This window comes from Chenopodium quinoa, unplaced genomic scaffold (assembly GCF_001683475.1).
Source record: "Chenopodium quinoa cultivar QQ74 unplaced genomic scaffold, ASM168347v1, whole genome shotgun sequence".
NCBI lineage: Eukaryota > Viridiplantae > Streptophyta > Magnoliopsida > Caryophyllales > Amaranthaceae > Chenopodium > Chenopodium quinoa.
In genome coordinates, this window is record NW_018744878.1 from 1188953 (window position 1) to 1333131 (window position 144179).

A 144179-nucleotide genomic window follows, 5' to 3' on the forward strand; every position below is an offset into this window, starting at 1 on the left:
GCCCATTATCCGTCCAACTTCCGCAAATCATTAACCGTTGTTATCTCATTAATTACGGTTTAAATTCAAATTTTTGGATCAATTAAATCATTTACTTCCCTCCTTTTCTGAGTTAAATCAAACCCGACCCGTCATTCTTCCAAATCGGGTCTGGGGGGCAAGTTGTTTGGGTCCAATTTAGTCAAAATTGGGCCTGAGCACTAAATGATCCAATTAAAAGCCCAAGGTCAAGGTTCAACTCTCCAATTGCTCAAAAGTCAAAAGTCAGCCCACAAAGTAAGCCAATTGGGCTAAAGCCCAACCTCTCCAAGTATGATGAGGTATAAAAGCCCTCATATTAACACATTCAAGGGGACATCAGATACATTAGGAGATCAGATACATTATCTCATACACTGATTATTCCAATTCATATGCTCATTCTTGCATTGAGAAATACTCCACAAAAGCCTCAAGCTACAAACTCTCTTGCATAGTGTCTTCCTTTTTACACATTGTACTGACTTTAGCATCGGAGGGGCCTTCCTCGGAAACACCCCCGAGGCTAGTCTACGTGTGTTCACTGTGCAGGAAACCTTCGGCCCAACACATCTTGGATCGAATCCAGTCTTCTCCATTTCAGTGGACCTTCGGCAAGGTCCCATTGTTTTCAACCGAAACAAACTGTATGTATAGTTATTAAGTGGAATGACAAGTCAGAAGTGTGCATGATTAGATTACGTGTTTGGTTATAAATTGTATTGGTATCTTTTCATTTTTAGTTCTCTAGTAATGCATGAGATTATTGATTCCTTTTATTGTGGATCTACTTCTATTGTTCACACTTATAGATGGAGTATTGCGTTTTCGAAATATTATCATTTTGCCCCAAACCTGCCTTTTGTACTTATCATGGAGTATTGTATTTGCGAAATATTATCATTTTGCCCCGGACCTGCCTTTTGTGCTTGATCATGGAGTATTGTATTTGCGAAATATTATCATTTTGCCCCGGGCCTGATATAAATTTTTGGTCATTATAGTTATAAGGTCGTTATAAATGTAAATTTGATCTCAGGTCTTGGATGCCTATCCTATTTCAACATTAGAATAAAAGCACTTTTATAACTAACTTTTTTGTTAAAATTAGGCTTACAAAAGCACTTTGAATAAAAGCACTTTTATAACTAACTTTTTTGTTTGTTACTCCTAACTAGCCTTCTTGGCCTATGCAATATAATGCTTCAGTTATTCATAGAAAATTGCATTGTTTTGTGATTAGTGAGAAAATACAATAAATCATTATGGGTACTTATAATGTGTAACAGAAAACATGATTAATAAAAAATTTAAATTTTTGGGACTTTATTTAAAATTAGGCTTACAAAAAAGAAGGTGGAGGAACAAAAACTTAAAGAGAGAAAAGTAAAAAATGATTAAGGCTATGTTCTCTTCACCTTAAAAAAATAATATTAAGTAAAAATAATTTCATTTTAGTAGAAATAAGTTCAGTTCAGTAAAATTAATTTCAGTTCAGTAAAAATAATTTCAGTTCAGTAAAAATAAGTTCAGTTCAATAAAATTCAGTTTTATTAAAGAAGAATTATAATAGAAAATCAGTAAAAATAATTTCAGTTCAGCAAAAATAATTTCAGTTCAGTAAAATTAATTTAAGTTCAGTAAAAATAATTTAAGTTCAGCAAAAATAATTTCAGTTCAGTAAAAATAATTTCAGTTCAGCAAAATTAAGGTAAAGAGAACGGGGCCTAAGTAAAAGATGAACCTTAATTACGTAAAAAGTTTTGGATCTTAACCTATGCACTTGATACCATGCTAAATTTAGGTCTCAATAATTTCACTGTATTTTTTGGCCACATTACACAATATATACAGGGATAGGAATATAAAACTTGATATTCCTAAATATTCCAGCTTCCTAAATAATATATCACCAATCACCATACAGAATGTTATCCTATTTTCCAAAATATATCCCAATAAAAAAGGAAAAGGTTGATTTAAAGAGGGGTGATGAAGATAGTGTTAATGAAAGAGTTAAAAAAGATAATGTAATTAAAAAAAATTAAAAATGTAAGAAGGCATGTGGCTCATTGTGTTGGAAAAAAAGATAATAAGAATGTGTAATGAGATGGGGAACATGTTTCTTTTCCGATTTGAGTTTTTAAATACTTAAGTATATATGAACTTATGAAGTATATATAATAGGTATCCTCTATTCAAATTAGAGTCTTAGAAGGAGAGTTTATACTTATATTATTTATATGATTAATAACATTATGTTTTATTTACAACTTTACAAGAAGTATTCAAACTCAAGATTCACATGTGTTTCCTCTCCTCCTATATTACGGAATTATGCAAGCTACGGAAGGTTTAGAGTATTTAATAGTTTAACGTTATATAAATAACCTATATTTAAGTTAGTGGAAATGTGAAAGAAGTAATGTTGATTACATGTAATGAACTAGCTTTTATTATTGATGATTATAATATACTTCCTCCGTTCTATTAATATTGCAACAATGGACTTTTTGCACTATTCATCACTCTTGTTTGACCATATAATATGAGTTATACGTCAAGCAAAATATAGTCAAGTGGGATATTGTTGGATTCGTCTTATAAAATACTTTCACAATATCAAGTTTTTATAATTTTTACTCTTACACAATAATAGATATGTAGCATATAAAATGTGTTTTGAGATGCGTAATTTCCTCCTTGTTGCAATATTAACAGAACGGAGGAAGTATAAATAATGTTTTTAACAAAAATTGAAAAAAAAGGTTGAATGGTAAGTGTGATACGTGTCGCTATTAATTTATGTGATGGTTTGTGTCATTATATACTAGTATATAGATATAGATTTACGAAAAAATATACTAAGTAATATATAGATATAGATACACAATTTTTATACGTGGCTGGTTACACCGTGTGGCAGAGGTTACTTGTAGGGGTTACTTATTTTGCGGTTATTTATTCGATCTGCGGTTGTTGATGCTTTGGGAGATCATAGGGGTAAATTATAGGGGTTACTTATTCAGGGGTTTGTTACTTATTTAAGTGTTACTCGGTCGATCAGGGGTTACTCTCACATAAAAGACGCGCTAACCGACTAAGTAAGTAACCCTATAAATAACTCTTGAATAAGTAACTCGTACAAGTAACCCTGCCACGGTGTGATCAGCTACACGTAAAAGTTGTTGAGATAGAGTGTCATATTTTCTCAATTTTTGGAATATACCAACTTTTTTCTTTTTTGAAGGAAGAATATACCTTTGTTTCCCTAGTTAACGAAGTTTACTAAACATAACAACATAAGTCTAAAACAAAACTACATCGTCATTTTTTTTAGGGTGAGACTTTACCATGATATATAGAAATAAACTAATATACCGTACAATGTGTTAATCAGAGGCGGCTAGCTAATGACCAATAATTTACCGACTGCAGGAATATTGAGAGCACTCAATGTAACAATAAACATTATAATCATATAATTTCGTACTGTGATTTAAATAGACCTAAAGGAAGATTCCTTTGTTCTATAATTGGCTCCATTGTTTTTGTATCCAAGTACTAAACAAACCTTTGTTTACTTATTCGCTTTCCCTACTTATAGTTTATGATAGAACTTAAAATTCGATTTGTAATGATATTTTAAAATTAAGGTAGATTGTTTTTTAAGCCTCATTTGACGTATTATCAATAAGACTATTATTCCATTGATTTTATTGTGTAAAAACAAGCTCATTATGTACTTGAATTTGAATGATATACTCTATCTATTATGTAACTTTTGTGTAGAACATTTCGCCTCCTACTAATTGTATACTTGTAAGCGTCATTTGACGTATTATCAATAAGACTATTCTTCCATTGATTTTATTGTGTAAAAACAAGCTCATTATGTACTTGAATTTGAATAATATACTCTATTTGTTATGTAACTTTTGTGTAGAACATTTCGCCTCCTACTAATTGTATACTCCATATATCAGAAGTAAATTCCCCCTGAGATTACCAACTACCCAATTAGTGAAGTTGTTATAAACTTACAACACAACTAAAGCAAGTTCCCTATTTAGGAAAAGAAAGATGTGATAGAAGAGGAGTATAGTGGCAATTAACCCCACCTTCCATATACTTTTGAAAAAAAAAAGATACAAAATGGTGGTTAAGTGATGACAATATGATCATCAAAAGACAAATAGCAACAACCCACAAAAGGTCCACAAAACCCACAAAAAAAAAAAAAACATTAGTATGTGCATTTTAATTTTCTTTAATTTTCTATGTAAATAGTGTCACAATTGCACGTACGTCATGCAAATTAAAGGACACTTGAGAGCAAAAACAAAGGAAAACCCACCATATTAGTAGAATCTTTTAGCAACCTAAAAGAATCTATATTTGAATCTTTTGTACATAGATTTCCCCACATTACCAATTATTTTAAAAGTAGGGCAAAAAAATTATAATTGAGATTAAAACCTAACTTATCTACCCCACCAAAGAGTTTTATCTTTTCTTTGCATCACTCAAAGTCCAAAAGTTTTGGTAAAGCTTCTTTAATTTTACTTTGTTAATTATTATTATTTTTTTCTTCTTTTTTTTTTGTGTTTGATGTCATCCGATGCTTTAGCTTCTTAATTGGAGGTTTCTTCTTTGCATTTGCACTTTGCTTATAATAATTCTCTTCTTCTCCTCCTCTCCTTTAATATCTCTCTTTAGTATAGTATCAAATGATGTATATATGAGGTAAAAATGAGTTAATTTTGAATGATTATGAGGTGACTTTATGAGAAAAATCAGAAAATGAATCGTTTAAAAAAAAATTAGGTATTGACATCTCGTCTTCTTGTTTTTAATAGTAGTCTTATATAAGAAGAAACCTCATTGGTGTTTATTAATGTCATATCAAATTTCATTTTGAGTAATTCTTTGTTTAGTTATTGCGCTCCAGAAATGTATGGCATAAAATAGTTCACAGTAGCTATAAAGACTACATACAATATTCGTTATAATTAACATTGGAAATTTCAAACCAAGTTGGACATTAGAGTGAAGGTATTATCTAATGCACACCATGAAAAGGCATTTTCTAATGAAAATTTAACAAACAATGGCTCCTCGATATTTAAGTGCGAACAATATGTTCAATGACAAATTATTTGAATGATTGAAATGATTGAATAAATATACGATAAATATTGTCTTTGCTCCTAATGAAAAACCTCTAATTTTCCCAATCTCATTTTATGCAAGATGTATTCACTTTAATAGCTTTATCAATAGGCAAATGCTAACGAACGCTCCTGGGGCGTTGGATAAGCTAGGTAGAAAAATTAAAGTAAAAATTAACATTAATTACACCGATCGACGCGTGATTTTGTCATGCTTTCCCAAATTAATACCACTTTAGATTATATTTTAAATGCTTATCCAACGCCCGGGGGCGTTCGTTAGCAAGATCATTCCTAACTTCTTGCTTTCTTTAATTGAATTAATTTTTGTTGTTATGAAATTATTTTTAACTATGTGAATAAGGTGTTATGAAGGCTTTGGAATTCTCCAATTAATTTCTTATTCTTCTTATCAAACTGAAAAGATCAACAACATTATTCCACAAATCCGTATGACACGAGTAGTCGGAATTGAAGAGCGCAACCAGTTTTAATAATAAAAAGCCAAATTTGAGCCATCCTAGACCTCGCAATCATGGTACAATGAAATCAAATTTTCTTCTTGTGGCATTTTTAATTTTTTTTTAATCAATAGCTTTAGGTTTATGGCTTAAGAAATGTTGCTATCAAACTCATTATGATATCATCAATATAAATTATTTAAGTTCCTTTTTCTTGTCCCTTCAATTCACAAATCACAATCCTTAGTACATGAGTATTTTTTTTGTTGCCGGCCAAACATAGAAATTTATTAACAATGGGCATTTGCCAATGGTTTTTCATATTAATGCCTTGGAAAACATAGTCATGTGCCCTTTTTTAAATTTATTTTTTTGTTTTATTATCTTAAAATTAATCTAAATAATTTTAAATATACTCCAAAAGATGATGCAATTAGCCAATAAAAGGAATCATATTGAATCCTGCATCCCACTCAAAGTACAATTATAATTCAAGTATAAAAGAAATACCATTAAATTAAAACAGGAAATAAAAGCAAATAGTAGAATATAATCTCCAACACCCTTGCTAATATGGTCCACTTTTCCACTCTTTTCCCATCAACTTGGCACGGATTTGCTTACTTATTATTTGGAGGATGATGGAGCCACTTCATTGCCACACCCGTGTCATGATTATCGAATTCAATAATTAGTGGTCGTTTGATTCAACATAAGAAAAGAAATTTTAAAGTTCTGTTTATGCTAACTTCTCTTTGCGAAGAGTATTTGATTTAGTGAAACATTTACGTTTAAGGAGGACTACATAAATCACTTGAACATTTTGTGAGACTTACCGTGGTTTTTTAAGTCAAATTAAGCCACTTAAATGTAGAGTGTTCCGTCAATCAAACTATTCTCCTCTATTAAGAACATACTCCGTACTTTCTATGAAACTGTAATTCTTTCCACTTTAACCTTCTTATTTCATGAACGATTTCAGATGTCTAGAACAAAAAGGAACGAAAGAAGGAATTAATAAGTAATTGTATTGTCTAATTTTAAATTTCCATGTCCTGTCTCTTTATGTACCTGAGTAGTTCTTTGAAATGGCCACAAAATAAATAGCAAATTGATGCCTTAAAAATACAAGGTTATGCACCCTTTTTTTTTTTTTTTTTTAACTAATTTAGTATTAATAATTTTAGTATTATACCACTGTCGTCAATACAAATTTAAGTACGTAGATGATAACGTAATTTACTGGTAAAAGGAATCATATGACATCACACTTAAATCATAATCATAGTTTAATGAAATTAAGGAAAGTTGATAAAAATCATTAAAAACAAAACTATGTACTTAATACAGATTAACATTCTCTAATAGCATTCTTTAATCCACTTTTGCTCCCTTTTCCCATCAACTTGGCACAAAGTTGCTGACTTCATTCTAATTTTAAATAATTAGGAGAAGCAAGAGGGAGCCAGTTCATGTATACTGGCATAATCATTACTTACTGGCACTAATTAGATTTAGGGCTTTTTTAGGTTAGTGATGAATAAGTTGGCTAATCATACTTAATTAAGACGCTTAATAAAGTCTAATCCGTCTTAATAATATCTAGTTAAAGTATCACCAATAAGATTCACCTCACCTAAGTGTACCTAATAAGCTAACCATTACAAATATCGATATTGTAATATAAAGTAGACCCCATAAAAGTAACCCTTATTCGATCATACTAATTAAAATACCTAGACATTGATGAACCTCTCAATAAAAGCTATTATTGTATAGAACATCTATAAAAGCTATATCATGTAATTGGTGCATATAATATGATGAACCTGTTGGAAAATTGAAGATGAAATGAAACCATCTATATATGTATCAATTAGTTTCCTCTGATAATGGAGTTTACAGGTTTTACTCTCCAGAATCAGTAGCAAAACAACCAAGTTACAGGTGTGTATACAGAAAGATAGTAAAGTAGATAAAAATAAAAATAAAATCGGAGTCAATTCTCGTTCTTATTGGTCAGCTAAAAAATTCAGTGTAAGGCTGCCATAGCCAAGAAGGAGACAATACCAGCAGACCTATGTTTTGATGTGTATCCATCAGAATTTGTCATCAGGAAACTAATGTTAAAGTTGTAAGAATGTTGTATACCTGAAACTGTGAAAAAAAATCAATTCCTGCTAGAAGTAGACCCACCCCAGTGCATGAACTTCTTAACTTCGTCGTATAAAACAAGAATGGCAGCAGCACCAGTACTCCTAAACATGTTTGAAACAGCACCTCGATAAAATGAAGAGAGCCCTTCTGTCCTATATATTGTCTTCCAGCAATCAAAAGTTTTTCTGTACATTGGTTCCTTGAGGCCAGATTGCATCATCATACGCCTTCGAACAGTATCAAAAGGATAGGAAATGAATCCAGCAGAAGTAGTCACCACTTGAGCCGCCAACCACCGTTTCCATAATGCCAGCTCTACAGCATCCTTAGCAAGTACATCTTTCACAGTATCAAATCCTCCAAAGTATAGACCACGATGAATAACCATTCCATGAAAAGAAGCAGGGAGTCCCCTGTAAAGCCCACGAATCCCTTCTAGCCTGTAAATTGTACTCAGAAAGTGGTATATGCCCCGAAATTGACGGGAATCAGCCTTCCCAATGTCTGCAGCTAGTCGTGTGTGAGCAATATCAAGCGGATAAACAATCATCAATGTGGTGCAACCAGCTGCTGCCCCAGCAAAAAAGTTGGCAGCTGGACCAGTCATAATGGGTGGGCCATCATTGTCATTTTTCAGTACATCTCGATAAAGATCCTGCAGCACGAAAGTAAACAGATAAGAAACATATCTACGTAATTTCTTGTATAGATTACATGATAGAGCTTCTCTAGTTTTCTTCTAGTCTTTAGGGGGATTCCAAACTGATATGGTTTTACAAGACAGCTAATAGAATACACGATGCATAAATCGTCTGTTTGTTCTAGAACTTGGTCACTCCTTACAAGAGGTTCCTACTGCAGTAGTTTCTCTTATATCAATCCAAAAGGTACAGCAGTACACTTTCACCTACGAAAACTATAGTAGTAAGGGCAAACATTCACAAAAATAGCTCTAGCTTTTAAACAACTATCTTCCAACCAATGCACATACTAGAATCCAATATTTTATGGAAGCCTCCAATTACTAAACATCAATGATTGTTCTAGCCTAAAATTTCCATCTGAAGTTACTTCAACAATTATTTTGTAACATTCTCATATAGAAAGTTAAGAGAATTAGTTGGCAGGGGCTGCTATCCAAGTGCATTCCAAAATGCAAATTAACTTGTGATTTGCCAGAGAAGTAGTTCAGAAGCATAATTCACAGCTCACAAGTTTAGTTCACAGGGTAACTCCAATCAACAAATTTAGCACCAGCCGCTAAAAAAATAATTGATTTGAAGTCTAAGTTGAACCATATGGTCCAGACTCCAGAGGAAAACTATTAACAGTGATCTCCCTCTATATATGCTGTCTTGCACCTTCCTGCACTAATACGCCACTGTTCAATGCCTAGAAATTTGGGACAATAACCCAAAAAAAAAAAAAATCTGGGTAAAATAACAATTACGCAAATAACAACTAAATGATGTGATGCCAATTTGGCAAAAATAAGTTTCCTTTTGTTGGTCTGGACATCTTCTCCTTACAGAGTCTTAGTTCCTACAGCTGCATAATCATCCATACAACCGAGAAGACATTGAGTTATGACAGATCTTCACCATGCCTTAACTTTGCTAGGACTAAAATTTCCCACCTAGCCACTTAACCTCATATCCATCTCACCCAGAATTCTAACTCATTGATGATAAAGCTATCACAACAGCAAGAGCAAAAATCTCTTCCTATTCATCTCCCCTACTGCAACTCATTCCACATTCATGTTGCTTGTACTTGACCAGCATTAACTATGGCATGCGAGAATAATAATACAGTGCATGTTGGCATGTTGCTTGTCCAAAGATAGCAATAGCACACTTCAGTGCAACATTATCAATTATTCATTTATATATAAACCCCTCCTAACCAGAATAGTGAGTAAGCAACCTGCTGAAAGAAGGAATCAGGGAGCATAAAGGCCTAACAACCTTAACCCTAGCAAACCAAACTGAATTAAGACTGTATAGTTCAAGTTCAGACCACATGAAGCACAACATCTGTTGTCTGAAGTCTCACAGCCTAGTAATTACTCAAGACTATACATGTGCATATATATGATATTTCCAAACTAACCTCCATAATATCAGCAGGACTACATTTCTTATACATGTATTTTTAAAAAATAAATAAAAATTAAACAACCCAGTGACTACAAGGAGCATCATGTTCATTTGTTAAAATTAGTTTGGACAGTCCTAATCACATATGCACTTTTTATCTCAAGGTGATAAATTAAGTGGACTTTGTAGGGGTCAAATACATAAAAATTATGACCAAAGTTTGATTTATACAAAGATAATAAAGTAGCAAACCAAGATTCATAGGATAATGGAAAGACTATCAATAAGGCTTAAACAGGCTATAAAGCTGTTCACCTTTGAGCAACATAATTTAGGCTAAATAAGTTTAAGCTACTCAATTGAAAAATCTTGGTTTAGATTTTGATATACATATCCAAGCCCATCTGGACTTTTGGGTAGAATTTTGGAAAAAAGGTCAGCCAAAACAGTTTAATTTACAGCTCCGAGCTAATAATATATATCTTCAGATACAACACATCACTTTTTTTCCATTCATTACTCTGCAAAGGGGCCAGTCTGCTACTCAGATGATAATGTCAATTTCTTTTAACTAATGCTCCTTTTAACTATCTCATTAGCCATCAGACTCAAGCTCATCCTAGCAGCATCATTCTCTTGACAAACAGGTAGCCTAGGCAACTAAGCATGCGTGGGGAGAGCTAGTGCCAATAAGGAGAGCATAGACTAGGCTACTGAGCATGTGTGGGGAAAGCTAGTGTCAATAAGGAGAGCATAGACTTTCACAGACAAAATTGAGGAGCTGGCTCTAACAGTGAAACTATATGTCACACCCTTGTTATTGATGAAATTATTTGTTTATGGGTACATAAGAGTCCAAAACAACAGAAGAACAGTTTAAGTTTTTTTGGGGGGAGAAAAAAAAAAAGAACCAGAGTTCTAACGTTGTGTAGCCTCTTTACATAGATCAGGTGCCAAAAAAAAAAAAAAAAAAAAAAAAGGTGAGATGGACATTTATGAATGAGGATGGTGAGCAGGATTGGAGGTAGACAGCTAGGGGATTTTGTTGACTTTGATGGCATGGAATAAAAGGTGAGAGGATGTAATAGATATATAAAAAAATATATATATATATAAAAAAAAAAAAAAAAAAAAAAAAAAAAAAAAAAAAAAACAGCACATAAAGTCAGATCCTACTAATCAAATTCAAACTCCATTAGACTAGTGGTAACATTCTATTTTTAAGTGTGGTTCAATCAAATGATCTCCAACTAGTGTAATGAGAACCAGCCAAGGGAATTGTGAAGATTGCATATACTTACTGCAACTTTTAGCATAGACACCAGTACTCCACATAAAGTCTTAAAATGTTAAACCATACCAGTGCTTGCTAAATTGGTATAGTATTATAAGTTATAACATCATATACCTCCAACTCAATTATCTTCAATCCAATTAATCAACTCGTAATCTCACCCTAACTGACCCAGAAATTTGCAACTCATTCAGGTTCAGATTAGTTTGCTTTTTTGTTGGACAAATATATTCAAAAACCATTTGTCTGTTTCTTCAAAAAAAAAAAAAAAAACCATTTGTCTGTTTCTTATTGTTTTTGGGTCCATTTCAAATCAAGTCAATTGCCTGTCCAACTAGAACTACTCGAAAAAAGTGGCTCTTGTGAAGAAAAGACAAAATCAAAAAAACAATAAAATAGTATTGCTTTACTAAAATCCACTACAGGATGGGGAGTATATCATGATAATTTAATCAGATGCAGAGGCTTTTGAAACCTGTTTAATTTACAAGACATTTCTTTGTACCTTATCTCTTGTTCACCCACATAACCACATAGAAACACTTAGATTATAGAGCTTCAAGCCTTGGCTAATAAAAAGCTAAAAACCCGTGACAGCCATATCTGGAAGATAACGCCCCAGTAAGTCATAGGCCATAGGGTTTGCAAATATCATAACACAACATTACACTCAAGCATTGTTGTGTGGTTCAATGAAACGAAGTCAGGGAACTGAGAAGGTATAAAACTGAAACCATATGGAACAAAGAAGCATAGACATCCATTTTGTACTTTGGTACCTTCCCCTTCTTTTCAGGGACAGGTATGATCAGCCAGGAAGCAGGTACTTCAGTCAAAATACAACACCAATTAATCTCCATTTCTCAAATCATCGGTAAACCCAATTTCATTAGTCAACTACTGCCAAATGCCAATCCCAAGGCATTTTCAGTGCGTAAATACTTCGTCCGTTTATTTTAGTAGACATGTTTTGACTTTTAACACTATTCACAAACTGCACTTTGACTAGCTTTTAAGATTTTTAGCAATGATAAAACATAGTCATGTGAGATCTTATTTGAATCGCCTCAATGTAAATAATATTAATACCAACTCTAAATAATTTTTACATGTTGATAATTACAGATTGTAATGGCCAAATGACACAATTTTGATAGAAAAGTAATCACATCATAATACATTTAGAGTCACTTGTTGCCTTACTATACACGATTAATTTTTTATTTTTTAAAAAAAAAAACCTAGAAGCAAGCTCGTCACTTTTTTTAAAGCTAGGGAGTAGGACTAATTTAAAGCACACAGAGTCAAAGTATGTAAAACTTGCTCATTCTATTCATCAATCTCCCTTTTAAGAGTGGACAAGGCTAGGAAAGTTCACTTCTTAGTCAAATGTTGATAGAGAATTCAATATGAATTGATTTTTCTCTAATGGTTAGATAATTCACTCAAATACACTCAAGACTGCTATTTCTGATGCTCCATCAGCAAGCCAAAGTGTCAAACCCAAAGCACTTAGGTACAAACTTAATACTCTGTCCATACGACAAACCTTTTTTATTACTAAAATCAAACGTCTCTGCCAAAATCTTATTGTTTTCCTTTGAAGTAAAAGTCAATGGTTTTGAAAACTATATTCCTATCTCGCTCTCTATAACATCACCCCTAGTTTTATCTCTACTATAATAGCTTTCCTATACCCTTTTCATCTCTCCATTGACTTCCTACTATATCATCTTCATTGTCCAATACTATTCTTAAAAACCAATCAATAACAGCCATAAAGCTTAATTTGTAATGGATGAATCAGTATTCTAGGGAAATAACAAGTCTATGCCTAAGTTTTGTGTTCCTTCTCATGACAGCACAGGACTACAGGAGGGAAATTATAAGCAAACTAATTTAGAAGGGGGGGGGGGGGTTGGTGGAAAATTCTTCTCCAGAAAAAAAAAATTAACAAAGCAAACCAATGCTGATTCACGTACTAGATAAGAATTCTTACACAAGGAAGGATGGAAGAGACATTACATCAAAAGATGACAAGGAGTTCTCTAACTAACAGGAGATGAAATATAAATATAATCAATCAAAGGCTCTCAAGGCATAAGAACAAAAATGATGCAAAGATAACAACAAATCCATCGCACAAGACAGTCAATGAGATAACTCCTAGAAACAGCATTTAATCTAACACATGAAGTGCAATAATTATAATCTGATCATTATATCTCATACAACCTAAAAATCCTAGTGAAAACCTGGACTACACCCACAACCCTCTTAAGTATAAGCCACGACAATTCAGCAAACTCTCAGAGTCTCAGCACATCCAATCTCTCTCAATCACAAAAGACAGCACTAATCTGTGGTTGTTATTTGTATTGAAAGTTTCTTCCCCAGATATGGCCTTCATCCTTTTCAGAATCTCTGCTAACTAATTCGAAAGAGAGAATGGTTGTCTTTATCCAAGTGTTGGTTAAAATAGTTACATACAGGAAAAGGCACCATTGGTGCTCAAACCATTGGACTGTTAAATCAATGTAGTCTTTGAACTTGCAATTGTTGCAAATCTATCACAAGACTCACAAAAGCTAACTTTCAGAATCTTATAATCATATTTTCTTCTGAAACGTCTGAACAGATATCATTCAATTTTCTTTCTCAATTTGTCATAAATTAGACTAAAACACTATATTTCCTTCAAAATAGTAGAAACTTCCCAGACAAGTAAACTGGATACAAACAGCATTTCATGACATATCACTATTTTTAACTACATAGTCCAGTTAGCTGGTTCTAGCAATATACTCTCACATCTTCAGATAACTGATGTGAGTCCCACTAACTCCTATACTTTGTCCAACAATAACAACTTTCTTTGTCAAACGATATTCAATTAAAAGAAGGCATGGCGTAAACATGGCTATGACCAAGCTGTTCAATCTCTTATGTCAAAATTTTCATCATTATGCTAGTTGCAACATATCCAAGGAAAACCCGTACACCTAAGCACCGAGAGAAAGCTAAAACATACTTCGATTCTTCACAGGGGTAAAAATGGCATCTTAACAATGAAATAGATGCTTCCAGAGAGATTTAGTCAATTAAACAATGGAAATAATTGAGGAAAATTTCTAAAACAGAGCATCTCTTGTGTTTAATGAACCTTGTAAGCAATAAACAATAACACAGTCCATAACTATGTAGCTTAAGCCACCCTTTACTAAATTCCAGAAAAGTTAAGACATTTCAATCAGCAAAACAGCAACTATATGTCCATATCATTCAATACACCAACATTATAAACTCTCAAAGAAAGTACATATCTATGATTAGCCGACCAATCTCAAGCTTAATCAAGCCAAAATCAAGTGTTCAATATCTCTTGCACGCAGGTCAACAGAGGTCAAACAAAATCTTGACAAAATCTGGTGATAAACCAATATAAATCATGTCCATCATTAAACAAGAAGCTAAATTTCAGACTTCAGAAATAACAACAATTCAGTATCGTCTACCTAGTACCTACACATCCCAAGAGTGTCCATTATACACCCGGGTGTACATCCATTCACCCAAGGCTAATTTATGCTCATTTGGGAAGGTGAAACCTCAAAAACAATGTTTCTCACCAAAATATGCAATGTAAATGAATCCCTATCAAACCCATTATTCAATTTGGAACCAAAATTAGTAAACCCTCATCATCCATCAATCTTTACCACATTCACAAAAATCACCAAAACTCTAAAACCAAACATACTTCCAAAGCCTAAACCTCAAACATAATGTTCCTCATCGATATATACACTTCTAATGAATTGAAATCAAACCCATTCTTCAATTTGGAACCAACATTCAGTAAACCCTCATCATTCATCAATCTCTATTTCTTGCACAAAAATCACCAAAGAACCACAATCCAAATAACACAATCCCCTCCCCACCACCCCCTCTTCCACAAGAATCAACAAGAACCTCATGTTACTAGTTCAAATTACACTATCAACACAACTATCATATAATTCAAAACCAAGGCAATACAAGTATACAACTACTACATTAAATGACATAAACTAAACTTAAAATCAAAAGTTAAAAAAAAAAAAAAGAAAATTTGATATACCTTAAGAGAGAAATTGAGAGCAACAGAAGGGTAATATCGAAGAACACTGCTACCATTACCCCTCCAAAGAGAGACAAAACCTTCTTCCTTGACCATACTAACAATGCAATCAAACATACCCTTAAATTTCCTGTGTTTTCCAACCCCAATTGCAATGTTACTCTCTTGTGTTTGCAGCAAAAGCTTAGCTCGTTCAATGGGTGCAACAATGGTGTGAACTACACCCCCCATAACTGCCCCCGCCATTAAATCTCTCTGAAAGCTCGTCGCATACTTCCAAGATTTGTAAGACGAAGACCCAGTTGATGGTTTTGACTTTGATGGGGTTTCTTCTCCTTCTTCTTCTACCATCATTACAAGTTGATTTTCTCTCTCTACTAATTCTTGCTGAAATTTGATGGGTTTTCTTTCAATGGGTGATTGTGATTGTTAAAAGGGTTCATTGCCTTACTGATTTAAATGCTGTAATTTGGGGTGAAATGAAGAATTCTTGTTTGAATTTTTCTGGTTTTGAGTTGATCGAATTGAGGGATTCTTTGAATGTTTTAGTTGGGATTTTTGTGGGAAGAGTCTATGATTTTGTATGAATATGAAAATGAGTTTTTTTTGGGGTTTGTATTAAAAGGGGTTTTGTGAATGATAGAATTCGACTACAAACAAAGAACAAGGATAGGAACAATTTTTATTTGCAGCACCAAAAATTCTTTCCTTTTCTTTGGGGTCAATCTCTTCTATCACACGTGGCAATAATGATTTTATCCAAATTCCTAAATCACTTCTTATAATTTTTCAATTTCGTCTTCTTGTTTCCATGAGTAAATTGATTTGGTTTCTAATTAGGGATGGAAATATTCGTCGTATGACTAATTGACTAGGGCTTGTTCTTATAGACTGAACTCAATTGAACTGAATATTTTATAAGAGAAGGAAATTAGGAGCCGAACTGAATTAAACTGAAATGTACTGAACTAAACTGAAAATAAACATATGAGAACATACCCTTAGATTCACCTTATTTTGAAACCTTATTATGTGGGTTATTCACATTTATTGAACTGCGCTGAACTGATTGGAGCTTGACTGAATTGAACTGATTGAAGCTGAAATGAATATTTTATGAGAGAAGGAAATTAGGAGTTGAACTGAACTGAACTGATTGGAGCTGGACTGAATTGAAATTAAGCTGAAGTGAATAGACCCTGCATACTAATTTTAGATCAAATCAGAAAAAAAATAATTAAGTTTAGATAAGATCAAGTAAAAAAAATACTACGTATAAGTTCCAAACATAATTTAAATTATAAAGAATAAGTACTACCTCCGTTATATATTATTTACAACAATTTGACGTAAAGTAAAAAGAGAAAATGTTTAATTGTTGCAAATAATAAGTAACGAAGGTAGTAATAGATTAATCACCAACTAGACAACAATAATCACATAAAACTTTATGCAAAAGCCAATGTGATGATCTTAAAAATGAAGGAGAGTAAGAATCTTGTTGATCAAGTTTTCAATTCTTAAGGCACCATTTAGAATTGAAAAAATCCTCCTTCTTTGATGAAGGATAAAGGTGTCTACAACACATACGATTTAATCAAACTCGACTGAAAAGTTCTAATGGGACAAAATCACAAAACACAAACTAATAAAAACATTTTTTCTTGAAATTGGTTGAAGTTTTCTTCACGAATGTAGGCAAGCGAAATGCTGCAGCATGCATCTGGAAAACAATTGGAACTGAGATTAGAAATAATATAATAATATAAATAATAAATTTGAATTTTTTCTGTGGAGGCGGATGAACCATGCTTGGTGCATCCGGTGTTCTTTAAAAAAAAAGCGGAATGAACATTTAGTTGTTCAGTAAAGAACATATAGTTGTTTTATAAAGAACATATAGTTATTTTATAAAGAACATCTAGTTTTATATGTTTTTTTTTGTAAATCTAAAGAACATTTGTAATATTAGTAAAGAACATAATAATATTAAAGAACATTATTCATATAGTAAATGTACATTTGGTATAAATGACCATGTATGCATATAAAAAAGTACATTTTATTGTGGTTTCAAAAAAAAAAAGTACATTTTATTGTATTATAATGTACATTGTATTATATTCTAATGAACATATATGTTATAATGTTGGTTACATGTTTAATGTACATTGTATTATTTGCATCATGTAAGTATATGAAAAAAGAACATTTTACTGTATTTTAATGTACATTGTATTATTTGAATTTACAACTTTTTTCTAAAATTGTCTATTTGCTTGCTTTCTTCTTCAAAAATGGATTAATCGTACGATCTTCTTCAAGAACTTCATTTTATTTCTCATTGCAACAACAAAATAACATCAAAATCGCAATTTCCCAAAAAAATCAAATATTACAATTTTCAATCAAATTTATAAAAAACAAACACTCAAAACTCAAAATAAACAAGTATGAATGTCGAATTTGGTCTTACCTTTCGTTTTTATTTGTCATCTTGAACAATTTTGGACTCAAAATTTCGAATTTCTTGAAATTTTACTTGAGGTTTGAGGAATTTAAATGGGTTTGAAGTTTTGTTTGGAAAGAGAAAGTAAACTTTTGGTAAAAAAAAAATAAATTGAAATGATTGTAATTAATGTATGGTAAAAAATAATTATAGTACTATTTATCTATTTCATTATACAAAAATAATAATTATATTATTATACAAAAATAATATACAAAATTGTTGCACAAAAATCTGATGTACATTATAAATGAACACTATGTTCTTTTATGTATATGCCCATATACATTATAAATGAACACTATGTTCTTTTATATGCTCATGTACATTAGTATATACCTGCATGTTCATTCCGCATTTTTGTACTTTGGAGCGGATGCACCATGAGGATCGTGCATCCGCCTTCACGAACCAAGCTTTAACCTTATTTCCATTTATTACAAGAATACAAGATATATTGCGCTAAAAAAAGAGTTATTAATTTCTTACAAGTATATAATAAGTTTAATACTATAATAAATAATTTTAAATAATTTCTTATTAGGGAAACTTATTTATAATTTACAGATAAAATAAACTAAGGGTCTGTTCATATTTACTTAATTTCAGTTCAGTTCAGTTCAGTTCAGCTCAGTTCAGTTTAGCTCAGTTTAGTAAATATGAACAGACCCTAAATTAAGTATGTTTCAGATAATTCAAAATCTAAAATAAACTAAACTTATTTGTAATAGTTGATTGAGCTTCGATCATATATTTAGCCGCCTGTTGGTTAATATAGATTTTTGAAAAAGTTGTCATTAGGCATATATATGTGCCGTGAGAGCTTTTTCTTGTAAGCAAAGAATATAGCAAAACTGTACGTGTCTTCATAATAGGATGTATATGAAAATATTAAATTAATATATTGAGTGAATGAGTGACTGAATCATTTCAATACACCAATGTGGAAATTGTAAATATTTAAAAACATTCATACTATATAAATATATTGACTGAGTAAGGTCTTGTGTAGTTCACCTTATTTTACTTATTTCAGAAAAAACAAGTCTAGATCAGATCAAATTTGAAAAAAATATGTTCATATCATATTAAATCACAAAAAATAAGTTCATATCATATTAAATCACAAAAAATAAGTTCAGTTCAGATCAGATTATCGTTTCATGTGCAGTTTTTTATCGCTAAATATCTTTAATTTTGTAATAAAAAAATTATGAAAATCACATATTAATAAGATACACATTATTATGAATCTAACAAGACCCGACTTGATAAATTTTTTCCGTGTAGATTATCGCATATTTAAAAGGTCAAAATTTGGTTAAATTTGACATTCGGATTAGACCAGACCAAACCAGAACAGATTAGATTAGATCAGATCAGATCAGATTAGATCATACCAGACCACATAAGATCAGATCAGATCAGATTAGATAAATTCAGATAAACAAGAATAAGGTGAACCAAACAGCCCTAAATCATTTTTTTTTTCAATACACTAGTTGAATGACACTTTGTGATGTCAAAAAAAAATTACTTTAATTTGTAAACAACAACAACAATAATATTAATACTTACCTCTGTTAACCATTATTTACAACAAAGGGATATTATTTTTAAGATATAAAATATTCCTTTGTTACAAATAATAGTTAACGGAGGTAGTAATAATAAGCGATTTTGAACCTATTACCTCTGAGTTATAAAATTTCAACGGCTGGTTTGATATCCCAGAGTTTTCCTTTTCGTCTAACGGGTTGACCGGGTGCAAAAAGTCAACAGGTGGCCCTTCAGTGGAGCAAAGCATGTATCCTATGACGCCACTGAAATTAAGAAATTTAAAATGGGAAAACTTAAGGATAGTAAAATTTTAAGGCTAATAGTGCTATTTTCCTATTGATTTTCTTTATCTTAGTATACAACCATAAGTGAGCTAGTTATGCAAGTATCATCCAATTTCAATCCATTATTGAGTATTCTTAACAGACAATTATTATCGGCTCATTTTGATATACATGAAAAAAATGTACGTTACTAGTCACAAAATTACAACAAGATCAACGACCCTCCTATATTTATGACTTCTATTAAAATATTACTTCTTTCAATTCAGAACATTAATAAGGAACTTTCGTTTGAAAGCAAAGGGAGTACGTACCTTTGGTAGAAAGGTACACTACTCCAAGCATAGTTAACAGATCCTTTGAGAATTTTGCGGCACATAGAGATGTTGCTTTCAAGGTCAAATTCTTGGTTCCAGAAGCTTTCTGCACCAGCACATAGCACACCTCCTGGGCGTAGCGCCTTCGCCACTGTTTCTAAGAGCCCTTCCTCCACTAGCTCATTGGCATCATACCCTACATCACGTGTTACATGCGGCGTGTTACTTAATAGGTCCATGAAAGTACACAATAACATGACCAAAAACTTAAATGAACAAATAGAGTTAGTTTATCACTTCATCCTTAGATAGATCGAAGCCAACTTAGATGTGTTTATGTACATACTACATACCCTTACACCTAATAACCTAAATCATGTAATGTGACATTATATTGATGATAAAACTAATGACTATTTCACCAAATGCCACTGAGTACTTAAAAAATTCATCAAATGTCATCAAGTTTTTCAAAATTCACCAAATGCTATCGAGCTTTTAAAATATTCACCAAATGCCATTAATGACTAACGGCCGTTAACTCCGTTAGTCATTAAGATTAAATCTTGACACGTGTCATTATATGATTGATTCATTTTAATTAATAAAAATAATATTTTTTTTCTTCATTTTCGTGGCAAAAATTGCTCGACTATAGTTTTGGGGGTCATTTTGTGTCTTTATGGACACAAATCAAGCTCGGAATTGACAAAAAAATAACGTAAATGCTCCGTTTTGTGTGTTGAAAAATATTTCGATTATCGTGTCGTTATTTTTTAACTATCAAAATTGATCGGGTTAGGTTTAAGGGGTCATTTTGACCTTATATGGGTACAAATTAAGCTCAGAATTGACAAAAAAAATAACATAAATGCTCCGTTTTGTGTGTTGAAAAATACTTCGATTAGCGTGTCGTTATTTTTAAGCGTCAAAATCGGGTAAGGTTTTGGGGGTCATTTTGATTCTTTATAGAAACAAATTAAGCTCGAAATTGACTAAAAAATAACATATATGTCCTATTTTGTACGTCAATATCGTAATTTTTTTTTCGAAAAAAAAATGTGAAACGGGGTATTTACGGTTTTTTTTTTTTTGTCAATTTCTAGTTAAATTTGTACCCATAAAGGGTTAAAATGACCCCCCAAAACCTTACCCCGAACAATATTCGTCACTAAAATCGAAAAAAAAGTATTATTTTTATTCATTAAAATAAATAATTATTGTGTATTAATTTTAAAAAGTAATGGCATTTGGTGAAATAATTTTCCAAAGTAATGGCATTTGGTGAAATAAGAATTGCATCAACAGAAAACTAACGTCCAAATGCTAATAGTGGCACGATGTGTCATTGTATTGTTTGTCAGTGGCATTTGGTGAATTTTGAAAACTTTAATGGCATTTGGTGAATTTTTAAGTATTCAGTGACATTTGGTGAAATAGCCGTAAAACTAATGCAACTTATTACAATACATTTATGTTAACCTAACTATATTATTTAATAATTTTGGATCAATCATTTTTCTTATTACTATTTATTTTGAAATGATTTTTCTTACTTTTTCATCAATTATCCACACAACCTTTCAAACCTTCAATTTTCAAAACCTACGCTTTCCTTTATTATTTTAAATTTTAATTTTTTAACACATCAGAAGGGGTACATTTTAGTTTATTTAGCACGCATGCAATCAGAGGATAAAACAATATATGTAATAACTAATATGGGCAAGTGAAAAACCTAGTAAACATATTATTACACGTACGACGCGAAGAAGAAAGGGAGAGTGAGGGGGTGCAATTGACTTACCCAAGGAACCTATGACATGAAATGCATCCAATATCACAACATCATAACTTCCTTGAGGAACAGACTTTAGAAAGGCCACTCCTATAATAAGGAGACCACTTGGTTAGGAACTTTGGAATAATTAGTAAATAAATTAAGGTTATAATTAAGTAAATTAAGATGATGATTAATATTTTTAATTAATCAATTATAGAGCAACTTTTTTTGTTGGTCTTACCATCTCCCACATGTAACTTCACTTGGGGATCCTTGTAGCCAATTGCTATGTCTGGGAAATAAGTTGCATAAACCTGGAATATGTGTCAATAAAAACTTTGGTTTAGAGTTTAGAGTCTCTTAGTTTCAACTTGTTATAGTTTATATTGTCAATCTTAATTCAACCAAAAAAACTAAAATAACTAAAACAAAATAAATTTCAGATTAGTGTTTTATGTTCAAGCAAAATACGAGTATATTATTATGACACATGCACGCTCACTTATGAAGTCTAAGGCCACGTTCTCTTCACAATAGAGCTAGAGAAAGTATATAATTAAATCCTATTGCATGCACTCTCGCTCCCTAATGTTCCAAACCTAATGGTCTATTTAGTAGGGAGTGAAAATGGTGGTAATGTAATGAATTTGTAGAATCGTGCTTGTTTATAAGGTTATGTCCGCATCAATTACAATTTATCTAGATGCGAATTTTTTTTTTTTTTTTGGGAGTGTTGGGTAGATGAAATCTCATGAAAGAATCAAAAACACAATTAATTTGAAGATGGAGCGAGCTTTCAATTTTCTTAGACATGAATTACAAACGACATTCCCTGCGTAAATAATCACTTAATAATTTATTATACGCCAATTATCATCTTCAAGGACTTCATCTTTATCTAGTATGAAGTATTTAGCTTTAATTAAACATATAGAAATTAGAAAACAACTCACATCTACTGTCATCTGGTCAAGCTCGCATATGTCAATTTGCTCCAAGGAAGGATGCCGAGATGCTTCACGTAAAATTCCACCATCTCCTCCTCCAATCACCAATAACTAGAATTAAGAAATTTAATTTAAACAAGATTATATCAATTAAATGTTTAATACTACCTCCGTTAAGTGTTTGTGCAACTTTGAAATATTTTATATTTCACAAATAATATCCCAAAGTTGCATATAACAATTAACTGAGGTAGTAAATATTACTCCTTCCATGGGTCAAAAGGAATAATATTTAATTTCTCGAATATGTATGTAATAATTAATTAAAGGAAAAATTAGAAAAAATAATCCCAACTTTCATCAATTTTGGTACAATAATCCTAACTTTGGATTATTCTAGAATAATCCAAACTTTGGGGGGTTTTCATTTTCTTCAGTCCTAATGACCGGTTACCTGTTGAGAAGGTTAATTTTTTATTTTAAGTTTTTTTAAAAGCCACGTGTCAGCTTGTCATTGGTCCAAAAAAAAAATTAAAAAAATCCCCCCCCCCAAACCACCAGTTCCCCCACCTAAACCACCCCCTCCCACTAGCCCCTCACACCCCGAAATTACCCCCACCCTGCCGGAAAAACTTCCCCTACCCCCCGACCACCACTCCCCACCGCCGAAACACCCCCTCTCCCTTCCCCGGCCCACCCACGAAACCCTCCCCCCTCCCCTTCCCCCACCCACGAAATTAAGCCCCCTTGTCGTTTCCGGCCGTTTTCGAGGGAGGGGGGAGTTTTTACGGGGTGGGGAAGGAGGGGAGGGTTTTACGGGGGTGGGGGAAAGGAGGGGGGAGGGTTTCGTGGGTGGGGGAAGGGAGGGGGAGGTGTTTCGGCGGGTGGGGAGTGGTGATCAGGGGGTGGGGGAGTTTTCCGGCTGGGTGTGGGGTAATTTCGGGGTGGGGGCTTGGGGAAGGCTGGTTGAGGGGGTGGTTTAGGTGGGGGAACTGGTGGTTTGGGGGGGGTTTATTTCTAATTTTTTTTATTTTTTTTTGGACCAATGACAAGCTGACACGTGTCATGTGACCTCTTATTAAAGGTTGTTGACTCTCGTTGACCGGTTTGGGACTGAAGAAAATGAAGATCCCCTAAAATTCGGATTATTTCAGAATAATCCAAAGTTGGGATTATTGTACCAAAATTGATGAAAGTTAGGATTATTTTTTCTAATTTTTCCTTAATTAAAAGACAAGGAACGAGGCATACCTTCTTAGGGTTAGGGATGGAGCAAAGAGGAAGGTGTGTTAACATTTCTTGGTACGCCCACTCGTCCCTCTCAGTTATTTGAAGTTCTTTATTTAGAACCAAAATCTTCTCGTATGATGCATTCTTTTTAAATAAAATACAAAATACAAATTAATACTCGTAGGAATGTACAAATAAAGTATATTTCTCACTATGAGTTAGCAATAATGTACAAAATAAAATCAAAATTCCTTATTCTATTTCCTTATTTTTCATGAAAATTGAAATTTAATTGGTATACTTGTGATTATTACTATGAGTATATATATTTAAATCAAAAGGTGAACTTTTTTTTTGAGGGGATAAATCAAAAGGTTAACTTGTTTTCATTCTACTCCATACTTTATAAGCTAAGGTAGAAATGATTATGGTGTATGGAAAATGTTTGTCTTAATAAGATTTTTTTTTTTTTTATTATTATTATTTATTATTTTTTTTGGTTTTTTTTTGTTTGTTTAGAGAGCCATAAGGGTTGGGGTTAGAATCAATCCCAGGATCGATCAAAACTGAGAGAGAAACTCTAACCACTTAGCTACGGAATACTAATCTATACCATTACACGTACCATGTCATCATCAAAATTAATAACAAAATAATGAGTTGTTTTTAAGTGAGATATGGAGTACTAATCTATACTAATCTATCCTAAGAACGTCGATGTGCCACACAATTGTTGCGCCACGTCATCTTCTCATGACGCCACATAATCACTCAAATAATGCCACGTCACCCAAGCAACCAGCATTACTCCATATAAAAATATAAGGATAGGGAGGTTTGAACCCTCAACCTCTTAAATAAAAGATAACTATTTTATTAACATGTAAAAAAAAATATATATAAGTGCAATTGTGCAAACCACAAGCCACAATGTTTAATATTTTTTTTTTAAAAAAAAAGATACTAAAACAATCGTTAATGGATCATTTCTTTTAAAAAAAAAAAAAAAAAAAAAAAAAAAAAAAACTCAATTTTTAACAATAACAATTGCAGTTTTGAAAAGTATTTAAAAATTTTTTATTGATTGCACATCTTTAACGGTAGCAACCTAGACAACACCCAAATTAATTATGACATGACATCATAATAAGCATATGGTTTTTTTTCCCTCTTTTCTAGAGGGAGATACTATGTGAAAAATGTCAATTTGTCATACCTCAAATACAAGAAAATCTTGATGTCCATTGAAAAAATATTACAAAAATTAGGATTTTGTGTATTTTCTTACCTTTTTTTTAATTTTTTTTATAAATATTTTAACTATCTTTTATTTGTGGGAGGAAACTCTAATTGCCTAATGTATAATACGGAGTATTATTATTATTATTATTATTATTATTATTATTATTATTATTATTATATATAATTGGTTTTTTTTTTCCCTTTATCCACCAATTTATCATCTTTAGTTCTTTACTCAACAGTCAACACATTGTTAGACACATAAGATTGTGACGATTTTTTTATGTCATACATATTGTGACTTTTAGCTGGAATATGTTCCATTCAACTTATTTAAATCGATATTATATTTTTTGTCAGAAAAAAAAAGTTGATATTTGCCTAAATAAAATATAATCAAATCAAATTAGACCAGACTAAACTAGATTATAGTATCAGATTGAAAATATAATATTTCGAAAGTTCATAGCTATACTAGTCTAATGACATTTCATTTGATGAGTTTTTTTATCTTATAAATTAATGTATAAATAAGGTCAAAATTTGCTCAAATACGAAAATTAGATTAGACATATCAAAGCAAATTTTATTTAATTCATACGTGTACTAAATAACAAACCAGAAAAGTTTTAACCAGATTAGAAAAATGTTAATCGGATCTAGTGAACTGAACAAAACAGAACATAGCCTAAACATTTTCCTTTTTTTTTTGGACAAATGCTTATAAAAACTGTTATTAAAGCATATAATATATTTTCGATTAAAGAAAATAAAGGAGGATTAGAGATTGTTATATATATCCACCAGGAAATTCGTGGCACTTATTAACATACCATCCATGAATCGAAGGATTAATCTTTTCGAGTGCATTCTCACACCCATCATTCTCGACAATGCTACTATTTTCCACTTCTTGATGACCCTTCACAACGACGTCGTCTTTGTTGTTGCTAGCATCAATTGTAATAGCATTTTCAGCAGCCATTTTTGTGATTCTTTCACGATAGATTTTACTTACAACTGTGTACTAAATTAGGCCACTATATGTATATACTTGAAGGTTACAAAGAGGATTGTAATAATATAAAGATGCCAATAGGATATAATTCACGAGGCCAACGTTAGTTGTGAATTATTTGCATGTCATAGGATAAGCATGCATGAATCTTACCATAATTTCGTGCATGTTTACCAATTGCCTATTCCATTTAACTTTGACCCCACTTTCTGTTACCCTTTTTTTTTTTTTTTTTTACAAGACATTTTCTGTTACTCTATTGATTTTAGAATGTATAATAATTGACATAATTTGACCTTTTACACTATTTATGTATATACTTTGACCATTGTATTAATACTATTAATGTTTTAAATTATGTTGTTAAATTAATATGAGTATTAGTTTTACATATATTATATCGCTACCTTATAAAAACTACAAGATTACTCTTATGAATAGTGTTATGCCAATTATGCTCTTCAAAATATGTATTTACATATATACCCTCATTAATATGTATAAGTTTTTGTAATGAATAGTGTTTGGACAATTATACCATCTAGACATTTATTCACTGTCATTAATAATGATTACTTTTTGTTAAAAAAAAAATTAAGAATAGTGCATGGAATTTATACCCCTTAATATATTTGTTTATATATTTTTCACATTAAAAAGTTATCAAGAACTAAATTTGTGATATAAGGTTAAATTGAATAGAAAGAGATTTCATTGAAATTAAAAAAAAAAAATCGAAAGAGATATTGGATATGGCTAGGTATTGCGCGCGCATCGCGCGCATTAACTGCCCTAGTTATATTAACAGTCAAACTTATACATACTTTGAAATAGAGTGAGTGCTTTACAACAAATTTTGAGTAAGATGCATTCTTTACAAAATTAAGTTTATTGGGTGTGTTCTATTCATGTAAGTTTTTACTTATCAAAATTCACTTAAATTTATCTCAACTTATTACAAATATTTTTTTGTCATAAGTTGAATCCAATAACTTTTTATTCACCCGTATTGAAACTTAGAACTTAGGGTCTGTTCAGTTCAGTTTCAATCAGTTCAATTCAGTTCAGTTCAGCTCAGTTCAATTCGTCCAGCTCCTAAGTTCCTTCTCTCATAAAATATTCGTTTCAGCTCTATTCAATTCAGTTCAGCTCCAATCAGTTCAGCTCACCTCAGTTCAGTAAATGTGAACAGACTCTTAATTTGATCTAAACTTATCTATCTATACTCGGTATTTAAAAACATAAACCCCATTTGCCACATGTCTTCTATTCTTTCTACATTTTGTTATAATAATTTGCCACATGTCATTTTCTTTTACATATTTTTTTTTATAATCTTTGGCCTTCATTTTATGTCATTAGCTACTGACTTATTGTAAAACTTTTTCATCTTCCACCGTTTATGTACCAATAGCACTAATAATTTTGTAATCTTTTTCTCTTCTCCATTCATCTTTCAAATTCAATTTAGTTAAATATGTTACTTAATTCATTGATCGTTTATCGTCTACCCATATTTCCTCTAAGTATCTAATTCTAATAAGTCTAAAATAAAAAAACTCTAAACTTGTTGTGTAAAATCTGTGCTATGATAAAAATGGTGATTGCAATGAAATAAATTAAATCTCAAAGAAGGAAATCTTGAATGACAAGAAATGGAAAGGGTGTAATTGTGTAAGTATTTGGTCTTCAGTTATTTGATTTTATATAACTACAATGCATGTTAATGTTATAAATTGTAAAGTCATTTTCCTAAATGATTTTTGTAGCATAAATAATAACTTATATGAAGCATGTGCATAGAACGCGCCTAAAAGTTAATTTTATTTGAAATAAGGAACACAACTTAAACTAAATATATCATTTTAACTAGGAAAAATTGGTGGAAATAATCCCACCTTTTGAGCATCGGAGATTAATAATCCCACCTTTGGGATTCTTTTTAATAATCCCACCTTTGATATCAATCTGTTGAAAATAGTCCCGGGTGACGAGTAACCGGTTGAAGAGGTAATTTTTTTTATTAAGTTTATTTTACATGTGTCAGGATTTGATTTGTCCAAAATTAAAAAAAAATAGCATAAAAAAGTAAAAACAAAAAACAAAAAACAAAAAAAAGAAAAAAAAAAAGAAAAGAAAACCAACACCACCTCTGCCACGCCAGAACCACCACCATCCAAACCCATAATCAAAACCACCACCCAGACCCAAAACCACCGCCACCTACCACTAGCCACACTCAGACCCAAAACCACCGCCACCACTAGCCACACCCGAAAGTAGGGAAGCCGAGATCGGGACGGAGGAAGGGGATGGATCCCACCAGTGCCAGACCCTCCCCCTCCCCTAAGCCACTGCGTTGACGACAGCCAGCCCAACTCCAATAGTGGGATTTCGAAAAATTGAAACCCACCAAACCAGACCCAGAAGAAGAAGGCCGGAATCGGGATAGGGAAGGGGCGAGGTGAATAGGAGGGATGCGTGCAGTGGTTTGGCGGTCGGAATCGTTACGGGGAAGGGGCGAGGTGAAGAAGAGGAAGGCGTGGTGGTGGTTTAAACGTGCCTGGGTTTCGTGGAATTGTGGGTGAGGGAGGGGGTTGGTGATTCAGGTGGTTCAAGAGAGGAGGAGGGTCTGGCTTTGTTGTCATCAACGTCGTGTCTGAGGGCTTGGTGGTCGGAGACGTGGGGCAGGGGAACGAAATCAGGCGAAGGGATGGTGGCTGAAATGGGTGGGTTTGGTTTTTTAATTATTATTTTTTTTCCTTAAAAAAATCTATTTTTTAAAAATTATTTTATTTTATTTTTATTTTTTTGACCTATCACTGGCCGCCACGTGTCATGTAACTTGTATAACAGGTTACATGTCCGGTTGGGACTGTTTTCAGCGGATTGATATCAAATGTGGGATTATTAAAAAGAATCCCAAAGGTGGGATTATTAATCTCCGACGCTCAAAAGATGGGATTATTCCCATCAATTTTTCCTTTTAATTAAGGGTGTATTTTATTTAATTTAACAATAAAGTCTTGGAGCATGCATGAACAGTCGTCTCCCTCTTTCACTTTCTTACTTGTAGAGATAAATACATATGATGAGTTCCTCCTTTCAACATATATGTAGTAGATATCTCCATTAAATAGCATTGGAAAATCAAATATGAAATGTAAATATATAACCATGCCATATCTCGCTCTTAATCTTAATTACTTGAGCCGAAAGGCAGCCCCGTATCTGGAGCGGGGCAGGCAGGGCGGCCGCCCGGGGCCCCAGATTGGGAAGCCCAAATTATTTAGTAGAAGTTACATTTATTGAAAAAAAAATGTCAAGCCCATAATCTTTGTTAGATATTTCTCCCATAATTACTCATTTTGAAACCAGAAAATTTCCATTTTCCCAATAAATTACTTTTATAAATTTGTACCCCATATTAATTCCTTCCTGAAATCACGCTTATTGATACCAAAGATTTCCATTTCTCAAAACAATTACTTTCCTAAATTTTTATACCTAATAATTCCTTAATTTTGCTACTATCATTATATTTATTTTTAGCCTGTTATATATGTTCAATTCTTAAAATAAGAAGATCTTCCTCTCAAATTAATCCTGATTTCCGTTCAAAAAAAAAAAAAAAAATTAATCCTGATTCATACAGTATAAATAAATTATATATGGTGGCTAGCAATGCCTACAAGGGTTTAAAAGATTAATGTTGTTGACGAGATTGACAAAAAAATACTGAGCAAATTGATAGCAATAATGTGATTTCCATTTAAAAGCTTGTCTATTTCTTTATTCCTAGTTTGATTTTTGGGGGTTTTAAAATTTTGATAAGGGTTTTTTATGTTTTTGATGTAATTTTGTCATATTGTATTTTCATTTTTTTTTTGTTTTTGTACTAAATTTTCCCAAGTTACAAGTAAAATGTTATGAAGATTATTGGGTAAAAATATAAAAAAAGTACTCACCTTTATTTATGTGTTTTGAAGAAAATTGTACGGAGTACGGGAGTAGTAGTATGCATAATTGTTGATTGTGTTGAAATAAATTGGAATTTTTAAAAAATCTTTTTGTTACTCTAGTTGTGTTTTTTTTTTTTAAATTACAAAAATATTCTTTTTAGTACTCTGTATTTTCTTTTGCTTTTGCCTACCATCAATTTTTTTTAAAATAAAATAAAATAAATTAAACATTCGTTTTTTTTATCAAGGGCCCAATTTATAAGTTCGCCCATAGGTCTTGAAATCTCAGAAACGGGGCTGCCGAAAAGTTAAGTCATCATGCAAAACACTGCTAGTATTAATCTTAATGAAGTCTTAATCGCATGTGATGTGATATGAAACATTGCTTCTTGGATTAAAAAAGATTAAGAATTTTAAATACCTCAATTCTCAATAGCTTTCTATTTTATATACGAAGTACTTTTTAGAATGAATTATTTAATCAATATGTACTGACATTGCTCTTCTCCATATCTTTTTATATGCATTTTTTTAATTGAAAATGTCAATAAGGACAAATCTTGACTTTATAGTTTTCAATTGATCTTAGTTTGTTAATTATAATAAAATTGTTTACTGCATTCTCTTACAAAAGCTTTTGTAGATCCGATTTACACTAATATTATTATATTTTGATGGAAACATTAATTTTATTACACGGGAGTATAATTTTATTATATATTGGCCTTGGTAATTGTTAACTAGTTTATTGGAGTAACTCTTAACCATATTGGGTAACCATAAAATTCTACGAGTAATTTGTATAATTATTTTATTATAAATGGAAAGAAGATAATTTCTTAAAGATCAATTTTTATAATGACTTATGACTTACTGTGCAAATTTCTTTGGAAATCATCTAAAAAAATAGGTACTCCTAACTTATATTTTGTATAAAAGCAATTGTTGATTATATTAAGATAAATATTACAAGTATTTTATAACATTTCTAGTAGTTGTCTAATATTTTTGGTCTCTTTAACTAATCTAGAAATATTTTTTTATCATCCTACATAAATATTTTGCAGATATGCAGGTTCTTATAACATTTGATATACTCCATATATATATGACATAATTAACATTACTACAATAAAATATTCAGTGCATTTGAAATATCCAATGCATTACATGTTTTTACTGAAATAAATCACAATAATGGATAAATCCTAGGAAAAGATAGCGATAATGTTAAGCAATTATCTTAATTTAGAAGGTAAATAATCTGTAGATAATTATAAATATAATTGAACTAGTCGTCGTAAGACTGAGGTAGATGTGCTCATTTCCAGAAAATTGGTTAATTATATAACTATATATTTTCTCTATCTGTCAACTTGTCAGGTAATATTTTATCTCTAAATTTATATTAAACACAACAAGTTGACTTAATTAATCTGAACTACTCTAAGAATTGACAAATAAAACAGTTGGTAACCATTTTAGCTCGTAGTTGTGTTGTTTGAATGTACATAATAAGATGGCAATGCCTGTTGTTTTGGCTGTATTTTTGTGCTTTGCTGCAGTTTCTGATGCCGCCGTCAGTCAGAATGAGGCGTCTGCAGGTACGAAGCAGCCTTACAGGACGGCGTTCCACTTTCAGCCTCAAAAGAATTGGATGAATGGTGAGCCTTAATCAATCTCAACTTCATTTTGAATGATTATGCTATTTGTCTACTGTCAATTTAATGCTTAGCTTATTACTGTTTTTTCTATGTCCTTATATGTATGTAATTGATGGTGGGATTGTTGAATCGCGGCTACAGATCCTAATGGTATGTCATGTTCTCTTATAGTTACAAATGCTTCACAAAGTGGTGAGACTGAGCTTGAGTTATTCTCTGCATTTAAAAGAAAACGTGTAATTCGTGTAAAATTTGCCTATGACAGGACCATTATACTACAAGGGTGTTTATCATCTGTTCTATCAGTATAATCCTTACTCTGCGATATGGGGGAACATGACATGGGGTCATTCAATATCTCATGATCTAGTCAACTGGATTCATCTTGAACATGCCCTTAATCCAACCGAGCCTTATGAATTAGGCGGCTGCTACTCTGGATCAATCACCATACTCCCAGGAGGAAGACCTGTCATTTTCTATACTGGTGCAGACACTCAGAATTTCCAGTCACAGAATTTGGCATTCCCTAAGGACACATCTGATCCCCATCTGACCGAATGGGTGAAGTCGCCTCATAATCCTGTGATAGCCGCCACAGGTGGTGACATTGATCCAAGCAATTTCAGAGACCCTACAACTGCTTGGCAGGCTCCTGATGGTACATGGCAAGTACTTATAGGCGGAAAGATAGATGGCCGAGGGATGGCGTTTTTGTACCAGAGTAATGATTTTGTTAATTGGACTAGAAGTGAGAAGCCTCTTCACTCATCAGCAAAAACCGGGATGTGGGAGTGTCCTGATTTCTATCCTGTGACCATCAATAGTAAAGATGGAGCAGAAAACTATCTTATGAAAGAAAATACCAAATTTGTTCTTAAGGCAAGTTTTCTTGATCATGATCATTATGTACTAGGATTTTATAAGGCCGAAACAAATGAATTCGAGGTAGACACAACTGACTTCATGGAAGGTAATACTGATTGGAGATATGATTATGGAAGTAAATATTATGCTTCCAAGACATTTTTCGATGGTGAGACAAAACGACGAATATTGTGGGGGTGGATATTGGAGGCTGATGGCAGAGCAAATGATAAGAAAAAAGGGTGGTCAGGGCTTCAGGTAATATGTACTACTGACATTTATGAAGTTATAATCTTTCTTGGCAAATGTGGCTCTTTTCTTTTTCACTTTAAATTTTTGCTTTGATGTTATTCTTCGTCGTGAATGAACATTAGAAAGAAAGCTGTTATAACGGATGTGAAAAAGATTAAACGAAATCAACAAACACGAATAATTTATTTTGCTGTCATATTTCTATCTTTAGCACATTTGAGGATGAGGTCATTCTTAATTTGCAGTCTTTACCCCGAGTAGTATGGCTTAGTACTAGTGGAAAGCAACTGATGCAGTGGCCTATACAAGAGATTGAAAGTCTTCGTAAGGATAAAGTAGAAATCCAAGGCAAAGAACTCGAGAGTGGATCATTGGTTGAGGTTGTTGGCATCACACCAGCACAGGTAAGTCATACAGCAAATTATGACAGCAAATCTTTGTTCTTTTTAACAGCTATGAGGTGATTTATGGACTTATTCTTTCTGTTTTTAGGCTGATGTAGAAGTATCATTCGAGCCGCCAGACTTGGAAGATATCGAACAGATGGAACCTAGTTGGACTGATCCTCAGCTGCTCTGTGCTCAGAAAAATGCAGCAGAAGACGGCAAATTAGGACCATTTGGCTTGCGAGTTTTGGCATCCAAAAACTTGACAGAAGAAACTGTAATATTTTTCAGGGTGTTCAAGAGTCATAGTAGACCTATAGTCCTAATGTGTAACGATTTGAGCAGGTCGATTTCAACAATCAAACAACTCTATTTCCTTGCATAATCTTTTAAAATTCTCTGTTTTTTTTTCTTCATACTGTATATAATTGCACCTTTTACAGATCCTCCTTGAGTAAAGATATTGATAAAACTAGCTTTGGAGCTTTCGTTGACATTGATCCCCTTCAGGAGAATATCTCATTAAGAACTTTGGTAAGTGGAGTACTTAAATTTCTGTTTATTTCGTATTATCAATAAGTAACTCATATTTTCTATGTAATTCTGTTTTATAGATTGATCATTCAATTGTGGAAAGTTTTGGAGGGGAAGGAAAGGCGTGCATCACAGCAAGGGTCTACCCGACTATAGCCATTGAGAAGGAAGCAAGATTGTTCGTGTTCAACAAAGGAAGCCTTAGCATAAAAATCTCAAAGCTGAATGCTTGGAGCATGAAAGAGGCCAAGAGAGTATCATTCATGAAAAGACGAAAGCCTGGCGGCCCTGTCTAACATTAACGTTCTACAATGTAGCTTAGGAAACACAAGTATTCTAGGAGATCCTGGGATCGATTCTCATCCCCACCCTTGTGGCTCTCTAAACATAAAAAAAAAAACAAGTATTCTAGCTTGCAAATGATCATACAACTTGGTTTTGTGAAGTTCTTATATGTTGTGAAACTCTTTCTTAGTTTACTACTAGTAATTTTTTTCCGTTCTCATATTGATACCGAAATTGGGGTGCATGAAACTCTATATTGTAGGCTTCAACTTACATGTTTAAGGTCTAATTCTATTCGATAACAAGTTGTATAAAAAAAAATGTTGATCAAATTTTGAAATAATTTATTGGCTTATTGTCGTATGCAAAAAAAGGTACACTAAGATAAATGGTCATATTTCTTCAAAAAAAGATAAATGGACCCGAAATCTGAAGCGACCTAAACTATACCCGAATTGACCCGACTTAAAATTAACAAATACTCAAAATGACCTAACTGATTTAGGACTTAATTATTTTACCTAAGTAAACATTTATCGAACATAACCTAAATAAAACAGTATAGTATTGCGTGTTATTGATTAGGAACACTAGTTTTTGTTATTGTAATTATTAATATTACTCTTAGTTTCTTCTTTTAAGTGTTATATCAAATTTTTTTCCACTATTCACTTTCTAATTTGAATTTTTGACCAGTTAGTCAATGATAGTGATCATACATATGAAACAATACAGTCTTGTGCATATAGTATTGTTGGAAATTTCTAATGAATATATTATTAATATTCAACTGTTATACTTTAATTATACTTATTGATCTTTATAATATATTATTGGTCAAATTTCTACATCGACAAAGACGAAAATTGACCAGACTCGAACAGACCTGGCCCGAACTCTACCCAACCCGAATTTAAACCGACTCGAACTTGACTCGATAATTGAACCCCGAGGACTGACCCAACCCGAATTGACCCGATACAAAATGAATCGACCCAACCTGAAGTGTTGACTCGATACCCGACCCGAATTGCCATTGACCTGAAACCCCGAATTAACCCGCCTCAACCCAAATATTGATTGACCCGACCCGAACGTCACGTTTGCCTAGTCTAGATTTAGATCGCACACACAACTAAAAATACCATGTTCGCGTACTAGAAAATTTGGGAGAGCTAAGCTACGCATCTGTTCAAGCCTCAAGAAACATACGTCCAAGGGTGGCCCAAAAGTAAGTTGTGTGCATCCGTGCAAAGGAGGAGTGGGGTATCCACACCGAACCCACATAAACCCTTGCATATCTTGTTTACATTCTTAAATTGATGGATTGCTTTCACAACTTAAACATATTGTTTGGCATTATACACAAATCAAATATTACCTCAGTTTCATTTTAATTATAATAAAAGGATATTATTTAATTTGTGAGGTATAAAAAATTCTTTTATTACGACTAAAAGAAATAGAGTTAGTACAATAACTATAACACCAACCGAATCGGATGCCTTTTTCAAGTATCGATCGGGGTGGTATCAAATTATCCATCTTGCATACTGTAGTGCTTCGTTGCACTAGATGATGTCGAAGGTTAAATATGAACTACGTACGGGGCGGGCGACATGTCTTATCCAAATGCATAAACCAACGAACTATATTATTTAAAGTAACTGAATTTTCATCACGTGAAAATGTTGAGCTAACTCTTAATGGGCTTGGAAGATTAATCAACAAATTAAAGGGTTGGACCATGAAAGAGGCCGAGAGAATTCCTTCGTGAAGATACGAAAGCCCGGCCACCTTGTCTAACATAAACATTTTACCAATGTAGAATAAAAAACACTGCGAATGATCACACATCATGAATTCATGATTTTGTGTAATTTGATAGGTATTGTTACGTGTTGAAACCCGAATTCAGCTTGACTTGTTACTTTTTTTTTTTTTTTTGTAAACTTGACTTGTTACTAACTTAACTCGAATTAATGTCGTCCTTGTTCACCTGTGGCTTGGTCTTGCTCTGCAAGTTTCGCTATATAACTCTGGAAAGTTTGAAGATCAATAAGATTTCTTTGGCAGAGATCGAGCGTGGTATCGTGATCAACCGTAGTAATGTCATGGATGCTAGCCCTCTTAGTGTTTTTTGGATGTTTTTTCCTATCGTAAAACTTTTGGGCGTGGCTAGCTACTTGGATTGGAGACCTTGTTTTCACAACCATCCTTGATATACTTCTCCAATCACCTCCTCCATAAATCATTGCACCGATCACAAATAACCTACAATATATAAACAAAATTAGATTTATATATTTGGGATGTCAATTAATAAGGTGTAAATAATATGTAAAATAAAACACAAATTCTTGATTAAGGCGGATTTTTATCAAGTTATTGTAAGACAGTTAAAAAAAACATGCATTAGATGATTCTATTAGCTTTAATTTCATATCACATATCCATTTGAAATTACACATTAAAATACAATTAAACTTATTATAAATTAGAAGCTAAGTTACCTTTTAAAGTTACACTTACCTTTAAATTGACCGTCTTACAATAAAATTTATGTAAGTTCATTTTATACAAGTAATAATAAGATATGTAGGGTAAGGAGTTACGACTTACGCCACTATATTTTTCCAAATAAAAGATGCATGCCAGATTAAATCTTTAATAATTTGACGGATAACATAATTAAACATATGCTTTAAGAGAACAAAAAATATTTAAAAACCTAGCTACCTTCTCTAAAACATAAATAATTAAAATGATTTTAAGCTATTATCATTAACGTAAAAATAAAAAAGTTTTACCACTTACGTATTTTGACTTTTACCAGCTCACCAACAACTCGCCACACAGCAACCACCGCACAACGCTCCGACCACTGTCACGGATTCCAACCCCCTCTCACCGGATTCCGACCCCCTTTCTACCAATTTCCGACCTCAAAACCCTAGCCACCGAATTCTGACTATCCATAAAGCCCCCTATGACTGAATTCTGACCACTCCTAAACCCTTGCCACCACCAAATTTCTCACTCCTAAAACCCTAGCCACCACCTAATTCTGACCCCCTCCTTAGCCAATACCAAATTCTGAACCCTCCCTAGCCCTAACCGAAATTCTGACCAATCGAGGTGGGATGATTTCATTGTCGGCTGGTTAACATGGAAGATCGAGGAAGATGAAGAGGAAACGACAAAAAGGTCGGCCCTCAAGAATCCGTTAGTTGGTGGTAAAATCCAAAAATTTTTTTTTTATGTAGGTGGTAAAAGCAAATAAGTGGTATTTTGGAGGTGATAAAAGTCAAAATTTTTACCACAAACCACTTATTTACTTTTACCATGTACGTCAAAAAAAAAAGTTTTATTTTACACTACATAAAAAATGAAAGTTGACTTTTACCACTAATTGTGTATAAAAATTAGTGATGATCAATATTAATTGTATAAATTAATTGACTTATGCTTCTTTAATTATACATTATTACGTACCTGTGTTCATCTTTAGACCATTGAGTATATCTAATTTTCTTTTTCTTGTAGATGAAGTTATCGTGACCATTATTGTAGTTGTCGACCTTGTCATCCTTGTACTTGGGTATGCAAAACCTACCATTTTCGATCTCGTTCACATCGAACACAAGCTGATTGTAGTGATTCTTAATCTCATCCGGTGTTCTTGTGCCTCTGAAAAATACGTTAGCGATTGGCGTCCACCAGTCGAACTCGTCCGAACTAACGTATTCCATTGCTATACAATTTTCAAACAGCTTGTTTTCCTCAAAACTCCATGCTTTGTATTTACTCGATGATGATGGTAATTCCATTCTTTTACATTATAATTTAGTGGACTAATTAGTCAATTTTGTACAAACAACAAAGTCAAACCTTCAAACCCTAATACTGTACTAGGGTATGGTACAAAGAATTTATGAAAACTTTTCCATTAAATTTAAAAGAAAAATAGAAGAAATTTTGGACGATATAATGTTACTTTAATATGAATAAAAGTTTGTAAATATATACTGTTTGAATATGAATAAGAGTTGATTATGATTTATGCATAAAGAACCTGTAATTGAAATATAATGCATTTGTCAAAAAAAAATAAAAATAATAATGCTACTAGATATTTTTTTGGGTGCAATGTAGTGATGTACGGATAATACAACTGGTCTTCTATTGGATTTTTTTATAAGAATTAATAAGATAAAATTTACCAGAATCTTACGAGTATAAAACTAGATATTATCAATTGGGTATAATTTTAAATTTATTTTTTTTAAAAAAATTAATTGGCTATCATTATTAAGGAATTCATTCTAATTTTAATTATTTATCCGATTTTTGTCACAAAATTGACAAATTGTTATATGTATCTAGTCACATAACAGGGTTATCCTCACATATGTGGGGTTAGTTTGATGGAAAATGAGGTTACTCTTACATATAAGTGGGGTTGCTAAATACATGAGTTACCTTTTTTTAAAAATTACTTGATATTACTTTCACAATAAATTAAAGTTACTTTTATAGACAAAATAAGGTTACTCTACTCTTATACGTACATATATATAGGGTTGTACAGAGTGCGGTTTAGACCGCATCAAACCGCAATTTTGCGGTTTGGTGCGGTTTGCGGTTTGAAAATTGCGGTGCGGTTTTTTAAAATGATAAAACCGCGGTTTGCGGTTTAGTGCGGTTTTCAAAATTATTGAGACCAAACCGCACCGCAAACTACACTTTAATGTGGTTTGCGATTTTTATACTATATTTTCATTAAAATTATATAAAACAACTAAAATATATGAGATAATTTTTTACTATTAGTTAATTAAAGGTTAATAAAAAGAGTTTAATATTTAAATTATCAAATAATAATTATAATATAAAATAAAAGTTTTATTTAAAAAGAATAATTACAATTTTAATAAAATACGGTTAAACCGCACCACACCAAACCGCATCTTGCGGTGCGGTTTTTTTTAAAAGTGCGGTTTGAAAAAATTACAAACCGCACTTTTGCGGTATGGTGCGATTATGATCCAAACCGCACCAAACTGCACCGCGAATACCCCTACATATATATATGCTAATATCATTAATTTTACAAAGTAAAATAAAAATACGAGTGTAAAATTGGGGCGATGCTGCAATTTTGGGATGTGTTGTTGGGCTGAGAGTGGTATCCAATGACATACATCCCTAAGCCCAAAATCAAAACACAACTTTCTAATACTTTTGGGCCGTTTGGATAAAGATCAATCTTCCCATGATTTATTTTTTTTTGGAATGAAATTCAATTATTAATAGCAAAATGAAATCCGAGGCTTACAATATCGTAAAGTACAACCGTACATACTTTCACTCACGTAGTCATATACGGTAGAGTACTCTAATGGGCGAAGGTGGTCTATGGCATGAGTTGCTTGACTTGCTTCATTAACCTCCCTAAAAAAATGAGATAAAATACGAAAATATTGAACTACATGCATGTGTGTATGGGGAGATATGGAAAACAAGAAAAGAGCTCAACAGAGTGCAAGAAACAAGTAAAAAAATTTACAATAATTGCAAGCAAAGTGAGAACGTCAATTTCCTTCAACGTCCTCACTTAGGGGGCTAGTTGTATGGGGAGATATGGAAAACGGGCCGATAACGTATGAAAGGCTGGTATCTTAAGCGGGTTCGGTTCCTCAGCAACTATCAGACATATCGGCATTTATGCAAAAGACAGACATATCGGCTTGTTAGCGATCGACACGTGGCAGCAGCAATTTGACACTTGGTACAAGATAGTTTGCATGCCATGCAGCCACCTGTCATTTGAAAGGGGTATAAATAATCAGGTTTAATCTCATAATCAAGGTAACATTTATTACTCTCTCTCTCTCTTACTTTCTCTCTTTTCTTATCTTCTCATCTTCTTAAACACTTTCTGACCTTGTCATCGGAGTGTTTATCCGCGAATCCACCCTGGGATTTGCTAATCTCTGCTCTTTGTGTAAGTTCTCATTTGGACGATAGGAGCTTAACGGGTTACAGGCTCGAGCTTTTGGATCTCGGAGTTGGGTTATCGGATCCTGACAGGAACAATGTCTACATCAAAAGAAATACTTTCTACTCGTTTCTAAATACTTGCAAATAAATAAATAAAAATAATTAGAACCCTATTTTTTTTTCATGGTACTTGTAAAAATGTGTGACACACATAATAAAATGAGGTTGAAAAATTGTAAGGATTATAATTATACAACTTTTACCGAAAAAAGAAAACAAAAAAACAAACTTTTCAATTGCATTGTGTTGTCAGTATTATAACATTTTCATTTTAGAAATTTGTTAATTACAAGTATATAAAAAAATAAAAAAAATAAAAAAATAAAAAAAAGAAAGGAATTATTTTGGATGATTTGAAAAGCAACATCAATTTGGATATGTATCATTTATCAGTATCATTGTCGTTTGGGTTTATAATTGAATTATATTAACACATTTTGAATGCAAATCATGCAAGCTTAACAATGCATTATGCATATGTTTAAGAAGCAAGTTGTATGATCGTTGTAATCAAATCTAAGAGATCTTCTTTCTTTTTTTTTTTTTTTTTTCCTTTTTTCATACGTATATATCAATGTATTTCACCTATGAAGTTGAAGTCAATGTGATTCAAAATATAGCCGAAGAACTAATATTTACGAAGCTTAAGGTATTAGTACTTTCAAACGAACAAACCTAATAAAAAGCTCAAATCACCTAACTTTGATTATAGGGATTAGGGCATGCATGTCTTTATAACTTGCTAAATTACAGTCCGACCCGTCCAATGATCACCTGTTATCCTTACACATAGTGATGAAGTATTCGGTAGTTAACAACATACACTCTAGGATATAGATTTACTAAGTAAAGGTTGTACAAGAATTGGTAATAGACAAAGAAGGGCACGGGTGGGCAAGTCTCCTTGGGGATACGGGACAGCAGCCGTCAACATCACTTCACATGCTACTCTTTCTTTCTTTATTCAATCGCAACGTGTCCTTCTCTATATTGGACGACATTCGTCGACAGCTCACGTACACCTCCCATTACATTATTTTCATTCCTACGTAAATATTGCACTTATTATTCTATGGAATATTAATTGTAAACAATTAATTCTAACTTTTTTACTTTCTATGTAATAACACGATACTTTAATCACTATTACTACTCGTACATCTAATTAGCTCAACTATTGCGAATATGTTCATATCTAATGATTAAAATGGGGCAAATGTAATGATCTCATATACTACATTCGGTTCAAATTACTCGCAACTTTGGAATATTTTATATCTCACAAATAATATCCCAAAATTGCGAGTAATTTGAACTGGAGGTAGTATATAAGTTATATAACTGGTGCAATATAAGGGTCTAAGGCAACAGTCTCTTTATAACCATTGCAATGCTAGGATTTTTTTTTTTTTTTTTTTTTTTTTTTTGTTTTTGTTTGGCATTAGGTTTAATGAAACAGTTATAGGCATTATTGCTAGAGAATTAACTGATCTAATGTGCTCTTTAATTAACATAATCTTAAAGGTCTAAAACTCGCTATCATATACTTCATACGAAGTAGTTAAAAATAAGTGATTCACCATCTTATTGGATTAAATAAAGTAATACTGGAATAAATAATACAGTAATAAAAGTTTGGATATTAAATCTCATGTTAGATTAAAATTATGCATGGAAGCCGCCATAAATTAAAATATACTGTACTTAAAAAAAAAAAAAAAAAAAAAGGTTGGATAGCCACTTAGAAGTTAAACAATTTGTTCATTTTTCATTTGTTTTTGTTTACTGTTAAATTAATAAGCAACAGCAGCTTATATTATGGGATTATGAATATAAAATTAAGAATAATGGATGTGTATAACTGTAGACGTAGTAGGGTCAAGCCAAGCAATTTAATAAAGATTTAAATCTAAAGAATGTTACTCGTATATGAGTAGGCATTTAGGAGTGATGACTGACGAGCTACTTGTATGCATACAACATGATGTCCCCAGTATTTGAGAATTCTCTTATCTCTGGTAAGAGTGGTACATAAATATATTCTATAAATATGTTTCATAATAGACTAATATACTACGGAGTAGTATAGTACTCCTTCCGTTCCTTTATTTTTACCTCGTTTTCATATTTAGAGTCAAATTTTAAAAACTTTGATAATAAAGTACCCTTAATCTATAAATGATAATATAGCCATGTGTGATATTGTTAGATTTGTCTCACTGTATATTTTATGAATATCAAGTTTTTATAATTTTTACTTATATGGAAATAAAGATATAGACGTTTTAATACACATCTCTTAGAGACTTTGTAAAGTCAAATGGTACAAAAAAAAATAGGAATGGAAAAAAATAGTACTCCGTATTATACCAATTTTAAATTGAATCAGATTCAATCCATTATCATCGATCTCTAGTTGCATGTGTGAATCTAGCTATCTAAAGTGTGTAAGTATCCGCTAATGAGGAAGCAAGTTGCGTGTGAAAAAAGAGTAAGGAGGCTAAGATCAATTAGTTTTTACATACATTAGGATCTCTAGCTAACTCTTAAGCAAAATTATACTAAACTTAGATCGAATATGCGCTTATTTTTAATTTATAGTGCTCGATCATAATTAAAATTATTGAAAAGATAAAATAATGAAATTAAAAAGAATAAGGGAGAAAGCATGCTAATCACTGGACCAATCATGTAAGTAAAGAGGGTCAGAGGAAAGATGATTTCCTTTTAAACAAAAATTCTTTACATATTATCGGTCCACAAAATCCAAGTCTTCATCTTCATCATTTCTCTCTGCCCTAGCTTTTAGTTTACGCTCAGGAACTTCTGAACCAAAAGAAATAATTTTAATTTTGACTATATTCTTTATTTTCTGTGTTTATATTATTTTTATTTTAGATCCATTGTAACGTCTTTAAATTAAAATGTGTGTAAATATAATCCTGGTTTATACATTTTACTTATAAAAGTTATCTTAGTTTTATTTGTTGCCTTTTTAATTTCAATTAACTTATCCATTTCATCTAAATTTCAACTATTTAATTTTTACCAATGCTTTAACCCGTCAACTATTGTTACAAGTGTTTTAACTGAGCACTATTGCCCTTTTATGTTTGCATTATACGACTTATAAAGCTCTCACATAAAGTGGGCCCATGATGTAAATAATAGGGGATAGAAGAAGTATTTATGTTCAAAGAATGAGTTGAGTGACACTAAAAAAGTCTTACCTATGGGTCTGTTCTCTTCCGTTGAAATTCAGTTCAGTTCAGTTCGGTTCAGCTCTTAATTTACGTCTAATGATATTGCTAATGATATAAAGCCAAATTTCATTTTTTTAAGCTCTTATTACAACGACTAACAACAACAACAACAACAATAATAATAATAATAATAATAATAATAATAATATTAACAATAATAATAATCAATAAGTAATAAATAATAATAATAATAACAATAATAATTGAAATAATAATACTAATAATAATAATCAATAAATAATAATAATAATCATCAATAAATAATAATAATAATAATAATCAATAAATAATAATAACTAATAATAATAATAATATTAATATGTACATTTGTATATACGCATATGTATAGTAATAAATAATCAATAAATAATCAATAAATAATCAAAGATCACTAATCCGTAGTTAAAAATCACTAATTAATAAGTTCAGTTCAGCTGAGTTCAGTCAATCGGAACAGGCCTTATATCTTTATTTTTCTGTATGGGATGAGATCCCATAACTTTTTCCCTCATATTCATTCACCACCATCCATATTTGTATCTTGGAAGACACTGCCGCTCAACTTTAACGGCTCGATTTGCAACAACTCAACAGCAGTAGGAGTCATCATTACATTCATTAGAGAGACAGTAGTGAAGCCTTCATCAAGACATATACATGTTTGTTCAATATTAGCAAACATAAAGACATTCATAGTAGGAAGTTAGCGATTCATAAGGGAGGCCAACTAGCCTTTCATCATAATCAAGACATTCGTAAAATTCAAATTGAAGGTGATAATTTACTAGTGAACAATATAATAAAAGACATGTGGACAGTCTCTCGGTAGATCAAGCATATCATTAAGCGGGCAAATCAACAACATTTATTCATAATATGAAGTAGGAGCTATATCTATAATATTCATAATATGTTAGAAGTATTTCATGGCTTAACGGACTTTAAAAGTTAAAATATTAGTGTTTATTTTGTAACAACACTACTTTGTGTTTCTTTTGACTCTTTTGAGTTTCACTAATCTTTTTCTAATTCACATGCTTTACAAATTAACCATCTAAATAAAAGTGTTTGATTTAATGAGTCAATACAAATAGGTGAGGAATGCCATACAATTTTTTGGTTATTTTATTCCAATAATTTTAAATTTGTGTCTATTTTCATATATTAAGCTAGCTAGCTTTTCACTGTTCTATTAAAAATAATATTAGAGGGAGAAGGTTGTGGACATTAACAAAGAGGAGGTGGGGTGGGGGTGGGAGGGGGATTGGAGAAGGTAGTTATCAACCTTTTTTTTCTTTTCTTTTTTATTTTTTTCAAATATTGAAAGCAAAATGTCATTAAGTTTTCGCTAATTGGCAATTTTGCTACGTAGCAATCACCTATTAATTAAGAAGTTATAAAACTTAAAGTCGAAAAATCTATTCAAAAGTTTAGACATAAAATTAAATCTAATCTATTATTTATTTTTATAGCTCTTTTAAAATCTATTCGTACAGAAATAAATAAATAAATAAATAATTAAATCATGCTTAAATATTAGAGGTATGAATTCTTTTTAATTATTTATTTAAGTTGAAGTTACTATCAAACACTACAAATGTGCTTTTCTATCATTTTAGGGCCACGTGGGCCATTGGTGTGGACTGAGGTTGAAAAAGAAATGAAATCCGTCTCTCCACCGGTAGGAATGTGTCTCCATACTTTTTAGTTTTTACCAATCTGCTCCTATTATTTTTGTTTTTGTCTTAATCTAAGCTAAATTATTTACTTTAATTTCTTACTCCTTTCATTTCTTAATAATTAATAATTATGGAGCTACTAAAATAAGTTTTATATATTGAAAGAATGAAAGCTAGTTATACTCGCTATATTTTCTTATTTTAAATATAAGGAAATGACCTTTAATTTATTTATTTTTATACTAATGCACGGTATACACGTAGCATTAATATTTAATAAGAAAAATAATAGGAGAAATTATTAGAAAAAGAGGGGGATGAATGCATGAAACTTGAGAGTTGGATTTTTAGAGGACTACATTTGAAATGACTCTACAATTATATAAAAGATTTGATTTATACATCGCTATATTTTTTTACAAATATATAACAGTAATTTTAAATGAAAAATATAGTTTTCCTCAAAAAAAAAAAAAAAAAAAGAAAATTATGCTGGATTAGTCAATATGGAGTATCAAATGAAAAAAAAAAAAAACTATAATCCCTAATATCTAATTATAAATTTTACTAATATACCAAAGTATTGCAAATATTAATATGGTCGAAGTTGATTGTTGTTGTTACAAGTATTAATCTTAGTCAATTTATTTTTTTTTTTTTTTTTTTTTGGAGGAAGTATATATACTCACTGCAAGTCTGCAACAATATAGAAGTGATAACAACTCAATACATCATGACCACTTTTCACACAAAGATGATGAAGTCACGCTGTATGAATTATATGATAATGTCCATGTAATTTTAGCATAGTGCCCTTTTCTGGCATAGTGGTCACAGTAAGTTTTCCATTCCCAATCGTGTACTTATTATTGTACTTATCATTGCATCTCCTAATTAATAAATATACTCCTAACACAAATATAGAGTACACGACTTGACCAATCAATTAATTTATACGACCTAAAAAATAAAATGAGTGTCCGATGTATCTATAATTTTCACCATGCAATAAGGGTCTGTTCTGATTTAATGAATTGAATAGAACTGAATTGTTTATGAGATAAGGAAATTAATTAGGAACTGAACTTAACTAATTGAAGCTGAACTGAAATTAAACTAAAGAGAACATGTCATAACTATCTAATTTGAGGATGGCTTAACAATATTGTACTGTATATATCAAGGGGTGATTTGCAATACTACAAATATAGATGACACAATAGATTATTAGAATGATCGACTTTTCATATATTGAAGAGTTATCAAGTCGGTCATTATACAATTCAAGGGTAACTTACTACATATCTCACCTGGCCTACTCCATATAAATTAACCGCGATCAATCATACCAAAGACCAAAAATAACACATCCAATCATTGACCCTCATTCAATGCACATACATATAATGGTATGAATGTCTCTAGTTATTTAAAACAAAGCTAAGGTACAAGTACAAGGTTATTCAATAGAAGTAGCAAGCAGTAAAATTTAAGAACACACTCACTCACAAAAATGAGACAATTATTATTATTACTATTAACAAGCAAAGACAAATTAACTTGATAGTAGTAATAGTAAGAAAGAAAAGGAACAAAGGATAGGACAGAAAGTGCAACTTCAGAGGAGTGTGACTGCCCCAGTTTTTAGCTTTGGAAGTGTACATTACATAATTTAATTAAATTACTGATTTTATTTCATTTTTTTTTTTTTTTTAATTTTTTTTTGAGTGGTGGACTTTACAAGGGGGAGGAATCACCCTTACCTTCTCATCCATATCTCTTTCTCTCTCTACTTTCTCTCTCCTCTTTCCCCTTCTCTCTCTGTCTGTGGTTGCTGTTTTGTCTATCTTTATAAGCATCATCCAAGGTCAGTTTTATTTATTTATTTTTCCCTAATAATAATAATATCCTCTTTTTGGTTTCTTCTTCTTTGTTTTTAGCATCTTAGCAAGTATCAAAGAATTTTTCTATTTTAATAAACCTCATATCATATAATTTTATTTGATTTCCCACCTCCTTTTAAGATATATATTCTTATTCATCAAAATTATTAGTAATATACCTTAATATAAAATCAGATTTTTATTTGATATTTATTATTATTATTAGGGTTTGTTTGTTGTTTTTTTTTAGATCTCAACTCATCAAATAATTAAACTTCTTGATCAAAATTATTGTTTCCTTACCATATTTTTTTTTATTGTTGTAGATAGAATCACTATGCTTCATTAAGCAAGGTATAGTACAAGTAGAAGATTATTTATTTATCAAAGAATTTTAAAGATGATGAAAGGGTTGGGTTTAGATGAGAGCATGTCCAATTTGACTTCTACTATATCTGGTGAAACAAGCATTTCCTCAAATGCTAGGAATGATCAATCTTCCTCTACCACCACCACCAACGCCAACAACACCGCCACCAACACGAACACAAACACGAACACGATGCTATACACTCAAGCATCTTCCTCATCATTCGCCTCGCCTCATCAAGTTCAACCTCCTCCTCCTAAGAAGAAACGAGGCCTCCCCGGTAACCCAGGTAGGTAACAATATCCTCGTAACATATCTATATTTGTATCTATATCTACTGTATTGATACTGATAGAGTATATAACTAGTCATGTGACTTTAACCATCATCTTAAACTTTTGGTTGAATATGTTTCGCATTAGTCTGACAGCCCAACTTTGATGTCTATTATCAGACCCAGATGCGGAGGTGATAGCACTATCACCCAAGAGCTTACTAGCAACAAATAGGTTTATCTGCGAGATCTGTAACAAAGGATTTCAAAGAGATCAAAATCTTCAACTTCATCGTCGGGGTCATAACCTACCTTGGAAGCTTAAACAAAGGGCTAAAGATCAGATAATACGGAAAAAAGTGTATGTGTGTCCCGAGCCTAGCTGTGTTCACCACGAGCCGTCGCGAGCGCTCGGGGACTTAACCGGAATTAAGAAGCATTTCTGTAGGAAGCATGGTGAGAAGAAGTGGAAATGTGAGAAGTGTTCGAAGAAATACGCAGTTCAATCAGATTGGAAGGCTCATTCCAAGATTTGTGGTACTAGAGAGTATAGATGTGATTGTGGTACCCTTTTCTCTAGGTAAGTTTATTACATATGTAACACATTATATTCATGTTCATTTTTTGGTTGGTATATAGTATGACCTTAATCTAATTTGGGAAATAATCACAAATTCACAATTCAATGATGATAACGTGTTGAAGTTTAATTTTTACTTTTTGTGTTAAGTGTAAGTTTCTATTTTACATGCATGTATCGTCCCTTGACTATATGTATTGATTCAAATGTGTGTAATTATTAAGTTGTAGGTCATCATTAAACGTAATTGCACTTGTTGATCGGAAACTCAATCTAGGATTTATTTTTAGGAGAGGGGGTCAGACGGGATTTAATAATTAAAAGGAGTTCCAAACGAAATCATCCTTTTTACAGTATCATCGGGATAATAAATACACTAGTAATTAGTAAGCTAGCTTTTGAAATCATATGCAAATTAGTCACCTTAAATTACTCAATGTAATGCAAGATGACTTGTATGATTGCATGTGAATTTCCCAAAATGGAATTATTATAAGCTAGATTTGTAATATAATCAAACTCTTTTTCTCACATAGACTATCTTTTATACTAAGACTTTTAAACCCAACCATGGGAATCCCACTTTTAATTTTTATAATTATGTCTCACTCATTATTACAATTTGAATAACAAACATGTATAAATGATGCATAAAAATGTATTGGGATTACCAATTTGTATTCTTTTCTTGTAAAAATAAGCAACTTTATTCTTTAAAACCTTGGGATGTCTTTTCATGAGTCAAGCCAATAATAATTATAATGTGCCCGTGAATGTGTGTGTAATGTGTATGTATTCATATGTGTGTGAGAAAGAAAAGAAGGGAAAAAAGCATACTTGTGGGGTTATGCTATGAAAAAACTGTTTGAAATTTTTCTAGCTGTTTTTTTCCAACTTACCTCCATCTTAGTTGTACTATTGCTAAACTCATTCATAGTTCATGTGTTTTTTTTTTTTTTTTAAAAAAGATGTTAAAAGCCTCACTTTTTGGTTATTTTTTAAAATGGGGTGTGAGAATTGCAAAATAACCATTAATGACATGCATCATACTAGTAATGCCATGCTACTACTTAAGCCTGTTGCATTGTGGTGTACGTAATGAACATTTATAATCGTTCATTTTGTTGGTATGAGTAGTATATTTCGTAATTTTTTATTTATTGTCGATGTTGTTGTGGTGTGTGTGTGCAGGAGGGACAGTTTTATAACTCACAGAGCATTTTGTGATGCATTAGCAGAAGAGAGTGCAAGAGCCATTAACCCTCTTAGTACACTACCATCATCAGTATCACACCAAAGTGGTGGACTTGCAGGAATTACCACTAACAATTCTTCATCCCACTTTTCTCTTCCACCTCACTTGACTTCTCATCATCAACTCCTTCAGTCTCTTCCTCTCAAGAGAGAACAACCTGATCACCACCAACACCAATTCGGCCAACACTCGAATATGATCAATGTTAGGTCGGATATCCCACCGTGGTTAGCTTGTCCTCCTCCGCAGCAACAACAGAATGTTGTTGATGGTGGAGGTGGACAACTCGATCATCACCCGCATTCGTCTCATTTGTACTCCTTCCAACACCATCACCAGCAACAACAACAGCAGCAGCAACAGCAACAGCAACAACAGTATGAACAACAAAGTTCAAGTAATAATAATGCAATGGGGTCCACATTGTCATCTTTTCAAGCCCCGGCCAATCCCCATATGTCCGCCACCGCCCTCTTACAGAAGGCGGCGGAGATGGGGGTGACCGTAAGTAATCAGCAACAACACCAGCAACAACAACAACAACACGGCGGTCATCAAGTAGTACTAACAAATAGTACTAGTTGTGGACTAACCGTGAACCCAGGGTTCATGGAACAAAATCAAGGCATGACAACACCCGAGGGGGACGGAGTTGGTGGAGGACAATCCTCCATGCTCCATGATGTTATGATGTTGAGCTCATTTCAATCTTCAGCATCATCCGTAAGTGGCGGTTTTGACTCGTCGAGTTTTGGTGATTTTCATCACCAAGTTATGACCGCGACAAAGTCACAACTTAATGGTGGCGGTGGTGGAGGAGGAGGCAATGGTGGTGGTAGTGGCGGCAACGACGGGTTGACAAGAGATTTCCTAGGGTTGAGAACATTTACACATAAAGACTTCCTAAACATGGCAGGGTTAGGACATATGAGCCCAACATCAGCCTCTTTTGAACAACAACAACATGAGCAACATCAGAATAATAATCAGCAACAAACACCTTGGTAAGGACATGTTATGGGTAAATGAGTTTAAAAAAAAAAATTACAATTTCTTTTGTTATTGCATTTAAAATTTTTGTAATGCATGTTTATAGAAATTAGTGAACAATATTTCTCATCATGTTACAAACTTTGTAATTTGTCACCATGTTTAAGACAAAATAAACTTTTTGAGTAATTTTTTTTCAAATTTTTAATTTTTTGATGGGTATTGGTAGAGTTTATAATGGAATCTTGAACATGAGGGCAACTGATGATAATGCCAATTCATTTCTTCAGTCAGACACCTTTTTTTTCCTCAATCCCGAGAAGTATTGTGTAGCACTGTATGCTTTAGTTTTGATTCCCTTTTTATCAAAATTTTTAACATATAAATAGTTTTTTTAAATTATAAAAAGTCTTAATTTTAATGGCCTAGAATTCAAAATAATGTTGCTAAGCTAGGTCCATTTTAATTGTCATCCATGTTATGATGTTAATATAATGGCATGCACTATATATAGTTCACTAACAAGTAACAGATGCAAGTCACTTATTAGCTTATTATTGAGATATTGCATTCATCAATCAGTAGTGCATTAATTATCACCATATAAATTGGAATATGTAAAAAAAAATACGGTCTATAATACAATTAGTAAGGTTAATAATAAAATTATATTGCCCTAAAGTAAATTAAGATCAATAACATATTGCCCTAAAATTTCTATCAAAACTAATCTGAACAAATGTATGATTAGATTAATTATTCAACCATTGTTCATGGTTAACCATGTAGTCATATATACTACAAGGCAATGCTACACTATTCAATATAATGCTACTAACAATTTTCCATAATACTACTCCGGTCGTATTTATAAGTTCTTATTATTTTGACTTTTAGGTAAGATATATAATCAATGTTCAAATAAGTGAATATTTATGGACGAAAGGAGCACTACATATTTTCGATTAATCCGCATGGTATAACAAATTTCGTTGCTTTTTTTAATATCAATACAATAGAAGTGGTATATATTTGTACTTTACTAGTAATTTCAATGCACATATATACATTGTCATTAGTTTCTTCAAATAAAGTACTAATCCCTCTATCTCTATCTATATAAGTTCTTTAAGTGGAGTGTTTTGGAGGAAAATTTTCCTCTGAAATATTTTTAATTAACTTCTTAGTTTATATTGGAAATAATAAGTTTAATTTATTGTATAATTTTCCAAAAACATGTATGCATTATAGCTCTATATCTTATGAACTAATTAAGGTAGTCATTATTTTTTTTCCTCTAAGCTTTCTAATCTATGCAAGGAGTCCTTGTAAGTTCATTCCGCACGAGTGAAGTACGTAAATAAATCATTTTATTTAAGGGTAATAATATACTTGTATATGGTTTTCAAAAAAAATATATATACTTGTATATAATCATTAGGGATTTAAGGTTGTATACATAAATGATGCTATTCATAAGCTAATTTAATAATAATCTAAATGTGCATAATTAAATCATGTATGGATTGTTTCCAAAAAAAAAAAAAAAAAAAAAAAAAAAAAAAAAAAAAAAAAGAAAGAAAGAAAATCATGTATCAATTGATATATTTAATTTAACTTAATAATTTACCTTATCAATTCTAGTACATAAAATATATATACTAAAATCCACCAAAGATTTCATATTTTAAAAAAAAAATTATTAAAAAAAAAAGGTATATGGTAGGACCTCTTACATACTAAAATCCTATTCAAGCTATCTCAAAATGTCAGTACAAGTTACATATGTCGGAAGAAGAGGATGGTGAAAGATAATTGAATATATGTTTTTTTTTTTGAGTCATAAAGGCAAGAGTGAAAATCGATCTTAAAATCTCTTGGAATTAGAAGGAAAGTTCTAATTATTTGAGTTACCCCCTATTCTCATATAATTGAATATATGTGAACACTGATCAGTGTAAAAACTAATCAAATATTATCTCTGTTTTTTATTAGTTGACACGTTTTGACTTTAACACTATTCACACACCTCTTTTTTACCATGTTTTGTGATTTACATATGAAGAAAAAAATATAGTCAAGTGGGATCTTGTTAGATTCATCACAATGTATATTTTCAAAATGTCAACTTTAATTTTTATAATTTATAATTTTTGCTTATCGGTAATTAAAGATATTAATGATTGAATTTGTACATTGACAAACATGACTAAAAAACAGTCAACTAAAAAGAAACGGAGGAAGTATATTATTAAACATTTCCTAGAGTTTTAATATATGCATAAAAATCTTGTGCTACTCTTTATTTTACTAACTAATTAAAAAAAAAAAATTCATAGAATAGTAGCTAACCCATGTATGTCGATGATGAGCAAGTAGTAGATGTGAAATGATAATTAGTCATTATTGCCAGCAAATGATAGAAAATTAATGTCATCTAGGGATCACCAAAAGAATTAAAATCATAATTACAAAAAGATCGAGTAAACTAAGCTAACAGCCATTATTTACAAGTACTACCACTAGTTGTTTCCTACTATACAAAGGTCAAGTTGTCATTATGCAATTGGCAATTGCAAGCTGTCACCTCACTAGATTGCATTCACTTCAACAAGTAGTAAAGTGAGTAGTACTCTAAATAATAATAGTTGTACAAATAATGAACATATTCATCTATTTCAAGTTTGGGGTTATTGTAGATTTGCATTATTTACTTTAACATGGAATAGACTACATAGTCATAGATTTGATCAAGTGTGGATATTGACCTATATGTTGTAGATTCTTTCATTGGAACCGCCCTTCTATAGTCCTACACTCCTATACATTTTCGTGTCTCTTTTGTTTGGATGCTTGCATTGTGTCGCCTACTCGCCTCCAAGATGTTTAGGAGGTGACAAATAGTTCAAATCATACACTTTAGCTGGTGAATTATTTGTACTTTTCATACACTTTATTCATTTTTAAAAAAAAAAAAAAAAAGTGAGAACTTTTTGGTTAAAGTGTTGCAACTATTAAGAAACAGGAATTTAAAACTCCAGTGTTTTGTTTGGTTTAATTCGACGTGTTCAATTATCCCTTTTCGCCTTTTTTAAATATTAAAGAGCCATAAGGCCGGATGAGGAGAATTGATTCCAAATCTCTTGAAATCGGAAGAAAAGGTCTTATCATCTAAGCTATCTCTCACTCTAATGCATATTAGATGTAACTAAAGTCGCTTACATGACAAATTAGATAATTTAAAATGCCAACTAATGCATATAATTAGATGTAACCACAATATTCTTTCAAATGTAAACTAAAAGTTTTGTTTATAAGCAAGAGACATGATATAAATTTAATGACGACGTCTTCAACAGTAAGATTTGGTCGCAAGTTAAGATTTGACGTTGTGGTAAATAGAGATAATTATACTTTGTCTAATCCAAATGGGTCAAGGAGGTCGGACTAATTTTGGGGTTGTAGGATTACATTTATGCTTTTTTATTTTTTTTTTCAAAAACAACCTCATCACTATCGGGGACCTCATCTCTATAGTGTACTCCAAATGAAGGAAGAATATATTATTCAACTAGAAGATGATCGAGGTTATACAAGGACTCTCTTATCTTAAAAGGTTTTTTATTTTTTTTATATATTACTCGTATTTTTTTTAACGAAAAAGAAATATCCTCAATAAATAACCCATATGTCATATTTGTTTACTTCACCCGTTAAAAAGGGCTTGTTCTCATACGTTGAAATTCAGTTCAGTTCAGTTTCTAATTTCCTTCTCTTATAAAATATTCATTTCATTTCAGTTCAGTTCAGCTCTGTTCAGTTCAGTTCATTTCAACTCAACTCAGTTCAGTCAATGAGTACAGGCCCTAAGGGTGTTTGGATCACATAATTAAGGTATAAGGTATGACTTTATAATGGTTTAAACACATACCTTATGTTTGTTTTATGATTTAGAGTTTCAAACTCATACCTCAAATCCCCAATATATGGGGTTTAGAAACCTTGGAAGGAAGGTGGCTAGTGGGTTTGGCTCATTCCCATACTTTTAGGTATCAAATAAATTAAAGAAAAAAAAATTGCATTCTATAATCATACTAAATATATGGTATGCCAGGTTAAAAAATTTACTTCACGTCACTTGACCTCCCCCCCTAAAAAGCTAAATAAAATCTTTGGTCCTCTGAATAATTTCTGTTGTCGTCCTAATTTATACAAATATACAATAATAAGCTCATTGTAACCAATGTATTATTCAAATTTTTGGATGATCCGCTAGAACAAGGTCCAATTTTCTAATTGCTTGTATTATGGAGTAATAGGTAAGTAAAAAAAAAAATGCAGAAGAATCTTCAAAGTAAGAATTAGGGTTAAGAGTTAAGTCCATGACAAATTTACAATACAATCATGATATTGTCATATGATAAAAATAATTAATAAAGTAAAGAAAATAACATGAGAGTTATGGCCTACATTAAAAAAGACATTCAGAAACACATATCATACTGTTTTTGAAGAATCGTTTTTAGCAATAAATGCAAGAGTAACATGTTGTTGCATGCCCTTTTTTCTCTGTGTGCGTGTAACACAGTGCTCTCATAAGTTGAGAACTTAACTTGCACAATCATACTCACTAGATAATAACACACTTTCTAAATTTCTATGTAATTATAAAATTTGTAAAATCTTATAAAAACCTCCTTTTTCTTTTAGTTTGTCATATCATATGAATAACAACAATGGTAAGGATGAAAGTTATTCAGATTAAGGGGTATTCGGTTAGGAACTTTTTGGAGCAAAAAGAGTTGTTTAACTGTTTCAAAAGTCTCTTTGAAGTGTTTGGTTAAGAGTTGTTTGAACTGAATTGAGTAAAATTGAACAAATTGAAATTATGTAAATAATTAATTCATTTTAAGAGTAGGGTGATAATATGTTGGAGTTATACACTTATAATTTTAGACTTAAATTTAATCTCTCACATAAGACGTCTATGTTGTCACATAAAGTTAAGCGTAGATCCCCCCACCACCCCCGCGAAAAAAAAATATAAAATAATATATAAAAAAATTAAGAAAACTAAGCGTAGATTTTCTTAGTTTAGAAAATTTATGAATTAGAATTAAGTCTATTTAGTTATTAGAATGTACTCATGCTAGGTGTTTGGCTCCTCTTTTCAGTTGTTTTCTTAGTAGCACGCACTGCCAAAAGTATTTTGTTAAGTTATAAGTATACTATTAATTATGTTAGATTATGTTAGACTAGATGTTTAAAATAATTCTATGATTTGAAGTAAAGTTGCTTATTAATATCTTAATAGTGCGCTCAATATTGTATGAGTGGCTTAAAAAAGTCCTTATCCTTAATAGCCATTAGATGATTAGAGGAATAGCAAAATCGGATTATTAGAGATATGTACATTGTTTTGCATCCACACAACCATAGAATTATGATAATTTTATTGATTGTGTTTTGAGGTACCTAACTTCTCTTTTGAAAAGTCAATATGCACTTAGCTCGTATTCTCTTAGCCTTAAAAAAAATCACATTATAAAAAAATTGTCTCATATTTCATATATTATTTTCACGTTTGTCTTGTCAAAAAAAAAAAAAAATTCACGTTTGTCGATTCAAACTTTTAACATCATTACACCAAAAAATTTATAAGAATAAATAATTAGAAAATTAATATTTAGAATTTGTACATTAAGATAAATCCGATAGTAATTTACACAATGAAACTTATTTATATATATTTGTTGAAAATAAGACACGTAAATATTGCAAAATTCTATTAAAAAAAATAATAATTTTGGATTACATATATTTTTCCATATAAATCATAAACTTTTGTCAAATATCAAGTGATTTTTAATTAATTTATTTTTTAATTAATTAATTAATTAATTAATTTTGACGACAAAAAAGAAAGACAACCCTATTAAATCAAATTTCTCTTGGGTTAACTTTGGTCAAGCTTTGGATTGGAGGCCAGGGCAGTAAACAAGAGGGGGTGAATGGATGATCCAACCAAATAGAGTTATGGACAAAATAAGAACATGTGACCTTTCAACTTTGTCGACTTATAATGTGGAAGTTCTAAGAGCAAATAGGCAAATAACGATAAAAAGCAATGCAAAATAGGAACATAGATACCAAGATTTATCAAACTAGACTTGTAATTTTCTTAACATTTTACTTTTTGTAGTCTAATCAGGTTTTGATTGTATGTTCTCACGTTTTTCACTGATACATAAAAATTTTAATATTTATTTTCGTTGACTAATAATTTCACCAATTCACTTTTGAAGATTAAACTTTAAAAATTTTGACCTTTCAGATTAATATAAAAGGATAAAAATAATCAAATACATGACATCTTGTTAGTATCAGGTTAATCTCAATGTATATTATCAAAGTATTAACTATTTATACTTTTTAAAGTTATTCAATTAGAAATAATATCCATGAAGACCGTGATGTAAGAAGTGAAGCAATCATTGGTGAACGGAGGAAGTAAAAAAAAATATGGGTAGGAGGAAAATTTTAGAATAGGAGGCCGAGGAGGTGAATATTTTGCGTTATTTGTGGCTAGTCAGCAAGCCACACACATAACACATTAGTCCAAAGTTATATACAAACAGGCCGGCCCTATTTACCAAACCCAACCCACTTATTAGAGTTTTGGACCAACCTGTTTGACTAGCTTTGTAGATTAAATATTGTAACAAATCGTTTCTGTTTCATTTGATTGGTTGCATTTCACTTTTTAATCAAAGCCCAATCAAATCATTCATTGAAATGCAAGAATTAGACATGAAAAATGTGGAATGTGTAAAGGGTCTCAATGTTTCAAGAATAAAATTGTATTTTCGTTTTAAATTCAATGACACATTTTTCTTTTAACACTATCTATAAACTTTGTTTTGACTATGATTTATAACTATAAAAAACATGTGAAGTTTGTATGGTATTCGTTTTATTGTGTAAATTTTAAACTTTTTTTTAATCATAGTATAATTAGGATATTTTCGTTAAATTTTTTGTATTGACAAACATGATAAAAGAAACATGTCATCTAATTTGGAACGGCGAAAGTAGGTTCTAAAGATTTTTAAAGAGTTGGATATGTAAAAATATACAAAGTATGAAATTTGTATAAAATAGTGTGGGTCACAAATGTAATATAAAAATTACATAAAGATTTTAAAAGGGTGGGGGAGAACATTACAATTCCTTTGGTACAATAAAAAAAATTTAAAAAAAAAAACAAATATTATTGTTATGTTAAAAAAATTAAAAATATATTATAACAAGAATGAAGATATATTAATTTGTGTGTTAAGAGAGCCACAAGGGTGAATGATGAAATTCGATCCCAAGACTACTTGAAACCACGAGGGAAACTCTAACCACTTGAGTTAATCCTCACTCTCCGTATTATTTGTGTTTATTTTTTTCTAATTCAAAAAGTGCATTATAATCTACGTAGTATAATTTATCAATAATCTATAATCTATATCTATAATTAATACTAAAATAAAAACCAATGACATCATTCTTTTCCCCAAATTGTGTACTTGTCAATTTCTACTTTAATTTTTTTCTTGCGCTAAAGTCTTTTTGTTTTCTCTTCCAATATATATATATATAGCCACGAGGGCGGAGGTGAGAATTGATTCTAGGATCCTCTAGAATTGAGAAAGCTTTTTGTTGTTGTTGTTGTTTAGAGAGATGATGAGAATCAATTCTAGGATCCCCTAGAATTGAGAAAGCTTTTTGTTGTTGTTGTTGTTGTTGTTGTTGTTTAGAGAGCCACAAGGGCGGAGATGAGAATCGATTATAGGATCCCCTACAATCGAGAGAGATCTCTAACCACTTGAGTTATCCTTCATTCTCTAGAAAAAACTAAATATTGTGCAAACTAAATATCTGAAGGTATATATAGCTAATCTTAAGGAAAGCAAATATTAACTCTTTATATATGTGTCCACTAAATTTTATCGGAGACGTGAATTTTCTTTTGTTTATATAATTTTAATATTTGTAGTTTGGTTTATGTTAATACTAAGATTTTACATATTTTTGAGTGATAATATGAATTAAAAAGTACACAATATAAATTACTTTTATTGTATCCGTGCATCGCATGGTAGATAATATAATGACAATGTGACATAATGAAAGGAAGGCATGGAATATGGATATAAAATTCAAAATGAGTTGAGAAGATTATGACTATGTTTAGGGTTTGTTCTCTTCAGCGTAATTTCAGTTCATTTCAGCTCCGATCAGTTCATTTCCTAATTTCTTCTCTTATAAACAATTCATTTCAGTTTTGTACAGTGTAGCTCCAATCAGTTCAGTAAATCAGAACAGACCCTTAGTTGTTCACTTAATATAATCTGATATGGTCTATTTTCAATTTCATAGCTAAACATTCGGGAACCCTTAAGATAAAAATAATCGAATAATATGCCATTATATTAATATATTAATTTCCCTTCAAAAAAATAAAAATAAAATAAAATACTAATTTCATAGGTAGTTCAAGGATTTCAATTTCACCCTATAAGGCTATAAGACCATATCCTTTATTTTAATTTTTCTTCTCAGTTTTTTTTTTCATCCTTGATCTCCACAAAACCATTAGTATTTTTTATTTTATTTTTATTTATGAAACATATATTCCGTTTATAATTTTCAAATTATAAATGCCTTCTTATAATCATCTAAAACTATTACTAAATACAAAATATGCTGAAATCATTAGGGAATACATGTCAACTTCTCTTAAAAAAAACTTCCCACCTAAACTATTTTTGACATCATTTTTTTTCTCTATTCATTTAATTTCCTTCTAAGTTTCAAGCTAAGACTAACAAAAAATAAAATACTTCTTTCAAAATTAATAAATGAGATTATGATAACACTTTTTCTAATAAAGAATATTGACAACCTTTTTAAACAAATAATAACTATTTAATCAGTGCAACGAGACTAAACTAGTTTAAAAAACAAAACAAAACCATGTCAGAATACTTATTACCTAGTCCTGGTGTTAAATAACAACTTAACATGACCATGTGTTAAGCCATTTTGACCAAATCACAAAAGCGAATCAAATTATAGGAACAATATCAAAGTGACAATGTTACTCATTTGTAACTTGTTAAGTACTCAAACAAATGTACAAATTGGAGATTAGGACAGTTTTAATCACTCTCAAACTACACTTATAGCGTGGGCGAATATGGATCACCGACCCATTTGATTCATACCCGTTAGATATTTTACTCTTATTGCTCTGTTCATTCCAAAAAATTAAAAATTTACAAAAATCAAAGTACTTGTCTTACAAATTTCTTCATTTCAACCAAACGTTTACATTTTACATACATCAGGCTCTCTCTCTCCTCTCTTTCCCCTATTTTTCGCGATTACTAGGCACCCAAATTATTGAATTTTTTAAATTGTAACAGATTCAAGATTTAATTTTAATTGAGGGTTTGCAAAAATTGGGGGAAAATTTTTATTGGTAAAGGGGAAGATCATTTCTTTTAGCTCTCTTTAGGAGAGAGAGAGATAAATTAAAAGAGAGAATAGGGGTTTAATGGCTTGGAGGCAACTTCTTAGGCAGGTTTGTGATTGAATCTTTCTATTTTATTGATACCCTTTTGTTGATTTTCTTTAAAGTCTGGTAATTTATTGGTTTTGTTGATCTTGGAACCCTAATTTGGTTGTTATTAGTTGATTTGGGGAATTTTAGGATTTGGGTTTGTTGAATTTGTGGGTATTGATTATTTTGTCCCTTTTTTTTTTTTGTGGGTTTGATTGAATTATGTTTAATTGGGTGGATAGAGTTGAAAGTTGGGGGTTTTGAGCTTAGGGTTTTTGAAATGATGGATTCTTGCAGATATTTTAGCCGGTTAGTTGGATTTTCGGTGGAGATAGTTGTTCTTAGTTGGTAGCTTATCCATTTGATGATGGTAATGAGGGTTTGAAGTAGTTGAATTCAGAACTGTCAAATGAAATGGCTACGGAAATGAGTTTGAATCTTAAGATTTTGATGAAGATTGTACCTTTTTTGTGTGTGGATTGTCTTCCTCTACATGTCGATCACCTTAACTTGAAGGTGTTTTGATTTGGGAGAAGAGTATTGATTGAATCTCTGCTTCTTTTTTTTATGCACTTAAAAATTTACGATCCCATTTATTGTTTTTTGGCAGGCGGCAACACGGGAATACGAGCTTGTACGATTGAGGACTATTTCGACTAGGCTTTATTCAACTTTACGGCAGCTGCACAATGTTGGAGGTGAAACTCTTTTCTATTTTTTTGACATGTTACTGGATTTTGCTTTGATGTATTAATAAAATAGTTGTAGGATTTTGACCTAGGTGATTGTTCATTTGATGATATATATGGGTTGATAATTAATTATCTTATAATTGTTTGATTGTTAGCTATTTATGCATGCGTAGTGTCTGAAATCTAAGAATTGAAGAAAATTGGTTTTGAATGCAGTAAGTTTGTCAAGGATTGAAATAGGAGTTGATAGTTTTTAGACTTGTATATTCATTGCTCCTATTGAGACATGAGTGCTGAAAAAAATTAAAACCGAAGGAATCGATAATTGGATTTTCCCAATATTATCACTGCTTAACATGTGTTGGTTTTATAGTGGGGAAAAAAGGATATGAGCTTCTAGCTGTTTTGTAGACCATTTGGCTTGATAGGAATGCAAGGGAGTATCTCATACAAGTCTATTCCTGTGATTTAAATATTAGACTATGTGGTTTATTTTGTGTTGCTTTTTTTCACTTCTGGAGGTATTATGTTTAAACAATCTCTGAGTGAGATCCAACTTTATTTGGTTTGTCTGGTGATAATAGTTTCTATTATGAGGATGTCTTAAGCTCTAGCATCTAATTTTTTTTAATAAGAGCTTCTCAGTTAAATTTTCTTTAAACTTTATTCAGGTTCGTGTACTCCCCAATTACTCTTTATTTGACGAAATTGTTGCTTGGTTTGTTTGTATTTTTGGCTAGATTCAAGATTTCATTTTTATTTTGGGTGACCAAACATATATTACTAACTATATGATTTGTTTTGCAGAAAGTACACTTGCAGGATCTCAGAAGAGATATCAATCGAGCTATGTTGGCAGCTTAGGTCGAAGAGGTCGAGATGCTGAGGGAGCAAGTGATTATTTTAGGGATGTTTATCGCCGAGGTGATCCAGAAGCAGTGATAAGAGCCTTTGAAAGTCAACCTGCTTTGCATTCTAGTCCTATAGCTGTGGCCGAGTATGTTAAAGCACTGGTCAAGGTTGATAGATTGAATGAAAGCGAGTTGCTCAGAACATTGCAGAGAGGTTTGTGTTGGAATATGTGTTTTACTTAATAAGTTGAGAACAAGCTTTGGTGACTACTTTCTCTTTTGACATCTCATACAATGCGCCTCTTGCCAATGGTGTCTTCTGATAACTGAAAACTATGACTTCTCTTTGGAAAAAGACTTGCATGTTGTCCCCTGGAATATGCTCTGTTTCTTTGGGAAATTAAAATTTTATCTATGCATGAATAATGGCATTTTGTGGTTAATGTGGGTGCTTACTTTTCTCCTGACAAGTGAATATATGTAGGGTCTTTTTTTTTAACTTGTTTTTGTGGTCTTTGACTATTTGTATGTGCCACTCTTGGAATCGTTGTCTGTGAGTTTCATGCATTCGTTTGTTTGATTTTCATCTCAATATTTACTTGTTTAAGTATCTATCTAGTTCTTTTACGTGGTGCCATTCTGTCTCTACTCTTTTTTTCTCCTTTTGAAAGGATGCCTCTACTCTGCTTTGATCCCTAATTTCACTAAGCTATTTGTCTAAGCTTTGATCTTCAGCTTTTAGTCTTGGAAGATATTTGAAAAACACCTTAAAATTATGTTAATAATGAATTCCTGCGTAGTAAAGTAGACACTATGACAATTGTTCACTTGCTCATTTCATTGACCTCTTAAATTACCAATAACCTCCACCTAATACCTGATCCTGCTGCTGGCTTGCAGGTGGAGCATTCCATCTCTGCATTGTCATTGCTTCTCCTACTAATCTCATTTTCTCTATTTGTTGGCTTGATCTCTCTTTGGCGCCCATAGATATTACTCCGTAATATGTACATTTGTTTTTTGCCATCTGTTGTCTGCTGTTAGAGAGGCAGGTATTTCATGCCATATCCTATTTCCCTCTCTCTCCTTCCCCCCCCCCCCCACATACGCACGCACACACGCACGCACACACATGGACACCCAAATCTCTAAGCAATGGAGGTTCTTGGTACATGTGTACTACATGCACGCGCAAACACACAAATATTGGTTTCTTCTTGTGCAATCTCACAAGCCATTATTATCTTGTGTCTAATGTAATTAAGTCCTATATTTTTAAGTCATTTGGTTTTTATCTATCTCAATTACCTGTTCTCTTTCTATTTATTTCACTGCCCTCTCTCTTGCTTAATTGAATTGCTAATATCATCAGGAATAGCTGCCACGGGCCACAGCTTTTCTGAGGAAGAAAGCATGGGTGGACTTTCTGCTTTCCGCAATGTGGGAAAATCCACAAAAGATGGAGTACTTGGAACTTCTAGTGCTCCAATACATATGGTGTCTTCTGAAGGAGGCCATTTTAAGGAACAGCTGTGGCGTACTTTTCGTACCATTGCTTTAGCATTTCTTTTAATATCAGGAGTTGGGGCACTAATTGAAGACAGAGGAATTAGTAAAGGTACAGAAACTACAAGTGCTCTGAGTGCATTGGTTCAGGGGAAAAAGGGCTAGGATCTTTCTTTCTTTTAATTTTTACGGAGTAATTTGTCTTAGAGCTAATTCATGAAATCTGCCTTTTTGTATTTCAGGACTTGGTCTGAATGAAGAGGTGCAGCCTAGTATGGAGTCCAGCACTAAATTCAGTGATGTGAAAGGTGTTGATGAAGCAAAAGCTGAGCTAGAAGAAATTGTTCATTATCTTCGAGATCCTAAGGTTAGTGTATTTTAGATCATGTATATAATTTTTTTTTTGAAAGGATGTATATAGTTTTTTTTTGTTTGTCTGCTTTGAAAATCTTTTGTGTTCTTTTAATGACAGTACAATTGGACTTCTATTATATTTCCTTGACCCTTTTTCAGCAAGTGTTTTTCAGAGAGACCCATTAATGAACTGTGTTTATATCTTTTAATCTCTCATATCAAGAAGGTTAAGAGTATATACACTTTTCAATTAGGACCAGTGTTATAGAGACTCTTCATTTTACCTTATGTAAACTCCATATGGTTTTGACTATTGACATTATAATTTGTTTAAATAATACTTCGTATAATACAGTTTAGTATAACACGTTATTATCTGGTCCTGATTGATAGTTTGATACTAGTAGCTAACTCTAAATGACACTGATTAGTGATCGTGACATCTAAATGTTCTTTCTTGGTTGTTGTTACGACTCCTCTCTCCTGCTAGTATGAAAATGTTTTTCTAGGTTTTGACTCCTCTCCTGCTTCTTATCTGTAACTGTACTGATAGCAAGCATGCGGCACTTGTATGATGTGCAAATTTATGTTGGTATATATATATTTTTTCTATTGATGATAAGAAGAAGGGGGGGGGGGGGCGCTTGATGATTTCACTTTTGGTGTCTTGAAGGAAAGTGTTTTCATTCTTTTGTATAATACCTTGGTGAACTATTGTGCCGATGGACCCCCAAATTATGTCTGTGATATTAGATTTATTAATACTTTCGTAGATAGTTATGTCTTATTGATACATATTTTATATCTACAGCGTTTTACTCGTTTGGGAGGTAAACTCCCCAAGGGTGTTTTGCTTGTTGGCCCTCCTGGTACTGGAAAAACTATGCTAGCCAGAGCTATTGCTGGAGAAGCTGGAGTACCTTTCTTCTCTTGCAGTGGCAGTGAGTTTGAGGAGATGTTTGTTGGTGTTGGAGCCAGGAGGGTTAGAGATCTGTTTGCAGCTGCTAAGAAACGGTCACCTTGTATTATTTTTATTGATGAGATTGATGCTATAGGGGGAAGTCGTAACCCCAAGGATCAGCAATATATGAAAATGACATTAAATCAGTTGCTTGTTGAACTTGATGGCTTCAAACAAAGTGAGGGAATTATTGTGATAGCTGCAACCAACTTTCCTGAATCATTGGACCATGCACTGGTTAGACCTGGACGATTTGATCGACATGTTACCGTTCCCAATCCGGATGTTGAAGGTCGCAGACAGATTTTAGAAACTCATATGACTAAGGTATGAAATAGCGGTGACAAATTTCCTGTTTTCCTGGAATAAATAGTTCATGTCTTTTGCATTGGTGTTTTAAATGAAGAGCTATCATTAAATCAAAACAAAAGTTAGTAACATCTTGGGAGGGTGAGTGGTTTATATTGTGATATTGCCCTTAGATGTTACTCCCTCTATCCCACAACTATTCTCTTGATACATTGGGCACTGATAAGTATTTGAATTAATCTAGGAGACCTGTCAAAACCTGTACATGTTTACTAAACTCAAACCCGAACTGTACCCAAGCTGCATGACCCAATCATGAGCTGAACTAGTAATAGACGTGACCTGAAAATTAATGGCCTATATTGCTTGATTTATCATAATAATCTAATTAATACTAGACCGGAATATGGCTTGATTCAGACCTAACTACTCGTAACCCATGTATGACCCAAATCAAACCTGGTTCAAGCAATCCGTTTCCTATTTCATGCCAATGTATTCATAGAAGCCAAGAAAATAGGAGTAACTCAGCTTGTTTTCTGTTGATCAACCACTGAAAAAGTGAAAAGCAATCACTTCAATTTTATTCTTCCCTATTCTTTGGTTTAACGTTGGTTTTTTTAAAGGTCTGAGTTAGGAATTCTGATTGACGAAAGCCCTGTGTTGATTGGGTGTGGTGATTTCTTCTGCTCTGATTATCTGTTGTCATTGTGATAATAGTAAAAAACTCTTGATTGTTAGTTAGATGAGCGTACCAAGTATAAGCTGCCTGTATTTGTTCTTAGAATAGTAGCAATGTAGTTCTGAACTTTTGGTTATCTTGTCAGCAGTCACCAAGACACTATAGATTTGAGTGTTGATTGCTGTGTACATGCACTAATGCTATTTCTACCTTTGGGTCGTTCGACATGTCTTACTATATACAGGTGCTGAAGGGAGAAGATGTGGACCTCATGATTATTGCTCGAGGAACGCCAGGCTTCTCTGGTGCTGAGCTTGCTAACCTAGTTAACATAGCTGCTCTGAAGGCTGCAATGGATGGGGCCAAGGCAGTGAGCATGCCTGATCTTGAGTATGCCAAGGACAGAATTTTAATGGGCAGTGAGCGCAAGTCTGCTGTAATCTCCGAGGAAAACCGGAGGATGACAGCGTATCATGAGGGCGGTCATGCCCTCGTTGCTATGCACACTGCTGGTGCTCTTCCGGTTCACAAGGCCACAATCGTCCCTCGAGGTGTCTCCCTTGGAATGGTTACTCAACTTCCTGAGCAGGATCAAACAAGTGTTTCCCGGAAACAAATGCTTGCCCGCCTTGATGTTTGCATGGGAGGTCGAGTTGCTGAGGAGCTCATCTTTGGGGAGAATGAGGTAACATCCGGTGCGTCCTCTGATCTCCAACAAGCAACAAAACTTGCACGGTCAATGGTAACAAAGTATGGGATGAGCAGAGAGGTTGGGCTTGTGACTCATGATTATGATGACAATGGCCGTAGTATGAGCACTGAAACTCGGCTCCTTATTGAGCAAGAGGTTAGGTTTTTACTCGAGCAAGCATACACCAATGCCAAAACTATTCTTACAACTCATAGCAAGGAGCTCCATGCCTTGGCTAATTCATTGCTAAAGAATGAGACACTCACGGGTAATCAAATAAAGGAGTTGATTACAGAAGTCAACTCAGAGCAGAAGCAACAGCAGCAACAGCAGATAGTGGCCACTAAGAACAGTGAGCAGTCTAATCCGTCTCCGCCATCAACCCCAGGTGCCGCCGCATCAGCAGCTGCAGCGGCTGCAGCTGCTGCTGCCGCTGCAGCAACAGCCAAAGCAAAAGGAGTTGCTCCAGTGGGGTCTTAAATGTTGACTCTTTTTATAAAAAAGATTTTTTTTTTCTTATATAAAAAATTTACTGAATCCATTGTGCATATATTTAGCTGTTAATTTCTATTGGAGGATGATGTTCTATTTCCTGTCATTCGCTACCATTTCTTGCGTGCATTTGCTGCAAGTTATCTGGTGTTTTCCCTGTATCATCAATCTGTGAGTTGGAAAGTGAACTAGAGATGTAGAAAAACTTAGCGGCCGAAGCAGATCTAATATAAAGGTGGTTTGTTCTCTTTGCATAGGTGCAATAACAGGTTCTACATTTCTCAATAAAACTCAGTTTAAGTCGGCTCTTTATGCATTTACATTTCTCAATGTTAAGTCTTTGGAATTAGACCCTGCTCATGTTCACCTTAAAAGCTTATTTGCACCAGCTCAGAGTCTGAAGTCCTTGATTATCAAAGGAAAATCACAAAAAAAATTGTTTTTATAATTGATTCATCAATTCTTTAACACATTGACATTTGCGGTTATATTGGAATGTATAAATTTATCAAGTATTCAAGTAGATTGATTATGGCATATCCTGACATTCGGAACTTTAGCCATTGATAACAACTTGCTCAATAGATTTCTAGTGTTGAGTCTCTTAACCTGTTAAACGGTCTTGCTGTGTTCTATGAGCTCAATGACTGATGATGATGATGGGTTAGTCGTTCATGGATATGTCAATGAATGAAGAGGAATGGGGTGGCGGAGGTTCAATACCTTTGCGCTTGTTAAGTCAGCTTAACTGCTTAAGAAGATAAAACTTTGAATGTTAAGGGTAATGCCAATGATGTGAAGTTGCTAGAGCACATTATAAGTAAGGCAATTGGTTTGGAGCGGCTTTATGTTTCCTCCCTTTGTGATGGTTTTGATGATGAATTGATGATAGCGAGGTAGATCAGTCATGGAGCCAATATAAGCCGTCTAAAATATTGTTATTGACTAATTGGTTCCAAGGAGTTCCAAAATCGAGTTTGCTGGTGGTTACATCTGATATACATCCCAAAATGGATGCATTGTAAAAATAACTGATCACTGGCTGTTCTTCAAGTCTCTCTCTAATTAGTCTCTTCTACATAGCAATTGTTTTATGCTTGCTACAAAGTATATCTTACTGCATATGAGTATGTTCTTCACTTTTTAACTCCGCAATAGAAATCATAGGTAGCAAGATACATTCGCATAAATAGAAATCAGAGGTACTGCAATGATGAGTTCATGACAGCAAGTTTGCGACACAGGAGAGATCTCTCAATCAGATTTTTCTAACACAAAAACCCCGACAAGTGAAAGAGAGTTTATACCACAGTACATACAACTCAGGATAACTCATCAAGCAGCATGAAATTCGTACTTCCATGTACAAAATAAGTCTAACAGTAACGACATACGAAGAAAATGTACTGTAGTCTGCAGGATCACTAGGACATTAGGACTTATAATTTTACATCAAGATCAAATAAAGAATGTTAGTCACATTGATATCAATGGTTGTTGAAGAGCCTATATTAAACTGCAACATTACTCTGACTCTTAGTAAAGAGATAAATACATGTGTTACTATTCTTGGAGTAAGCCTATATACTTCAAGATCAATAAGCTTGATTACTCATATTTTTGTTCTAAAAAAAAATGACTCGTATTTTTTATTTTTGTTGAACTTTTTTTGTATGCTACTAAACAAAGCAAAATAATTTGCAATTGTGCTTTTCCTTGAAAATATAATTTCCATATAATTATTTTTTTTTTATTTATTGAAAATGTTTTACATCAAACCAAACGGGGCCTTAATAAATAAGATATTATCCCCAAATATTGTCTCCTTAAATCACATAATACACCCGTTCACAAAGGTGTGCCACAATTGATTAGTAGTAGATGAGGTGATCAAATTCGTGTTTATTTACAAGTATTTAGGGACCAAATTGATTTGAGCTAATAAACAAGAGTGTTAAACACAATTTTCATTTCGAAACCTAAAACAACAAGCAAAAGTTATAAAAACACTTAAAGTGATACATAATATGAAAATTAACTCGAATTTAGAAATGTCAAAAAATGACCCGATCTAACTAAAGCTAACCTAACCTGAAGTGTCCTATTGAAAAATTCCATCTACATTGACACAACGAAATAGCACGACAAACTAGACCCAAACCCGACTATACTTTAACTAGACCTAATCCAGTCACCCGAATTGACACCTTGACCGACCTGAACAAAAATCGACGACGTTAACCCATTGAGGTGTATAGGCAAACAGGCACACATCACAAATGAGCCAGAGGCAATTGTTCCACACAAAACGATTCAGAAGTGAGACCTCCCTCATATTCACTTGTCATCATATGCTCAGAACAACTCCGGCAAATTGATTTTCCGGCAATCTCTCTCTTCTCTTCCGACTGTCGAAATCCTTCTGGTAATCTATCCCTATCTCTGCCTTTCCCTCATTTTAGTATTGAATCATGTTTTTGTGCTTAATTTTGAATGTAATATGTTAAACATTATTGAGAAAATTTGCGCTTCAATTATCATTTTTTTCTTAAATTTCGAAAAAATTCTGTATTTGATTGTTATATTGTAGAGCAGAAAAACCCTAAAATTGATGCATATTAGAGATGTCTATGATGCAGCTGAGTTGTTGTAAATGTGAAATATGAAGGTTTGAGGGTGATTCGTGAACAAATTGTGGATTATAGATCATGAAATTAGTTCAATTTGATTGAATTTGTTTATGAAGTGTAGAAATGTGGATAATTGGGACTTGTTTATTTGTGAGATTATGTAGTAGACACTAGGAATTAGGAAATGGAAAGTTGAAGAAAATTGCAATCTTGCAAAGTGGAAAGCTGAACAATTAGGTTGGATTCTTGTTACTTTTAGATCAGTGTAAAAAAAAAAAGAAATCGATTCACGGTTTTAATATTATCCAGTCCAGCTAGAATGTTGAATACAAATGTATATTTGAATTAGGTTAATGGAATTAGGATAGAGTTGTTTTCTATCTTTAAGGGAATAGATTAATTTTAACAGGATTCATTGCCTCTTACATAAGATTGGCTTCTGATGAAATTGTAAATGGGGTTTTTTTTAGGTGTGTATAATCTGTTTGATTTTGATTGTTGGTTGAACATAGCTCTTTGAATTCCATAATGTTTGTCCTGATTTTGGCAGATATTGAATTCCAGAATGAGTATATTTATATGTTGCATAATTTTCCACCTGAAAATTCCACGTATTTTTTATGTATAGACTAAGCTGTGAAAATACCGTCTTGTAGCACCTGTCACGCTCAGTTATGGAACTCGGTGGAACTTGTTGGGCAAAGACAAGTGCTACAAATTATTTTTCCTTCCGTAACCAGTCTTATGTTAGTCTGTTAAAATGTTTTGTAAGTAGTTTCAGTTCTTGTATATGCTTAAAAGTGTCAAATCAAGCATCTATATCAGAGGAGATTCTCTATTCTGTAATGTGTCAATGTACGACTTGGGAAAAATCTTACAAAGTAATTCACTTACTGGTCAATTCTCATTAATTTTGGAGTGTATAAATAATTATCTAGAACTACTTGATTGTTTAGAGCTAATGTTTCTTTGCAAGCCATAGATGTAATGTAAACATGGTCAGGTTTCATTTTTGAATGCTCATTAATTTCCGAGTGAGAATTGCACATAACAAATATTCCATATAAAAATAATGAAGATATATAGAAATATACATATAGCTGAACTGAGGCAGCTGGTTTTTGTAGCCTGTCTCAAATCCTGTCCAATGTGTTGTTCAAATGTTCACTAGACTAATTCTTCATTGTCAGTTTTGGCTATGCTATGTTAGGTGTTAAATCTCTTTCAGACATCAGAATACTTGCAATCCCAACTCCAAGACGATGCATGACACACCAAATCCGGCCATATCATGTAACCCCTCGAAAGCAATTTCAGAACCATAGGAAACTTGTGGTTTGTGCTAAAGAGCAGAAGAATGGAGATGAAAATGAGATAAGCAAAGAGCCAAAACCCAACAATGAAAATGGTACTGAGGCCAGTGACGATCAACAGACACCATTATTCAAACTGAGATGGACTGATTTGCTGCTTGATCCAGACCCAGACAATGTATTGGCTGTGGGCCTGACAGGTCTGCTTACATGGGCTAGTGTCCAGGTGGTGTGGCAGTTGTTAGCTGTCTCATTGGCTATTGTAATTGCTGCGCTTAAGTACTCTTTTGTAGCTGCTCTTCTTATTTTCATTCTCGTCGCCCTTCTTTAACTGCACAAATTGTCAAGATTCCTTAGCTTGTGAAATGTACATTTGTTTGATGGCTTGTAAACGTTATTAAATTGTAAATGTGATTCATATTATATGGTAATATTGGAGAAATTTTTATCAAAAGGTCTTTTTGAGGCACTATAAAGAGTCAGAAGGTGTGCTTGCAGCATAACTAGAATCCGAGAGCAAAAATATAATATTGGCCCATGCAGGGGTCGAACCTGCGACCTTGGCGTTATTAGCACCACGCTCTAACCAACTGAGCTAATGGGCCTTAAATGTTATCATTATGTCATTATATATAATATTTTCAACGGAAATTTCACCATATACCACTGAGTTTAAGCTTAATTCACCGTATACCACCAAAAACTTTCTAATACACCATATAACCTTCAGTTTTATGGTAATGTCACAACATGCCATTAATGACTAACGGAGGTTAACACCGTTAGTCATTAAGGTTAATAATGCCACGTGACAGCTTGTGATTTGTTCCCTTCTAAATAATTTAATTTTAAAATAATTATTAGATTAATTATTGAAAAAATTTAAAAAAAAAAAGAAAAAAAATCAACCACCACCAACGTTCCCCCAGCCATCCACCACCAACGACACCCCCTGCCAGCCACCGCCAACGAACTCCCTCGCCGGTGCGGAATTCGACTAGGACCTCCGCCGGCGCTCCTCCCTAAATCTAGCCGGGGGTAGGATTTGGGTCAAGGGGTGATTTTACCCCCGAAACCACCATAACCACCACCCTTAAAACACCATCAAGCCTCGAAAAACCCCTCTAACCTTCGCAAATCACCGAAAACCTCCATCCAAGCCCCGATTAACCCCTCTAACCTTCGCAAAAAGGCCGAAAACCTCCATCCCATCCCCGATTAACCCCTCTAACCTTCACCACGAAACTTGCCGAAAACCACCACCACGAAACCCCAAAACACCAAAATCGAAACCCTAGATTTTGGTTTTAGGGTTTCAGCATACGTGGTGGTTCAATGGGGTGGAGATTTCATCGGGACAGGGCGAATTCATTTGCCGACGCGAGGGAGGGGGGTTTCGACGTCGGCCGGCGTTTAGGGGACGGTTTTTCGAGGGAGGTAGGGGGGTTTTTGAGGTGATTCAATGGGGTTTTCGAGGGAGGCACGATAGTTCAGGGGAAGGGGAGGAGCGCCGGCGGAGATCCTGGGCGGATTCCGCACCGGCGAGGGAGTTCGTTGGCGGTGGCTGGCAGGGGGTGTCGTTGGTGGTGGATGGCTGGGAACGTTGGTGGAGGTTGATTTTTTTTCTTTTTTTCTTTTTTTTTTTTAATTTTTTCAATAATTAATCTAATAATTATTTTAAAATTAAATTATTCAGAATTGAACAAATCACAAGCTGCCACGTGGCATTATTAACCTTAATGACTAACGGTGTTAACCTCCGTTAGTCATTAATGGCATGTTGTGACATTTCCATAAAACTGAAGGTTATATGGTGTATTAGAAAGTTTTTGGTGGTATACGGTGAATTAAGCTTAAACTCAGTGGTATATGGTGAAATTTCCGTATTTTCAATAATATAATGTTTATGTTTAAATTAGTTCAACTTTTCAAGTGAGGTTGATCTTGAAGAAGAGAACAGTTGATCGAATTTGAATGCAATCACAAATACAATGATAAATTATAGCCACCAAAAATTAGTTGTGAAAGCACAACAAAGGTTATTGCAGATTCAAATAAATTAGATGATATTAAGGCCCTGTTCTCTTCACCTTAATTTTGCTGAATTGAAATTATTTTTACTGATTTTCTCTTATAATTCTTCTTTAAGAAAACTGAATTTTATTGAACTGAACTTATTTTTACTGAACTTAAATTATTTTTACTGAATTGAAATTAATTTTACTGAACTGAACTTATTTTACTGAATTGAAATTATTTTTACTTAATATTATTTTTTTAAGGTGAAAAGAACAGGCCTAAATCTTGGAAATCAAATTTCAAAGACAAACCAATGTATTATATGTTGATGGTGATAAATCGTTAGCTTTTTTCAAAGAGTTCCTTAACCCGCCTTATATTTAAATGTGTTCTTGATTTCTTGCAACAAGTAACACCAAATCACACTTGTCATTGCCTAGGATCATAAAATATTACCATCCAAATAACCAAAGTAGAATTCCTAGTTCATCATATAAATGTTTGTAAGTGCAAGTCGTAGAAACAACAATTCGAAAACCCGATATTTTTTTTAGAACCTGTGCTCGAGAAGGTTCCCCAGTTCCTCGGAAGCACCTCGATCTTACATGAGACTCGGGCTATTTCCCACTCTTCGCTCATCCATTCTACCCGCTCGTCCAGACGTGTCACCCTTTCTCATTATCATCTACTGCTCTTTCTTTTTTCCTTTTCGGATATTCGATATCCGATCCGAAATATCCGAAATCTTAAAATTGGATTTCGGGTCAAATCATTTTAACCTCGAAAAATTACAAATTTGCCCTAAGATATTAGAGATTAACTTGTATTTTCTCTCTTTTGCTCAACCTTATTTTTCTTCACCTTTTCTCCTCCAAAAATCTCGCTAGTATGGCTGATCATCAATGCAAAGACTCTAATTCTTCCGTTGGGCAAGATAATGCTGGAATTAATCAGCCTAATCATTCTCAACGTAAGTAACTTCTATTGTTTTTATCACCTTAATTCTTACTTTAATCTTAAAATTTGCAAGCAAATGATGATCCTGCAAATGGGTTTCGGGTATATATTGAGAAATTTGTGAGCTTTTTGTGTTTTCAAATTTATGGGGTTTGATTTAATAATCATTTGTATAAGTTGAATTCAATTTTAGAAAATTTAGTATAAGTTTGGGATCATGAAAACACATGCAATACTTGCTATTTTGATTGAAGATATGATCATTAATTCAATGCTAATTGAAAATTTTGTGAAATTAGAGTCTTTATTATGTTACAATTGACAATAACATTTTCCATTTATCTGGGTTTGGCTATAATTGATGAATTTGTGACTGATTCAAAATTTCAAATTGTTAGTTTGATTCCTCTTTGTTGGGCTTACATTGTACTACGTTTAAGAGTTTCATTTACTATGTTTAAGGATTAAGGGTATTGTTCCACAAATACCAGATGATATCTGAGACGAACTCGGAACTCGTTGATAGGCGCTAGTCTAATGCTTTAGGTGTTTCCGCTATTTTATTTAAAGGTTGTTTATTTTCCTTTAATTCTTGTTTATTATTAGTTAGTAAATCGGGGGTGTTACAATCCATCTGCAGAATTAATTTGGTTATGCCTAACCCTGCTGCCATCTTCCGGCTATTTTTATAATTTAGTGTTTGGCCTTTGTTTCTTTTCAAGTTATCATGAAGTTTGCCTTCTTTGCTAAGAGCATTTCATTATACAAGTACGTTTTCACATTACAAACACATGCTATTAATGTGATTTATCAAACCATGTACGTGCAAGAGAATCCTTATCAAAAGCAGGGCTGTGAAACGCAGCAACTGATGTTCTTTCCCTTGTTTCATTCACTACTGACCGGTGCAATATGCTTTTAGAAACGAGGCATGTAGTTTTCTTGATCATTTTAAGTGAGTGAAATTGAGTGAATAAGGGTGTGGTGTGCAAAAGGCTGGAAGCAACTTGATCATGTAATTAGTTCTATAGGCCGCCTATAGAACTAACTAGTGTTACTTTCCATTCTAATATGAGCATGGGTGGTCGTATTACATTGTATATTGTTGATTCATTAACTTTGAGACAACAAAAAAGTGAGCTGAAAGCGTAATTAGTTCTATAGGCGGCTAGGAGTTTGTTGTAAATTGAGGATAATAAGGATCAAGGATGTGGTGTGCGAAAGGCTGGAAGCAACTTGATCATGTTTATCATTTGAATGTTATGAGTCAGGAAAATGTCCTCTGACAGCACTTAGTGATAGTATTGCTTAAGTTTATTGTTGATTAATTTCTACTCCTTATGATTTATAGCTTGCTTGTCGTATTGATCGTTAGGTTCTTTGTATTTGAACTCGGAGACTGCTAGGCCTTCTTTGTTTCATTGTAACTCAGGGAATATGTGAGAAATCCAGCTTTCGATGATGATATTCCATGGATCTTTAGCTTCCTTTGATATTTAATATGGAGCCATACTGGAACAGGAAGTAAATGGTATATGGGGTTAGGGGTTGATCACCATTAAGAGTTCATGTGGAAGGAAAGACCCAATTCATAATTGAGTTTTTATCTCATCATTCTAGACAAAGTTTGGTTTGATATCAGGTGATGAGAAAATATTTTGAGTAATAGTAATGGGAAAATGCTGGTAATTGACTAATTGGCTAGAGAAATTAAAAGCAATAGTAGAAGTTAGACCGTTAAGGAGGTCAATGCTGAACTTTAGTTTCAAAAGAAACAAAGTATTGGAGAAAGAAGGTTGTGAAGGAGTTAAGGAAACATAATGTGGATGTCAAATTCTTGGAGTAGACCGAGTAAGGATTATACATGGAAATATGACTTTCATTAACAAACAAAGACTAAATCTACTTCATGGTGGTTAGGAATAGATTGCTCTAGTTTCTATAGCGCTCAAATAAGTTTTGGGGCAAGCTTCTAAAATTTGTTTTATTTTTCATTACTACACAGTGCTTTTTTTTTTTTCCCCTTCTGTTTATTTTATTGTGCTTTGAGTCCCGATCTTTAGTATCAATCATATGCTCAAACGCTATTGTCTCTTCTTTCTTGCCATTGAAAATTCTCTACTATATTTCTATGCAGGGACTGTACAAACTAAGGTTGTCATACCAAATCATCATGGTGAAAAGCTAGTGGGGATATTACATGATACAGGTTCCAAGGAGCTTGTAATTGTGTGCCATGGAATAAAGTCCATGAAGGTAAGTATTTGCTACCATAAGTAAGACAGCTTATATTTCAAGTTGAACACCATTGCTATAGAATGCAGAGCCTATTTCCTAAACATTGCTTTTAAAGCCTTTTGCCATATTGCATTGTATTTTCCCCATCGCTTTAAGTGATTGCCTATTGAATGTTGTACCGTGAGACTTGTTCTTTTGTGGTATGAAGTCAATCATTGATCATAGACAAGAAACATTGTTATGCCTTGGTGTTACTCAATTTTACATGGTCATTGCATCATTCATGCTTGCGTCTGTATTTTTCCTGCTACAATTGTCATATGTTATGGGTTCAAAAATGCATCCTGGATAGTTTTTTATAGAGTATCATGTACAGGCTGTAGATGCAGAAAAGCTTATAGGCTTCATGTCTAAGTTGTGGTAACAGTGTTGTGTTGGGTGGTAGACTGATATGTTCTTGACAGACTAGTAATGTTGAATTGCTTTGTTGTTGTGTTTAACTGAAGAAAACCCAAATGTGTTGGGTATACAATAAACATTCTTTAAATGATTTCAGGAACGCATTCCCATGATAAGCCTTGCTACTGCTATAGAAAATATTGGAATGAGTGCATTCCGCTTTGACTTTGCTGGAAATGGGTGAGCCATGTGAACACATTATACAATTTGTCTATTCTGACAATAGAAAAAAAGAGAGATGTATCCTAAGAATGAAATATTCCCCTTTCCCTCAACAAAATAAGCAGAAATATATTAGCTATAATTTTTAAACATGCTTTGGGCCTTTAGCAGTAAGAGTAGAAATTTCATGTATAGCAATTGCAACTAATAGTGATTTATTTTGTCTGGAAATCTTTTGTGAAGATTCTTTGATTCCTGTGAATAAGGTTGTTTTATCTCAATTGCTTCATGCAAAGATGATAGAAATCTACTCTTATGTAACATTTGCTTGAAATGGCTAAAAGCTCACTCTGCATTGCACCCTTCTTAATGCAAAAAGTTGTATATCCTATGCGCTCAACTCTATCAGTCTCCTCTGGCGTAGGAGTTTTTAGATCCATACAAGTACATTGTTGAAAGGAAAAATGCTTACAACTGTGGCCTGTATTGTATATGTATACGGTAATGTGGCTTTCTGAATACTGCATTACACTCTTTTTTAAGCAGGACTTAGATACACAAATGGGGCCTTGAAATTTAAGTGCAATATGCCAATTTGGAAATAAGTGAATCACTAACTTACTTAATTGGTACATCTCTAGGTTGAATTTGGCAAAAGTTTTATGTAGATGACTCATTGATTACTGTGCTCTCTTTGTAGCGAAAGTGAAGGTTCATTTCGATATGGCAACTATCGCAGAGAAGCTGAAGATTTGCGTGCTGTGGTCCAACATTTCAATGGAACTGACCATGTTATAACCACGATCATTGGTCATAGTAAAGGTTTATATGCTACATGCCTACATCTAATTTCTAGACTTGAGTGCTAAGAAAAATTGATATTGGGTATGGAAGGACTTTGCTTTATTATCGCTAATTTGACTAAGCATATTTAAAGTCTCCTTATGTTTGAGCTATGGAGTTTTATAAAACACACAATACAGGGTTTGGGAGTACTTTATGGATGTCACATTAATTTAGTATGAATGACTTGCATTGTGTACAGCTCAACAATATGCTTATAGGATTGGAAGTTGTGGAAATAGTAAATGTCGATCTCAGCTCTGCTAAATGGTACCTCCTTTTCTTCCATGTGTTGGTCGTAAATAGTCAACCTTGCATTTCAGGGCCTGTGTGTTGGGGTGAGGTACTGGGTGGGGTGTGTGTGTGTATTTTGGGGGTGGGGAGGGGGGGGGGGGTTTTGGGGGGAAGGCTTGGAACATATTAAAGAGCATTTGTAACTTATACTGTCATGACACTTGAGCTTTCTTTGTTTTACTCTTATTTACTGGGGCTAGGGTTTTGGCTTTTTTATTTTTTTTCGCTGCTCTACTTTGCTACTTTCAAACTGTATCGTAATTTAACTCTGGGATTAAAAAAGGTTCATGCAGGTGGAAATGTGGTGCTGCTGTATGCTGCTAAGTACCATGATGTTCATAGAGTTGTAAATATCTCTGGCCGCTTTGATCTTGAAAAAGGCATTGAGGGTCGCCTGGGCAAGAATTTTCTGGAAAGGATTGAGAGCACTGGATTTATCGATGTTTATGGTAAAAGTGGTAAGTTCAGGTTAAACAGTGTTCAAAATAAAGCGATTTTTGTTACTAAAATCTCTTCTATTTCTTTGTAATTGTTGTCCTGTAATTGCTCATGAAACATCTTTTTTATTTTTTTATTTATTTTTTTTATTAACTTGGTATTAGTGTACTACATGCTTCCCACAGGCCACTCCCTACTATTCAACTTGGAGCTAGATACCCTGTCTTTTAGCTTTTAATACTTGTATGTATCATGTTTTACTTTCTAATCATCGGAAAGTCTAGTGTTTACAAAAAGTGAGTGCATACTTCTTGACTTTCCCAACCGTGGGCAACACTGAGTTCACTGAGTAGTGGTGTCTTGTTGCAGGAAAGTTCCAGTATCGTGTAACTAAGGAGAGCTTAATGGATCGTCTATTTACGGATGTTCGAGCAGCCTTAATTCTTGAGAACTGCAGGTCAGTTATGGCTCCGTTTATATCAGCAATCGATTCATAATTTAGATTAAAGGGTCATTAAAGGTTTTGTCTTTCTTTACATCAGTGTATGCCTTTTGATTTCCTATTGTCTCCTTTACTTTAACGTGAAATGGACTGTAAGATCCTAGACTAGAGGTGGATTTAGTATGCAACTGAATTCTGAAAGTTTAGTGCAGTTTTCGGTGACAATGGTTGTAAATCGATATATTTAAGCAATTAGCTCAAATTATGGAGAGAGCAAGTACTGATCGACTTGCTGGAGCTTAAGCGTTCAGACTTTTCTTTTATTCTTTGATGTTGTACAGATGGTGCATATGTATAATCTGCCTACTTACCATTTACCAAATATCATCTTTAAAACGTCTGAAATTGCTGTCAATTTATAGTGGATCCGTGCAGTTTAATTATCTAAGACAACTTGTTACTCTTGTTTTGTGCAATGATTAAACTGCTTGTTTACATTCCTGGATTTGTTGTCACTGGAATGATGGCTATGGTTATCGCATTTACTTTTGCTTCAGGTATTAGAATTTAGGTGTCTTGGTCACTGTGGAATTGTGGATACATTCCTGGATTTGCTGTCACTGAAATGATGGCTTTGGTTATCATGTTTACTTTTGCTTCAGGTATTATTAGAATTTAGGTGTCTTGTCACTGTGGATACTTCAGTCACATGTGGTTTTCTACTGCTTCGGGTGGTATAAAGTTTAAGGTTCTACTATATCCTCTATCAAAGACTGGTTGGTGTTTGATAGATCTGCTAATGCAATAATAGCTCTTCCTTTCAGGATTTTGACTGTTCATGGTTCCATGGACCAAATTGTACCTGTTAAAGATGCCTTGAAATTTGATAAAAACATTGCCAATCATGAGCTTCGAATCATAGAAGGGGCTGATCATGAGTACACCTTGCATCAAAAAGAATTGGTACAAGTTGTTCTAGATTTTATCAGAGATCAAAATCAATGCAATGATGGGATGAAGCATTCACCATCTCATGTACGAGGTCGGCTTTAATGGTTTTTTTTTCAGCAGAGGATGCCTACTGCAACAAACACCAGGAGGCAAAAGGGGTCAGGACATTGAAGATTCTTTGACCACAATGTTTGTTTAGTACACCAGGATCTAGAATCAGGGAACAATAGTCTATGGACTATGGCTCATGACCTGTATTACTCTGTATGTATTTTTCCTTCAGGATAATTCATTGAAACTTTTGCACATTGTATGAACTTTTTTCCAAACTTTTCAGGAATTATTGAATTTATAAAACTAGGAACTCTATTTTTAAGAAACTACTGTTTGCAAGAAAGAAGCCTCATTGGAAATCTGCAATTGATAAGAAAAGATCCTTATAGCCCCATCTGAGGTGCTGATTGTTTTACAACTCTTGGCTCAAGAGCTGAATGAATGCCAATTTTAGAATAAGCATTGTTTATCAGACTCAAAATATGGGTATGAGCCGTATGACTGATCAGAAAACAGTGTAACGGACTTGAAACTGCCAGGAGCCTTAAGTCTGCCCACAGCTGCAGAACAATCGAGCAGCATAGATAACATACATCAGGAGAATTGTGCTGTTTATACAGCATTATTCCAATTGTGCAGTTGATATGTTCATGACATCAAGGGCGAGAGTACTATGGTGGGGAAATTGGTTCATGCTTGTTTTTTACTTAAAAATCTTTTGATCAAGTTTGTTCCAGTGTTCCGTTAAGTTCATTAATAACCGAATTTTAACAAGCCAGATTTTTAGCTCTTACCAACAATTCCTAGATTTGTTTGTTAAATCCATAAAATGCGTAGTAGAACGGATATATATGTTCAGAATGTTAGAAAGGATAAAATGCAGTACTAGCACATTAAGTATATAGGTTTCAGTTGATCAAACTACATAAAGATAGTATACATCAAAAGATAGTCACTAGTATGAAGTAAATAACATTATTCAGATTGCATAATTTATTTGTTCACGTACAGAAAAAAAGTGAACACTGCTCAACTCTAAATTGCAGATAATAGAAAATTGGTTCATATTTGTACTTGAATAACTCTTGATTAATATTGTTCACGAGTTGTTCATGAAAACATTTTTCTTTTGCAATGCTATTGAGCAACCGTTTATTCATACATAATAGGGAGCAGGGACAGTCATGTCCACAGCAGTGACCAACAGCAAGCAGAAGCACAGTTCTATTAAAGAGATACATTGTAGAACTGCGTACAAACCCTGAACTGCTAGCATAAGCTCCACATCTACAGCTTCCTAATTTTCTCTATGTAAGAATAACTTAGTTGACTAAAACAACACCAGAAAAATTTTTGTCACAACAAATGATCAGCAAACTCTTGGAAGGTACTCTTACGGTCTTACTCTTAAATTAAGCTCGAAGAGTTTGTGGCTTGACCCCAATCTTTTTCCAGGAGACACTAGGCATAATCTGTTTCGTGTCAACACGATCTTTGTATTGAATTGCAAAATTTAGCACAGAGTCTAGGAGTGAGTCTGATAGAAGGTGTGGTTTGAGACCTAATTCAACGAGTTTAGTATGCTTAGCATTGTAGTAATGCTCCTCTGCCTCGACTCTTGGGTTAGGCACTGAGGTGGTTTCAACACTAAGCCCAAGTTTTTCTCCTGCTTTTGTTACGAGTGCAGCAAGTTCTCTTACTGAAAACTGCTCGGTGAATTGATTGAAGACTCTAAATTCACCAAGTTTTGCAGGGTTTGCAATGGCCAACTCTACACATTGCACGGTATCTCTTATATCAAGATATCCCCTGGTCTGAAACATTTAAATGTAAAGAACGTTAGAATGACATCTATGCTAAAATTTCAAAAGTGTACAAAAAGGAACATGTACAGGTATCATTCTCCTGCTTTCTTAAACAATCATCTCCAATATTCCATAGACTTTGCTTTAATGACGGGGAAGTCCATTCATACTCCGAAAATTCTAGTATCAAACTTAAAATACTTGATGCCTGAAAAATTTCTGTTTGGGAAGTTATATACTAAGAAAAAAGACAGTAATACATCGTTTAGCACCTATGGACTTCGCTAACAAGATACATTGATTGCTTCCTTAATCAGAGAAAGCAAACACAGGAAAAGACCATATTTATGCAATTGACAGATCAATCTTTTGGATCTATTAAGGGTTTTGGCCACTCATTAAGACCGAGAAAGTACCAGTCAGGGACTCAAAACCTCTATATATGGAATCCACCAAGTGTGAAAATCAAAGATATATTTCAAGTATCCAACAGGCTGCATAGTGGTTTAGATATTGGCAATTAAAACCTAAATGCTAATATGGACTACAGTACCACTATTTCAATATTTAAGGGGTTGTGAGCTTAATTTTTATCCGAACATAACCAATTACCTAACGAGAAAATGTTTTCAGATAAGTTAGTCAATTCAAATTTAAAAGCTGTTTCATACAGTAGCCTACAAAAAGATAAACACTTATTAGAGAGCAATTCACAGAATATTACCTGACCCCCTTTACCATAGACTGTAAGAGGATGACCGACAGCAGCCTGAACGCAAAATCGATTTAATGCAGTCCCGAAAACAGCATCATAGTCAAATCTGTTACATAATTCTTCATGCATTGCAGTTTCATCTGTCATCAATCCATAGACCACACCTTGATTCAAATCAGTTGCTCGAATACCCCAAGCCTTGCATGTAAAAGCTATATTATGTGAATCATGGACCTTGCTCAAATGATAGAAGGAGCTAGCCTGCTTGGGATAAGGTAAAGTATCTGTTCTACCGTTGTGAGTGATTGTTATAAAACCTTCTTCAATATCAATATTTGGAGTTCCATATTCACCCATAGTTCCCAGCTTTACCAGATGACATTCTTCCCTAAACTCCTTAATGGCAAACAGAACATTAAGAGTCCCAATAACATTGTTATGCTGAGTGTATACAGCTCTTGAACGGTCAATCATAGAATATGGGGCAGATCGTTGCTCTCCAAAGTGGACAACAGCATCAGGCTCAAATGACTTAAAGGTTTCTGCTAAGAACTCAAAGTCACAGATATCACCAACATGAAGTTCAATCGTTTTACCAGTTAAGGACTGCCAGCGGCTTATGCGGTCTTGAATGGAGGCGATAGGGGTCAAGGAATCAAGACCAAGTTGGTGGTCAAATAACCGACGAACAAGGTTGTCAACAATGGCAACCTCATAGTTTTTATTGGATAGGTGAAGGGCTGTTGCCCAACCACAATATCCATCTCCACCAATAACCATAACTCGCTTGCGACCAGATGAATTTCCGTTGTTCTCGAAGGAGCTAGTGCCAGATTGAGCTTTAGTTTCCTGGTTTAAAGGTACAGTGGTAGCACGAACAACAAATAGTTTTTGTGTTTTATCTCCTTGATGAACAAGCCTTTTAAATGCTGACTTTGAAGTTTGTGGAGTAAATGACATGGGAGAATTTGTCAACCCTACGTTCCAACATCTGGAGGAAAGTTTCTCACTTGGAGATACTTTCATGGAGCAAGAAGTTGAAAGTAGATGAGCCATGCTGACAAATGGATCTCCACCAATCTGCAAAAAACCTACAATTAAAGGGGGAAAAATTACACGGAGTACTTCATAAGCTAAAAATACATATCATATTTCGAACAAAATTTCAAAACCAGGAACTCTTGTGCAAGTACATAAATGTATATTTTGTATAAATTAAGACTTAAGAAATATATAAAGGATAACATGAAAAATAAATTCCTTCCGGAATTAATAACATGAATTTCAACAATAGTCAAAACTCAACAATAACATAAGGCAAATAACATTTTGGGGCATCCAAAAATTAATACACAGTTATGAATGAAATAATTAGTACAGAGTGCAAACTGATGCAATATTATTAACACTACGTTTGGATAACAATAGTGAAGGGGAGGAAGGGGAAGGTAAAGGGAGGTGAGGGGAGGGGAGGGAGATGGTGACCTTCCAAATCTCTCCAATAGCGAAGGGATTTGGTTTATTAAAAGGGGAAGGAAAATGGATCCTTCCAAATCCGTTTCCTTCCTTCCTTGCATTTAATATCCAAACAAAGGATGATGCATCTCCCCTTTTCTCTTCTCTTCCTTTCCCTCCATTTCTCTCTATCCAAACATAGTGTAACACTAGCAAGTCACCTAGCATGCAGTCATGCACCCTTTAACTCTCTTAATACAGAAACTACTATGGCTCAATTCTCTTTTATTTAGGAGTAATGAATAACAAAATACACCCATAACTCTTAGTTTCATGGCTCAATCCTACTACGTCTACCAACCCTATTCAAAATCACAATTCAAGCAGCAAAAATGGAAATTTTGCAAAATTTGAGCAAACTACTAGCAAAATAACAAATTTGATCACCGAAAGTTTCCTAACTTGTTCACATACATATTTCGAAGTGAAAAAAGCAATTTACCCTCCAATTTATCGAAACCCCAACTGACAATCTGCAATTCAGATGATCACAAAATGAACCCCTTGCAATTCAAAGGACATCCATTATAACCCCCAATAGACAAGCTGCGATTCGATCAATGAAAAACGAACCCTTTTTGCAATTCAAACGACACCCTACGGAATTCTACAGTTTCAACCACAAATTTTAACCATTCAGCAGCACAAACTGCAGGAAAAAACGAGCATTTGGAACCATTTTCACACAGACAAATTAGCAAACACATAGCAAGCATAAACAAATGACAACAAACAACTCATAAAACACAGATCTTTCAACAACCCATTACATTTTTAACCATTCTGAATTCAAGTAACAACATAGAATAGCTTAAAATTGTCAAATCAATTGGATTAAAAAGCTTCAATTATGGTATAATTAACAAGTGTAGAGAAAGATATAATACCTGGTATAGAATTAGAAATCAGAGCAAAATTCTGAAGTTGAGAGAGAGAGAGAGTAAGGGGACTTTGGTTGGAGTCTGGGTAATTGAGTAGGAAAATCACATGAATTTCGTAGCTTTTGAGCTTAATTATCTGAAAAAATCGAGTATCTAAGAATATTGCAGGATATTCCTCATATCTTATTTCTTTTCTGATAAATTCAGTAATTCCTAGGGGTGGTAATTCGGGTCAGCAGGTCGGGTTTGGGTCAGATTTCGGGTTATGCTTAGAAACTATTAAAAATAGTGTAAAACTTAATATTATTACGAAATATGAAATTTGGGTCAAATCGGGTCGAATTCGGGTCATTCGGGTTCGGTTCAGGTCGGGTTCGGGTCTCTCTCAGTAACTTCGGATCGGGTTCGGGTCGGGTTTTCGTGTCGGGTCAGGATTTGCCAGCCCTAGTAATTCCTACGGAGTACGTCATCCATTTCTGCAAACGTATAGGAATACTCCCTCCGTCCCACAATACATATAACGTTAGACGATTTATGAAATAATTCTCAAAGTATATCCATATAGGTTTGGAAATTACAAAGCTAGGAGTTAAAATATAATGGCTAAAAACATCATTGAAGAGATAATTTTTTCCTTATAAATATGTACTCCCTCCGTTTAAGTTACTCGCAACTCCTTTCAAAAAAAAAAAAAGTTACTCGCAACAAAGGAGAGAATTGCGGTCTCCTAGGCAAAAAATCATAAGCTTGATTATTGAAAAATTAGGGATACACTTAAGTACTAATCCAACCCAAAACCAACAGCTAGCACCACCACCAACAACTAGCACCAACAGTCCACCAACACCTACCACCACCACCACCAGTCCACCACCGAGCACCACGAAACCACCCAACACCACCATTTAACACCACGAAACCACCCACCACCACGAACCCAAATTCCGAACCCCAAAAACCCACAAGCGAGGGGACAACCACGAATCTACCCACAAAACCACCCACGAATTCAACCACCCATCTCCACCCACGAACCCAAATTTCGAACTCCAAAACCTACGAACTCAAATTTCGAACACCAAAACCCACAACCCACCACCACCCACGTACCCAGATTTTGAACGCAAAACCCACAACCCAGATTTCGAACCCAAAACCCACAAGCGAGGGGACAGCCGACAGCGACGTGACTTCCGGCGAGGTGTTGCGATCGAAATGAGGGTAGATCGGTGAAGCAAGAGAGAGAAATTCTGGGTATGGTGGTGGTGGTGGTGGTGGTGGTGGTAGTGGTGGTGATGGTAGTGGTGGTGATGGTAGTGGTTGGCAATTGAATTAAATTGGGAGGGGAATGATTAAGTTAATCAATGTAGAGTTTAAGTTAATGAGATAAAATCAAAGTTTAATTAAGATGTTTAAAACCAAAAGTAAGGGTATATCCTTGAAAATTTTCAAATTCATCATATACCATTGAGTTGTTACAAAAATTTACCATATACCGGAGAACCACAATGGGTAATGCTACTCAAACTTTTTAAATTAAGTGGGTAGTTTTTTTGATAAAAATTTTAAGCGAGTAGTTGTTGACAAAATGACCTATTAGGTGGGTAGTTCTTGACAAATTTTCCTAAGGTAAATTAATTATGAATTATTTTGTACTTTAATGTTATATTCTTAATATTATTTTTTTTCTTAATTATTTTATGAGATTGATTCCATGTGGGACTAACATTATGAAACAAAGGGAGTAATTAATAGTGAACATTGCAACCTAATCAATAGTTGGTGGTGTTCTAATGACTAGTTAGTTTAAGTATGGGAGTGTTGTCTTGGTTGCACCCAACCTATATAGTTTAGGATGTTGAAACCAATTTGCCAAAATTAAATAGTGAAAATTCAATTCCATCTCTACTAATGATATCAATTAAATAACAATTACCTTTTTCCAATGCCAATTCAATTTCATTTCATTTCATGTCATGGTAACATTTAGACTATGAGATCATCTGATTTGATTTGAATTTTTTTGATCTGATTTGATCTAGTCTGATTTTCAACGTTGACTAAATGTTAGCCTTAATTATAAACTAATATTAATTAAAATTTCATAGATGAACAAATCAAATTATGAAACATGGCACAATTAACCCAAACAATCGGTTAACCACAAAAGGAATAGGTTATAACTCATTTTTTGGAATATCTTCTATAAAAGCTACTTATTTTTAGTTTATCAAAATATTGTTTATTTTAAGCTAATCGTGCAATTAATATAATGATTTGCTTATTCTTGATAATTTTTTCAATTTTAAATCAATATCTATATTGATTTATGACAAAATTCTTAGGATATCTTACATAGAAGGCAAGAAATAACCAATTTCTAATGTCTTTAAGTGCATGATGATTTATATCCTAAAAAGTTTGATACGAATCTACAATAACAAAAAAGAATTTGTGTATTTATTTTATGATCATGATGATTTATGTCCTAAAGTGGTTGATACGAATCATCAAAGAGATTTGTATGATTTATTAGACAATAATGTGATTAATCAATAATTAAATAATTAAAACTTAATTATAATTGTTGGAGAGTCGGGTCAATACTAGTTTTACATTCAATATATTCACTATGGAAATAAAAGAGAGGTGGATGAAATTGGAACCGTGTTTTTATTATCACGTTAATTCTTGATGTCATGTTAAAGTTAAGGATTAATCCTCGATTGCGTTATCACATACATTATAAATACTACATCGAAATGACAAATTTATATATGTCTCACTCGGTCACTCTAGCAAAATCGCTAACAATTTCCTCTTCTTTATTCCAATACTAAAATCTCTTTTGATCATTCTCCAATATCATTCTTGATAGATCATATTCTATATTGAAAATGGGATCCCATGTATTCTTGTTCTCCGCCGTTTTCAATTTACAAATATCATTATTTTTACTTGTGAGTGCACCGATTCACAAAGGCCATTTTCGAAAGAAAACAAAATTTAAGGCTTATTCTATTAAGCCTTACAACATCAAATCAGTGAATTACCTGAATGTAGGTATAATTTCTATATTTTCTTTGAAAGTAAAGTTGGATGATCCAAACTTATATTAAACTAACCATTTAGAATTTACTTTGAAAAATCAATAATACTACGTTTATTGATCAAATTCCCGTAATAATCTTAACTGCTTTTTCCGAGATATTTATTTAGCCCCACAATTTGTTTACATTATTGGTTTGTTTTGATTTATTTGAAAAGTTAAATTTATGCAAGAAGATGGTCAATTTTTGGCATAATTTTGTTAAAATGATCTTTACTTTTTAATTTAGACTTTTCAGAATAAAGTTCTCTATGGGTTGATTTCTTATTAATTCATTTAAATAAACAGGTAAACCAAAATGTCTTCATCTCTTGACTATACGCGAACGAGGTTAGCTTACAGTAGCCACCGCCACCAGTGGCGGAGCCATTAAAGAAAAAGAGGCGATCTTGAGGTTAAAGGGTTTACCTTTGATCTTTAAGATTAGGGGTTCAATTCCTTTAACTTGGCAAGAATGTTAGGAGATTTTGATAAAATATGTTGTGATAATTGTTTAGTTTACATAGAATTATGAGTTCATGACTTATGGTAGTATGTATTTGATCCTAGTTAGGTTGTCTTGATTCATTGTAAATATACTACATCCGCTTCTCATTATGTGCAACAAATGAATATTTTTTATGTCACAAATAATATTATTTTATTGCACATAATAAGAGGCACAAGTAATATATATTTTGGTTTTCTGTCAATACATTAATTAGTCAGCTCAATAACTAGTATTTGTATTTGTATTCAATTTTTTTAATTTATTTTTAAACAAATCAAGAAGAGTCTTATATTGATAATTTATCCATCAATACATAAGAAGATACCTCACAAGGACTATGTTTCTCCCAAAATTGTTCAACACCAAAAGGCACGATACGAGCTAAATTATGAGTCACCGAATTAACATTTCGCTTAACATGACACCAAAAAAACCAAATTTAAGTAAAGTGCTAGAATACAAAATATCATGAAATTTAACAATTTTTAACTGTTAAATTTCATGATAATTTGAGATTTTGTTATTAAGATGTGCTACACCATGTTGTTGTTTGAGTAGTCTTTTAGATAGGGCTTGGGTGAAAACATAACCAAGTGGTTGATCAATTTGGATATTTATATCATTCCATGTTTGATATATATGGGTTGTTGTTGTTTACTCTTAGGTAGATTGATTGCAGTGTATTTTGGTGACCAACTTTATGCTCGTGTCGTCATTCAAACAATTTTGCATCGAAAGGTGGGGTTTGGGAGTGAGTATATATTCTCTATGTGCAATGCGACTATATTCAATTGTGGTTGAGTTGTTTCAATGAATAGGATGCTTTATTTAGTATGATAATTATGTGATAAATACAATTATTTGTAATTCATGTTAATTATATTGCATCAAAAGATAAATTTCGGCTAGAAATCCAATTCTTTTCGTTGAGGCTTTGTTTCCTATCGTGTTGGTTGTTTGGTTTAAGAAATTCTTAGTGTTGTCGCTTTGAAAGAAACGACATGCATTGAGTTCCCATTTTATTGCCCTAGTGTACGAGCTCATGTTCTTTCCAATTTATTGATTCGAATTCATTGGTTTGGTTGTTATTGAATCATGTCTCTCACCCCTACAATATTATCTTCCTTAGTTTAATTTAATTGCAAAGTACTTCATTAATAAAAAAAGCCAATCTTGTGACCGAGTTAGTTTATAGTCATTTGGCATGGTCGGTGTTCATATTATTAAATTAGTCATTCTTGGTGGATATATACGATTTTCTACTTGCCCTATATTTGTTTTACATTAGTTTAGGTTATAAATACTATTTGGTTTAGGTGTTTCATTTGATGATGACCTTAAGTATCCCTTTGTCGATTACTCTTTAATCAATAGAAATGTTTCAGTTTGAGTGCCAAAAAATACTTATTAATAGCGCACTGTCACGTGCGGACTAACTCCTATAGTCTTATACACTTGCGCCCATTAACTTCCTTCCCAAAGGTTTCTATTTAAGGCTTAACCCCAAGTATTTCTCATAGCAAGTAAGGCAACGAAAGCTAAGTAAGTGAGAAAGTTAGTAAGAACAGAATAGAGTAAGTTAAGAGAACTTGTATTGCTTGAGAGTGAGTGTTTACAAAATGCTTGAATGGATTGCAAAATGAGGAGAATGACCCTATTTATAGGCCTCCCAAGTACCTAGAGAGTTTTACTCTAGAATATTCTAACCTTCTCAAATGGAAGGTCCTAGAACAAGGTTATTCTAGACACTTCTATACAATTCTGAGTTACACCTCTTATGTACATCATACCGGAGTATTCTATAATACTCTAGGCCTACAAGAATGTAAAAGGGTATCCTAGAAAGTTCTAGAAGCTTCCGGACGCATCCCAAGACTCCTAGCACATTCTGGAATGTTCCGGACTTCTCCTCGAGAATCCGGCTGCACCATTGTCTTCATTTGGCCCAAAAACAGTGGACCCAAAAGTTTGGACTCATTTGGGTTTTATTTGGTCTCCCAAATGACCCATTATTGTGTTATTGTCAATCGGGTGTTCACTAGGAAAATTGCACCAGATCAAAATAAAGCTCTTTAGAGGAGTGGTCCTTCCTAGCACCCATGGGCAACTTCCTTGGCCCGAATGGTTGCTTAGTGCCCAACTGACGTTGCTGCTGCCTTGGTGGGTGTGGGACATGAGTCGTGACAACACATTGCAATCTAATCAATAGTTGATCGTGTTCTAGTGACTAGTTAAAGTTTAAGGGTGTTGGCTTGGGTGCACCCAACCTATATAGTTTAGGATGTTGAGACCAATTTACCAAAATTAAATAGTGAAATCTCACTTCCATCTCTACTAATGTAATGATATCAATTAAATAACAATTACCTTTTTCCATTGCCACTTTAATTTCATTTCATGACATGGTAACATTTAGATTATTAGATCATTTGATTTGATTTAAATTTTTTTGATCTTATTAGATCTAGTCTGATTTTCAAAGTTGACTAAATGTTAGCCTTAGTTATAAACTAATACCTAAGTTACAGATAACATATATTATCAAATGAAATTACATTAAATTCATATTAAAATCCAATTTTCAAATATATATGAAATTCTTATAACATTTTTTTACTCATATGAAATTAAATTATTTAATACAATGAAAATTAAACACAAATAAAAGAGACTCACTTGATTAATAAATGTATTATTCTATTCACTTGATTTTTCATTTACATAATGTAAACTTATCATATCTTATCAAAATTTATATAAATTTATTAGATCATAAATTGTTATAACTTATTTTAATTGTAGTTTGAACATGAATTACCCTTATCAGAACATAGTATAGTGTTCTTAAACTTATCTAATCTTATTTGAACTTAATTAGTATGAACTTATTAACATTAACGTATACTAGACCTAACCTGTTTTGTTAACCTTATTTTCATTTATTACAAGTTTAATAAGTTTAGAAAATAAGTTCAAATTACAACTAAAATAAGTTTTGATAAGATTAAGCTTAGATAGGTTCATGTCATGTTTCGTTCACCTTATTTTAACTTATAATATTAGATTTAAGAAGTTCAATTAAGAGTGCGTTCTATTCACCTGATTTTCACTAATCTAATTAAACTTTATTATTTAAACTTATTTTAGTTGTAATTTGAATTTGGGTAACTCTTATCATAACTTATCTTTCTTGAATTGAACTTATCTGAACTTATTTTTCTTGAACTGAACTTATCTTAACTGAACTGAACTTATTAAACTTGAAATAAGTGAAATTTAAATGAACAAACCAAACCCTAAGTTAAGATAAAAAAAAAAAGTTTTGATAAGGGTTATTGTAGGGAATAATTTCAAGCGTTAACCCCCTCGCTTGAACCTCACTGTGATCATACACTAAAGTACGGTGGCGTCCAAAAGGGAATAAGATAGAGCAAAAGAGTCGCCAATAAGTTTTAGGAACTTGTAAACCATTCACAGGGTGAAGGTTACACCCCTTAACGATCCAAGAGATCGTCAACTCCATAAGGTCTTGAACCAAATAAGGGTTAGGGGATGAAGGTACAAATCCAACCTAAAAGAGATTGAACCTGCCCTAATAATAGACCTCTACTTTATTCTGATCGTATTAATGTGCGCTTTTTGACTATCATGCAATCAATAGGATTAACCCTAAACCTGTTTATCTATGTTGGTTGATTATTTATGCACAAACAAAACTATTATTGGCAATCACTTGAATTATAATCAAATTAACCCAACAAGATTATTAATTATCTCAAGTGTGATTACAAGTACAGATTCCCTTTAAACATGCATAAAAGGTGTGATCAAGCAATAACAATAAATATCATCAAGCAACATAATAATAATCAATAAATAATTATAATCATGACAATAAAATTATAATCATCAAAACAATAATTATCATAATAACAATCATATTAATAATAATCATAATCATGTTCATGTTAATATTAAAGCATAATAAAAATAGCAAGATCCTAGGCATGATACTAACAAGATTAATAACAAACCCTAGCATGTCACTAAGCAATAAAAATCAAATCTTTAACCCTAACATGATACTAACAATCATAAATATTAGGAAGAACATAGGAAGCATCGTAACAATCATATTTAATATTAAAGTTACCCTAGACATGATATTAGGAATATCATAATAACAATTTAAACATGATTTCTACATCATAACATCAACAAAAACCATTAAAGTACTTACTTGGATGCCTCGTACGTCTTTCTTTCACGCCTAGGGCGAAGACAACTTCGAATATGGCTAGGTGTTTCTAGATCTTGTGAATGCGGAATTTTGTATTTGAAAAGCAAGTTTAGAAAAGAGAAAGAAAGAGATGGAGAGATGGTGAATGATTAAAGAGAATGAGAGAATTGATGATTGCGAATGAAAACTGGTTGTAGGTGAATATATCGAAAACTGATTGTTGATGAATGAAAACGGAGTTTTTAATACGTTATTTATAGAGAAATCAGCCAAAAAGATAAAATATCAAAACAGAGCACTTGGCGCACGCAAAACGAGATCGACGCCAGGAATTGGCCATTGGCGCCAGGCGCCAATCCCGTTTTTGACGCGTTTTCTAAAATCAGATAAATTTTGCCGTACAGGAGGATAAAATCTTATCTTTTCCTCAAAAATGTTCTTTGATCTAAATTAAAACTCTGAAAAGTCAACAAAAGTCAATTTATTAATGCTAATTGAATTAGGAATGAAAAGAACCTTCTAGAAGAATCTAGAAGACTAAAACCATTCCTAATTGCATTAGGAATGATAAATCATATTAGGCCCTCCTCTAGATCATTGGGCCGCACATAAGGCTTAAACCGGACCCAGTTTAGTAAATTGGCCATAACGTCCTCAATATTCATCGGAATTGGGCTTATAATATATCGTTGGAAAGCTCTTGTCAAACCCCATCCAACTACACTACTATTGGACCCATACCATGGACCAACCAAACTGGATTGGCTGTTTTTTTAAAATAGGTTTTCAAAAACAGAGAGAAGAGAAAAGAAATTAAAACTATCCGCAACACTAAACTTTCCACACTTTCGCTTCATTCGATTATGATTCGACGTGAAAGTTGCTCATCACTGGGTTTGGTGTTGGGGAGACACAAATGGGTGTCTACAGTTATCAAGTTCAAATCAACTAAAATAAACTTGAATAAGTTCAATACAGTTGATTTCAGATAAGTGAAAATCGGGATAAATAGAACATATCCATCCTCAGATGATATCAGATAAGTTAAAAAAAGTAAAAATCAATGAATTAAACACATCTTAAGGCTATTTCTTACTAGTACCAAATTTCAATAAATATTTAAATTTTATTTATATTTTTGTAAGACTAATATAATTTAAATAATGTTTTTTTTGAAGAAATAATTTTAATAATTCTATACTCTATATATTCAAGTTACCTTTGCTGGATTTATTACTAGTTTAATTTGATGCAAATTGAAATGATTGTAGCTTTGCTTCCTATGACTTTTTAAATCTCTAATTATGTTTCACTCTTTTCGTCAAAAAAAAAAAAAAAAGAAATTTCGTTGTTTCTAGGTTTATTTATATTTAAATCTAATTTTTTAAATATAATAATAATTTTCAAAATTCCCCTTTTAATTAAAAATTCAAACTACTGCCACTCTGCCACTCTGCCACCACTACCATAATTAGTTACTCCGTATCAAAAACATATCCTTTCATTTTAACTTTTTTTTTTTAAAGAAAACAAAACATATCCTTTCATTTTCTTTTTTTGATTAAGATAATTATATTACATCCACTGTTTCCCTTTCCCTAATCCAATTACCTACCCTTCCTCTAAAACCGCCGCAATAATCTCCTTCATTTCCCTTCAATTACCGAAACATTCTCCCTCATTCTTCTCTATTAATTAAATCATGCCCCCAAAATCAATCCAATCTACTACTCCCTCTCCTCCTACTCTCACTTCCAAAGTTACTGTCGCTTTTCAAAACCCGACGAAATCAAGCGTCGAAAACAGCCCTAACCCTATTCCCCCTCCTTCCAACGCTTGCGCCGCGTGCAGATTCCAACGCCGAAAATGCGCCGAAGACTGCCCTTTAGCGCCTTACTTTCCCGCTCACAAACACCAACAATTTATCAACGCTTACAAACTTTTCGGCGTAAATAATATCGTCAAAACTTTGAATTCCGTCGCTCCTTGGTTACGTGACGACGCTATGACCGCCCTTAAGTATACTGCTGATGCTCGTGCTAAAGACCCTGTTGGTGGTTGCACTCGTATTCTCAAGTCTTTATACGATCGTATCGCCTTTTACAATGAACAACTAGAGGAGGTTCTTGCTCAGATTGCTGCTGTTAGAGCAATCAATGATGATTTAAATTTGAAGCCTTTCGTTGATGATCAAGTTCAAGTTCGTGAGGAGTTACCAGTTCAAATTAGGTTTGTTTTATTTATAGCATTGTGCAAATGAGAAAAGTGTTAAAATGAGTATTACCTCCGTTACAGATTATGTGCAACGATTAGACATTTTTCCTTTCTGTTTTATGTCAAATCGTTGTATATAACCTGTAACCTAGATAATATATTTTTATGTACTACCTCTATTTTTTTTAATTGTAACTTTGGAATATTTTATATCTCACAAATAATACACAAAGTTACGACTAATAAAAATAAGAGGTAGTATATAATTTTCTAATTAATTGAATCTACTTAATATTAAAATTAAGTATGCAATTTTTTTCCTTAAATTTTTTACATAATTGGATTGAAATATGCATAATTTTTATTTGAAAGGTGGTACTTCAATAAACCAATTCCTTGATTGTTTAGTAAGGGGTTTAGAGGTATTGACAAAAAAAATTATAATTTGTTCATGTTAAAGTTAAATTATAAATAATTTTGAAATTAAAACTACAGAGTATAAAAAGTAAAAACCATAATCACAAAATACCCTGAATCAAATAAATTCAACCTAAAGAGTTTTTATGGTAGTTACTCCATATTGGCTTAGTAACTTAATTTAACTAAAGTGTCTATCTTTAATAAATTAAAGTTCCATAATTTTAAGGACTAGTTTTCATATTGTGTATTCTATTCAAGTTAATCTTCATTTAGAACTAATCTGAACTTATAAAAACTTATTTTGGTTGTAATTTGAAATTGATAATCCTTATCGGTGTTAATTTTTTTTTGAACTTAGCAAAATTTAATTAAATTTGAAAATAAGTTAAACAGAACAGACCCATATTAGCTGTTAATTTAACTAGTATTCACTATTAATCCTTATCAAATTTATCCATTTTATTTGAACTTATTAACTCTTTTTGAACTTATCAATTTCTATTTTATTATATATATTTTTTTTTAAAAAAACTCGACAATCTTGAAATGTGTATTGTGTATACAATACTTACCCAAAATTTGAGCAATTGCATTGAAATTAGTCAACCAATGCTTACAATTTTATTTTATTGAGAGCGAGGGATAGCTCAAGTGGTTAGAGCTTCCCTCCCGATCCTGGGATTGATTCTCACCCCGCCCTCATGACTCTCTAAACACACAAAAAAAATACATTTTTATTTTATTTTATTTACTTATTTTATAAAATACTCAAAGTTAAAAGAAATGAGGATTGATGTTAGGGAGTTACAATTCGGGATTTTGTCTAATGTCTGATATGTTCAATTCAATTTCTCCCATAGGATTTTGAAGAGTTTTAGGGGGTAAACCTTTCTTCTTTTGCTTAGTTTTAAATGTTTACTTTTGGGGGTGAAGGACCTTACCTTATCACTCAGATTTTAAATATTTAAGGGCTGCGTTATATATTCCTTTCTAATTAAAAATATTTTCGTTGTAAATTGAATTTGGCTAGCCATTTTTTAACCCTTATTCGGAATTATTAATGTTATAGCTTGAAAATATCTAGCTTGTTACATTAGGAGATGCCTTAATTATATATGTGTGTTCAGATAATAAGTTTTGAATTGATAGAGTCTATATGAATTTTTCCTAATTTAATTAATACTCTCTTCGTCCCTTAATTAGATGCCTATTTCTAGCATTTATTTAAATGTCTATGAAGTAGGCATCTAATTAAGGGACGGAGGGAGTACTTTATATGTAATATTTGGATTTGCTTGATGATTATTTACATTATTTATACTTAATTTATTTGTATATATTTGTTAATAATCCATTTGCTTCTTAGAATAGTAAGCTAATAATATGATTCACATCATATCATATATATATTGCAGTGATCAAGTATCTTCTTATGAAGACATCAAACCAGATCTAAAGGGTCTAAAGAGAAAACGAATAACCTGAAGATTCTAGGGGGCGAGGTGCCGAGGTGGAGAAGAAAGCATTTTTCTCGATCTCAAATCTTTTTACTATCTTGTTAATTTTAAGTCGCAACAAAAGAATTTTATATATCTCACATAATATCCCTTTGTTGCAACTAAATGTTAATGGAGGTAGTAATACAATTTTGATTTTAGTTTATATATTACGGAGTAGAATAGAAGGCAAAATAATACCTTCAAATCACTTCCCTGGTCATTCTATATGTGCAATTTTAATTTTGTTTCTTTCCTTTGTCTACAAATTCCTTCATCTAAAAAAACCCTGTAAAATCATACATATATTTGAGATAAACACCATGTAATTTGATATAGTGTTTTTACTGTATTTGCAATTTTGATGATGAAAAATAAATATATATAAAATCTCATTTATATGGCTTCTTATACGAGTGCATAGTATATTGTAGTATATTCAATTTTTTTTGGAGGGGGTAGAGTGACGATACTACAGAATTGTGATCGAAGGAAATTTGCATCAACGTTGATCGTTTTGGTTCCCATATTGCTATACAGAGAGGACTTTATGTGAAAAACTACCTTATAAAACACTAATAAAAAAATATTGTTAGAAACTACTTTATAAAAGGGTAAATGTTGTAAGAGACTACCATTGGTTGAAAATCATTCACTTTTATTTTCCGGCGTTGACAACATCACGTGCCAATCGCGTGACTTTTAATTCACCATTTCCCTCCTTTTTTCTTAATTTTATTTGGTAGTTTCTCGCAAAAAAAGTGTTTTATAAGATAGTTTTTCACAAAATGTCCTTACAGACACAGACATTACTCTCTCCGTTTGTAGTCTATTTTTATTTTATTATGTGAGTAATAAATGTTAGAAATAGGCTTCTAATTAATTAGAAACGGAAAGAGTATATATTTTGATGTTGATGTTAGATGTGAAGATCAATTACTTGGGTGAAATATTAACAAGCTTTACAAGAATATCTGAATATTAACATATGTTAATCTATGTGCAGCATATAAAGTATCCCTCTATAAAATTGGTAAAAGCTTTATATAGTGTGAGAAGAGTAAGCATTGATCTAGGATGTTATTGGCCTGGATTATACTTCGAAAATGAAGTCTAATTGTGTAAGGGTTACCATGCATGCCAAAATTTATATAAATTTCATAACATCCAATCCTTTATATACTACTCTCTCAATTCCTTTAAATGGTGCAAATACTAAGAGAGAGGGAGTAGCCCAGTAGTAGAATATTAGTGGTGATATGGTCGATAGGGATTGTGTACATAATTTGAACTTTGTAACCTAACTTGTTGAAGTATAAACCTTTCAAGTGTCACTACATGTAAGTGTCCCACATTGATTGAAGAAGAGAGAATTAAACACTTTATAAGGCTAAGGGGTTACTCCTCCTATTGCCATATGGTTTTGGGATGGAACCTCCCGTGAAGTAAACTTTCTCTCTTGGTTTGCGGGTGCGGCCCAGACCTGCGTTTAACATAACTTAACACGCTTAAGTACTATAACCGCTAAGCAATGTTTTGCTTCCTCCGTTTTTTTAATACTTACAAAACACACTTTTTCACTTTATTAAAAGAGTGTGTTTCACATGCTTTAACACAATAGGGGTAAAAGATTGTTAGAGTATGTTTCGGGTGAAAACAATGGGACCTTGCCGAAGGTCCGCTGAAATGGAGAAGGCTGGATTCGGTCCAAGTTATGTTGGGCCCAAGGTTTCCTGCACAGTAAACACACGTAAACTAGCCTCGGGGGTGTTGCCGAGGAAGGCCCTTCCGATGCTAAAGTCAGTACAATGTGTAAGGAGAGGACACTATGCAAGAGAGTTTGTTGCTTGAGGCTTTTATGGAATATATCAGAATATATGAATGAACATATGAATCTATGAATGAATCAGAATCCATCCATGAATGAATCAATATGATGGCTTTTATACCTCATCATACATGGAGAGGTTGGGCCTTAGCCCAATTGGCTTGCTTTGTGGGCTGACCTTTGACTTTAGCACAATTGGAGAGTTGAACCTTGACCTTGGGCTTTTAATTGGATCATTTAGTGCTTAGGCCCAATTGGACTAAATTGGACCCAAACAACTTGCCCCCCAGACCCGATTTGGAAGGATGACGGGTCGGGTTTGATTTAATTCAGAAAAGGAGGGAAGTAAATGATTTAATTAATCCAAAAATTTGAATTTAAACCGTAATTAATGAGATAACAACGGTTAAGGCAGTTGATTGTGGAAGTTGGACGGATAATGGGCAGTTTAATCACAAGATCATGTGTTTAACGGTTACTTAGTGGAGTATTTAAGAGAAATTAAAACGCAGACTCCTCGTATCCCATACCTGGAGATATAAACAGAGGCGCGTCATCTCTCCTCACTTATTCACCAACACAAACCCAGAATTCTCGAGAGAGAAACCAAGAACCCGCATCAAAACTTCGCAAATTCCCCGAGCATTAAGCTTAGAAACTGAGACTTGCCACTACGAACTCGTAAATCGGCAACTTTCGCTTCAGATTAAGGTAAATTCCTTTGATTTCAGTTTATTTTTCTTCGAATTCGAACTCCTTCCCCTTTTCTTTCGACTTTTTTCTTCGAAATAATCAATGGCAAGAGGAGTTAGAGGTAGAGCCCGTGCTCCAAGAAGAGCAAGGCCGATTCCCGATCCTAGGAACAGGATTGGGACCTGGAATGGACAAAGGCCAGAGTCTGACCCTGCTGAAGGGATTAGGGCGACTCCCCTTTCCTCGGCTCCTCCTCAGAGAACGGAGGAGCCGAGCGCTTCTGGACGGGATGATGAAGTTCCCGCTGTCCTTTGGGATATCCTCCCCGGGTTTTCAGAATGGGAGAATGCCGAAGTTGCTTCGGCCATGATAAAGAACCGCCCCTACCCATGGTGGGTGGAGAATGCCGATCAATATCGATTTGCCGAGCAAATTGAGTTGCATTACGGCATTTTTGAAGCTGATGGGTATTGGTGCCGAATGCCCTCGGCATCCGATAGAATCCATCGTCCACCCCCGGGGTATGTGGGGGTGTACACAAGACAGCTTCAGTACGGGCTGAGGTTCCCTTTGGACGTATTCGTCCGAGACTTGCTGATCCATTACAACATCTCTCTATGTCAGTTAACTCCCACCAGCATCCGAAGGGTGATGACATATTTATGGGTCTGCAAGTTCTTCAAGTATGTGCCGAACCTGCACTGCTTCAAAAAGCTCCATCGGCTAGTGCCAAATATTCAAAGTGGGCACGGAAGCCATGGTTCTGGGTGGTACCGGATTGAGTCCCGGCCCCAATACCTAACCATGTGGCCAAACGACTCTTCAGACAAGGACTGGAGAGGTCAATGGATTTGGGTTAGGGCACCCACAGATCCGGGCCACCCTTGCGTCTTCAGCGCTCCCCGGTACCTCGCTGAGCCTGATCCCGAAATGGGAAGTCTAGGTCCCCCCGCAGATAACGGGGTGGATCCGAACCTTGATCAGCAACATATCTTCGGCAAGCTGCCGAACCGGGGGGGGGGGGGCAGTGGCCGAATGCAGCATATCCCGGAGACTTGGCTCCCCGATACGCATTACGTTTTCCAAGAGAACATGCTAGCAGCTGTTGGCCTCAGCCGAAAGTTTAAGGATGGTAAGCTTCTTCGGCTGGGGCCGAGGCTTTTTAACTATCTCTTTTTCTTCTCTCGCTTCGCTTTTTCATGCTGTGCCAACCTATCTGAACTAACCTTTCCCCTTTCCTTTTTCAGAGCGGGACGAGACCAACGTTGGCATTAACTACGCTCGTCTTGGTGTTAACCGAGAACGAGTTGTAACTGAACGAGCCCCGTCTATCACTGAGCCGAGGCATAGGGAAGTTCATCTAGACTCTTCCCACTTCCAAATTGAGGTTGTTGCTCTGTATCAGAGGCAGAAGCCTTGGTGGAAGAAGAGAGACCCCTGGTTTCAGCTGCTGGACGAAGAAGCTGAAGCTGCCCGTACAGCCGAAGAGGTTGCACGGGTTCTCGAAGCTTGCGAAGGAGGAGAAGGGTCCTCCAGAGCAGCTGAAGAAGACGAGGTTTTGCTGAAGACCTCGGTGAGTTTTCAGACAACTTTGTCTTTCTTTTTTCTTTCTTTTTTTTTTTTTTACTCACATTCTTCCTCCCCCCTGTCTGTTACAGTCTGAAGAGAGTAACAGGCATAGAGAAGGGAAAGCTCCTGTTCGTCCCGAAGACCAAATACAAAGAGAGTCTTCAGACTCAGATATGGACGAGCAGCCCCTTCTGAAAAGGCGCCGAAGGATGGCCATCATCGGCCCTCATGACTTTCAGCGGAGGCCGATGACCATCGGCGTTGCAATAAGGGAACCCGAGGAAGGCAATGGATCGCCGAGGGTTCCCCGGCCACCACCCCAATCACCTCAAAAGACCCCTCCGCCACCTCCTGAGATGGAGGTGGATCAGAGAACTCCCGAATCTAAGGGAGCGGTCCAAGAAGAAATTAAGGCGAGTGCTGCTGAGCACGAAAACAAGGATGCCGTGATGTCCAGTGCTGAGGGCTTCACGGCGGACATCGCAAGAGAGGTTGAGGCTTTCGTCCTCACCCCTGAAGAAGAGGAGGTCATAGTAATTGACTCCTCTGAGAAGGATGATGCTGAGCCATCCAAAGCTAATCAAGCTCCATCGTCATCCTTCCCTTCCTTCCAGACTCTGCAATCTGGAGAAATGGGTTTCTCGGCCCCCCGAATTCCAATCCCAGACCACATCTGGGACCTCATATGGGGTCAGAACCGAGAAGGAGCTGCAGCCTACTTCGGCGATTTTGCTGGCATGTCCGAAGTAGATAGGGCAAGGATCTGGTCGCTGAAGGCCACTGCTGGGATGGGCGAATCCAGCAGATCAGTTCCTGACCCAGCCAGGTCTAACCAACTGCTGATGATGCAGGTAATTTTCCTTGCCTTCATTTCCTCTGAAATTCAGCTCTATTTTTTTTATTTATTATTATATTTTTTTTTGTCTTCCTGTTTTCAGTTCGTACACAATCAGACTCTCACTGTAGAGCTGATAGATACCCTACAAGATAGGGTAGACGCTGCTGTGCACGACAAGAAGGTAGCTGAAGAGGAATTAAAGCTTGCTAAGCTGAAGCAAGCAGCAGCTGAAGAGAAGCAGCAGAAGGGTGAGGAGTATGAGAAAAGAGCTGCTGAAGCCCTCAAAACCTTCTGCGACGCTATGGAGAAGGAAGTTTTTCCCCCACTGATGGAAGGGGAAAAATTCCTCCAGGAGCATATGGGAGTGGACGTCTCCAAATTCAAGGCTGCTGTTGAGAGCCGTATTCAGGAAGGAGCTGCTGCACAAGCTGAAGTGCAGCAACGTCTAGAAGCTCTTGAAGCCAGCCGAATGGCTGCTGAAGAGCTGCTCCAGGCCAAAGATGTCCAACTCTCAGAGGCTGCTGCTGCTGCCGAAGCTCAGAGAGCTAAACTCCATGAGGCTGAGGATCAACTGATGACCCAAAAAGTTGAAGTGGCCCAAGCTCAGACAAAGGCTTCCCAAGTTCAGCAGGAGCTGAATGAGCTGAAAGGTTCCTCCTCCAAGCTCGCTGATGAGCTGAAGAAATCCAAGGAAGACTTGGAGGAGACCCAGAAGAAGCTGGCTGATGCTGAGGCTCTACTCAAAGTCCGTGTCTATACCCAAGAGGAATATGAGATGGGTTTCAGAAACGGGTTCCGAGTATGCCGAAGAGTCTGCCTTCATGCTGAGCCGAAGCTGGACTGGTCCAAGTGTGCTGAATGGGTCCAGAATCCCGAAGACCCTCATATGAAGTATGCAACTCCAGTCGAAGCTGAAATCCTTAAGGCTGAGGAAGCCGAAGAGGAAGCTGAGAGAATGGAGTTGGAAGCTGAACAGAGGGAAAGGGAGGCTCGGCAGAGTGCAAATCCCGCTTCTTCTGCTGCTGGGGCTGAGGCCACCATGGGGCTCAACGCTGATCACTGATCCTCAGGCTGAAGCATAGGAACTCGGGCAGTCGTCTTCAGAATCTTGCGGTTCATCATGTGCTTAACTTTAGACTTGCCGCTTTCTGAATTTTTTGCCTTGTTTTTTGCTTCAGCTTGCCTTGTCGTACAACAGTTTATTTTTTTTGCTTATGTACGTATTTCGGCAGCTGTTATTTTCCGCTTGTGGGCGGCTGCCGATACAGTTTAATTGAACTTGTAGCTCAATTTCTGATCATGAATTATTAATCTGATGCTCTTTTCTTCACTTGCTTTGTTTTTGAATGCTTTACTGTTTCTGTTTCTTCAATTCTGCCGTACATACTTGCACTGAGAGTGCTTCTTGCCCCCCAGAAATTGAAGTATTACTTCCGCTGAATAAGCAATTTCTTCACTTCTTCAAAATGGGTATCCGAAATACAGGGCCAACTGAAGGCAATGCTTCTGGGATACAAGTCTTACTGATGATTGACTTCATCTGAAAGTTGGATATCCGAAACACAGGGCCAACTGAAGGGAATGCTTTGGATATTAGCTTTCTGGGATACAAGGCTCAGTTAAGGCAATATCCCATAATTGCCCATGGACTAATGTCTTTGGAGAACAAGTCTTACTAAAGTTTGACTTCAGCTGAAAGACCAGTGTTCTTTGAAAAGACGAGTTTTGTCAGCCATCTGAAACCCAGATACCCGAAGGCGAAGGTTTCAGACGTGGCTGATTTAAAAATTTTCAACTGTTGCTGTTATCCTTGATTTTCTGTCTATCTTTGAAAAATGGATACCCGAAACACAGGGCCAACTTAAGGCAATGTTTCGGATAATGGCTCTCTGGGATACAAGGCTCAGTTAAGGCAATATCCCAGAATTGTCCATGGACTCATGTCTTTGGAGAACAAGTCTTACTGAAGTTTGACTTCAGCTGAAAGACCGGTGTTCTTTAAAAAGACGAGTTTTGTCAGCAATCTGAAACCCAGTTACCCGAAGGCGAAGGTTTCAGACGAGGCTGAATAAAAAACCCTTAAAGAGTAGATAGAACAAAGAAAATTTTGAAAGGATAAAAAGTAGACATTTATATAAATGGCGGCTCCCAGGCCTTTCATTAGTTCAAAATGTACTTACAAAGATAGTTCTTCCCCGAAGGGTTCACACATGGTATTTTTTCAGTACATCGGCGTTCCAGTGATTTTTCAACTCAGTTCCATCCAACTGCCGAAGTCGGTATGTCCCTGGCTGAAGCTCATCATAAATTTCATAAGGTCCTTCCCATGCAGCTGAGAGTTTCCCATGGATTCGGCCTTTCTGAACTGCAGCAGCATTCCGAAGGACAAGGTCTCCAATTTTGAGAGGCCTTGCATGGACCCTTCGGTTATAAAATTTGCTGATTCTCTGCTTATAGGCGGCCATTCTATCTCGGGCTGAGTCTCTTACTTCGTCGAGGAAATCGAGGGATTCCCTCATCAGTCGCTCATTCTCAGCCGAGAAGTGGTGCACTCGAAGGCTCTCAGAGCCAATTTCCACTGGAAGGACGGCTTCGGCACCATACACCAGTTCAAAAGGTGAGCGGCCCGTCGCCTCTTTTTCAGTTGTCCGAAGGGACCAAAGGGTTCCAGGGAGCTCCTCTAGCCATTTGGACTTTTGATCTTCCACCCTCTTCTTGAGGGCATTTAAGATCTGTTTATTTGCAGCTTCAGCTTGTCCGTTACTTTGCGGGTGGCATACCGCTGAATATGCCAGTCTGATGCCGAACTGATCTGTATACCGCTTCAGCGGTAAGTTATCAAATTGCCTCCCATGATCGAAGACAAATCCTCTCGGGATGCCAAAGCGAGTGATGATATTTTGCCAGATAAATTTTCTGACAGTTTGCTCTGTAATGTTCGAGGCTGCTTCGGCCTCGATCCATTTACTGAAGTAGTCGACACCAACTATCAGCCATTTTTTCTGGTACACAGCCTCTGGAAATGGTCCCAGTATATCCAGTCCCCATTGGGCAAACGGGAGTGGATTAAGGATCGGCTGAAGATCCCTTGCTGGCTGATGGATAACTGGAGCGTATTTTTGACATTTTTCGCATTTCCGAACCAGCTCCTTAGCATCTGCGATCATGGTGGGCCAGTAATATCCAGCCCTCAATGCCTTGTGGGCTAAGGTTCTTCCCCCAATGTGGTTCCCACAGATGCCGAGGTGAATCTCCCGTAGGATATAATCTGCATCTGTTTGTCCCACGCATTTCAGCAATGGGGCTGAGAAGGACTTTTTCAGAAGTTCCCCCCTGAAGACAATGAACCTAGAGCTGGTTCTCTTCATCTTGGAGGCCAAAGCTTTATCCTCAGGAGTTTCTCCCCGAAGCTTGAAAGCTAGGATGGGGTCCATCCAACTAGGCTCTGGGTCAGCGCAGCACACTTCACGTGCTTCGTCGACACTTCTCTCTCGACGCACTTCTACATATACAGATCTGTTCAGCTCGGTAAAAGATGAACTAGCAAGTTTGGAGAGTGCATCGGCTTGAGTATTCTGACCCCTTGGGATCAGCTGAACCTCAAAAGTTTTCAGCTCTGCAATGACTGATTTGATCTTGGCAAGATAAGCTATCATGGAGGGCTCTTTGGCCTCGTAGCTGCCACTGATCTGATATGCAACTAGCTGAGAGTCTGTTTTTAAGCAGACATGATCGGCTTCCAAGGAGATGCACAATTTTAGGCCGGCGATTGCTGCCTCATACTCGGCTTCATTGTTCGAGGCCTTAAAAGAAAACTTTAGTGCATACTCAAAGGATTTGCCTTCGGGAGAAGTTATCACTACCCCTGCCCCCGAACCGTTTTCGGTGGAAGATCCATCCGTAAACACGGTCCAGAATTTCTTTTCACTGTCTAGCGCTTCTTGGTATGAGCATTCGGCCAAGAAATCCGCTAGAGCTTGAGCCTTAATGGCAGCCCTCGGACGGTAGCTGATGCTGAATTCGGTGAGCTCAAAAGCCCACTTGGCTAGCCTACCAGATTTTTCAACCTTGCCGAGAACTTTTTCCAACGGTTGATCAGTTAAGACCACTATCTGATGGCAATCAAAATAGGGCCTCAGCTTCCGAGCAGCCACTACTACCGCGAAAGCAACTTTCTCGAGTAGAGGATAGCGAGTCTCGGCATCCGTCAGTGTATGACTGACGAAATAGATCGGTTTCTGACTCTTACTCTCTTCCTTCAGCAATACTGCGCTGATGGTGGCTGGGCTAACGACCACATATAGGTATAAAGTTTCTCCTTCAGCTGGGCTAGCCAGCGTTGGGAGTTGAGCCAGATGCTCCCGAAGCTGTTTAAAGGCGTCTTTTTGCTCTTCCTCCCAAACGAGCTCTTTTGTTTTCGGGAGTTTCAGGGCTTTGAAGAAAGGTAACCCCTTATCCGAAGCTCTGGAAATGAACCTCGAGAGGGCTGCCATTCTTCCGGTGAGCCGCTGAACATCCCGCTTCGTTTTCGGCTCAGGAAGGTCGAGCGCCGCTTTGACTTTAGAGGGATTGGCATCAATCCCCCTTTTGCTGACCATGAACCCAAGGAATTTCCCTGACTTCACGCCGAAGACACACTTCTTCGGATTCAGCTTCATTTGATGCTTTCTCAAGGTGGCGAAAGTTTCAGCCAGGTCCTTTACATGGTCCTCTAGTTTTTTGCTTTTGACGATCGAATCGTCAACATAGACTTCCATGTTTCGGCCCTTTTGATCGGCGAAAACTTGATCCACCAGCCTTTGATAGGTTGCCCCCGCATTTTTCAATCCGAAGGGCATCATTTTGTAATTGTACACCCCAGCGTTCGTGACGAATGCTGTCTTGGCTCGATCGTCGGGGTGCATAAAGATCTGATGATACCCCGAGAATGCGTCCATGAAACTAAGCAAGGCATGGCCACTTGTCGAATCGACTAGCTGATCGATCCTCGGCAAGGGATAGAAATCCTTTGGACAAGCCTTATTTAGGTCCGTGAAGTCAACGCACATCCTCCAGGTACCATTGGGCTTCTGAACCATCACCACATTTGCCAGCCATTCTGGATATTGGCAAGGTTCGATGAATCCTGCCTCCAATAATTTTTTGACCTCGGCTGCGATGTCTCGGTTCTTATTGGCGGAGTAATTCCGCTTCTTTTGCTTAACTGGTCGACACGTCGGGTCAACATTAAGCTTATGAGAGATGAGGTCTGAACTTATCCCGGGCATATCAGCTGCCGAGAAAGCAAACACATCTCTGTTGTCCCGAAGGAGCTGAATAAGTTCACAACGGGTGTTCGGATCAAGGTCCATCCCAATTGCTACACATTTCTCACCGTCTCCTTCGGCCAACTCAACTGTTTCAGTCTGTTGGTCCATGTCCATTGCCAATGGACTGGACTCTTCAGAATCTGGCCTGCTGCCAATGTTAGCAGGTGTCCCAGTCTTTTTGTTCTTCGGCTGGCTTTCTGAGTCTTGCAGCTCAGCTGAAGAGCTAGCCTTTTCCCTTTCGGACCCTTTTTCTCTGGGCACAGATCCTTGGGCCGAAGCACTTAGACCTTTTGGCTTTTTTGTGCTTGGCTCTCTTTCTTTCTCCTCCTCTTCCTTGTCGTCATCTCGGCGACTTCTGGATGGCTTGAGGTAGTTGCACCTTCGGGCGTCCTTTTGGTTGCCCTGTATCCTTTCGGGGAAGCCGGCGTCTGAGACGTAAATCATCAGCTGATGATAAGTTGAGACGACCCCTTGGATCTCGTGAATTATGGGTCTCCCCAAAATCACGTTGTACACTGATGGAGCGTCGATGACCAAAAATTCAATCATGACGTTCCGGACTGCCTCATCGCAACCGATGGTGACAGGAAGTGTCACCTTCCCATCTAGATAAGTTGAAGCCCCATTGAACCCGGATACCGGATAGGGTACCGGCGTAAGGTGCTTGGGCTTTAGCTTAATTTGATTGTAGGCCTTTCGGAACAGAATGTTTGCTCCACTGCCACCGTCAACAAGGACCTTACTGACGTCGTGGTTGGCCACCGTGGCGATGATCACCAACGGATCCTCGTGAGGGAACGTAATCCCCCGGCAGTCGGCGGCTGTGAACGTCATGTTCGGCACCGGCGACTGGGGAGATTGAATGTCAGCGTTGTTCACCTGGTGAGTCAAAGCTCTAAGGTGGCGCTTGTGCTCCCTCCGAGAGTATATTCCTCCCGAGATAACATTGATCGGAGGGAATTTCCCCTCCGGCTTTTTACTGTTTTTCCGGGGGAAGTCGAGGTCCTGCCGAGGGTCCTTTGCTGACCTCTCGGATTCTTTTTTCTCGCGGTGATCCGCGATGTATTTTTTCAAGTATCCCTTCCGGACCATGTCCTCTATCTGGTCCTTCAGTTGGATACACTCCTCAGTGTTGTGGCCCGAAGACTCGTGGAACTCACACCACTGATTTTTATTTTTTCGCTGATACCACTCTGGGAGTGGTCTCGGCTTTCGGTAACTCTGCTCCTCCTTCGTCACACTGTAAATTTTGGCGCGTGGAAGAGAGAGCGGAGTGTAGGACTCGTATCTGCCTGTGTATGAGGCAAATCTTTCCTTCTTTGGGTCGTTGGCCAAAGATTGCTCCGGGGCCTTTGACTTTCCCTTTGCCTTATGGCCTTGGCCTTCAGACAAGGGTATTTGCCTCTGTTTCCCTCCCCCGAATTGAGGTTGGGTTTTCGCTTTGTTCCATTCTTCGGCTCGGATGAACTTATCCGAAGCACTAAGAGCTTCCTCCAAGGTCTGCGGGGTATGCATGACCATGAAGTCTAGGAACTTTCCTGGCTGAAGGCCATTCTGCATTGCGAAAACGGCTAGCCCCTGGTCCAGCTGGGAGACGCTTGATGACTCGTTACTGAAACGGGTCAGGTAGTCTCGGAGGCTTTCGGTTTCCCCCTGTTGCAGACTCATGAGCTCTGCGGTAGTCTTCTCTCGGCGGTTTGCCGTGGAAAACTTGCTCCTGAACTTGGAGGACAGATCATCCCACCCTGTTACGGAGCCTTGCCTTACTCCCTTGGAGATCCACGCTTGCGCGACCCCCTTGAGAGTGGTTGGGAAATATTTGCACCAAGTCGCCTCGGATCTGGGGCAAAGATGCATATGAGTCTCATACGAGGCCACGTGATCCTTCGGATCCGTGGTCCCGTCATATGTGATGTGCGACGGTATTTTAACCGTGGGTACGCGCTCTTCCAGTATCCATTGCTCGAATGGTGAACTAGCGGGTAGCATAACGGCCTTGCCCTTGTTCCTGGCCGAAGGGACCGCGCTCCGCCCTCTTAGAGAGGTAGGAGTGGTTTTCGTCCCTGGCTGGGAAGTCTGGGCCTCGGCTGCTGGGAACGAGAGGCGACTGCGCACGCTCGGTTCCTTGCCGCCGAGTCGGTCAAGGACGCTTCTGCGAACAGTCTCAGGTTCTCGGTGAGTAGATTCTGGCCGAGAAGCTGAGCTGCTGCTCTTATGCGCTTCTGGTCTTGAGGATGAGGATCCTTTAAAAAATTGAGGGTTCTTTTTCCTCTGTTTTTTATTTTTCCAAGTATCCTCCTCCCACTCTTCCAGTTCCCGGAAGGAAGGAAGCTTCCCACCATCATGGTCTAACTTCCTCCGCTGATGCCGGGTATGCGGAGGAGTTCGATCACGAGGTGGTGGCATATTTTGTGCCCTCATCGCCTCCATGAGTACTGCCAGCGCTCTTGCCACCTCTTCCGAGTTGGGCCCCGTCAAAGGGGTCCTCGGCCGAGTGCGGGAATGAGGGCGCGCAGCCGATGGTTGGCTTTGGGACACCGAGTATGTCCTATGATCGGACTCACCCCTGCTAGACCGAGAGTGACCCGACCTATAATGAGAGTCATGAATTACGGGAGATAGGGAATCCTCCTTGTATGATCCTCCCCCCGAGCCGGCACCCTTGGGAGAGTTCCGGTCCGGCGAGGGCGATGGTGTAGGGGTTTTAGGCTTTTCGCCCGCTCCTTGACGGAGGCTTTTGCTCTTGCGGTTCTTAGCCATTGCTGCTAAGATAATTGCAAGATGATCTTGGTTAGGAATTTGGCTTAAAGATTTTTGAAAGTCTTCCCCACAGACGGCGCCAAATTGTTTCGGGTGAAAACAATGGGACCTTGCCGAAGGTCCGCTGAAATGGAGAAGGCTGGATTCGGTCCAAGTTATGTTGGGCCCAAGGTTTCCTGCACAGTAAACACACGTAAACTAGCCTCGGGGGTGTTGCCGAGGAAGGCCCCTCCGATGCTAAAGTCAGTACAATGTGTAAGGAGAGGACACTATGCAAGAGAGTTTGTTGCTTGAGGCTTTTATGGAATATATCAGAATATATGAATGAACATATGAATCTATGAATGAATCAGAATCCATCCATGAATGAATCAATATGATGGCTTTTATACCTCATCATACATGGAGAGGTTGGGCCTTAGCCCAATTGGCTTGCTTTGTGGGCTGACCTTTGGCTTTAGCACAATTGGAGAGTTGAACCTTGACCTTGGGCTTTTAATTGGATCATTTAGTGCTTAGGCCCAATTGGACTAAATTGGACCCAAACAGAGTATAATTAAGAGGTTCACTAATTTTAAAAAAGTACGTAATAGTACAATTTTTACCCCAAAAAAACTTTTCAAAAATATTGTGTTTGTTGTAGTTCTTGTGACAATTATATTATGTAAAAAAAGCAAGCATTAAGAAATAGAGGAAATAAATCTAAGTTGAATAGTATGTTAAAAAAAAAAAAACTAAAATGGGTTTGATCTTGCCAACGCTAGAGACAAGTAGACAACGATAGATGTGCATTACGGGATTTGGGGTATAAGGGGAGTATTTTCACTTGGGAGAGGGGAAATTCGATGGCTACATTTGTCCGGGAGCTCCTTGACCGGTTTCTTGCGGATAGTGGATGGTGTGATTTGTTCCCTGAATTTGAGGTGCGACATCTACCAATTTTAAAGCCCGATCACGCTCCAATTGTGTTAACAACGGAGTTGCAAGGTCCGAATGAACACTTCAACATGGCTTATAAATTTGAGCATTTTTGGCTCTCTAATGATGGATGTGGGGAAGTGGTTAAAGGTGCGTGGGAAGAGGCAGGGGGACTTGGCATGAGTGAGAAAATTGCTGTTTGCGGAGAAAGGTTGGCTAGTTGGGCTGCACTAACTTTTGGCTCCATTAAGAAGAAAATTAAGAAGGCTGAAAAATCATTAAAGGAGTTGAAAGAAAGTGCTATGGATGGTGAAAAACTGATTTTGTGCAACAAATTGTCCGCAAAGCTTGATTATTTGTATTTGATGGAAGAGTCTTATTGGTTTGCACGTGCTCGGGCAAATGAGTTGCGAGATGGGGATAAGAATACAAAGTACTTTCATCACAAAGCTAGTCAACGCAAGGCTCGGAATAGAATTAATGGCCTTTTTGATGAGCATGGGGATTGGAAAAAGAACAGGGTCGATTTAGAGAAATTAATTGCTGCCTATTTCTCTAAACTTTTTGCTACTAGTTCGCCTACGGGGTTCCAAGATGCCATGGAAGGACTCGATACTTTGGTCACTCCGGAGATGAATGCTGTTCTTGATTGTGAGCCGACAGGTGAAGAAGTGAAACATACATTGTTCCAGATGCATCCACATAAGGCCCCGGGTCCTGTCGGTATGCATGCTTTATTCTTTCAAAAATTTTGGCATGTGATTGGGGTGGATATTATTGCTTATGTTCAGAATTGGTGGAGGGGTAATATTGATCTTTCGGGGATTAATAATACTTGCATTGTTCTTATTCCGAAAATTGAAAAACCTATTCTGATTTCGGAATTTAGACCAATAAGTTTCTGCAATGTTATTTATAAAATCATCTCGAAGGTGCTTGCAAATAAATCGAAATTTTTTTGGGCCATTCGAAATTTTTCATCATATGAAGCGAGGGGGTGAAGGTAAAGATGGCAACATTGCACTAAAACTGGATATGAGCAAGGCGTACGATCGTGTAGAATGGGTGTTTTTGGAGCAAGTAATGGTTAAATTGGGTTTTTCAGCTCATTGGATCCACAGGGTGATGAATTGTCTTAAAAGTGTTTCCTTTGCTTTTAAGATAAATGGTCAAGTGTCGGGTTCTGTAATTCCTTCGAGAGGGTTAAGGCAGGGTGATCCAATCTCTCCGTACTTATTTTTAATATGTGTTGATGCTTTCTCAACTCTGATATCCAAGGCGGCCAATAGTAATCTTATCCATGGTGCGAGGATTCGCAGAGCTGCTCCTAGAGTGTCTCACTTGTTTTTTTTGCAGATGACAGTATACTTTTTGCTAGAGCAAATGTGCAAGAATGCTTGGTTATAGTTGATATTATCAGCAAATATGAAAGAGCTTCGGGTCAGAATGTCAATTTATGCAAGACTGAGGTCGTTTTTAGCAAAAAAGTGTGTCCGACGCGGAGACAAGAGATAATAGATATTTTGGGTGTTAGGGAAGTGGCACGTCATGAGAAGTATCTTGGTTTACCGACCATAATAGGGAGATCGAAGAAGGCGATTTTTGCAGGATTAAAGGAGAGGATATGGAAAAAATTACAAGGGTGGAAGGAAAAGCTGCTTTCTAGACCAGGGAAGGAAGTGATGATTAAAGTCGTGGCTCAAGCAATCCCGACCTATATGATGAGTATTTTCAAGCTCCCTGATGGGCTCATTGATGAAATTCATGCTATGTTTGCGCGCTCTTGGTGGGGCTCTACGGATACTACGAGTAAATTGCATTGGCAAAGGTGGGATCTCTTATGTCGTCCCAAAGCGAATGGAGGTTTGGGTTTCCGGGACCTAAAATGTTTTAACATGGCATTACTTGCGAAACAGGTATGGAGATTGCATCACAATCCTGGTACTCTTATTCACACAATTTTAAAGGCAAGATACTTTAAAAATTGTGATGTTCTTGAAGCTAGTAGTGGTTACGACCCGAGTTATACATGGAGGAGCTGAGTATGTGTGGCACTAGGGAGCTGCTCCTTGATGGCCTCAAATGGAGGGTGGGAACGGGTTGTGCTATAAGTGTGTGGAGTGATGCGTGGCTGCCTGGTTGTTCTTCAGCTATTGTCCCCACTCCGACACCTACCAGCAACTTGTCTCTAAGAGTATGTGATTTAATTGATCATGCTAATGGAATGTGGGATATGAGTGTGATTAACTGCAATTTTAATGCTGTTGATGCTGCCAAAATATTATCCATACCACTATCTCCGAATAGCCCCCTTGATAGAATGTATTGGTGACCGTCGAAGAATGGGATGTATACTGTGAAGTCGGGATATTGGTTGAGCAAAAGAGAGTCGAGTGTGGAGCAAGATAGTAATGTGAATGATATTTGGCGACTGATTTGGTCCTTAAAGTGCCCTCCTAAACTGCAACATTTCTTATGGAGAGCCTGTAAAGGCTTCCTCACAGTTAAGGAACGCCTATTTTTTCGCCATATCACCTCAGATAAGACATGTTCGATATGTAATGCCGATGAGGAATCTATAATTCACTCCACATTTGAGTGTGTTGCGACAAAAGAGATATGGGCTGACAACCCCTACATTGACAGCATAAGGGATGCCCCATCTAGTAGCTTTGGTGAAAGGCTATTGTGGTTGTCCTCAAAGGTGTCGAAGGAGGAGTTCATTACTATGGCAGCTCTAGCTTGGGCCTCGTGGCGTTGCAGAAATATGTCAATTTTTGAGCAAGCAACATTCAAGGCCGTTGAAGTGGCAAAAGGATGGGTAAACCTGGTAAGGGAAAGCAATGAGTATGGTAAGAAGGCTGGCAATTCTGTCCCACAAGTATGCAGATCCCCTAGCAGTTGGTGTTGTCCAAATGAAGGCGTGGTAAAAATTAACTGTGATGCTCATGTGGGAGCTAATACGGGGCTGGGTGTTGTGATGAGAAACAATCAAGGCAACCTGCTGGCTGCTGCAGTTCGTGCTGAAAGTGCAGGGTGGGGGTGGATGTGGCAGAAACTACTGCTTGTCGTTATGGACTGTTGTTAGCTAGAAGGCTGGGATTTACAAGAGTGCACCTTGAGTGTGATGCTGAGTCAGTGCTGAAGGCATTATTGTCTAAGTCAGTAGGCTTTTCTCCTATATTCCTGCTTTATGATGATATTTGTAAGTTGGCGTCTAGTTTTGTTTCGTTTTCGTTATCTCATATTAAGCGTGCGGGTAATACTCTAGCCCATAATGTTGCAAGATGGGATGCTAGAGATTGTAACGAACTTGTTTCTCTTGGTCCGTTTCCCCAAAGCTTGATTACTTTGGCGGAAATTGATCTACTTTAATGAAATTCTGGCAGCTTGTTTTCAAAAAAAAAAAAAAGTAGACAACGATTTTTAGGCTATCAAGTCTAGAAGTTATAACTAAGGCTTTAGTGAACCCTGAATTATATTCAACCTTAATCATGTTGATCGTTGGGAATGCAGGCAAGCAAATACGAGGCATTTTAAGGGGGAGGAAAGTTATGTACCTATTGGTATATAACACGAGATGTTCCAAACGGAGGGTTGTGAAACAATGAAATTATGTCTCGCAAGGGCAATATAGGCATTTCAGATGTCATTTTAGAGATGTCTCATTGAGCTATTAAATCATACCACTGGAACTTCAGTGGTACAAAATACACTCTCAGTGGTATAAAATGTAGTTTCAGTGGTACTAAAAAAGATTCAACTAGAGTTTCAATTGAACAAAATATAGACTCAGTGGTAGTGGTCCCGTTAAATTTTTATCTGTTTTGCACGTAAAGTGGGGCCTACACTACCTTTTTCACTCTTCCTATCTCTCTCCACATTTCTATCTCTTCATTGTACCTTTTTATTTTCTTAAGGTTAATTTTTAAATTACCACCCAAAAATGTAACCATTTTCGAACTAACCACCCGTTTAATTTTAAATTACCACCCCTTAAATTAAATTAATGCTTAGATTACCACCCATTTCAAATATCCGGTGGATTTTCCATCTGTAGGCCCCACCTAACACTTTCTTTGACCCTTTTGACTGATTTTTTTTCCTCGATTTTTCTCTTTAAAAACGCTCTCTAAACTTTAATTCACATTTCCTTCATCAAATTCTAAAAAATTTCAAAGAGAAAAATGTGAATTGAAGTTAGGAGAGCGTTTTTAAAGAGAAAAATCGGGGAGGGGGGGATCAGTCAAAAGGGTCAAAATAAGCGTTAGTGGGGCCCACAGACGGAAAATCCACCGGATTTTTGAAATGGGTGGTAATATGAGCATTTATTTAATTTAAGGGGTGGTAATTTAAAATAAAAAATTAAACGGGTGATTAGTTCGAAAATAGTTACATTTTTGGATGGTAATTTAAAATTTTTCCTTTTTTTAATAGTTGTGAGACACTTTACTTTGTCTCACAAGTCACAACACTCCCTTTTTACTTCCTCATATAACATGGGCATAATAGTAACTTAGTACAACAAAAAGTGATGGAATCACATGATATCACTTTAATTTTCAGATTTTAATTGTACTATGCTACTATAGTCATTTTAATATCATTACAACTACTATTATACCATTACCCTCCAATGACATAATTTCACAACCTAGTGATCCATATATTAGCTTCACAAGTATACCATTGTAATAATTTTTAGTGTAATTTAACTATTACGATATTATTGTAATAAAAATGATACATTTCACATGTCAATGGTACTAATGTTAATTTTTAGAATATTCACGAATTGTTATGTTATGTACCAACAATTACATAACATTCTTCTATTTCTACTTCCTCAGCGAATACTACTTGGAATTAAATTTTCCTTTCTCGGTCTTTTGCTAAGAGTTTGGGTGTGTAATTACTAATTAGTTTAATTGGTAATCCACATTTAGTATTATTAGTTGGACTCGCGTTCAATCGCTAGCTGGTCCCGCGATTGGATATGATCATATGAACATTTAATGTAACAAAAATATAATGGACTTTTTCTAACTGAAAATATTTTACAATTTTGTTCATTATAAAGTCACTATATGTTCATTATAAAATCAATATATGTACATTCTCATACGTTTTATGTTCACTTGTGATTAATATACTATTGAAAAGTATATCAATGATGTTCATGTTAATATTAGCAAAATGTTCATAATCATAAAATTGTATGTTTATTTGTATATCACGTTAATAATAATAATTTTCAAAAATATGAAATTAAATGTTCATTTTCTCAATAATTAAATGTTCATTTTCATGCAATATCATTTTCATTCTTATAAAATAAATATTCATTATATTTTCGTACAGTATGATTTCACTTGGAGCTTAAAAAATTGTTGATTTATATATTCACTTTTATTTACAATTGAAATGTTCATTTTAAAAAATGTTGATTTATATATTCACTTTTATTTTATTTTAGTATTTTGGAGAGGAGATAAACTAAAATAAATTGATCTCTAAAGGGAATTTTCTTTATATAGGTCAAATGACCTACAACCTACCAAACATGTCACTTTTTCTTATTCAAGCACCACCTGACCATCAGTTGACTTTTGATGGGGTGAATTAATATTTGGTTGTATTCAGGAAGGGCCGGAGGGGGTGCACCGATGGGTAAGTTAATTTGTTGACCGACCTTTGAGGAGGGAGAAGGGTTTTATTTTCGGTTGTGTTCGGGCATGGAGGGGAGGCAGGGAGGGGAAAGGTGTCTAGGCAATAGGTTGGTCTACGAGTCGCGCTGAGGGATTGTCTGCGAGAGAAGGGGGTCGAATGAGGAGTTGGACTACAAGAGAAAGGGTATGGTCGGGGTGGGTTCAATCGACGTTACGTTTAATAAAAGGGTAGTACGCTCGATGATAAAAAAAAAAAAGAGGGGGGCGACTGAGACGTGGGAAGGAATTGGGATATGGTAGGTGGACGAAGAAGAAGAGAAAGAGGGGGAAGGAAGAGAAATAGGTGGCAGTTGAAAGGTGTTGCTAGTTGGGAGTTGTCGGCGAGCTAGTGTGTAGTGGTGTGGCGGGTGCTTGGCTGGCAAGGGCATATACTAGTAGGAAATACTAAATGGAAAGCGGCTCAAACCCCCTAATGGGAAACGGTTTTGAACCGCACGCCTTTGGTGGGCTTTCCATTGGCCTTTTAAATGGCAAGCGGTTCAGAATCGCTTGCCATTTGTAGTGAAAGGGCAGCGGTTTTGGTGCCAAATCGCTGCCCATTATGGCTATAAAAAAAATGGGTTTTTTTCACTTAAATTGATACACAAACACTTAGCATACGTATAAACATAAATATTTTCATTAATCACTTGTAATTTTACAATTTTTTATTTCCAACAAAAAAATAACAAAAAAATAAATAAAATTAATATAACATTTTACAATTTCTGATTAAAAAAAAATTGATTTTCAACCACCAGCCACGAGTACCAGCACCACCACACACCACCAGCCACGAGTACCCACACCACCATCCACCACCACCCCACACCACATCAACGAGCACCAGCACCACAACCCACCACCACCTACCTCTCTAACTTGTATCCAGTCACCAGAACCACCTTCACCCACTTAACCCTAACCCACCCCACACCTCCAACCTCCCTAACTCTAACCCACCCCCTCCCCTGATTCGGCCACCCAGCCAACCCAACCCCCCTCATCTTCCAGCGCCGACACCAATAACCCACCCCACCCATCACTTTCCTGTAACACCCTAATAATTCTATCTTAAAACCTGTAAATACCCTGAACAAAATCCAAGAGAATTACTGGCGTGCTACCGCCACGTGTTCAAACGTTAAGGCTATATCAAATATTAGCAGCGGAAAAACTAAATCAGTTATAAATAAGTTTCAAAACACACAAATAAAACCAAATTAAGTGATACAAGCTGTAACCATTAAGATCCTTATTCAAAACCCAACAAAAGTAGTAAATAAATAAAACCAGAATTAAATAAATTCAAACTTATGAAAATAAATAAACTGTGAACAATAACCAACTCTCCACTCAAAAGATTGCATATTAATTTTAAGCTAATCGTGCAAAGGTTTGCTTATTCTTGACAAATTTTTTTAATTTTAATATTTTAATACAATATCTATATTGATTAATGACAAAATTCCTAGGATATCTTACATAGAAGGTAAGAAATAACCAATTTCTAATGTCCTTAATTGCATGATGATTTATGTCCTAAAGTGTTTGATACGAATCTACAATAACAAAAAAAGTGTATATTTTATGATACAAATCAAAGAGATTTGTATGATTTAGTAGACAATAATTTAATTAATTAATAATTATAACTTAGTTATAACGACTAGAGGGTTGGGTCAATAATAGTTTTACATTCAAATATTTATCACTATGAAAATAAATGAGACGTGGATGAACTGTGATTTTTTGTCACGTTAATTCTTGATGTCGTGTCAAAGGACCAATCCTTGATTGTGTCATCACATACATTATAAATACTACATCGAAATGACAAATTTATATATGTCTCGATCGCTCGAGCGAAATCACTAACATTTCCCCCTTCTCTATTCCAATATTAAAATCTCTTTTGATCATTTTCCAATATCATTCTTGATAGATCATATTCTTTATTGAATATTTGTATCCCATATATTCTTGTTCTCTGCCGTTTTTTATTTACAAATTTTCATAATTTTCACTTGTTAGTTTATCGATTCACAAACGCCACTTTTGAAAGAAAACAAAATTTAAGGCATAATATATTAAGCCTTACCATATCAAATCAGTGAATTACTTGAATTTAAGTATACTTTCTATATTTTCTATGAAAGTAAACTTGGATGATTAAAAATTATATTAAATTAACCATTTAGAATTTATTTTGAAAAATCAATTATACTATGTTTATTGGTCATATTCTCGTAATAATTTCAATTGCTTTTCATTGATATTTATTTTAGCCCTAAAATTTGCTTGCATTGGTTTATTCTGATTTATTTGAAAAGTTAAATTTATGCAAGAAGATGGTCAATTTTTGGCCTATTTTTGTTGAAGATTTTTTTTATTTTTGACATTTTTAGAATAAAGTTTTCTATTGTTTGATTTCAACAATACTAATGATTTTTTATTAATTCATTTAAATAAACAGATAAACCAAAATGTCTTCATCTTTGGACGAGCATGAGGAAGAGCAAGAGGAGAAAGATGAGGACAAGGACAATGATTAAAGCAAATCAAGATAAATAAAGGGGGACAACTCCCACCACACCCACACTTTTTAAGAAAACATCAATTTGTGTGAAATATAATTAATTATAAAGAAAAAGAGGTGGTTAGTGGTTTAAGTGTCTACAATTGTTGTTTAATATCGTGGGTTCAATTCCTTTTACTTGGCGATAAAAATATATTAAGATAATTGTTTGGTAAACATAGAATTATGAGTTTATGACTTATGGTAGTATGTATTTGATTCTAGCTAGGTTGTCTTGATTCATTGTACACATACTACATTCGCTTCTTATCATGTGCTACAAATGAATATTTTATATGCCACAAATAATTTCTTTTTATTGCACATAATAAAAGATATAAGTAGTATATATTTTGGGCCTTCGACACAACATTAATTAGCCGGATCTGTAACTAGTATTTGTATTCAATTATTGATAATGAATTTTGGATGTGTAATCCCAGGTATTTAAGATATTAATTAAATAAAATATATCAAGAATTTATAAAAAATTTGCTAATTATTTGAATTTTGAAAGTAATAGTGTTATTGAACATACTTGTATTCAATTATTTGTAAAAATATCGAGCCTACGCAATTAAGAGCAATATTAGCGCAGTCTTGTGTTTAAGATTGATATCCATTGCCACATTAGTTATTAGGTTATTTTTTACAGGAATTTTTTTTCAGAATAACACCACCTTTAGGCGATCTTCCAATAATAGCACGACCTTTTGATTATTCCAACATAACACCACCTTTCACATGCATTTACAAAAAATGGTACAACAAAACCAGTTGTCTCAATATCATTGGTTAATTCTTATTTTATATATACAAGCTAAAAGGTACACATTACGCGTGTACCATATATATATAAAATTGGAAGAAGAAAAACAAAAAGAAATTAACCATAAAAAAAAATCAAGAGCAGTTTTATTTTTTATAGGGAGTAAGAACAATTGAAGATATACATTTATAGAAGTGGAGCATTTATTATAGGGTAGTTATGATAGGTATTTTATTATTATTATTATTATTATTATTATTATTATTATTATTATTATTATTATTTTATCTAAATAATGGTTTATGTGTATAGGTAGTTATGATAGGATAGATTTTTTTTTTAAAAATAATAATAATTTTTAATTGGGTAAAATGTAATTTTTAAAAAGTAGAAGGGTATTTTAGGAAAAGAAAAATTTATCGACGAATAATTCCTTTCTCTTTATATAGTACTATAGATTAGGGGTGAACATGGTTTGGTGCGGTTTGAGTCCAAACCAAACCAAACCGCAAAATACGGTTTGGTAAATTTTTCAAACCAAACCAAACCATATTAGTATTGAAACCAAACCAAACCAAACCAAACCGTAATATTACGGTTTGGTTTGGTTTGGTTTGCGGTTTATGATGAGATGATATTTTTTTTTTCCAAAAATTGTCAAATAATACTTCACTAATTTATAATAATATTTAAATAAGTAGCCCAAACGGATTAAATTGTACTACAAAGTTACAATAAAAATATCAAGTGCTAACACATAATAAAAATAATACATAACTATAAAAGATATTCATATGTGTACTACATTATAGTCATTAATTATAGAGTATTGACGGTATAGTTTTTATCTATTTTTCATGGTTTTTTTTATTTATTCTTTAATTTTTTTATATATAATATAAAAAAAAATTTATTGAAAAATTATATAAATATTAAAATACAGTTTATTGGTTTACGGTTTGGTTTGGTTTATAATTTTTGCAAAACCAAACCAAACCATAAACCATATTTACAAAAAAATCGAGACCAAACCGTAATTTTATAAACCGCAAACCAAACCAAAACCGCTTAAATACGGTTTGGTCTGGTTTGATTACGGTCCAGACCAAACTGTGTACAGCCCTACTATAGATATATTTTGAGTAAAAAAAAAAGAAAAATAATTTTTTTTTTAAAAAACCTTAATTTTTTTTTAAAAAAATAACCCCCCAACCTAGCCTCCCCCTTCCACTTCCCAGACCCTAATTCACCAGAAATTAGCAGCCTTCTAACTCAGCCCCCCTCCGCCAGACCCCCATTTCACCGGAAAACATAACCCTATCTCAATTTCCGGTGCACGACCCTCCCATTCCCTTCCATTTTTCAGCAAAAGCAAGGCTCCTTTACGAAATTTATCTGGTGAAATTTTCCCATCCCACTTTGGTGTTTCTGAATTCATCATTAGCACCTGAAATTGAATAAAGTTATAGAGAGTGAAAAAAAAACTGTTGAAATTTAATTAAATTCACTAGTCATATAACCCCATAAATTGAAGCAATGCTAAGAGTTTCACAAATAAATGGCACTGGATTGTTTGATGATAAAATAAAGTAGAATTAGCCAATGGGGGAATTAATTGGGGGTGCTGGAAAGAGGTCAGGAAGGGGACAAGGGTGCCGGAAATGGGTCAGGAAGGGGAGGGGTGCCGGAAAAGTGCCGCAAAGCAGCCAGCCACCATGGCAGCTAGCCAACCACGGTGGCCAGCAGCCGTGCAGTACACGGTTTTTCAAAAAATAAATTAATTATTTTATTTTAAAATATTTCAAGATAAATATGATTTATTTGGGGATAAAATAAGATATTTTGAAATATAATCTCTTATTTTGGATAAAAATCTTTTGTTTAGGATAAATCAAATCTTTTAAAAGTTGTTATATTTGATATTATCCATATTTAAAGTTCTTAAATTGGTAATTATCCATTATTAAGTGGTTAATTTTGGATAAGATTGATCAGGATATTCTGAACATATTCCAAAAGGATAATAATTGATTTAAATAATATGATTATCCCATAATTAGATTAGGATATAATTGATTTTAAAATTATTTGATTGGCTAGTAATTAGGATAGAATCTCCTAAAGTTGTTAGGATAATCATGGAAGATTAAATATGATTTATCTTTTTAGATTAAAATATAATTTGATTCTATCTTACATCTAAATTAAAATATATGATATTTTATAATTGGTCATGAATAATATACGATATAATATAGTTATGATTTAAAATATGAGATATTTTAGGAAATGTGTTGCCTTAATTATGAACATTCGATATTGTAATTTAGACAAGCTAAGCATGTTGAGTGATTTATTATATGAAACTTTTAAAATATATGATATTATGTTGCTATATATAGACTAGTATGGCCCATAGATTCTAAATACGATCTGCGCATCATGATGTATTTTGTAATCTAAATACGGTATGCGTACTTTTATTTAAAGTAAATAAATTAGTTATTTAAATAGAGTTAGTCCATAGAAGTCCACGAAGTGAAGGCCCAAAGGAGCAAGATGGATGGAGATCCATGGTGATTCAAGTGGGAGCTTTCATTTCTAATTTTCTTAGGACTAAGGGGCCATGCTATGTCATGTTTTATTGCATTAGTAGATTATGCATGTTAGATTTTATTTATGTTGATTGATGATGCGCTAGAGTTCACTAAATAATCACAACATAATAAATCTATGTCCAAGTAATATTGAGATTGCTTTTCCGATTAAAAATCCAATAAACCTTTAATATTTATAATAGGTCATGTCCTGGGTGTCATTTTATATCTTGGGAGAGTTGGGGTAAATCAAGTTTTACAATTTTGATTGGTTGTGCTCAACAAGGTTACCTAAAGCGTTTAGAACCTTGAAGCAAAGGGTAATAATTAAACATGTGATGATTAATTATTCAACTAAGAGTTACAAGAGTTGTAATTAGTAAAGAGTTTACTCCCCTTAAAAATGTAATGGTTGATGGTAGGGCCAAAGTTCGGTCAATTATTGCACGAATAAAGGGTCTTGGAATCACTTAAAATTCAATTGGGATCATTCTATTATTGAATAAAGTGCTTTTAAAGTTACATATTTGATTCGTTTATGGTACTTTAATTATTAAATTAAACATAATTATTAAACTTTGCCTTATTTTGGCATAGATGGATAACCGTAATCACAATGACAATAACATTTATAATCTTCGACCATTCCTTGAGAAGGATAGGTTGACAGGGATAACTTTTCCAATCGGGAAAGAATGCCGAGACTTGTTCTGAAATCTGAGGGTAGAGAAGATGTCATTGACACCCCATTACCATGACCTTTTCCAGAAAATCCAACTGCGGCAAAGATCAGGAAACACAAGGAAACTCATGAGAGAACTGTGCCTATCACCTGCTTAATGATTGCTACCATGGAGCCTGGTCTTCAAAAGCGTTTTGAGGATCAAAATGTGTACATAATCATGCAAGAACTCAAATTCTTGTTTAAGAAACAAGAAAGAGTTGAAAGGTACAGATGGAGAAGGGTACCACAGTTCATGATCATGTTTTTAAAGTGATCGGCCTTATTCAAAGTATGGAGAAACTAGGGCACCCACACAGTGATGAGATGGAAATAGACATCATTCTCCATTCACTTCTAGAAAATTTCAACCAGTTTATCATGAACTTTAACATGAATGATGCTACAAAGACTATGAATGAGTTGCATGCAATGCTGGTTAGTGCTGAGAAGAAAATCCCTAAGGAACCTAAGAAAGAGGTTCTCATGGTTCAAAAGGGAAAAGGGTTCAAGAATAAGGGGCAGAAGGCTAGTACTAAGGGCAAGGGTAAGTCAGTTGCTAAATAACCTGAAAAGCCTAAAGCGACTCCAAAACCCAAAGTTATAAGTGAAAGTGAATACTTTTACTGCAAGAAGAAAAGGCATTAGAAGCGCAACTGACAGAAATACCTTGACTTCTTCAATAAGAATGGAGAATCAACCTCAGGTATTATGTTATAAATCTTTTAAATTTCACTTAGGTATGTGATACCAAGTTGCAGTGCTTAACATTGTTAATGTTGCGCAAGAACTGCAAACAAGTGATGCTAGCATGGAGATGGAGCTTGAAGGTGCACCAGAAGTATTTGAGTGGGAGATTGAAGGATTTATGTCTTCGTCGTGTGAAATTACTAGATATATAAATGGATCAAATTATGGACATAATTAAGTTCATACATTTGGGTCGTCGTTATATCATGGCTAGAGGTACTAACAATCTTTGGGATAGTAAAATAGGTCAATCCCAATTGGACGAATCCTATTATAAGGTGACACAAAGGGCCTAGATTGAGCATTAGAGGATTATAAATTGACTAAGTGCCTAGGGTTTTCACATATTGAATTTAGTGATTAGTTTGATCAAACCCAAATTAGCAAAAACGAATCCAGCCTTCTCAAACTCCTCTCACTCTCACGGCTCTCCCCTCCTCCTCAGCGATGGTGGTGGTTCGTGTGGTGGTTGTTTGTCCGTTAAAGGTGGTGATCGTGGTTCTTCCCTTAACTCAACCAATCTTATATTGGTGGACAGGTCAGTCGAATACCGTGGACCAAGTAGAGGAGCAACGCTTAGGGCTCTATTCTCTCCCTAATTTTCCTGTCAAATAGCTTTGTGGAATTCACGCTTCAAATGTATGATTATATGTCTTGTGTGTTATGCATGTGATCTTAGGATTAGGTGCTTTATGATTATGATTCATGATTTTCCGCTTTATAGTACCTATAAACTCCTACAGTTTGATCATAGAAACCCACTAATTTAGATAATGTTCTCTTCGCTTTATTTTTATCAAACTGAAATATTTTTTAGTTTTTGTATTTTTATTGTTATGGTTTACAATGGATTATTATAGTTGCTTTGATTTGTTATAAAAGATAGAAATATGTGAGAGCTAATTTGAAATATAGTATATAGAGTATCCAACAACATACAATATATAACTATTGAAATACACAAGTTTAATTTACCTCATCAAAATACAAAAAAAAAAAAAAAAAAAAAAAAATTCACAGATTGGCAAAACAGAATTATTTAATGAAATAATCATTTCTAGAAATCCATTTCTTCATGGAAAAATGGAAAATAATAATCTCACCTTTGAGTTTTCTGCTCAAAACATTCCCACTTTTTCGAAATCCCAAAACAATCCCACCTTTGACCCCAATCAGCTCAAAATGAGCCTTTTACCGATTTGGCAAATTAGTAACCTGTTTAAGAAGGTGAATTGATACGTGTCACCTTCTTATTGTTTTTTTTTTTCTTCTAAAAGAATATCAGAAAATAAAAATAAAAATAAAATAGAAACGAAATCAAGCCAACCCCCGACGCCGGCAACAGCCAACCAGCCTTCTCCACATAATGCCAGCGACCGAAGTTGTTCCATATTCGACACACCTCTCTCCCTTTCCGGCCACGACCCAACTCCCTCTCTTCCCGGCATCGACCCAACCCCCTTTCTCTGTTTTCCACTATCTCCGGCAATCCACATTCCCCACCTTCTTTAAAACAAAACCCGCCCACTGTAGGCGTCGCTCGAAGTGCGCCTACGTTAAAAGCATGAGGTGAATATGCTTGGCACTCATAGGAAGTAGGAATTGACATAATATGATTAGGGACAAGGAAAGTAGGGAGCCGCCAACAAGTTTTTAAGGAACTTGTAAACCGTTCACGGATCATAAAAAGGCAACCACGATAAAGGGACAACGATAGGCAACAACGATTGACCCGTGAAGGTTACACCCCATTCATAATCCATGAGATTACCAACTCCATATGGTTTGGAACCACGAAAGGAGGATCGGGGATGATGGTACGAAGTGAGTCATGGAGTCACATTCGCCCGTATTGGCCTCTACTCGATTCTTATATTGAAAAGCATTCCTGTGATCTCAAAGGCATACAAACAATAATTCAATTCGCTCTAAACTATTATTTAACTAAATTGGTTTAATATTAATGCACACATAATTCTAAAATATTGTGATCACTTCAATTCATAATAAGATTAAAAGGATCCTAAACCGGTTGTCCAAATTATCTTATTAATTAGTCGTGATTTTCAATTACATATTCCCTTTAAACATGCAATATAGTGATCAATAAATAATAATAGAATAAACATTAATATTGGAAGCAATTTAACAATAATAGCGTTAGTCAAATCAAATATAAAATAACCCTAATCATGATACTAGCAATATTAAAATAAAATAAGAGTAATTAAATTGATTAATTACTCACATTCTGCGCGTTCCTTTGAATTGCTACATCATGAATAAACTGTTAGTAACTTCAATGAAAATACAAAGTAAATGAAAATTAAATTAAATAAAAAGTAGAGTTGATTTGGTCCAAACCCTCAGTTATTTGTACCTTTCACGCCTTGGTTTAAGGACGGAACCTCGAGTTAAGTATAGACTCCTTGGAGTGCTTAGGGGAATTATTATGGAAGAATAAGGAGGCTAGAAATTAGGTTAAAGAGGGAGAAGAGAATGATTTTTGGTGTAAGGTGAGAGAGAATGATTATTGGTGCCCCGAACTGCAGAAAGGAGGGGGGTATTTATAGGGAAAATGAGCAGAGGGAACACACGGAACCCTAAAAAGATAAAAACCCTAAAAAAGGCTACCGCGACACGACAGATTCTACCGTGTCACGGGGAAATTAGCGTGACGCGGGGAAAAATATAGTGACGCGGGAAATATTTGACGTACGGGAGTAAAAACGCGTGAAGGGATTACGCGGAAAAGACACGGAGTTGTCCCGTGTCACAGCACTGGCACCGTGACACAGGAATTCCTACCGTGACACGGCAGTAATTCCCGTGTCGCGGCACAGTTCCCCGTGTCGCGAGGAAGTTTTAAGCACCGTGACACGTCAGCAACCCACCGTGACACGGCAGAAAACGCCGTGACGCGGCAAAGTCCACCGTGTCACGGCATATGGCGCCGGGTCACGGTACTTATGCCAAGTCACGAGGCACTAAAAAAACATGAAAATCCCCTCCAAATTACCGTGTCATGGGAATTTTTCCCGTGCCACGTCAGATCTTGCCGCGTCGCTGCATTTTAGCTGCTGCGCAGTAATTCCAGTTTTTTACGCGTTTTTAAAATCATCATAACTTTTGATCGGTAACTCGGAATAAAGCATATAATATATCATTGGAAAGCTTATCAAGTCTAATTTCCAACACATTAGAATCAAATCAAAATAATTTGTAGTTTTTATTATATGTCCGTTTTAGTAGAAGGGTGTCGGTTTTGGGCCGAGTTTAATGTTTTGCTCATATCTTTTTCGTTATAGCTCGAAATTGGGCTTAGGATATATGGTTGGAAAGCTTATTTAAAGGCCTATCCAACAAAATAATAATTGGATCAAAATTTTATAGACATAAAAGCAGTTTCTCTTAGTTTTGCGATGTGGACACGAAAAGTGGAAAATAGGTTATGTTTTAGGGAAATGAGCTAGAAATTGGATTGTTTCATGAAATATATTGGATAGAACATGGATTTATGTACTCCAAATATTAAATACTCAACTCGACCAATAATGGCGGTGAAAGGTGTTCATCAACGGGTTTGGTTTTAGGGAGACATTTTTAGGTGTCTACAGAAGCCCCCACTTTGACTGAGTTTGTAGAAACGTCAGTTTCAAAAACGATAGTCAAAGTAGCCGATAGGGACGGAGAATGATTAAAGATGTTCTGCGATCCTAAATCATTCTGTATACGCCGATACCTGCAGAAAAGTGTTAGTTCTACAGATAAAATAGTAAAGGGATAGAATGCTTATCTAACACCAGTGTATTGGTGGCAAATGAGCTTGGTAGCTTCCTATGCTTAAAGGGATCCACCGGATGACGTCTGTTGAAATGCTTTCCATGCCTGAGGAAAGCCGACTGAGGAGTTTGGTAGTTTTCTAAGCCTGAAGAAACCTACCGGATAATACTTTCCATGCTTGAGGAAAGTCATCGTTTGAATTTGGTGTCATTCTATGCTTGAAGAAATCCACCGATGATGCTTTCCATGCTTGAGTAAAGCCAACTTGGCGGTTTTCTATACTTGAAGAAAAATCCACCGATAACGCTTTCCAAGCTTGAGGAAAGCCGACTTGGCGGTTTTCTATACTTGAAGAAAAATCCACCGATAACGCTTTTCAAGCCTGAGGAAAGCCGACTGATGAATATGGTGTCATTCTATGCTTGAAGAGTTCTACCGATAATGCCTTCCATGCTTGAGGAAAGCCGATTTGGCGGTTTTCTATACTTGAAGAAAAATCCACCGGATAATACTTTCCATGCTTGAGTAAAGTCGAAAGATGATGAGATTGCAAGTCTCTGTGTATCGAGAACCTTGCGTCATGAAATGATGGTGGTCCGCTTGTCCCCGGACGTGGGCTGTAGATGGTCCGCTTGTCCCCGGACGTGGGCTGTAGTTGGTTCGCTTGTCCCCGAACGTGGGTTGTAAATGGTCCTCTTGTCCCCGGACGTGGGCTGTAGATAAGACCTGCAAAATAAAATTTGCCAGGGGACTCGTATAGACTATGATTGACTTGACCAACTGACTTGACCAAGTTTGAATTGACATGACATGACATGTGTATGACTTGTGATTGTGTGTGTCTTGAGTGAGTGTGTGTACTGACACAAGCAATTAAAAATGCAAAAGCAAAAGACTTGACCAAGTTTGACTTGACATGACATGTGTATGACTTGTGAGTGTGTGTGTGTATGTGTGTGTGCAGACACAAGCAAACGATGATGCAAAAGCAAAAAATTTCCGTCAATTTTTGTCATGAGTCGAGGGTACCGATTTTCTCCCGAAAAAGAAAGATGTGAAAACTGAACTTTTATTTTCGAACTTCCTTCGATGAAAACTTGGAAAAAGTTTTTAAAATTCCCCAAAATAAAATAATGAAAAAGGAAAGAAGTTTTGAACTTTCTACTTGAGCAAGAAGAAATGAATCGTATGGATTGAATTGCTTGTCCTGAAAATAATGTATGCATGATGCAAGCTCTTAGGCCAGGAGGCTAAGGACAATTACATCATGTGACACGATAGATGAATGAACTTAAGTCATGGAGCTAAGCATCATATATGGTGTAAAGAAGCGATTTTGAACGTCACTTAGGTCTGGAAGCTAAGCACGTATAGTGATTATTGCATAATGAACGTTGCTTAGGTCAAGGAGCTAAGCACGATATGCTTTGTATGATTAAAAATCATTGATATATAAATGTTTCTTAGCAAATTATGCGAAACAATGAACATTGCTCAGGTCAGGAAGCTAAGCAAGTATACAATGTTTCTTTAAATATAATGAAACATGCACAGTGTTGAAACAAGATTTCATGATAAAGGGCTCTTAAAGGGAAGCATGATTGATATGGATATGGATGTGTGAGTGAAGTGTGTGAATGTGATACTAAGGCTGGCTGCAAGGGTTATGGCGATGGAAAGAGATGTGAGAAGAGTTAAAGATGATGACTCTTCAGGCTGGGTAAGCTAATGTGATTTGGGTTCAAGCCCCCAAGTCTAGCTCTAAATGGGTAGGGATAAGTATTGGATATTCTTTGACTCGATCATTTATAGATATGAATGTGAATGTGGCCGCACCTCAATGTGAGGTTGCCTACGTATCCGTTAGGAATCAGGCCGAACGTAGCTCTAACCGAACTTTGCACAAGTGTACGTACACCTCAAAGAGGTCTTTCAAGGGTTGTAATGTGGTTAAGTTGATGGTTTAAGGAAGAAAGGGATAAAAGGCTCAAGACCCGAGAGAATCCCCAAGATGTGTAATTTTGAATTTGAAAATTTTGAATTTTGCAAGTTTATTTTCAACTTTTTTTCTTCTTTTTTTTTATTTTTTTTTCTTTTGAATCAATGTAGACAATCTCAGATCATGCGGTCCATCACTCACTTAGCATTCATGTTTCTCAGGAACGGTACCAAGCACTCGATGAGAGACGCAATTTGAGACGTGTTCATATCACAGACATTGGAACACTTGCCTTTAGACATTGTTTTATTGTTACTTTGCTGCTTTCTCTCTCTTTTTTTTTTTACTTGATTTTTGAATGTTATACAATTACACATCTTCCAATCCCAGAGTTAAGTGAATGTGGGTTAAAGAAATGAAGGCCAAACGTTAGACGAGGCTCAAAATGGTTGATGAAGAAATGGAATGTGATTGAGCGGTTAACAGGGAATGACATGGTTGCAAAGGGGCCTCAAGTCATTGGTGTACCTTGGGTTTAGTTCGGTAATTGATTGTTTTTTTTTTTTAGAATGAATGAATGAATGAAAAATTCTATGATCGAGACGTAAAGGAAAATTGCTCATTTTATTAATGGAAAAGGTGAACGAAACACATGAAACATATAAAAAAAAAATTCAAAGTGGAAAACCTATGCTAGACATGAATGGGGGAATGATAAAGAAAGAAATCATGAAATCTTGCACGAAGGATCTGCGTGCCTTGTATTCATTACTTCTTGCCGCCTGGAGGGACAGGAAGTTTGTTTGCATCCATCAAGTCTTGAATGACGTCCTTCAAATTCCAACATTGCTCTGTAGTGTGGTACCTTCCTTGATGGTACTTGCAATAGGCATTGGGATTCCATTTGGCGTTCCTTTCTTCAGGTTTTGGCTCTGGAAATGGTCCAATAGGCGTGATCAAGCCTTGACCGTAAAGGCAATCAAAGGCCGCATCATAAGTCATTCCTAAATGAGTGTAAGTTCTTTTCTTCTTGGGAAATGGAGCATCAAGAGCTAACACTTCATTGATATCAACTCGGCTTATATTGTTGGTAGTATTTTTGTGCTTAGAAGACGAAGAAGAAGGATGGTCGTTTTTCTTGTTTTTCCAAGTGTTATTATTGTTACTACCAGCAGTCTTTATTAGCTCATCCTCGATATTGATGCCGATGTCGTATACAGCTTCGAAAGTGTTCAGTGGAAGAAATTTGAGATGTTCCCTATATTTATGAGTCAGATTTTGAATAAAGAGGCGAACCATCTCTCTTTCTTTGGGAGGATCTACCAAGAGTGAAGTTGTTTCCCTCCACCTGTTCAGGTAAGCGGTGAAGCCTTCATTCTCTTTCTGTTTGAGAATGGAGAGTTCACGTTCAGAAGTTTTGGTTTGAATGTTACACTTGTAACGATTCATGAAACTGTCGGTGACATCTTGCCAAGTCGCAATATGCTTGGCATCTAAGGAATAAAACCATTGTTGGCAAGCATGTTATAAGGAGAGAGGGAACACCGTAGGGAAAAGTGTTACGTCCAATCCCTTAAGAGCCATGGTTGCAGAGAACGCCTTCAAATGGAATATTGGATTGTCAGTAGGCATGAACTTTGGAATATCCCGTGCCATGGTACGGTACACCATCAGACGGTGCACTGTACCGTGACATGACATTTTTTTTTTTGGAAAATCCACCGTGTCACGGTGGAAATTGCTGTGACACGGTGAACTTTCCCGTGCCACGGTACGGCACACCGTCAGACGGTGCACTGTACCGTGAAAAGGCAAATTTTTTTGTTTTTTTTTTTTCCGTGCCATGGTGGACATTCCCGTGCAACGGTATGGTACACCGTCAGACGGTGCACTGTACCGTGACACGACAATTTTTTTTTTGTTTGGAAAATCCACCGTGTCACGGTGGAAATTGCCGTGACACGGTGAACTTTCCCGTGCCGCGGTACGGCACACCGTCAGACGGTGCACTGTACCGTGATACGACAATTTTTTTTTATTTTTTTTTTTTGCTAATTACTAAGTGAGTACGGTCCATTGGCAATCGTTAGTCATAAAATAATCCACCATAGACAAAGAAAGATCGTTAAGGTTAGGATCAAAATGACCAAACATAAAACATGTAGGCACAATGATGCAAAGAATAGTTCGCAACCTAAGGTCAAGTTCTATGTTCAACTATTGGTCAAGCTTTGGGTGTCAAAAGGGTACCATGGTTAAGAGTTTGGACGCGTTAGCAAGGCAGCCTCCCTTGAGGGTGTATGCCAACGGGCGGCTCCGCGAGTTCGTGATGAAATCGAACTCGACTCCATGGTTTGGGTGGATTTAATAACTCGGATGAACCCTTATTGCCATGAGCGTTTTTAGGTCGATAGAGCTTAAATCCCCTGGGGCTAAGACGCATGTAGAACACATACGTTTTTTCAGAAAAATCGAAGGAAGTTGACTGTGAGGAAAGAAAATAAGCAACCGGACTGATTTTAGGACTGCCGTGACACGACAAAAATTCCCGTGTCACGGTACTGTGCACCGTCAGACGGTGCACTGTACCGTGACACGGCAGAGTTTGCCGTGGCACGACAGTCAGAAGATCTGACTGGTGCCCTGTTTTTCTTCGTGCGCAACCAAGTTATCCAATTTTTCCTACAGGACAGACCTGAATGCGACGTTAAAACGTCTATGCATATGCAAAAATGCCAAATTAATCACAGGAATATTTTTTCAAGAATCTTTCAAGTCTCATCCACTCATCTTAATTAAATACCGATCACTCAAATCGATAAATAATTAAGAATCCTCCCCAGTGGAGTCGCCAAATTGTAGGCGTCGCTCGAAGTGCGCCTACGTTAAAAGCATGTGGTGAATATGCTTGGCACTCATAGGAAGTAGGAATTGACATAATACGATTAGGGACAAGGAAAGTAGGGAGCCGCCAACAAGTTTTTAAGGAACTTGTAAACTGTTCACGGATCATAAAAAGACAACCACGATAAAGGGACAACGATAGGCAACAACGATTGACCCGTGAAGGTTACACCCCATACATAATCCATGAGATTACTAACTCCATATGGTTCGGAACCACGAAAGGAGGATCGAGGATGATGGTACGAAGTGAGTCATGGAGTCACATTCGCCCGTATTGACCTCTACTCGATTCTTATATTGAAAAGAATTCCTGTGATCTCAAAGGCATACAAACAATAATTCAATTCGCTCTAAACTATTATTTAACTAAATTGGTTTAATATTAATGCACACATAATTCTAAAATATTGTGATCACTTCAATTCATAATAAGATTAAAAGGATCCTAAACCAGTTGTCCAAATTATCTTATTAATTAGTCGTGATTTTCAATTACATATTCCCTTTAAACATGCAATATAGTGATCAATAAATAATAATAGAATAAACATTAATATTGGAAGCAATTTAACAATAATAGCGTTAGTCAAATCAAATATAAAATAACCCTAATCATGATACTAGCAATATTAAAATAAAATAAGAGTAATTAAATTGATTAATTACTCACATTCTGCGCGTTCCTTTGAATTGCTACATCATGAATAAACTGTTAGTAACTTCAATGAAAATACAAAGTAAATGAAAATTAAATTAAATAAAAAGTAGAGTTGATTTGGTCCAAACCCTCAGTTATTTGTACCTTTCACGCCTTGGTTTAAGGACGGAACCTCGAGTTAAGTATAGACTCCTTGGAGTGCTTAGGGGAATTATTATGGAAGAATAAGGAGGCTAGAAATTAGGTTAAAGAGGGAGAAGAGAATGATTTTTGGTGTAAGGTGAGAGAGAATGATTATTGGTGCCCCGAACTGCAGAAAGGAGGGGGGTATTTATAGGGAAAATGAGCAGAGGGAACACACGGAACCCTAAAAAGATAAAAACCCTAAAAAAGGCTACCGCGACACGACAGATTCTACCGTGTCACGGGGAAATTAGCGTGACGCGGGGAAAAATAGAGTGACGCGGGAAATATTTGACCTACGGGAGTAAAAACGCGTGAAGGGATTACGCGGAAAAGACACGGAGTTATCCCGTGTCGCGGCACAGTTTCCCGTGACGCGGGGAAGTTTTAAGCACCGTGACACGTCAGCAACCCACCGTGACACGGCAGAAAACGCCGTGACGCGGCAAAGTCCACCGTGTCACGGCATATGGCGCCGGGTCACGGTACTTATGCCAAGTAACTGGGCACTAAAAAAACATGAAAATCCTCTCCAAATTACCGTGTCACGGGAATTTCTCCCGTGCCACGTCAGATCTTGCCGCGTCGCGGCATTTTAGCTGCCGCGCGGTAATTCCAGTTTTTTACGTGTTTTTAAAATCATCATAACTTTTGATCTGTAACTCGGAATAAAGCATATAATATATCATTGAAAATTTTATCAAGTCTAATTTCCAACCCAATTATAATTAGGTCAAAATAATTTGTATATTTTAAGATATTTCCGTTTTAGTAGAAGGGTGTCGGTTTTGGGCCGAGTTTAATGTTTTGCTCATATATTTTTCGTTATAGCTCGGAATTGGGCTTATGATATATGGTTGGAAAGCTTATTTAAAGGCCTATCCAAAACAATAATAATTGTATCAAAATTTTATATCCATAAAATTAGTTTCTCTCAGTTTTGCGATGTGGACACGAAAAGTGGAAAATAGGTTATGGTTTAGGGAAATGAGCTAGAAATTGGATTGGTTCATGAAATATATTGGATAGAACATGGATTTAAGCACTCCAAAGATTAAATACTGAACTCGACCAATATTGGCGGTGAAAGGTGTTCATCAACGAGTTTGGTTTTGGGGAGACATTTTTAGGTGTCTACACCCACCCTCTCCCACCGCCGGCATCAAACCGACTTTCCCCTTAACCCAAATACCGCCGACGACCCAGCCTAAACCATAATTCTAACCCGAAAACCCGATTTGAAAAAGAAGCAGCTATTGTGAATTTTGTGAGTTGCATATTCAATTATGAAGGTTGATGATGGTGTTTGAAGCAACCAATCAAAGGATCAAAGCCTAAGAGCCAGCCAACACTTTGAATTAAAGAAAAAAGGGGGGTTTTGGGGGGGATGAGTTTTAGGTTTGCTGGGGTGGTCGGGGTTTCGAGGTGGTTGGTGTAAGGGCCGAGGGTTTTGTGAGTGGATGCGGGTGGTCTAGTTGCTGGGTTGCGTGGTTACCTATTGTGGGGTGGTTGAGGTTAGGAGAGAGAATGAAGGTGGTGGGTGGAGTTAGGGTAAGGATGTGGTGGTGCTTATGGAAGGGTGGTGGTGGTTATGGTTATGGTGGTGTGTTAAGGTGGAGATGAGAGATTGAAAAAAATAAAAATAAAATAAAATAAATGAAAATGTAAAAAATAAAAATAAAAATAAAAAATTTAATCTGTTAAACAGGTTATAGATTAAAAGGCTCATTTTGAGCAGATGGGGGATCAAAGGTGAGATTATTTTGGGATTTTAAAAAGGTGGGATTGTTTTGAGCAGAAAATCCAAAGGTGAGATTATTAGTTTCCATTTTTTTCTTTCTTGATTTCAGATTAAAATGGGGGGGGGGGGGAGAGGTGGGGAATTGGAAGAAATGGGGAGATGGTAGGTAGTCAAAGAAGAAGAGAACAAGGGGAAAGGAAGCTAGAGAAATAGGTGGCAGTTGAAAGGTGTCTCCGATGGGGAGTTGTCGGCAAGCTAGTGTATAGTGGTGTGGCGGGTGCTAGGCTGAAGGGGCAGGGGTTTTGTTTTTATTTTTTAAAAATTAATTAAGATAATTTATATTAATTTCAGGAACTAATCAAATTATGATACATGACATAATTAATCCAAACAACTGGTTAACCCCAAAACGAAGAGGAAATTACTCATTTTTGGAAGATCCTTTATAAAATTCTACTTATTTTTTGTTTATCAAAAGATTGCTTATAATTTTAAGCTAATCATGCAAAGGTTTATTCTTGACAATTATTTTCAATTTTACTACTTCCTCTATTTTTCTTTTATTGCACCATAAGGACTTTTACACTATTCACTTACACTTTGTTTAGATAGGAAGAAATGGAAGGAAAAGAAGAGAAGAGAAATGAAGGGGGAAAAAATCTCTTGTTTAGGTAAAAGATTGGGGGAAGGAAGGGGAAGGAGAAAGAGGGATCCATTTTCCCTCTCTTTATATATAGAATAACCATAATCTCTCCAAAATTGGAGAGATTTGGAGGGAAAATGGAGCTCACCTCCCCCCCCCCTTTCTTTTCCCTTCCCTTCCTCCATTTTCCCTCCCCTTCTTTTCCTTCCTTCTTTGCTATCCAAACAAAGCGTTAATCTTCTTTGACCATCATTTGTGATTTATCCATTAGGAAAAAACATAGTCATGTGGGATCTAGCTATATTCGTCTCGAAATTTACTTTTCGAATATCAAATTTTTATAATTTTACAAAAGTTAAATTGAAGATATTAATAGCTAAAGTAATGCATTGGGAAGTGTAAAATCCCTCATGATGCAATAAAAAAAAGAACGGAGGAAGTATTTTAATACTATATCTATATTTATTTATGACAAAAATTTTAGGATATCTTACATAGAAGGCAAGAAATAACAAATTTCTAATCTCCTTAATTGCATGATGATTTATGTCCTAAAGAGTTTGAAACGAATCTGCAATAACCAAAAAAAAATGTGTATATTTAATTATACAAATCAAAGAGATTTGTATGATTTATTAGACAATAATAATAATGTAATTAATCAATAAATAAAAAAAAATTAAAACTTAGTTATAACTATTAGATGGTCGTGTTAATAGTAGTTTTACATTCAAAATATTCATCATTATGAAAATAAAAGAGAGGTGGAAGAAATTGAAGCAGTTATTTTGGTCATGTTAATTATTGATGTCGTGTCAAAGGACCAATCCTCCATTGCGTCACCACATACAATATAAATACTACATCCAAATGACAAATTTATATATAGCGAAATCACTAACACTTTCCCCTTCTTTATTCCAATAATTTAATACTAAAATCTCTTTTGATCATTCTCCAATATCATTCTTGATAAATCATATTCATCATAAAAAATGTGTATCCCAGATTTTCTTATTCTTCGCCGTTTTCAATTTACAAAATTTCATTATTTTCACTTGTCAGTTTATCGATTCACAAGGGCATTTTCGATAGAATACAAAATTTTAGGCTTAATCAATTAAGCCTCACAACATCAAATCAGTGAATTACCTGAATGTAAGTATAATTTCTATATTTTCTATGAAAGTAAACTTGGATGATCCAAAATTATATTAAATTAACCATTTAGAATTTACTATGAAAATTCAATAATACTACATTTCTTGGTCATATCTTGAATGTAAGTATAATTTTTATATTTTCTATGAAAGTAAACTTGGATGATCCAAAATTATATTATTACTTTGAAAAATCAATAATACTACATTTATTGGTCATATTCTTGTAATAATTTCATTTGCCTTTTCATTTATATTTATTTTAGCCCTATAATTTGCTTGCATTATTGGTTTATTCTGATTTATTTGAAAAGCTAGATTTTTATGCAAAAGATAGTCAATTTTGGCATAATTTTGTTGAAAGAATTTTTTTATTTATTTTTTTTTTGACTTTTTTAGAATACGGCTTTCTATTATTTGATTTTAACTATACTAATGATTTCTTATTAATTCATTTACAGGTAAACCAAAATTTCTTCATCTCTGGACTACTGGTGGGCATGTACAAGGACGAGGAGGAGAATGACTTACAAGTTACAACAAATCAAGATAAATAAGGGGGGACAACTGCCCACCCCCATACACACTTCTTAAGAAAAAAGCAATTTGTATGCAATTTAATTAATAAAAAAGAAAAAGAGGTGGTCTAGTGCTGGTTAAAGTGTTTACAACTGTTCTTTAAGACCATGGGTTCAATTTCTTAAAAAGTTGGACTCACTTACTATCTCTATGGTTAAAAAATAATTTTGATCCTATTTTATGATTTATACAATTAAAAGAAATTAATAAGTTTGATCTTATTAGATTTCCCTTAAGATAAAATTTTCAAATATCAACTTTTTATAAATTTTACTTATAACGTAGCCGATTGTGTAAATGCTAAGTGAGTCGAACTTTCAAGAACGGAGGGAGTATATCTTATCTTGTAATTTGATAATTATTATAATTAAAAATAGTGTTAATTAATAATAAATAGTGAAAAAAAACAGTGCATGCCACATGGGACCTAATCTAGTTTAGATAATGTTCTCTTCATCTTATTTTTACTAAACTGAAATATTTTTTCACTTAAATACGGGTCTGGGCCGCACCCGTCATGGGAGAGTGCAAATCCACCACTTTACAAGATCAAGGAGGTTCCACCTCCAAACCATATGGCAATGAGGGGAGTAGCCCCTTAGCCTTATATTGTGGTAGTAACTCTTGAATTCTTTCAATGTGGGATTCCATTACCACTACACTCCCCCTTTAGTGTTTTAGTGTGGGACAAGAGAATGCTCACATGTGGGTTGTTCATGGGCTCAACATTCACCATAAAAATCTATGTCGATCATTTTCTCCCTTTGATCCACAACAAAAATCATGGCCACTAAAAGAAGCTCTTGCGCCTTATGCAATCTCCATTGTAGGAAATGCGACGATGAATGCCTTATAGCGCCACATTTCCCCCGGGACGATGAAAAGGGAAAGGAAAAGAGGGAAGGGGGGGGGGGGGGGCTGAGATGTGGGAAGGAATAGGGAGATGGTAGCAGTATAGGTGGTCCAAGAAGAAAAGAAAGACGGGGAAAGAAGAGAAATAGGTGGCAGTTGAAAGTTGTCGCCAATGGTGTGGCGGGTGCTTGGCTGGTAGGGGCAAGGGATTTGTTTTTATTTTTTAAAAAATTAATTAAAATTTCATAGATGAACTAATCAAATTATGGGCGTTGCCTCGGATACCCATAATAGATAGTGTACTTGTTCGTGGCATGTTTAATAATAATAAATATAATATACAAAAAAAAACACTAATGATAAATTATCATATTTATACCTATAATTATGTGGTTATTCGTATATGAGTAAAATCCTATTGTTCATTGAATATTCATATTAATTGGAATATCCCTAATATGTGGTGTTTTGTTATAAGTAAAATTCTTTTATAAAAAAAAGATATTTTTTTTCAAAAGAATTATAAATTGATTTATGTATACTTTTTTAATCCTAAATAAATCTATCTAATCTAATCGAACGCGAAAAACTAATTTTATCACAATAAGTCAATAATATCTATTTTTTGCGCTCGACACTTGGCGAAAAACTAAAATGCCAAGTGTCCCTGTATTGTGGCCTGGCTGCGAGATCGGCTCTATATTTTAGTGATATGATGGCATAATTATCCCAAATAATCGATTAACCCTAAAACAATTTTTTGAAGAACCTTTATAAAAGTTTACTTATTTTTAGTTTATCAAAAGATTGCTTATTAATTTTAAGCTAATCGTACAAAGGTTTGCTTATTTTTGACAAATTTTTTCAATTTTACTATTTTAGTACAATATCTATATTGGTTTATGACAAAATTCTTAGGATATCTTACACAAAAGGCTAGAATAATCAATTTCTAATGTCCTTAATTGCATGATGATTTATGTCCTAAAGTGTTTGATATGAATCTATAATAACAAAAAAAAAGTGTATATTTTATGATACAAATCAAAGAGATTTGTATGATTTATTAGACAATAATGTAATTAATTAATAATTAAATACTTAAAACTTAGTTATAACGGTTAGAGGGGTGGGTCAATACTAGCTTTACATTCAAACTATTCATCACTATGAAAATATAAGAGAGGTGAATGAAATTGAAACCGTAATTTTTTGTCAGGTTAATTCTTGATGTCGTGTCAAAGGAGCAATGCTTGATTGCGTCATCACATACATTATAAATACTACATCAAAATGACAAATTTATAAATATCTCAGTCACTCTATTGAAATCACTAACATTTTCCCCTTCTTTATTCAAATGCTAAAATCTCTTTTGATCATTCTCCAATATCATTCTTTATAGATCATATTCTTTATTGAATATGTGTTTCCCATTTATTCTTAATCTCCGCCGTTTTCAATTTACAAACTTTCATAATTTTCACTTATTAGTTTTCCGTTTCACAAAGGCCACTTTTGAAAGAAAACAAAATTTAACGCTTAATCTATTAAGCCTTACAACATCAAATCAGTGAATTACCTGAATGTAAGTATAATTTCTATATTTACTATGAAAGTAAACTTGGATGATCCAAAATTATATTAAATTAACTATTTAGAATTTAATTTGAAAAATCAATCATGCTATGTTTATTGGTCATATTCTCTTATAATTTCAATTGCTTTTTCATTGATATTTACATTAGCCCAAATATTTATTTACATTGGTTTGTTCTGATTTATTTGAAAAGTTAAATTTATGCAAGAAGATGGTCAATTTTTGGCGTAGTTTTGTATAAGATTTTTTTTTTAATTTTGATTTTTTAGAATAAAGTTTTCTATTGTTTGATTTCAACAATAATACTAATGATTTCTATTAATTAATTTAAATAAACAGATAAACCAAAATGTCTTCATCTTTGGACGAGTCCGAACAAGAGGAAGAGGACAAGGATAAGAATAAGAACAAGGATTATAGCAAATCAAGATAAATAAGGGGGGACAACCCCCACCCACCCACCCACACTTTTTGAGAGAATAACAATTTGTATGCAATATAGTTAATAATAAAGAAAAGTGGTGGTTTAGTTGTTGAAGTGTTTACAATTGTTGTTTAAGATCGTGGGTTCAATTCCTTTTACTTGGCGATAAAAATATATTGTGATAATTGTTTGGTAAACATAGAATTATGAGTTTATGACTTATGGTAGTATGTATTTGATTCTAGCTAGGTTTTCTTGATTCATTGTACACATACTACATACATCCGCTTCTTATTATGTGCTACAAGTGAATATTTTATATGCCACAAATAATTTTTTTATTGCACATAATAAAAGATATAAGTAATATATATTTTGGGCCGTCGACACTACATTAATTAGCTGGCTCAGTAACTAGTTTTGCATTCAATTATTGATAATGAATTTTGAGTGTGTAATCCCCCGATATTTAAGAAATTTATAATTAAAATATAACAAGAATTATTTTCATGTTTTTATGAGAATTTATTAAAAATTTGCTAATTATTTGAATTCTGAAAGTCAAAGTGTTATTGAACAAACTTGTATTCAATTATTTTTAAAACCATTGAGCCTGCGCAATTAAGAGCAAGATTAACACAGTCTTGTTTTAAGACTATAATCTATTGTCACATCAGTTATTAGGTTATATTTTTAATTTATAATTATGTTAAGACTCCTCAACACTCGATCAAATTCACTTAAGACTTCTTATACCATACATTTTTTTTACTCTTAGTAATAATTAAAAAATAAAAATAGGGCCCCCACTCAAGTCTTAACTTAAGTCTTGAATTTTCAAGACTCAACTTGAGACTTAGTTAAGATTTCTCAAGGAAAATGGGTTCAAAGAGAGTCTTGTCTTAAGACTCAAGATGATGATGTCATGTGGAGTCTTAAGACTCAGGGCTAATCTTGCTCTAATAGCCCAAACTGTATTCATTAAATCAATGAATTAATACTGCTTGAGACTACTAAAGTTTGCAAAAAGTTTCACTAAAGGTACTGAAGTTACAAAAGTTTCAAATAGAGTACTCAACCATAAGTAACCTACTACAACATGCAAATATTTGATAAAAAAACGAAAATAATGAGATAAATTAATGATTTGCAGGAAAAAAAAAAAGATTTTAGGAGGGAAAATTACATCAAAAAATGATTTCACTTTAGTATAGGATATAGAATAAAATTGTCAAGAATAAGAAAACCTTTGCATGGTTGGCTTAAAATAAGCAATTATTTGTTTATTTTGATAAACTAAAATTAGTTGACCTTTTGCTAAATTATAGAGAGAATATGATAAATTGAATAAACTCAATCACTTGCCTCCCATTGATACGGCCATAGCCAATATATAATACAAGGTTTCCCTAATGTGATAAAATTAGGAAATATCACAAAGATCTCAAAAAATTATATTCTAGGCACAAAATATAGCAACTAAATATTATCATATAATTTCCTAAAATATAATATTCCCAATACCCCCCTCAAGTTGGAGCATGGGGATTGTAAATGCCCAACTTGGAAAGAAGATGATCAAACTGAGACTTCCCAAGCGCCTTAGTGAAAATGTCTGCAAGTTGTTCCCTAGTGGAAACATAAGAAGGATCAATTAAGCCCTCTGTAAGGCCATCACGAACAATGTGACAATCAATCTCAATGTGCTTCGTACGTTCATGAAAAACTGGATTTCGAGCTATACATAAAGCAGATTGATTATCACAAAACAACTTGATCGCCTTAGGGTGTTCAACACCCAAACTCAAAAGCAAGGCCTTCAACCATTTCAACTCATGTGTGGTTGAAGACATGCAACGATACTCAGCCTCAGAAGAGGATGTGGCAACTGTGGGTTGTTTCTTGGTCTTCCAAGAAATAGGTGATTTACCAAGGAACACAAGCCAACCTGTCAACGAACGACGAGTAAGAGGATACGCCGCCCAATCTGAATCACACCAGCCCTGCAAAGTCAAGTCACTATCTGCACTCAACAAAATACCCTGTCCTGGGGTACCTTTTAAATAACGAACCACCCTGAGAGCTGCTTCCCAATGCTCAACCCGTGGCTCGTGCATAAACTGTGAAAGAATATGAACCGAATATGCCAAATCCGGTCTAGTCACCGAGAGATAAATCAATCGCCCTACCAGTCTACGATAAGACTCGGGATTCTCAAGTAACTCACCACTAGCAAGACTTAGCTTGTGGCTCTGCTCAATCGGAAAACCACTTGGTTTCGCACCTAATAGCCCTGCTTCAGAAACAATATCCAAGGTGTATTTTCGTTGACACAAAAACAAACCTGATTTACTACGAGCAACTTCAATGCCCAAAAAATATTTTAAAGGACCAAGATCCTTCATCTTGAAACAATCACCAAGATAAGCTTTGAACACATTTAATGCAGCGGAATCATTCCCAGAAATAATAATATCATCAACATAAACTAAGACATTAATCTGAACATTGCCTTTAGAGTATGTGAAAAGAGAATAATCAGTGTAAGACTGAATAAAACCATACCCTTTTAGAGTCGTAGTGAGTTTTGCAAACCAACATCTCGGAGCTTGTTTCAACCCATACAAAGACTTTCTCAAACGACACGCCAAACTTGAATCCGAACTCTCAAAACCTGGGGGTAATTTCATGTACACTTCCTCTTCTAGATCACCATGTAGGAAAGCATTATGAACATTCATTTGCTGAATTTCCCAGTTTTTTGAAACCGCTATAGCAAGGAAAGCACGAATAGTAGTCATTTTTGCAACCGGAGCAAAGGTCTCACCATAATCAATGCCTTCTCGTTGATGATTACCAAAAACAACCAATCGAGACTTTAGACGCTCAACATCACCATTAGACAAAAATTTTGTCTTGTACACCCATTGACAACCTAGAGCTATCTTACCGGGAGGAAGATGCTCTAATGTCCAAGTCCCATTATCCTCCAAAGCCCTTATTTCTTCTTTCATAGAACGTCGCCAACCTTCAGATTTCATGGCTTCTCTAAAAGATTTTGGATCCTTTCCCAAAACAACAGCTGCAAGAAATTTGCGATAATTTACAGAAAAACATGTCACAATTTATATAGTGGGCCAAAGGATAAGGCGTACCTGAAGGAGTATTAGATGACGGAGAGGAAGAAGACGGACTATTAGCAAAAACAGAATGTGTCACATAATCACGCAACTTGACTGATGGAATTTTCACACGATGACCTTTACCTAACACCTCCGGTTGAGGCTGCTTGGAGGTATCAAGTTGCTGCTCGGCCTCTGTGTTGCTGTTGTCGGGCTGAATACGAGACCCAGCTGTCGCTGGAATTCCAGCGCTTGAGGAAGCAGCTGGGTTCAATCGCTGTGGAGTATACCCTGCGCCCGTAGGAATTGCTGCGGGGGAAGCTGGAGCAGTCTGCTCAGCCACAGGTGCACCCGCTTATGAAGGCTGCGGTGTGGCAGTGGGCACTGTGTTGGGGGCAGACTGTTCGAAGGTCTGAGCTGCCTGTTGCTCGACATACATACCTCCATTAACACCCAATTCAAACTCACTGTCATATCCCAAAAAATCCTCATGTATGTCATCATTATTATCAGAAATTGGAGAAGTTATATTTACATCTTCCGGGGAACTAAACGGAAACACCCCTTCAACAAACTTCACGTCTCGTGACACAAAAAAAAACTTTTGAATCAAGATCATACAATCTCCATCCTTTCTTCCCAAAGGGATATCCCAGAAAGATACATTTCCTACTCCAACTGGCAAACTTGTCCCCATTTGTTTTCTGATTATGAGCAAAACAAAGACATCCAAAAGTATGGAGAGCATCAAACAAAGGTGGTTTGTTGAACAAAATTTCAAATGGAGTTTTATTTTGTAACAAGGGAGTGGGTGTACGATTAATTAGATGAGCAGCGGCAAGGACACACTCCCCCCAAAAATAAATAGGCAAATTGGCTTGAAACCTCAAAGCTCTCCCAACTTCAAGAATGTGTTTGTGTTTTCTCTCAACCCTCCCATTTTGTTGTGGAGTCCCCACACAAGAGGTTTGAAAAACAATACCGGTAGCACTAAAATAAGCATGCAAGCAATTAAATTCCGTACCATTATCACTTTGCACAACTTTAATATTTTGAGAAAATTGCCTATCAACCATTGCAACAAATGCTAAAAACATTCGAAACACCTCAGTTTTATCAACCAACAAGTAAATCCAAACAGCTCGGGAATAATCATCAACGACAGTAAAAAAATGACGAGCTCCGCACGATGAG

At 34.8% G+C, this 144179-nt stretch overlaps 9 protein-coding genes and 1 non-coding gene across 12 annotated transcripts; 5 read left to right on the forward strand and 5 right to left on the reverse strand.

Annotated features, from left to right (window-relative positions):
* Positions 1 to 7482: 7482 nt before the first annotated feature.
* Positions 7483 to 16043, reverse strand: LOC110705427 (probable ADP,ATP carrier protein At5g56450). 2 transcript variants are annotated; one of them, XM_021883294.1, is made up of 3 exons: positions 15324 to 16043; positions 7802 to 8462; positions 7483 to 7728 (listed from the first exon to the last, which is right to left on the reverse strand). In XM_021883294.1, the coding sequence occupies exons 1-2, from the start codon at positions 15675 to 15677 to the stop codon at positions 7821 to 7823; spliced, it is 996 nt and encodes a 331-aa protein (XP_021738986.1). In that variant the 5' UTR covers positions 15678 to 16043; the 3' UTR covers positions 7483 to 7728; positions 7802 to 7820. The 2 variants fall into 2 exon arrangements, with proteins under 2 accessions (XP_021738986.1, XP_021738985.1); XM_021883293.1 differs by having other exon boundaries at positions 7483 to 8462; positions 15324 to 16042.
* A 925-nt stretch (positions 16044 to 16968) lies between these two features.
* Positions 16969 to 26180, reverse strand: LOC110705816 (spermidine synthase 2-like). The gene is made up of 9 exons (XM_021883749.1): positions 26029 to 26180; positions 25170 to 25203; positions 23975 to 24097; positions 22730 to 22834; positions 22018 to 22090; positions 21810 to 21881; positions 19991 to 20189; positions 19526 to 19655; positions 16969 to 17046 (listed from the first exon to the last, which is right to left on the reverse strand). The coding sequence occupies exons 1-9, from the start codon at positions 26178 to 26180 to the stop codon at positions 16969 to 16971; spliced, it is 966 nt and encodes a 321-aa protein (XP_021739441.1).
* Positions 26181 to 31643: 5463 nt separating this feature from the next.
* On the forward strand, positions 31644 to 34582 carry LOC110705428 (beta-fructofuranosidase, insoluble isoenzyme CWINV3-like). The gene is made up of 7 exons (XM_021883295.1): positions 31644 to 31839; positions 31981 to 31989; positions 32105 to 32964; positions 33204 to 33362; positions 33451 to 33689; positions 33788 to 33878; positions 33959 to 34582. Exons 1-7 carry the CDS (start codon positions 31695 to 31697, stop codon positions 34172 to 34174), a joined length of 1719 nt encoding a protein of 572 aa, XP_021738987.1. The 5' UTR covers positions 31644 to 31694; the 3' UTR covers positions 34175 to 34582.
* A 1560-nt stretch (positions 34583 to 36142) lies between these two features.
* Positions 36143 to 37993, reverse strand: LOC110705817 (transcription factor SRM1-like). The gene is made up of 2 exons (XM_021883750.1): positions 37659 to 37993; positions 36143 to 36437 (listed from the first exon to the last, which is right to left on the reverse strand). Exons 1-2 carry the CDS (start codon positions 37991 to 37993, stop codon positions 36143 to 36145), a joined length of 630 nt encoding a protein of 209 aa, XP_021739442.1.
* An 8797-nt stretch (positions 37994 to 46790) lies between these two features.
* Positions 46791 to 50763, forward strand: LOC110705429 (protein indeterminate-domain 7-like). Its single transcript, XM_021883296.1, has 4 exons — positions 46791 to 47035; positions 47378 to 47710; positions 47876 to 48275; positions 49467 to 50763. Exons 2-4 carry the CDS (start codon positions 47452 to 47454, stop codon positions 50536 to 50538), a joined length of 1731 nt encoding a protein of 576 aa, XP_021738988.1. The 5' UTR covers positions 46791 to 47035; positions 47378 to 47451; the 3' UTR covers positions 50539 to 50763.
* Positions 50764 to 59817: 9054 nt separating this feature from the next.
* On the forward strand, positions 59818 to 66987 carry LOC110705430 (ATP-dependent zinc metalloprotease FTSH 4, mitochondrial-like). Its single transcript, XM_021883297.1, has 7 exons — positions 59818 to 60154; positions 60744 to 60831; positions 61633 to 61890; positions 63049 to 63294; positions 63425 to 63549; positions 64348 to 64824; positions 65733 to 66987. The coding sequence occupies exons 1-7, from the start codon at positions 60128 to 60130 to the stop codon at positions 66657 to 66659; spliced, it is 2148 nt and encodes a 715-aa protein (XP_021738989.1). The 5' UTR covers positions 59818 to 60127; the 3' UTR covers positions 66660 to 66987.
* A 1925-nt stretch (positions 66988 to 68912) lies between these two features.
* LOC110705431 lies at positions 68913 to 71068 on the forward strand. The gene is made up of 2 exons (XM_021883298.1): positions 68913 to 69096; positions 70492 to 71068. Exon 2 carries the CDS (start codon positions 70505 to 70507, stop codon positions 70943 to 70945), a length of 441 nt encoding a protein of 146 aa, XP_021738990.1. The 5' UTR covers positions 68913 to 69096; positions 70492 to 70504; the 3' UTR covers positions 70946 to 71068.
* Positions 71069 to 71145: 77 nt separating this feature from the next.
* Positions 71146 to 71219, reverse strand: TRNAI-AAU. Its single transcript has one exon. It is a non-coding gene; the product is annotated as a tRNA-Ile (tRNA).
* A 2262-nt stretch (positions 71220 to 73481) lies between these two features.
* LOC110705432 (putative uncharacterized protein YDL057W) lies at positions 73482 to 79810 on the forward strand. Its single transcript, XM_021883299.1, has 7 exons — positions 73482 to 73603; positions 75728 to 75846; positions 76385 to 76467; positions 77150 to 77271; positions 77880 to 78044; positions 78394 to 78481; positions 79291 to 79810. Exons 1-7 carry the CDS (start codon positions 73522 to 73524, stop codon positions 79517 to 79519), a joined length of 888 nt encoding a protein of 295 aa, XP_021738991.1. The 5' UTR covers positions 73482 to 73521; the 3' UTR covers positions 79520 to 79810.
* A 708-nt stretch (positions 79811 to 80518) lies between these two features.
* Positions 80519 to 84582, reverse strand: LOC110705433 (UDP-sulfoquinovose synthase, chloroplastic-like). Of its 2 annotated transcripts, none has more exons than XM_021883301.1 (3): positions 84394 to 84582; positions 82001 to 83071; positions 80519 to 81285 (listed from the first exon to the last, which is right to left on the reverse strand). In XM_021883301.1, exons 2-3 carry the CDS (start codon positions 83045 to 83047, stop codon positions 80884 to 80886), a joined length of 1449 nt encoding a protein of 482 aa, XP_021738993.1. In that variant the 5' UTR covers positions 83048 to 83071; positions 84394 to 84582; the 3' UTR covers positions 80519 to 80883. The 2 variants fall into 2 exon arrangements, with proteins under 2 accessions (XP_021738993.1, XP_021738992.1); XM_021883300.1 differs by having other exon boundaries at positions 82001 to 83082; positions 84394 to 84581.
* Positions 84583 to 144179: the final 59597 nt, after the last annotated feature.

What these genes read in the sequence shown, in the direction of transcription:
- LOC110705427 (XM_021883294.1), bottom strand. Translation starts at nt 15,677, where the DNA reads ATGATGGTAGAAGAAGAAGGAGAAGAAACCCCATCAAAGTCAAAACCA. An exon ending in CTCTCAATTTCTCTCTTAAG is followed by an intron (nt 8,463 to 15,323) that starts GTATATCAAATT and finishes TTCGTGCTGCAG; the next exon opens with GATCTTTATCGAGATGTACT.
- LOC110705816 (XM_021883749.1), bottom strand. Translation starts at nt 26,180, where the DNA reads ATGGCTGCTGAAAATGCTATTACAATTGATGCTAGCAACAACAAAGAC. An exon ending in TTGACCAGATGACAGTAGAT is followed by an intron (nt 22,091 to 22,729) that starts GTGAGTTGTTTT and finishes CACATATTCCAG; the next exon opens with GTTTATGCAACTTATTTCCC. An exon ending in AGTGTACCTTTCTACCAAAG is followed by an intron (nt 19,656 to 19,990) that starts GTACGTACTCCC and finishes TCTTAATTTCAG; the next exon opens with TGGCGTCATAGGATACATGC.
- LOC110705428 (XM_021883295.1), top strand. Translation starts at nt 31,695, where the DNA reads ATGGCAATGCCTGTTGTTTTGGCTGTATTTTTGTGCTTTGCTGCAGTT. An exon ending in AAGGGTGGTCAGGGCTTCAG is followed by an intron (nt 32,965 to 33,203) that starts GTAATATGTACT and finishes CTTAATTTGCAG; the next exon opens with TCTTTACCCCGAGTAGTATG. An exon ending in ATGTGTAACGATTTGAGCAG is followed by an intron (nt 33,690 to 33,787) that starts GTCGATTTCAAC and finishes CACCTTTTACAG; the next exon opens with ATCCTCCTTGAGTAAAGATA.
- LOC110705817 (XM_021883750.1), bottom strand. Translation starts at nt 37,993, where the DNA reads ATGGAATTACCATCATCATCGAGTAAATACAAAGCATGGAGTTTTGAG. An exon ending in TGGTCTAAAGATGAACACAG is followed by an intron (nt 36,438 to 37,658) that starts GTACGTAATAAT and finishes TATATATTGTAG; the next exon opens with GTTATTTGTGATCGGTGCAA.
- LOC110705429 (XM_021883296.1), top strand. Translation starts at nt 47,452, where the DNA reads ATGATGAAAGGGTTGGGTTTAGATGAGAGCATGTCCAATTTGACTTCT. An exon ending in AGGCCTCCCCGGTAACCCAG is followed by an intron (nt 47,711 to 47,875) that starts GTAGGTAACAAT and finishes GTCTATTATCAG; the next exon opens with ACCCAGATGCGGAGGTGATA. An exon ending in TGTGGTACCCTTTTCTCTAG is followed by an intron (nt 48,276 to 49,466) that starts GTAAGTTTATTA and finishes GTGTGTGTGCAG; the next exon opens with GAGGGACAGTTTTATAACTC.
- LOC110705430 (XM_021883297.1), top strand. Translation starts at nt 60,128, where the DNA reads ATGGCTTGGAGGCAACTTCTTAGGCAG. An exon ending in AGACAGAGGAATTAGTAAAG is followed by an intron (nt 63,295 to 63,424) that starts GTACAGAAACTA and finishes TTTGTATTTCAG; the next exon opens with GACTTGGTCTGAATGAAGAG. An exon ending in ATTATCTTCGAGATCCTAAG is followed by an intron (nt 63,550 to 64,347) that starts GTTAGTGTATTT and finishes TTATATCTACAG; the next exon opens with CGTTTTACTCGTTTGGGAGG.
- LOC110705431 (XM_021883298.1), top strand. Translation starts at nt 70,505, where the DNA reads ATGTTAGGTGTTAAATCTCTTTCAGACATCAGAATACTTGCAATCCCA.
- LOC110705432 (XM_021883299.1), top strand. Translation starts at nt 73,522, where the DNA reads ATGGCTGATCATCAATGCAAAGACTCTAATTCTTCCGTTGGGCAAGAT. An exon ending in TCAGCCTAATCATTCTCAAC is followed by an intron (nt 73,604 to 75,727) that starts GTAAGTAACTTC and finishes ATTTCTATGCAG; the next exon opens with GGACTGTACAAACTAAGGTT. An exon ending in TTAATTCTTGAGAACTGCAG is followed by an intron (nt 78,482 to 79,290) that starts GTCAGTTATGGC and finishes TCTTCCTTTCAG; the next exon opens with GATTTTGACTGTTCATGGTT.
- LOC110705433 (XM_021883301.1), bottom strand. Translation starts at nt 83,047, where the DNA reads ATGGCTCATCTACTTTCAACTTCTTGCTCCATGAAAGTATCTCCAAGT. An exon ending in TCTATGGTAAAGGGGGTCAG is followed by an intron (nt 81,286 to 82,000) that starts GTAATATTCTGT and finishes TAAATGTTTCAG; the next exon opens with ACCAGGGGATATCTTGATAT.